Below are 132,872 nucleotides of genomic sequence, written 5' to 3' on the forward strand. Positions count from 1 at the left end.
CATGCAATCCAATTTCTCACAAATCAATTAATTATATTTACCAATAATAATAAACCATATATATATTTCCCCCATATATTTCTCCAAACCACAACTTAACCATTTCTGCTTTCAACACAATATACAATTAATAGCATCTCAATTATTACAATTCCCTAGTTAAATAGAGCTTTCCCGTTATGTTACTCATTTTCACATCTTAAACTCTCCCAATAACCCAAATAGTTTTGCCCATATAATCCTCCAAATCACAACTTAATCATTTCTACTTTCATCGCAATATATAATTAAAAATATTTCAATTGTTACAATTTCCCTAATTAAATTTTAAAATGTTCTAGCTGTTATCCAAGCTACAACTTAAACCGTTTTTACTTTCATCACCATATACCATTAAAGGTATTTCAATTTACAGTTTATACATATTTCTAAAAAAAAAACCAAAAAAAAACTTATCATTGTCTAGATTTCAAAAATACAGACATTCCAATTATTATTCATTTCATTTTTACAATCATGATTTCCCATTTATTTCTTACTACTATTCATATTTCAATTCTAAATATGTATAACATCTTTCTCTTTCATTTCTTTTTCTCCCTTCCCATTTTTATTTTTGTCTTTTTCTTTCTCCTTTTTTCTTTTGTGTTTTAAAATCTTGAACTCTCCTCTTTTGCCCTAAATTTTCCATTGTTTGTACCTACCTTTTTTAATGAGGAAAAAGAAGAAAAACGAAATCTCCCTCTGCCTCTGCCTAATTTTGCATTGCAGTAAACCGCAAAAGCCTGCTTTACTTTCATTTTCAGCATAGCTTGATTAGCACAAGGAAAAAAATTTGCTCCAGGAATTTACCACACCCACCAAGCCACATCCACAGAACTGGTAGTAAAATTTTTTGAAACCCACTACTGATATAGATAGATAGATAGATAGATAGGTAGGTAGGTAGGTAGGTAGGTAGGTAGGTAGATAGATAGATAGATAGATAGATAGATAGAAAAGATAGATGTAGACAGACAGACAGACAGATTACTCATCATACCTTCCTTTTCTATCAATTTATAGAAAGCATTCTGGCCCTCAAGGTAATGATCTGGCCCTAGTCCCAATTTGTGTATGACCATATACTCAAATAAATGGCATGAACCATATGTGCCCCCTTGCACATCTGTTCCTTTAGGGCCATACTCAGATTGGAACTAGGGCTAGCTCATTAACTTGAAGGCTTTTTATCAATCGATTCCTATTGGAATCGATTGGGAGGCACATCAATTTGTGACTCTACGGTGTATGATACTCCTGTGCCACTTATACCTCATTTGAATCCTGGCTTTAGCAGCGACTTAAAAGCTGACTCTGTTCTTTGCTTTGAAGCCCTCTGTGAGATTACATGACTCAGATCTCATGAGGACTAGCGCCTTGCTTGGAACTTCCTCTGCTTCCACCAGAACGTACTGTGACTCTTCAGGATTCTGGCAGTTTAACCGTGTTAGAACGTCCCTTCCCGGTGATGGCTCTTTTACCTAGCCTTGGCAGCGTGAGAGCACAGAATGGATGGGATTTGGGGAGCGCCTTGCGGGCGCTCTCACGAAATGGCTGCCAAGGGTTTGTGCATTCATTGCAGGCTTCCCAAACTGTGGGCTACACACTGATTTGCCGGAATGTTTTTTCCAGGACCCCTGGGTCTTTTTTCCCCTGGGCAATGGGCACATTTCACCCAGAGTCACTTGGCTGAGTTGGGGTGGCTGTAGAAACCGAAAGTGAATAAATTATCCAAACAAAGGCTGAGTTGCATGTTTTCTTCTATGTTTTCTAAGGATGTGCACAGGATATCTTTTACTCTGGGACATAAACACAGAGCTGTGTAGTGTGTTAGCTTTTACTTTGGGTTAAATTATGATTGTTGTTGCAGAAAAACTATCGGCCAAAGCAGCTGAGTGCCCGCCAAGGAAGAAACCAACGTGCACCTGGGCAGCCTATCGGAGACCCCGGCGGCTTGCAAGCTGTGACTCCTTCCTTCTCTGGACCTTCTGTGCTCCTTTTATGCTCCAGCCGACCTCCTACTCCTCCTCCCCCTGTGCCGCTGGTTGCCTGGAGGGTGAAGATGCTCAGCCGTTTGTCAGGGCTGGCCAGCACTGTCCTGCACGAGCTCTCCGGGGAAGGAGAAGATGGTGGGACGGCACCGTCCCCCGCTGTAAGTCGCCTGTTCTGTCCCGGACCAGTTTGGCAAGAGAAAGTTGCCCAATCCAACCCAATCTCTTCTTAGAAGCCTCCAGTAATGGAGCACCCACAGCTTCAATCAGAAGAGAGCTGGAAGGGACCTTGGAGGTCTTCTAGTCCAACCCCCTGCTCAAGCAGGAAACCCTGTACAATTTGAGAGAAGTGGCTGCCCAGTCTCTTCTTAAAAACCTCCAGTGATGCAGCACCCACAACTTCTGGTGGCAAGCTGTTCCACTGGTTAATTGTTCCCACTTCAAAGAAATTTCTTCTTAATCCTAGGTTGGATCTCTCCTTGCTTTGATGCAAGTCAACCTACAATTACAGGCCTCCTTTTATTCAAAGCCAGCATTCTTAATTGTTCTCGAGTCACTTGGATGGTGGAACATTGACAAAGCAACTGCTATAAAACTGAGTGGCTGTATAAACACTTTAAATTAATTAACTAGAGATAAAACGATCTTGAGTCAACTGGAGCTGCCCAGAGTCACCTTATCAGTGAGATGGGCAACATATACGAGTATAAATAAAGGGCAACCTATTTACATAGGATAAATAAAGCAGTGATGCGGTGGCCTGGTGGTGGAGCTCTCGCCTCGCAATCAGGAGGCTGTGAGTTCAATTCTAGGTAGAGGCAGATATTTCTGTCTACTGGGCACAATGAGAATAGATCTGCTGAACAAAACTCCTCATTGGTGACAGGAAGGGCATCTGGCCAGTAAAACACTCTGCTAGCTCTATCCAGATGCCCTGACTTCACCGCGCAAGGGATTATGGGGTCATTAAAAGAGGATAAATAAATAAAGCAGCAGTTAGCACCACTTAATAATCTGTAACAGGCAACCTATTCCACATTTATATTTAATTTTAATTTTTAGTTTAATTTAGTCATCTTAGCCCTCAGCTTCAGAGGAAACAGGTAGGTTTTTAAATCTTTGAGACTTGGTCATTTGTGGCAGAATATAGAGGTTGACCCAGGGGTGAAATCCAGCAGGTTCTGACAGGTTCTGGAGAACCGGTAGCGGAAATTTTGAGTAGTTCAGAGAACTGGCAAATGCCACCTCTGGCTGGCCCCAGAGTGGGATGGGAATGGAGATTTTGCAATATCCTTCCCCCAGGAGTGGGATGGGAATGGGGATTTTGCAGTATCCTTCCACTGCCACACCCACCAAGCCACGCCCACAGAACCAGTAGTAAAAAAATTTGGATTTCACCACTGGGTTTGGGCCTTTCACAAAAGCGACAGCCAAAGCGACCTGGGCATTGTGTCTGGCCTCCTTTGCATCTCAACCCCCCTAGGAGCACTAAATGAATGGCGAGTCCCTTCTCGGACATTCATGTGACACCAACCCTTGTTTGGGGACCGAGAGCTTGAAAAGCTACGGGGGTGACTTAAGGGCTTCTGCTTCCTGTTTTTTTTTTTTCTCCTCCTCCGCAGGGACCGGAGTTTGAATCCAGCCAGCAGAATGGGGAGGAGACCCCAGAAGACGTCCTGGAACGGCTGGCCCACATGGAGAAGCTGGTGGCACAGCTGAAGACCCTGGTGCGGGAGAAGGACGCTCAGCTCCATCAGAAGGAGGCCGTGCTTCAGGTGGGTGGAAAGCGGGGCCCTCTTTCTCCTGGATAGGAGCTTCCGTTTGTGTGTGTGTGTGTGTGTGTGTGTGTGTGTGTGTGTGTGTGTGTGTGTTAAGGTGGGACTAGAACTCACAGCCTCCTGGGGATTGGCCCAAAGTCACCCAGTTGGCTTTCATGCCTAAGCCGGGACTAGAACTCCCGATCTCCTGGTGATTGGCTCAAATTCATTCAACTGGCTATATTTATGATAACCAGTGTTTACTTCTGGTTTTCGGCAACAAATACCCTGTATTGAATAAAGCAGGGGTCTCCAACCTTGGCAACTTTAAGACTTGTGGACTTCAACTCCCAGAATTCCTCAGCCAGCTGGCTGAGGAATTCTGGAAGTTGAAGTCCACAAGTCTTAAAGTTGCCAAGGTTGGAGACCCCTGGAATAAAGGATGAACTTAAACAAGTTAATGGGTGGGTGGGATGGGAGTTTTAGCAGCCATCAGCAATGGGCTGCATCTGGCCCCCAACTGGGCTGCTACACTTGGACAAGGTTGCTCCACTATTTCCTGCTGCATTTTGGGGAAGGTGGGGGGGGGGGGAACATAGGAAAATTAGCATGGGTGGGCTTGCTATATTTAAAAGCCGAAAAGCAATTCCCTAGAAGGAAATTAAAAAAAAAAAAAACGGGCTAGAAATTTTTCACGCGAAGTGTTTGGCAACTGTAAAATTATTATATTTTTAGTTCAGCCACAGGGGGTCCTTGACTTAGGACTGTAATGGAGCCTGCCTATTCCGATCGTAAGTTGTGACGGTCGTAGAGCAGGTCATCAAGTGACCGGACCTGATTGGATGGCCTTTTGTGTGGCACTTGTTAAATGAATACCATGATTGTTTAAGTAGATCCTCAGTTTGCTATGAGGTGTTCTTGCAGAAAAAGAGAAGTAAATAGTGGTTTTAGTAAAAAAAAATAAATGCCATAAATAAAGCCGGCTAGGTGACTTGAGTCAATCACCAGGAGACGGTGAATTCTAGTCCTACTTTAGACATGAGAGCTGGCTGGCTGACTCTGGGCCAGTCCTCTCTCAGCTCAACCCACCTTACGGGAGGGAAGATTGGAGGAAGGTGTGCTGGGTATGTTCTCACCTTGAGTCATTTGTAAAAGTAATAAAGGTGGGATATAAATCCATCAATAAATACACAAGAGAGGAGAAGTAACCTGGCCCTGCAGGAATCGCCCCCAAACACCCCCAGGCAATGAGCTTTTCCTTCTGGGCCGAAAGGGCTTCCCTGGATCTTTTGTTCACCTGATGCAGAGGACAGCCCTCTCTTCCCCAAACCCCTCTGGGCATCCTCCTGCAAGGGTCACCCCTGCCCCTCACGCCCCCGTAGCTCTGGCCCTGTGTGTGACGTCATGGTTCCCCTGCAGGAGGAGAGGCAGGCAGCCGATGCGAAACTGCTGAAGCTGAAGCTGCAGGCTAAAGTGAAGGTGGCCAACCTGAACAAGCGCATCGAGGAGCTGACGGCCCAGGGAAGGGCAGCACCTGCCGAGGGGCAGCCGGAAGGGCCCCCGCCTCCTGTCCAGGTGAGCCCCCTCCCCTCCGCAGGGACCAAGGCACCATCTCCAAGCCGGGTGTCCGAAACGTCCCACATGGGACGAGGGAGTGGCTGTCCTGCGAATGTCTTTCTTGGCTGAGTGAGAGAGTCCCATTCAGCCATGTAGCCCCTTCCCGTCCAGAGACCCTCTGCCCACTTCCACTGGCAAACTTATCCCTTCCAATAAACACATGGATTCAGGACACCTAGAATCCTGCATCCAGTTTTGGTCGCCATGCTATAAAAAAGATGTTGAGACTCTAGAAAGAGTGCAGAGAAGAGCAACCAGGATGATGAAGGGACTGGAGGCTAAAACATACGATGAACAGTTGCAGGAACTGGGCATGGCTAGTCTAGCGAAGAGAAGGACCAGGGGAGACCTGAGAGCAGGGTTCCAATATTTGAGGGGGTACCACAGAGAGGAAGGGGGTCAAGCTATTTTCCAAAGCACCTGAAGTCCAGACAATAATGGAGTATAATGGAATAATAATAATGGAATAACGGATGGAAACTGATCAAGGAGAGATTCAACCTAGAAATAAGGAGAAATTTTCTGACAGTTAGAACAATCAACAGATGGAACAGAAGCTGCCTTCAGAAGTTGTGGGAGCTTCATCACTGGAGGCTTTCAAGAAGAGACTGGACTGCCCTCTGTCAAAAATGGTGTAGGGTCTCCTGCTTGGGTGGGTGGGTGGGGGTTGGACTAGATGACCTATAAGGTCCCTTCCAACTTCGTTAATCTGTTAAAACATGACAACTTTTGAAAAGTCCAGGACTGCCTAAATCTTCTCCCAAAACTCCTGCCTGTCTTCGGTGCCATCAGGGTGACCACGGCCTAAGCGACAGGATGGTGGACGAGACGGGCGTCCTCAGGAGGCAGCTTCAGGAGCAGGAAGAAACGGTGACGGAACTCCGAGGGCAGCTGGAGGAAGCGACGGGAAGACTCGGGGATGCCCAGGCCCAGGTGGGGAATCCGCGATGCCCATCTGGGCTTTTTTGGGGGGTTTTCTGACCTCTTGGGATCTTCTCAGACTAATATTGGCAAGGGAACCATAAAACCAAGGACTGTACATTATAGATTTCTAGGTGTTTTCTCCTGTGAAATTCCTATAACTTGTCCAGCAATGCTTCGGCGTTTCCGTACACAGTTTGAAATTGTGGTCCAAAGTTGCCTGCTGAAGCATGTTGCCAGTTTTGGTCTCGTGGTTAAGGCGCCAGGCTAGAGAGCAGGAGAATGTGAATTCTAGTCCTGCCTTAGGCATGAAAGCTGGCTTTGGGCCAATCACCAGGATTGTGATGGCCAATCACCAGGAGACGGTGAGTTCTAGTCCTTCATTAGAGATGAGAATTGACTGTGTGACTTTGGGCCAATCACCAGGAGATGGTGAGTTCTAGTCCCGCCTTAGGCGTGAAAGCCACCTGGGTGCCTTTAGCCCAATCACCTTCTCTCTCTCTCTCTGCCAACCCATCTCACAGGGTTGTTGTGGGGACAACAGAAGAAGGAGGAAGGTGCGTTGGACATCTTCCCCACCTTAGCTGTAGAAAGAATAAAGGTGGGAGGTGAATATAATAATGCAGAAAAGAAGAGCCGCAGCCTCTCACGAGGCACCTGGTGAATGAGAGATAACCCTGCGTGGGAGAGTTTCGCCTCCAGGTGCCTGGTACATTTGAACCAAAAGCATTTTCCCAACTTCCAGGCTGCCCATGGAAAGGGATTATTTTAGCATTGTCTCTTTTCTGCCCCGGGGGCTCCAGCGACTCTCCTGAGGCTTCCCCCATTATAATCCTCGTTTTATTTCATTCTTCTCTCGGCAGATCAGCTCCCTTCAAAGGGAAGTGCTGGAGAAAGAGTCACTCCGCGAAGAACAGGCTCTCCAGCATCAGGCAGAAATCCACCAGGTAGAGGCCTGGTCAGCCCGCGAAGCAGAAATGCAGCAGGTGGGTTGGCTTCGGGAAAGCTGCCAAAGATTTACAGGTAGTAGGGGCCACTCAGAGTTACAACGGCACTGAAAAAAAGGGACAACTGTGTTTCACATTTACGACCGTTGCAGCATCCCCATAGTCACGGGATCAAAATTCGGACGCTCGGCAACTGGCTCCTATTTATGACGGTTGCAGCATCCCTGTGTGTGTGTCACGTGATCCCCTTTTGCGACCTTCTGACGAAGTCCACAGGGAAGCCGGATTCGCTTAAGGACTGAGTTACCAACTGCAACGATTCACGTAACCACTGTGGCAAGGAAGGTCGTAAAACGGGGCAAAGCATGTCAGAGTTTCTTGCAGAAATTAAATCCAGAAAGCACACACAGGCAGACTGATGCAGCAGGATTCATTAACTTCTTTATATACACAATAATACATGAAGTAAATTTACAATACCAACAGCAGATTCACAGGCAGAGGAGAGATTGCTTTCAGTTCCAGCAGCAGACTAGTTTCAGTTTCTCTGCACAGACTCAGAAGCTGCAGACTAAGACACGCCCTGAGAGCTCTAGTCCGTCTCAGCTCCCAATTGGCTGATTTAGTTGCTATGCCTATTCATTGGCTGGCCTTGTTACCATGTCTCTGCCAGTTCCTCTTGACAAAACTCACTGAACAAAGGTCTCACTTAACCACAGAAATTTTGGGCTCAGTTGTGGTCGTAAGCCGAGGACTCCTTATATCTGGCCAGAGGCAAAGCCGGCAGTGAGAAATCTGTATTTTAGTCTCGTGGCTTTTGAACCTGGGCCTTTTGGGGTCTCTCTCTCTCTTTCCTCCCTCCCCCACAATAGAATCTGAGGCAGCTGCAGCGAAAGGTGGAAGAACAGGAGGAGGCTTTGCTGGGCCGGACGCAGGTGGTCGAATTGCTCCAGCAGGAACTGAACAGGTCTCAGGAAGAAAAGCAGGTATCGCCCCTGGGTATCCCGACAAAAATCGCCTTTTATTGCAATTTTAAGTTTGCAAAAAAAAAAAAAAAAAAAATACACACATCCAGGAGCAGAATTACTTCCTGACTTTTAAATAAAGCAAATCCAAGTTTTTAACATGATCGTGCGGTCAGGGAAACAAACAAACAAACAAACATTTAAGACTTTGTTTTTTAAAAAAACGGAAACCTAGAGCTGGACTTTTTGCTGAAAGAACAAAAAGACAGAGCTGGTGATTTAGGGATTTAAGGATTAGAAAGGGTTAGAGGGGAAAGAGGTGGCAATTCCTTGATGCAAGGAAGAGCCAACGTTCTACCTTTCCTTCCTTTTTGTTTTTTTTTTAAAAATCCCTTTTTATATTAGTTTTCATTTTTTAAAAAAAACTTCTATTGTGTCGTAAAATATCTTTTTAAGAAAACTCATTTACATTAGAGGCAACAGTTTTCCTGGATTTGATATTTCCTCCCTGGGTCATCTTGGCTGCATTGTCAGGATGTGGAGTAAACCATCCATCCATCCAGCAATCTGGCTTTTGCAACTTCTATGCGCATAGCTCCCTTCTTCTACCCCCACATATAACCCCACCTAAGAGGGGGAAATGACTGATTCCCTCCCCCCACCAGAATTCCTCTGTTGTCCATTTTCTGTTGTCTTCTCCTCAATGAAGATGGTGTCCTTCCTATCTCTGGCTGAGCTCCACGCTTCCGTCTTTCTCTTCCCTAGAATCTCCTGGAGAAGCTGCAAAAGGCAGAAGCAGAGCTGGACACCTCCAGAAGCACCCTGGCTTCTGCCCAGGAGGAATCCCTAAACCTGGTCAGGAGGCTGGAGCTGGAGCTGGCCGAGCAGAAGACGGCCTTCCAGCAGAGCCAGGAGGAGGTTCAAGAGCTGAGCCAAGAGCTGGCCCAGGCGAGAGCAGCCCAGGCCGAGCGAGAGCAGGAGAGGCAGGCCGAGGAGGCCAGGCACGCCCTGGAGGTGGCCGAGAAGAACGAGGAGATGGTCGAGCTTCAGAAAGCGGAGCAGGACCTCCATGCCAGTTACGAGGCTGTCCAAGCGGAGAACGCCCGGCTGCGGCAGAAGGGGGATGCGCCACCGGAGAGCCTGCCTGACGACCCTTCTACCACGCAAGGTCAGGGGAAAAAACCTGTCTGTAAGGAAGCAGCGATGTCCTCCTGAAGGAATCAAAGTAACAGAAGAGAATATTTGTAGCTCAGGGTTGAAATGTGGGGTCCTTGGTTGCTCTCTGAGCTGGGTGATTCTCTTGCAGACGTTTTATAACCCAACTAGGGAACATCATCAGTGCTGGAAGGGAGGTTTGCTCTCTGTTTACATACTAGTGGCAGTGTTCTTCGTGATCAGGCTATTGTTTACTGTTCGATTGTTTGTCTGAGTTGGTGATTCCTAATTGGGGTATTGTTTACTGCTGGATTCAAGGAGCTTACCAATTCAGTCCAATAAACAACAGTCGAATGAAGGAACCAAGAACAGTCCCAGGAACACTGACAGGGCAAGGTAATAAGTATATAAATAGAGAGTAAACCCAGTAATGAAAGTATGTCTGTTCCCAGGGATCCTCATTCTATTCCCGAGATACCTGGACAGATTCTCCATCAGCTATTTATGTATGTATGTATGTATGTATGTATGTATGTATGTATGTATGTAATTTATATGCCGCCCTTCTCCCGAAGGACTCGGGGCGGCTTACAAAGAACGGAACAAAAATTACATAAACATTAAAAATCCAATTAAAAATTGATTAAAATTATTTAAAATCACCCCTACGGATCAGCCCATTTGATGAAAGAGCCACGTCTTCAATTCGCGGCGGAAGGAGAGGAGGTCAGGGGCTGTCCTAAGGCCGTTAGTTGGTGGTGCAACTGGTGCAAAAAGCTGGTGCTTTTTTCTGGTTAGGCTGTTAGCAACACTCATCCCCACATTTTGATTGATTGTAAAATGTCAACCATTCAATCGGAATAGAGCTGGCAGGGGCCTTGGAGGTCCTCTAGTCCAACCCACTTCTCAAGCAGGAGACCCTGTGCTGTTTCAGACAAATGGCTGTCCAGTCTCTTCTTGAAAACCTCCAGTGATGAAGCTCCCACAACTTCTGGTGGCAAGGAGTTCCACTAGTTAATTGTCCTCACTGTTAGGAAGTTTCTCCTTAATTCCAGGTTGCTTCTACCCTTTTTTAGCCTCCATCCATCGTTTCTTGTCCTGCCTTCTGGTGCTTTGGAGAATAGACTGACCCCCTCTTCTTTGTGGCAGCCCCTCAAATACTGGAATGCTGCTGGAATGTCCCCCTTAGTCCTTCTTTTCTCTAGACTGGCCAAACCCAAATCCTCCAGCCGTTCTTTATAGGTTTTAGCCTCCAGCCCCCTAATCATCTTTCTCGTGCCTCTCTGCACTTTTTCCAAGGTCTCAAGATCTTTTGTGTAACGTGAGCAAAACTGGATGCAAGTATTCCAGGTGTGGCCTTACTAAGGCTTTATAAAGCGGTTCTAATGCTTCATGCGTTTTTGATTCTCAGCCTCTCTTTATACAACCAAGGATTATATTATCTTTTTTGGCTGCTGCTGCTGCACACGGCTGGCTCACGTTTAAGGGATCGTCCTCTAGGATTCCAAGGTCCCTCTCACAGTTTTTGTGCCAGGTTTCGCCTAATTTGTACTTGTACCTTTGGGTTTTTTCCTGCCCAAGTGTAAAACCTTGCTTTTCTCCACATTAAACTTCATGTTGTTGGATTATTGTTGTTGTTAGTTACGAAGTTGAGTCCGACCCATCGCGACTCCATGGAAAACTTGCCTTCCTGTCCTCTATCATCCTCTGGAGTCCATTGAAGCTCACGCCGACTGCTTCGGTGACTCCATCCAGCCACCTCCTTCTCTGCCGTCCCCTTCTTCTTTTGCCCTCCATCGTTCCCAGCATTAGGCTCTTCTCCAGGGAGTCCTTCCTTCTCATCAGGTGGCCAAAGGGTTTGAGTTTCCTCTTCAGGATCTGGCCTTCTAAGAGCAGTCAGGGTTGATCTCCTCTAGGACTGACCGGTTGGATCGCCTTGCAGTCCAAGGGGACTCGCAGGAGTCTTCTCCAGCACCAGAATTCAAAGGCCTCAATTCTTTGGTGCTCAGCCTTCCTTATGGTCCAACTTTCGCAGCCATATATTGCAACTGGGAAAACCATAGCCTTGACTATACGCACTTTTGTTGGCAGGGTGATGTCTCTGCTTTTTAGTATGCTGTATAGATTTGCCATGGCTTTCCTCCCCAGGAGCAAGCGTCTTTTAATTTCTTGGCCGCAGTCCCCATCTGCAGTGATCTTGGAGCCCATTGTTCAAGTCTGTCAAGATCTTTTTGGATCCTGAGCTCGTCTTCTGGGGTGTTGGCTGTTCCCGCCAGCTTAGTGTCATTTGCAAGTTTGTTCCCCTTCTGTTCCCTCATCTAAGTCAGGTCCTCTGTTACCATACTACTATGTATTACGATGCTACTATGCACATACTACTATACTCTGACACCGTGTCAGTATCCCCTGCTCAGGAACAGCCCAGCATGTCGCTTGTGCCCGTGGCAGCCTTCAGATTTTAAGTCCTTTCAGTTTTTGCCAAATGAAAATGGCCTCTCAGTTTGGCTGCTCCTTAACCAAGAGCAGATTTAAGGAGTGGGCTTCACTTGGTGGCCGTTTTCTGCTTATCTCAGCTTGGGTGTGTGTGTGTGTGGGGCTCTGATTCCACTTTGGAGGGAAAGCTCATGTTGCGTTTTCTGCCCCAGGCGAGACCCCTGAAAGACCCCCGGAGCTCAGCTTGTCTCAGCCAGAAGTGGAAACAGCCGCAGTCCCGTCTCCTCCCCTGAACCAGGTAATTGTTTCTGTAAATACCTTTGCAGAAGAGGTGGGAAGGCCAGGTTTCCTGGGAAGTGACCGCAGGGAAGGCACGTAGTAAAATAAAGGAAAGTAAGGTAAGGTCTCTGGAGATTCTCAGTCATCCATCAGGTCCTGGTTGTCCCAAAGGTGCTTTTTTTCAAGAGGCCATTGGACTTTCTGGTTTTTCTTTGAAGATGTTTCGCTTCTCATCCAAGAAGCTTCTTCAGCTCTGACTGGATGGTGGGGAAGGGAAGGATTCCATCCAGTCAGAGCTGAAGGAGCTCCTTGGGTGAGAAGCGAAACGTCTTCAAAGAAAAACCAGAAAGTCCAATGGCCTCTTGAAAAAAAAGCACCTTTGGGATAAGGAAAGGTAAAATAAATAAAATAATAAAATACGAAATAATAAAATAAAATATCTGCTTCTTGTAGAGGAATGACTTCTTCGTTTCCTTCTTTCAGTCCAGTGCAGAGCGGACCCTGGAGGAGCCCCTGCTGGCCCAACCGGACGGACAGCCTGATCTCCAGGAATCCTTCACTGAGGAGAAGCAGCGTGATCTGTCCATCCTGCTTCTGGAACTACAGGAGGCCCAGGAAGAGATCGCTTTCCTCAAGGGGCAGCTTCCTCTCTCCAGCAGCCTGGAGGCCGAAGCAGGAGGTCCCCAGGGGAGCGATGGCGAGAGAGAGGGAGAAGGGGCCGTGCCCATCCAGAGTGACTCAAGCAGCAGCTCTCTGGTCACTGTAGACATCCAGGACTCTCCTTCTGTTTTGGGGCTGCTCTTGGGACCAGAGGAGAACGAAACAGCTCAGGAACCATCTCCAGACTCTGGGCTGCAGTTGCAGAAGATAACCAGGTTGGAGCTAGAAGTCGAGGAACTGCAAAGAAGGCAGCAGGAAGCCGTGGAAACCCACCAGAGAATCTTGGAGGAGAAAAGCACAGAAATTGGCCAGCTTCAGGAACAAGTGGAGGCCTCAGCCAGAGCTGCGGAGACCCTGGACGCAGAGCAGGACCAGCTCTTGTCCCTCCTGAAGGAACTCTGCTTCCTCGCAGAGCTGAAAGCTCAGCCCGAAGGCATCCCTGCTCATCCAGAGCTGCAGCCGCAGCTTCCCAACTACGAAAGTGGAATCTCTCACCTGGGTTTGTTGAAGGAGCAGATTCAGAGCCTGAGAAACGAGGCCCAATCCAAGGACGTGAAAATCGTCGCTCTGCAGAACGACCTGGACGAAGCCCAGCGTCAAATCTCGGAGCAAGAGACGGTGAGGAGGAACCTCCTCAGCCAGCTCCAGAAGGAGCAGCAGAACAGCCGAGCCCTGGTTGAACAGGCGCAGGAGGCTTCCATGAAGGCCGAGGAGCAATCCCAGGCCTTGGCCTTGAAGGAGCTGGAAGCCACCAAGCTGGCGACGCTCCTCTCGGAAAACTCCATGGAGGTGGAGAGGCTCCAGCAGGAAGTGTTGGAGCGGGAACGGAGGATGGCCGAAGTCAGCGTGGGCATGTCTGACCGGATGGTGCAACTCAACGAGGAGAAGTTTGTGCTGGGGAAAGAGCTGAAGAGCGCGATGGAGCAGCTGTGCGTCTTGCAGCAAGGGAAGGAGACCAGAGAGCAGGCGGTGGAGACAGAGGAGAGCCAGCCGCTGACCGAGGAATTGCCCGCCAGTGAAGCAGCGGAAGTTCTAAGGAAGGAGAACGAACTCATGAGGAAGAAGCTGCAGGCTGCTCTCCTCAGTAGGAAGGAGCTCCTCGGCAGGGTTCGCCAGCTGGAGCAGGAAGGAAAGGGAGGGGAAGAGCTTCCAGCTGGGAGCCAGGAGGGGCTGGCTCAGGAGAACGAAGGAGGTGGACATCCCTCTGAGAGCCCTAGCGGCCAAGGGCATCCCGTAAGGCGGGGCAGGGCTGCCTCCCTGAACCAGCTGCCCTCTGCAAAGGAAGCCACGTCACAGGTCACCCCTGAGGAAGAAGATTGCACGTGGCCACGGACCGTGATTGCAGAGTTGCAGCAAAGCCTGCATCAGAAGGACCTTCGGATCAACGCCCTGCAGGCTGAGCTCAAAGACTGCAAGTTGTCCCCCGAGAAACAGAGTCCGGCGGATCAGAATTTGGAGGGGTCCAGCTCAGCAGATTCCGGGGCAGATAGGTCAAGCAGCAACGCTGACCTTGGCCCGGAAGGAGGAAATAAGACCTTCCAAGAAGAGTTCTCGGCACTGGTCCAGGAGAGAGAAGAGCTCCAAAAGAAGCTGCAGGAAGCTTTGGTCTCGCGGAAGGAGACCATCAAGAAAGCCAAGGAGAAGGATCGTCATTATCGCGAGCTGCTAAAGCAGCAGAAGGATGACTACAAGTTGCTACAAGAGCAGTTTGAGCAGGAAAGCAGGGAGAAGGAGAACCTGCAGGACCAGCTCCAGACGCTCTCCAAGGCCCCGGAGAGCTTCCCTCCTCAGAAACCTGCTGGAGATGTTTCTTCTGAAGGTCCAGCATTAGGGCTTGTGCAGGAGTTTGGCCAGGAGGTCATTGAAGAACACGCTTCCTTGGCAACCGAAGACTCAGTTGTGTCCCAGCTGAAGGCTGACTTTGAGAAGCTTCAGGCGGATAAGAGAGAACTGGAAGCCCACCTCACACATCTGGAAGGCGAACTGGACGCCAAGTCTGAGAAGGTTCTGCTCCTCCAGGAAAAGGTCGAGCAACTTCTCGCCGAAGTGGAGATGGCCAAAGCTGTCTGCAGTCAGGCAGAAGCCAGCATGGAAAGCCTGAAGCTGGAGTTGCAGGAGAGCCAGGAAGAAATCGCCAGGCAGGAGAAGCTGAGATGCCACCAAGAGGAGAAGGAACTCAACAGCAGAGAAGAAATCCAAGTCCTTCATTCCCAGTTAGCAGATAAAAATGTGTCCCTGGGTGGCCTCCAAGCTGAGTTGCAAGAGAGGGAGAATAGGATCCAAGCTTTGCAGGGACAGTTGGACCAAGCCCAGCAGCTGCAGGCCGAGCTGCAGGTGAAATCGGCAGAGACCCAGTCCAAAGCCCAGCTCCAGAGGAAGCTGCAGGCAGCCCTCATCTCCAGGAAGGAAGCCCTGAAAGAGAGCAAGGGGCTGAAGGACGAGTTGTCCGGCACCAAGGCCGCTCTGGAAAGCACCTCTCTCCATCTTCAAGAGGTAGAGCTTCGGGCGTCTGAGCTGGACAAGGAGAAGGTGGTCCTGTTGGAGAGACTGGCGACCCTCAAGGAGGAAAGGGACAAACTCATTTCCGCGGTGGACAACGCCTTGGTGGAAAACCAGAACGTGACCGGTTCCTGTGAGAGTCTGAAGTTGGCACTGGAAGGGGTGACTCAGGAGAAGACAAGACTGGAGGAGGAAATGGACTCGCTGAAGGAAAAGCAGGCCCAGGAGCTCTCCGAGTGGCGGAGGAAACACGAGGAGCTGCAGAAGGAGTACGAGACGCTCCTGCAGTCGTATGAGAACGTCAGCGATGAGGCCGAGCGGATCCAGCGGGTGATGGAGAGCGTCCGGCAGGAGAAGCAGGACCTCTTCCTCAGACTAAAAGAGGTGGAAGCCGAGAAGAAGGATGGGGAAGCTCGCCTGCAGGGAGCCGAACAGGAGATGGAAGGCATGAAGGAGAAGATGAGGAAGTTTGCCAAGTCCAAGCAGCAGAAGATCTTGGAGTTGGAGGAAGAGAATGAGCAGCTGAGGTTGGAAATCCATCCCGGGGATGGTAGACAGGGTGGAACCAATTCTGCTCTTCGAGAAGAGCTGGAGACCTCCAAGAAGAATTGCCAGGCTCTTTCCGATGAGATGAAAGCGCTGGTCGCCGAAAAGGACCTCTTGAAGCAGGAAATCCAAAACTTGAGGCAGACGTTGCAAAACAAGGAAGATCAGAGAGGCACCCAAGAGGAGATGGTGGCCAGAAGCGAGGTAGTCGGTTCCACCATGATGTCATCTTCAGAGGAGGTGGCTGAGGAAGAAGGAGATCCAGACACAGGTTCTGAAGTTATCACCACTGTCACTCCGAGCCTTGAGGACAAGAAGGAAGAGCTTAGCACAGCTGGCCCCTTGTGTGATGAAAGAGTTGGGGATAGTCAACAAGTAGCAGAGCTTCAGGAACAAATGGCGGCACTAGAAGATAAGAGGAAGATGGCGGTAGAGGAAATGAATAAGGCCCATGGGGATTTGGAGGTCCTGAAGGAAGAGAAGAAAAGCCTGGAGGGCTTACTGGCTTTGAAAGGCCAGGAATTGGAAGCTCTCCAAGAAAAGGTCATCAAGATGGAGGAAGCTTGTGGGCAAACCAAGGAGCAGCTGGCTGAGGCATTGACGTTGAAAGAAGCTTTGGAAACTGAGAAGGATGACCTTGAAGAGAGGCTGATGAACCAGCTGGCCGAGTTGAACGGGAGCATTGGGAACTACCAGCAGGACATGGCCAACCTGGAGAGCAAGAACCAGCAGCTCTTCAGTGAGATGGAAGGTTTTCGGGGGGCCCTGAGCCTCCTGGAAGACGAGAAGCGGCATCTGTTGAGGGAGAAGCTTGAAGTGGAAGCCGAGAAGAAAGAGAACGTGGAGAAAGTCAAGAGCGCCTGGAAGGGAGACAACGGCCGGACTCAGACTAGAGAACTTCAGGAATTGTTGAAAGAGAAACAGCAAGAAGTGAGGCAGCTGCAGAGAGATTGCATTAAGAGCCAGGAGAAGATCAGTGGCTTGGAGAGAACCATCAAAGCCCTGGAGTTCGTCCAGAGTGAATCCAAGAAAGAGCTGGAGACCACCAAGAAGAGCATGGTGGAGGCAGAGGAGAAGACCAAGAAGGTCCAGGCTGAGTTGGCTTCCTGCAGGGTCTTGCTGGACGATACTCAGAGCGAAGCTGCCCGAGTCGTGGCGGAGAGCCTGAAGGTGAAAGAGGAGCTTCAGGCCACCCAGGCTCAGGTCAGAAGTCAGCTGAGTCAAAAAGATAAGGAGCTGGAGAGACATGTGGAACAAGAGAAGGCCAAGCACCTGAAGGAGATCAGAAACATGGACGAGAGGTTGGAGGCCTTGCGGAAAAAGCAGGTGTTTGCGGAGGAGTCGGCACGAGACCTCCAGGTGTCCCTGCGCCAAAAGGACCAAGAAGCCAAACAGCTTCAGGGCAGCCTCAACCACACCTTAGCTCAGCTGGCGGCCTTCACCAGAAGCATGTCCTCCCTGCAGGACGACAGGGACCGGGTGATAGACGAGTCCAGGCAGTGGGAGAAGAAGTTCAGTGAGGCCATTGAGAAGAAGGAGCAGGAACTCTCTGCCCGAGAAGAGGCCTGCGCTGCCTTGCAAGACCAGGCCAAGAAGACGGCTCTCCAGGTGGAAGACCTCCAAGGCCTCGTGGCCAGGTAAGACAGTGGTTGACCCCTTCCGGGGTTCCTCTGGGGCTCTTGCACTTTTTCATAACTAGCAGAAGGAGAACTAGAGTACGTGAGCCAAGGGGAAGGACGCAGATCTCCTTACCCCCATTTCTCCTGTGCTCATTTTAGCGTGGGAGATGAGAGTCACTGAGGTTGAATTTGAGTCTGTCCTCTTGGCAAAGCTACTAGAGTCAGTGGAAGCGGATTTTGAGCTCACTGTGACGTTATTTTGCCTACCTGATGCTGTCTTCGATGCTGAAGCCACCGGGTGGCTCAGGTTGTGGGTCAAGGCTTGGAGATGCACCTCTTTGCAGAGAAGAGGTGTCCACTTTCTCTTTGGGCTAACTTAACTCGGGATAGATAAGGATTGAGGAGTAGATAGAGAGTGTAGGGTCCTTGGTGCTCTCTGAGCTTGGTTATTTTCCTGCAGATGTTTCATGACCCAACTAGGTAGCATCATCAGTGCTAGAAGGGAGTGGGGTTGTGGAATGGATGAGAAGAAGGACAAGGACTGTAGGGTCCTTGGTGCTCCCTGAGTTGGTTTTCTTGCAGATGTTTCACGACCCAACTAAGTTAAGTTCGTCAGTGCTACAAGCTTCCAGCACTGGTGATGTGACCTAGTTGAGTCATGAAATGTCTGCAAGAAAACCACCAAGATTCAGAGCACAGCAAAAGACCCCATAATCCTCTTCCTCCTCTCCACAAACCCCACTTCCTTCTAACATTGATGATGTTCTCTAGTTGGGTCATGAGATGCCTGCAAGAAAACAGCCAAGCTCAGAGAGCACCAAAGAGCCCACCATTCAACCCTGAGCTCTACAACTATTTCCTTCTCTTAGTAGGTCGAGACTTTGTAAAAAAAAAAATCACTGGGTCACCAAAACCCAACCCCTCCATATTGGAGAAGGGCCTCCTTCACCTTAAAGCGTTCTGAGCTGGCAATGGTCCAACCCAAACTGACCCAGGGATCTCATTCCAACCTTGGCCTGAGACATTTCAGAAGCTTTTTGTGAAGGGAAGTCAACAGATCTAGTAGCTTGTTTCTTTCCTGGGCTTTTCTGACTGTCCATTGGTTCAATCCTCTGGATTCCCTCATGCCCTGCAGTTAAATATGGCCCAGCCTCCACCCTAACTTCATGGGAATATTTTCCAGAGCCCTTTTATTTATGGTTCTGCTAGTAGTGGAGAACTCCGTTAGCATTTCAGGTGGCTGGTTTGGATGGAGGGCAATGAGTAAAAGTGAAAGGAACGTATATGGCAGAGGTGTCAAATTCAAGGCCTGCGGGCCGGATTTGGCCTGCTGGGCTGCCCTGGAAGCAGTGAAGGACCAGCTCACGGTGCCTCTGCCAGCGAAAACAAAGTTTGGGTTCCGTTTTCTCTGGCAGAGGGTTGCAGGAAGCCGTCGCAGCCGAAAACTGAGCTCGGGAGCCCATTTTCACAGACAGGTGCCCCCAACATGAGTGACGCCGAGCTGGCCACGCCCCGGGCCCCCTACGGTCAAACACAACCCCAATGTAGCCCTCAACGAAATTGAGTTTGACACCCCTGGTATACGGGCTCTTCTCAGATTCTGCCATTTCTGCTTGCAGCTTGGAACGCAGCCAATCAGCCCAAGAGTCTCATGCCCAGGAGGAGCTCCAGCACCATCGAGAAGAAGTCGGGTTGCTCCAGGAGGAGAAGCACAGACTTGGACTTCAACTGGAAGAGGTCCAGCGGTTACTGAGCCACTCCCAGAGCCAGGTTCTCCAGCAAGGAGGAGAACTTGGGTCTCTGAGAAAGCAGCTTGCCGATTTGCAGGCCTCCTTCGAAGACTGCGACCGGGCACGTCTTGAGAGGTCAGAGACAGTGAAGAGCCACGAGGCCAGTCTTCAGGACTGCAGGTTGAGTCTGGAGCAGCTGGAGGCTGATCTGCAGGCTTCCAAGGAGCTGACAGAGAGACTCCACAACGAGGTGAGCGACAAGGAGCAGAAGATTGTCGGCCTTGTGGCTGCCAAGGAAGAGGCCATAGCCGAAGCCCTGCTAGAAATCCAAGAACAGCACAAGGAAGACCTGAAGGAGTTGGAGAACCAGATGGCCAAGGCTGAAGCTGAGAAGGTGGCCTTGGAGGCTGAGAAGGCAAAATCTCAGGAGAAAGTGACCGGTCTCATGGAGAAGTTGAAAAACATCTACGAAGAGAGCAAGCAGCACAAAGCTCAGTTAGATTCCTTCACCAAATCCATGTCTTCCCTGCAAGATGACCGGGACAGAGTCCTGGAAAACTATAGGCAGCTGGAACAACGTCACCTGGCCGCCATTTTAGAAAAGGATCAGCTCATCCAGGAAGCGGCCTCGGAGAACAATTCCTTGAAGGAGCAACTTCGGAGCCTCCATGGTCAGATGGATGACTTGCATGCAGAGAACGCCAAGTTGGATGCCGAACTGGTACGGTATCGCGAGGACCTGAATCAAGTCATCTCCATCAAGGACACTCAGCAGAAGCAGCTGCTGAAAACCCAGATTGACCGGATCCACGCTCTGGAGAAGGAGAAGGTGGGGGTGGAAGGACAACTGCGAGAGTCTGAACTTGGTTCGGCCAACCTACAGCGAACCGTGGAGGCCCTGCAGCTGGAGAAGCAGAATCTGGGCCAGGAGGTCAAGGCTCTCAAATCTTCCCTCTCCCAGTTGCAGGATGAGATGCAGGTTCTGCGGGAAGGGGGTTCCATGTTGGAGCTGCAGTTGCAGCTGCAAGAGAAAGTGGATGAAATCCAGAGTTTGGGCGGGCAGTTGTTGCTGGCAAATCAGCAGGTGGTGGGCCTTGAAGAAGAGCTGGCTGGCCTTCATCAGAAGTTGCAGGACGCGGAAGCCAAGATGAAGAAAGAGCTCAAGAGCTTCCATCACGACACTGGACTCCTGCGGAATGAGACCGAGACAGCCGAAGAACGGGTGGCAGAGCTGGCCAAGGACCTCCTGCAGATGGAGCAGAACCTCCTTGTGGTCACGGAAGAAAACCAGGATTTGAAGGCCCAAATCCAGTCGTTCAAGAAAGCCATGAGTTCTCTCCAAGACAGTTGGGATCAGTCTCACGAAGAACGGCGGGCCCTGGAGAAGAAATACGCTGCAGAGCTGGAAGAGCAGAGGCAGCTGGTCCAAAGCCTCCATCAGGAGAAGCTCCACGCCCAGGAGACACAAACAACCCTCGAGAAGCAGAGGGACAGCCTGACCTCCGAACTCGCCACTCTCCGAGACTCAACGGAAGAGAAGGGCTTCTCGGAGAAGCTGGAGAAACTCAACCAGCAGCTTCAATCCAAAGACTCGCAGCTTGCTCGCCTCTCGTCGGAGCTGGAGAAGGCCTCTGGCCAAGTGAAGGCCTTCTCCCAGGCCATGGCCAGCCTGCAGGCTGAGAGAGACCGTCTGCTGAGCCAGCTGGACAAATCCCGCAAGACGGAGGAGGTGAAGCTGCAGTCGGCCGCCAACGTGTCTTCCAGTCTTGCCGAAACGTCGAGCCTCAAGAAGGCACTCTCGTCCCTGCAGAACGACCGAGACCGGTTGGTAAGTCTTGAATCTCTGCTGTGTGGGCAAGGTAACAGAATAACAGTCGGAAGGGACCTTGGAGGTCTTCTGTTTCAACCAGAAGATGCTGGCATGTAACCCTCCACTAGCAGGAGAACGTATACTGTTTCAGACAAGTAGCTCTTCTCCAATCTCTCCTTGAAACCTCCAGTGATGGAGCATCCAAAACTTCTGGAGGCAAGTTGTTCCACTGGTTAATTGTCCTCACTGTCAGGAGGAATTAATTTCTCCTTAATTCCAGGTTGCTTCCCTCCTTGTTTAGTTTCCATCCATTGCTTCTTCTCCTGCCTTTAGATGTTTTTGAGAATAATAGATGGAGGGTGAAATGTCAGCATCTCCTGGTTTCTGGACTCTTCCACCATTTGTCTTGGAAACTCAACATAAATTTTTTCTTCAGTTTTTTAAAAAAACCACTTCATAAATGCAAGCAAGGAATGCATTTGTACTGTGGATGTTCTGAAGGAAGACTGTTCCTCTAGAAATGTTGGGGCTGCATATTTCAATCCAAAACCACTTTGCAAGAAGGTTGCAGTAGGGGGGGAGCTCCAGTGAGGAAGCCCAAGCAGATCAGTCCCTAGATTGAGTTTCAGGAGTGAATGCTTGGGAGTAGCACTGTAAAAATCATGCTGGGTGCAGATCAAAGGTCTGAGGATGTTCAGAATAGAATAACAGAGTTGGAAGGGACCTTGGAGGTCTGCTAGTCCAACCACTTCAGACAAATGGTTATCCAACATCTTCTTAAAACTTCCAGTGATGGACATTCACAACTTCTGATGGCAAGCAGTTCCATTGATTAATTGTTCTAACTGCCAGGAAATTTCTCCTTAGTTCTAGGTTGCTTCTCTCCTTGATTTGTTTCCATCCATTGCTTCTTGTCCTGCCCTCAGGGGCTTTGGAGAATAGCTTGACTCCCTCTTCTTTGTGGCAGCCCCTCAAATACTGGAATTCTGCTATCGTGTATCATTGTTATCACTGTTAAGATATGTGATACGATGATATTGTTATGATACGTGTATCATTGTTACGATAGCGCTGCTATCAGAGCCATCGTTCTATGTTGCATGTCACCCCTAATCCTTCTCTTCGTCAGAGTAGACATACCCAATTCCTGCCACCTTTTGTGGAGATCTTTTGTGGGGTCCTTGGTGATCCACTAGGTACCACCTTCAGGGCCAGCTCTGATGATGCTACCTAGTTGGGTCATGAAACGCCTGCGAGAAAACCTCCAAGCTCGGAGAGCACCAGGGAACCCCTCAGTTCAACCCTGAGCTGCTGCTACAGATATTCTCTTCCATTGATGTCGGAGTCTTTTGTGGGGGATCCTTGGCCCCTTCCTTAACCTGTTTTGGAGAAGCAGTCGATCTCGTCGGGAGCCTTGACAAGCAGGTTCTCCTCTCCTTGTCCTCCAGCTGGAGGAGCTGAAGAACCTCCAGCAGCAGTATCTCCAGGTGGGGGTGGACACGGCCGAGATCAGCCGCTTGAAGGCCCAGCTCCAGCAGAAGAAGCAAGAGATGGAGCAGCAGCAGGAGCTCTTCCAGGAGAAGCTGAAGCAGGAGAGGACCTCCGTGGAGCTGGAGCTCCAGCAACTCAGGTGAGCCCATGGAGCCATGCAGGCAGCCCTCGACCTACCACCTCTGCAGGGCCAGGAATTTCCGTTTCTAAGCAAGGCTTAGAGTCATTCGGAGTCATTCCTGGCCTTGCAACCTGTTTTGCCACGGTCGTTAAACAGATCATTGCAGTTGTTAAGGGAATCAAGTCCCGTCCTCCCCATTGACTTTCCTCCTTTCGCTTTTGGGGCTTGTTTTTTCCAGGGAAGAAAAGGCAGGCTGGGAGCAGGTCAGGCAGCAGAGCCCACCCAGCAGCGCCCAGGCGGCAGAGAAGCAGCAGAGGGAGGTGAGTGAGGCAGTCTGGAGGGCAGGAGGGTGCATGTTTTTATTTTATTTTATTTTATTTTATTTTATTTTATTTTATTTTATTATTTTATTTTATTTTATTTTATTTTATTTTATTTTATTTTATTTTATTTTATTTTATTTTATTATTTTATTTTATTTTATTTTATTATTTTATTTTATTTTATTATTTTATTTTATATTTTATATTTTATATTTTATTTTCATTTCATTTCCTTTTTTATTTTTTATTTTATTTTACTTTACTTTACTTTAATTTAATTTAATTTAATTTTTTTATTTTTTATTTTTATTTTATTTATTATTTTATTTTATTTATTTTATTTTATTTTATTATTATTTTATTTTAATTTTTATTCCATCCTATTTTTTAATATATCATATTTATTTCAATTTCATTTCATTTCATGTTTTATTATTTTATTTTATTATTTTTATTTTATTGTATCATTTCATTTTATTTATTCATTTCATTTCATTTATTTCATTTCATTTTATTGTATCATTTTATATAATTTTTATTTTCATTTCTTTTTTATTTTATTTTTTATTTATTTTCTTTTTATTTCATTGTACATTATTGTTTATTTTATTTTGTAAATTTACACGCCGCCCATCTCTCTCCCTCAGTGACTGGAGGCAGCTTACAGCAGGCTAAAAAGGGCAATACAAAACGTTAAAAAATGCATGCATTAAACATTAAACTAAGTGGGGCTAAGCTAATGAGAAAACGGAAGCCGCTTCTTCTGCACTAACTGAGTGGTGAGGTTGCTCCGTGGCCGAGCTTTTGAAGGCCCTGCTCTCCTCTCTTGAAGCTGGCCTGGCCCTCCGGTGGCAGTCAGGTGGTTAACTGGTCAGTCAAGGTCTTCTACCTGCAAGATCTCCCTCATGGATTCCTTATATTTTTATCCTGTAGCATTTGCCAGGTTTCTGATATTTCCTTCCCCTGATCCTGCTGCTAGTTAGTGTAGAATATTATCGGTAACAGTTGACCTTACATTAAATTTGTGTTCATCTCTTTTTTTTCCCTCCCCATTTATCTCAAGAACACATTTTGCAAGATTATAATACTTGTATTTATCTTGGATGCTAAAGTTTATATTTCTTTTTTTAACCGTATTTTGGTGGATGTCACACCACAGAGGATGGGCTGACTTAATATCACATAAAATCCAAACCAGCAAATGGCTTTAGCACACTCTTACGGCCCTTCCTCAAAAAAACCCTCACAACCGCACAATTTTATATGTGCTCTTAGCGTCTGTCTCACATTTGGCCTCTGGACCACAACTCCCATCATTCTGTGTGTCTTGGAAGGTTTGGAAGCCACCTATGAACCGTCTGAAGCCAGAATGGATGGTGGGAGGATCTTGTTGGGCAAAATGTGGGCAACAGCTGACTGGGCCTTTCCACAGGGGTCTTCGGGGATGACTAGCTCCGACAGAGACACATCTGGCCAGATGGCATCCATGGAGGACCTCCAGGTCCAGCTTGGGAACAGCTTGAAGCACCTTCATCAGAAGGAGCTACGCATCCAGCAGCTGAACAGCAAGGTGGGGCAGAGACCTGGGGGCGTCCTTCTCTTGGGCAGGGAGATCTTTTCCAGGGGGTTAACTGTGGGGAGAGGGTGTCCTTCCTGGGAAGCTGGCTATCTCCAGTCCAACCTCTCGTAGTGGTTCAACCCTCTGGATGTTGGGCTTGCATTGTGCTCTGAGTCTCCAAACTTGGCAACCTGAAGACTTGTGTCATGCCCCCGTCGCAACCTGAATCTGCGGAGGAAGACGAGCTGGAACTGGAGCCGACGGAGATCAAGTTGGCTTGGGAGGAAAATGGGGAGGAGCAGGGCCAGTCAGGCCTGGGCCTTTCAGGATTGAGATGGCTTGTAGGCAGGGAGGAAGGCGGGGGGGGGGGAAGGATGACCAAGAGAGGCTAAGCAGTGAACCTGAGAGACAGACCTCAGGCAATGAGCAAGGACCGCCCACTCCTGATCCTCGAGCATGGAGAGAGGAGAGAAGGCGGGAACAGCGCAGGCTGACCCGACTACTCGGGAGAAGAGTGCCCCGCCCCTCTTCAGAAGGCACACCTGGGGACTGAGACCTAAGGAGATGCTGTGGGGAGGGGCATTTGAACTTTCCTGGATTCCTTGCATTCTTTCCGGATTTCTGGATTAATTGCCTTGTTACTTTGTTTCATGGACTCCTCAACTTGCCCTGCTGGATTTCTTGCTTTGCAGCTGTGGTGCTCACAGCATTGGACTGGACTACTTGCAGCTAGAGGCTACTGGAGGTGTGGTGTGTGTGTGTGTGTGTGTGAGAGAGAGAGAGAGAGAGAGAGAGGGAGAGAGAGAGAGAGAGAGAAATTTGGAGCAATAAAGGGGCGGTTTGAACTGTCAGATGCCTTTGTTGCCTCTGTGCTGTGCCCCGGGTCATCACAACTGGTGAACTCCAACTCCCAGAATTCCCCAGCCAGCTATGAATGAGTTGGAAGTCCACAGTTCTTCAAGTTGCCAACTTTGAGACTCCTTCTCTTAAATCCTGGCTTCTTTTAGCCATAGTTTGCTGAGGCCCTCCATCGATTGGGGGGTTCGCACTAAACCCAGACCCAACGCAGCCAATATCATCTCAAACATCTGTCAATCCAGCTAGCTACCTTCAGGCCTCCATTGATGTGTTATGCTGGCTTCCCGTTGGGTGGGTGGGGGGACTCTGAGAAGACCCCCCCCTCCCCCAGCCTCATGCTGTCGCTCATCTCTCCAGCTCTCGCAGGTCTTCGAAGAGAAGAACACACTCGCTCTCCAACTCCGGGGGAGCAGCCGCAGCCTCCGCGAGAGCCGCCAGCAACACAACGAGGCTCTGTCCCGTTGTGCGGCACTTGAAAAGCAGCTGCAGGAATGGCAGGGGCCGGGGAAGACCGTGGTAAGGCTAGGGAAGGGGGTTTGGGCTCCCCCATCTCATGGCCCAACCGTGTTCCACTCGGGTCAGGAGGGGCAGAGTGGGGAGGCAGACTCTAGGATCCAGGCCTCTGCTCCTGCCACCCCTGTCCCTCCAAGCGAGAGAGACCAGCTGCTTTGCGCATGGGGAAGGGGTCGTCCTCATTTTCTGCCCCGTGTGGTGAGCGCATCTGGTTTCCATGCGGCACAGGTTGCCTGGCGTAAGCCGGGGCCTCCGTCAGTCGAGTTTGTGCTCAACACGGTCAGACGGCAAAGGCAGAGGGAGCCCCATCTTCACGCCAGGTTTCTACCCTAGGGACCCCTCCTGACCGATGCCGCCCCCGGAGCCCCCCAGGAAAAAGACGAGACCAACGCACGGGAGCTGCAGGAACTTCAGGCGCAGTGAGTGTGGCGGGCGAGCAAAATAACTTGGGGGTTCCTGGGCCACCTGATCCCCTTCGCCCCAATTTTCCACCGACCTCGGGAGTCTCAGTTCCAGCCCCCCAGGCCTGACCCCCAACGGAGGTATCGGGTTCAAGGAATCGGGGCCGCCCACTAATAGCCAACGCAAGCAGCTTTATTGGCCTCAGCCTATCCAGGCAGTCCTCCACTTATAACAGTTCTTTCAGTGACCGTTTGAAAGTGACGACGTCACTGAAAAAAGGGACTTACGGTCGTTTTTCATGCCCCTCTAGTAGCATCCCCAGGGCCCCACGATCAAAATTCAGGGGTTTAGCAACTGACTCGTATTTATGACGGTCGCAGCGTGCCCGGGGTTACGTGACCCCCTTTCGTGACCTTCTGACCAGCAAAGTCAACGGATCCAGCCCTGTGACTAAATTAGCAAATGAAGTGTGATTCGCTTAACAAATGTGGCGAGAAAGGTCGTAAAATGGGGCAGAATTCACTTAACGCCTGCCTCACTTAACGATAGAAATGTTGGGCCCAAGTTGTGGTCGTAAGTCAAGGAGTGCCTGTATTTACAAGAATCTCCCCGGACTTCTTGCCTTCCCCTGGGAACCACCAAATAAAGCTTCATGGGCGATAGGTTGGGGGTGGCTTCAGTCTTATGCCTCTTGCAGCTACTCAAGGATTCAAGGCTACTTCCCTGCTTGACTCCTCCTTCCAGCCTGGCTGGCAGCTCCCCAACAGGAGAGTCTCTTCCTTTCTGCCTCTGATCCCAGGGACATCCGGGCCCGGTCTGCCTCTCTTTGAAGAGTCAGGGTCCGTCCTGGGGGCTGCTTCCCCTTCCCTCCCCACTCCCATCTCTCTCTCTCACGGGGATTCTCCTTCCATTCCCAGGCTCTCGGAGGCCAAGCACCAGCAAAGCCTCGCCAGGCAGGGCCTGACTCAGCTTCAGCAGCTGCTGCAGGAGGAGCAGGAGAGGCGCCTGGCCGCTGAGGAGGCTTGCTCTGCAGCCCAGGAGCAGATGCGCAGGTGCTGGGGCAGGGCTGGCCCCCTCCCTCCCTCCCTCCCTCCTGGCTATTCCGGGGAACCTGTCTGAAGGGCTCTCCCCTCTCCTCTGGCAACCCTCGGCCAAGCGGGCGGGTTAAATCCGTTGACTCAGTTGATGGACGGACCCATCTTGTCGTGGTCCCTTTCCCAGCCCTGCAGACCCCTGGGAGGGTTTCCCGTCTCAGCGCCCTGGTGGGCTTGGCCCCGAGGGGGGCGTTTCCGAGGCTGATCAGTGAGAGGGAGGAGGGGGACTCCCAGGTGGAAGGAGGCAGCCTGGTTCACGGGGCCTTCAGAGGCCTTCAGAGATGTCTCCTGGCTCCTCCGCAGGGCTCAGGGAAGGTCGGGCTGCAGCGCTCGCTCCCCAGCCAGCTGCGGCTCAAGGGAAGGGGTACTTTGGGTCTCTGGGGAGGGGTATTCAGGTCTCCGGGGAGCAGCAGGTGGGGGAGGCCAGGGGCCATGGGTGGCCTCAGGGACAGGACCCTGATATCTAGGCCTCTTGCCACCCAGGTGGGAGTCCGAGGAGTATGCGCAGTCTCTGGAGACCAGCATTGCCATGCCTCCCAGCTCTGAACACGCCCTGCTGCTGGGGTCTGCAGAGAGCTCCTTCAGCAAGGTAAGAGGGGCACCGGGACCCCTCAGCCCACTGTTGAGGGTCCCTGTGATGCCTATTTAGAAGGCACCTCATTTTAGTCTTTCCTCTCTCCTTTCTCCCTTCCTTTCCTCCCCTACACTCCTTCCTTCCTTCCTTCCTCCCTCCCTCTTATTCCCATCTCCTTCCTTCCTTCCTTCCTTCCTTCCTTCCTTCCCCCCTCCCTCCCTCCCTCCCTTCCCCAGCCCGGGGATCCCAGAAATAAGGGCTTATCATGAACTTTCACTCTTCCTTTCACTCACAAACAGAGCGGAAAGTCCAACTTCCCCTTTCTGCCGTGGACTGTCCCTCCAGTCGGACAGCGTCCCTCATCGTCCCTTTCCACTTCTCTTGGTGTCCGCTGGGCTGGGGCTCTGGGGTCGAAATGCCCACCTTCCCTAATTCCTCCTCCCCCCCACAGGCTCGAGGGCCCAGGGGGCTGCAGCGTGCCCTGCGCTCCGTCTTCTGCCCCCGGAGGCTCTTCTCCCTGCTGGCCACCGTCTACCTCTTCGGGATCCATGTCTTGCTTTTCCTCCACGCCGTGGGCCGCCTGTGAGAAGACCGGGGTACGAGAACTCGGATGAACCACGGACCTCGACACCTGGGGGACCCTGCTGGTGTGGACACGGGGAGGCTCCCGGCTCACCCGTGGCGTCGTCAAGGCTGCCAGAGGTCGAACGCAATCCTGGCTAGTTAAAGCAGGCGATGGCCTTTCTTAGCCATTGGCGATGCAGGGTTTGTGCGGCTCCTTCCAGGGAAGCACCAGGCCTTTCTGGGCCTCGAATGCCGGCCGAATCGGGGTTGGCATCACCGTTGATTTGGGGTGGGGGAAAGGGCGGAGCCACGAAGGTGCCCGCCTCCCATACTTTTGGTGGCACTAATCATAATCAGTTAAAGTGGGACTCCTGCAGAAGATCAGATTTCTGCTCTTTTGGGACTTGACTGACAGGTAGACTTCTAACTCACGTTAAACATCAGTTCTCTCTTTCTACACCGTTTTTTTGGGGGGGGGGCGCCCTTTTAGCCCCCGGGGCTGGAAATATTGCCCTCAAGACAAAGAGTTCCCCAATCTTGCTGGATTTGGGGACCGGCCCAGGGGAGAGGGGATGGATCCGTGCAAGTGGTAGGAAAGCGCATATGTGTGCACGCATCTCCATTTGTGCGAGCGGTGAGCAACCCTGCGCCCATGCTTGCTCACTTCTCGCACAAACGGAGTGTTGTGCACCTGTGCTCGCTGCTGACACAAGTGGGAATGCATGCATGCATGCAGACGCTCGCCTGCCATTTGAACCCGGTTCCAAAGGGCTCAAGGTCCGGTAGTGGGCTGTAGCCTGGGGGTTGGGGACTCCTGTCCTGTTCCGGAGAGTCAAGAAGGAGGAAGGGTCTGTCGGGGGTCCTGCAGCTAGGTTCTCACAAGGTTGGAGGCCCTGGCCGTCCAATCTCCAGACCTCTGGCGGTCAGTTAATGGAAGGTTGTCCAGCAGATCCCAGAGGAGGAAGCCACTTCCTTGGCTTGAAGGGGAAGGGTTGTGGGTTATGGGTCAGGGGGTTCCCTTTCTGGCCACTCGAGAAGAAGAAAAGGCCTCTCCTGGTCTGGCCCAGGATCTGCTTTTCGGACCTCGATTGGCACTTAATGGGGGTCCCCTCCCCGTGGTCTGGGGGTGCCTTTATCCCCTCCACCCGGCCTTCTGGTTCTCTGCCACCCCTTTGTTGTGCAATAAAGATGTTTATTTTTCTGAGAGTCTTGAGTGCGAGTAGCATTCTGTTCAAAGGTAATCGGGAGCTCCGGAGTTGACGGGGGAGGTGTCTGCTTCCAAAAAGGTCATCAATTGGCCGTGACTCACTTAACGACTGCCATATGTCGAGGACTACGACTAGTAAATCATCTCCTTTTAACAACCCCAGAATCCCTTATAGGGTGGAGTCTGGGCAACTGAATAGAGCTGAGTGTTTTACTGGCCGGATGCCTTTCCTGTCGCCAATGCGGAATTTTGTTCAGCAGATATATTCTCATTGTGCCCAGAGAGAAATACCTGCCTTGTCTAGGATCGAACTCCTGATGGTGAGGCGAGAGCTCCACCTCTAGGCCACCATACCACTCGAGGACTACGACTAGTAAATGCTGGCTGGGGAATTCTGGGAGTTGAAGTCCACACACCTTAAAATTGTTGCGTTTGAGGGCAAATCCCCAGATCTCTACCCCTGGGCCTCAGAATGTCACACCTCCACTGGGGCATCTGGATATGGAGCAGAATTAATTAATGAGCTTGCTTTGAAGTCTCGCCGTACGCAATTATGGGGACATAATGAGGTCCCTCTTGAACCGCTGCAAAACCCAACGTGGTATCGTTAATTGGGAAGGCGTCTGCGCCACAATTCCTCAAACTTTGATTCCCTGGGCAAAAGCCTTGAAAAAAATACAAGCTGAGAAACATTTAAAGCAGGGTTGGGCGTCAAGCTTGGCCCCTTTAAGACCTGTGGACTTCAACTCCCAGAATTCCCCATCTGGGGAATTCTGGGAGTTGAAGTCCACAGGTCTTAAAGGGGCCAAGCACGGGCACCTCCGATCTAAAGGTAAGTCTTTTTTAAAAAAAGGATTTTGGGTGGCCTGAAGCAATGTTGGGAATGAGTTGGCTTTGCTTGGGGGGGGGGGAACAACTTTTTCACCTGTGGGACAGGTAGCACCTGCAGGCAAGCCCTAGACAGGTAAGCACGTTGGCTATGAAGAAGCACATTGTAAGAGGAAGATGCTTTGACGTTCCTTGAGGTGCTTCCTAAATTTATTTTATTTTTGCATCGTGCCTGGTTGAACCATTGCCTCTTGTTTGCTTCTGAACATGTACAGAGTGCACTTCCTATTTATTCAATAAATGCACATGCCATTCCACCTCATTATTTGAGCGACTCTGGTTTCTGCTTCATTCCTATATACAAGACACACGAACACGGGTGAAATGTAAAATGTGTTACTACCGGTTCTGTGGGCATGACTTGGTGTGTGTGGGGGGGTAATGTGACTGGGTGGGCGTGGCCAACTTTTTTTTTTTTTTTAAACTTTTCAAAGCATTTTTTCTAATGCTTTGAAAAGCCTCTGACAATCAGGCAACTCAGCTGGGATTGTCAGAGAGGCTTTTAAAAAAATGCTTTGAAAAGCCTCTCTGCCGATCCGGGATCGTCTCAGCTGGGATCGTCAGAGACTCTTCAAGCCATTTTTTTTACCACCTCTTCGGCCAAGAGGTTGCAGAAAAAAATGCTTTGAAAAGCCTCTGAGGATCCCAGCTGAGCCGCGGGATCATCAGAGGCTTTTTAAAAAACTTAAAAGCATTTTTTCGTCGGAAGAGGTTGTAGAAAAAATGCTTTTAAAAGAAAAAAAAAGCCTCTGATGATCCCGCGGCTCAGCTGAGCATGGTGTGTGTGTGGGGGGGTGGTGGTGGGGGCACAGGGATTTTTGCTACCGGTTCTCCGAACCACCCGCCACCATCGCTACCGGATTGGGTAATCCGTTCCGAACCGGTCCGAACCGGGAGAACTTCACCCCTGCATGAACACCATCAAACACCATCAAAGTGTCCACTTCATGCTTCTAAGCAACTGATCTTGGAAGCCAAACCATTTGCCCCACATCGGAGATCCTCGGGCGGCAGAATGTCTTGCTGTAATGGCAGAGGAATAACGGAAGGGACCTTGGAGGTCTTCTAGTCCAACCTTCCTGTCTTGCTCAGGCAGGAAACCCTACACCACTTCAGATAAATGGCTGTCCAATCTCTTCTTGGAAACCTGGGGATGGAGCACCCAAAGCCTCTGAAAGCAAGCCGTTCCAATGGTTGTCATTATCGGGAAATTTCTCCTTCATTCCAGGTTGCTTCTCTCCTTGATGAGTTTCCACCTGTTCCTTCTGGTGCTTTGGAGAATCTGACCCCCTCATTTATCTGAAATGCGGCAGGCTCTCCTACTTGAATAGAAGTCCCTCAAGACCAGTGGTGAAATCCAATTTTTTTTTACTACTGGTTCTGTGGGCATGGCTTGGGCGTGCCATGTGACTTGATGGGCATGGCAGGGGAAGGATACTGCAAAAGGGCCTGGTAGCTCAACAGACTAAAAGCATTGTGATTAACACCAGCTGTCTGCAATTACTGCAAGTTCGAATCTCACCAGGCTCAAGGTCGACTCAGCCTTCCATCCTTTCTAAGGAGAAATGAGGACCCGGATTGTGGCGGCGATAAGCTGACTTTGTATAAAATATACAAAAGTATGAAGGCTATTGTAAGCTGCCCTAAGTCTCCGGAGGAGGCCGGCATATAAATCAAATTAAAAAAAAAAAAACCATTCCCTCCCCACTCCTGAGGGAAGGATATTGCAAAATCTTCATTCCCACCCCATTCTGGGGCCAGCCAGAGGTGGTATTTGCCGGTTCTCCGAACTACTCAAAATTTCCGCTACCAGTTCTCCAGAACCTGCTGGATTTCACTCTTGCTCAAGACCATGTTTCCAATTTTGGGAACCGGACTCCCCATATGTCAGAAATGGTGTAAGGTTTCCTGCTTGGGCAGAGGGTTGGACTAGATGACCTACAAGGTCCCTTCCAATGGTGTCAGTTCTGAATATTTGGCTTCTTTGCAGCAGACCTTCAGATATTACAACCTTCCTGTCGTGTCACCTCTTTGGGAACGTTTAGCGATTTCCACCTCTCCCCACATGCCTGGCGTGGGCTCAGATTTAGACCCCTGGGCTGGTTGGGCAGAGGAGGGCTGAGTCCCCCCCACCCACTCCCCAAAGCCAGGCCATTGGTCTTCTTCTGCTGAGACGGGCCCAGGAAGAAGCAAAACCTTCCTGCTTTGGTGAACGTCAAACAGGAACTTAAGGTTTGCAAGTGAAACCAAGCTGGGGGAAGGGAGAGGAAGCCGAGCAGAGACGCTGCCAGAGGTGGAACTGAGGCTGTGGGGCAAGGTATGGAGGCTTCAATGCGCAGCGCATGGGGGGGGGGCTGCTGGGCGCTCGTGGGTGGGCTGTGGATGGGGATGTAAAGTCAACCTTGCTTGCTCCAAGGCGCCCGGTGGCCCCGTCCATCTCTGGAGCTGGTGGGATCCGGGGAGGGTTGCTTCGACCTGGCAAGAAGGAGCAGCAATTTGAGCCCTCTTGAGCAGTGGGAAGAGGCAGCCACGGGGGAGCAGATTAACAAAAGTTAACGGAAGGGACCTTGTAGGTCATCTAGTCCAACCCCCTACCCAAGCACCATTTCTGACAGGTGGCAGTCCGGTCTCTTCTCAAAAGCTTCCAGGGATGAAGCTCCCACAACTTCTGAAGGCAATTTCTGTTCCATGGGTTGATTGAATGCAGGGGGCCAAAGGGACTGAGAGGGGCCCCTTCCCTTGGCTCTTGGGCTTCTGATCTCCAGAGGGAGCTTGCTTGTTTCCTTCATTCCTGCCTGCCTGCCTTCCCTTCCTCTTTCTTTCTTTCTTTCTTTCTTTCTTTCTTTCTTTCTTTCTTTCTTTCTTTCTTTCTTTCTTTCTTTCTTTCTTTCTTTCTTTCTTTCTTCCTTCCTTCCTTCTTTCTTTCTTTCTTTCTTTCTTTCTTTCTTTCTTTCTTTCTTTCTTTCTTTCTTCCTTCCTTCCTTCCTTCCTTCCTTCCTTCCTTCCTTCCTTTCTTTCTTTCTTTCTTTTCTTCTTTCTCTCTCTCTGTCTCTCTCTCTTTCTTTCTTTCTCTCTCTCTTTCTTTCCTCTCTCTCTCTCTCTTTCTTTCTTTCCTTCTTTCTCTCTCTCTCTCTTTCTTTCCTTCTCTCTCTCTCTCTCTTTCTTTCTTTCTTTCTTTCTTTCTTTCTTACTCTCTCTCTCTCTCTCTCTCTCTCTCCCTCCCTCCCTCCCTCTCTCTCTCTCTCTTTTCTCTCCCTTTCCCCAGATGTGGAAATCTGTGGTGTGTCTGCAAAGGTGGAGACCCAGCAGCTGCATTGCTGCCCACATTGCCTTGTGCCCACCGATGGCCTTCTGGGCTTCCACAGGGCAGCATCTGGAGCAAAGTGGAGGAACAAAGGACCCCTTTGAGACGGGGAGGCCAGGGGGTGTCTGTGTGTGTCCCAGAAAAGGGACCACCGCAAGGGCTGGGAGAGGGCAGGGAGGGACGTCTGGCGGAAGTCGGGGCCTCTGATTTTTTTTCAGCAGCGTTTCCTGGCTGCATAGTTTTTGCAAATGCTTTCAAATTCTTTAAAAGCTGCAGGAAGTTTCTTGCAGCGCTGTGAGGCTGGCCTTGTGGGCAGTTTATTTTATTTGTTTATTTAATTACTTGTATCCCACTTTTTCAATTTTTTTTTTTACAAAATAACACAAGGCGCGGCAAACAGATCCAACACCCCATCCCAGGGGTGAAATCTAAAATTTGTTACTACCGGTTCTGTGGGTGTGGCTTGGTGGGGGGTAATGTGACTGGGTGGGCGTAACCAACTTTTTTCTTTTTTTATTTTTAAAAGCATTTTTTCTACAACCTCTTTGGCTGATGAGGTTGCAAAAAAAAATGCTTTTAAAAGCCTCTGACGATCAGGCAACTCAGCTGGGATCGTCAGAGGCTTTTAAAAGCATTTTTTTGAGGTTGTAGAAAAAATGCTTTTAAAAGCCTCTGACCATCCCAGCTGAGCTGCGCGATCATCAGAGGCTTTTTAAAAAACTTTTAAAAGCATTTTTTCGGCTGAAGAGGTTGTAGAAAAAATGCTTTTAAAAGTAAAAAAAAAAAAGCCTCTGAAAATCACGCAGCTCAGCTGGGCATGGTGGTGGAGGGCACAGGGATTTTTGCTACCGGTTCTCCGAACCACCCACTGCCATTGCTACCGGATCAGGCGATCCAGTCCAAACTGGGAGCATTTCACCCCTGCCCCTTCCTCTTTCTCTGTCCCCCCCCCCCCGTAACACAATCCTGCGAGGTGGGCTGGGCTGAGACTTGAACTCACAGGTCTCCCACTTTCTGGGTCTCTAGAAGCACCAGGCTCTCTGATGTTGCAGCTCATTATGGGTCCTGAGGTCAACCTTGTCCCCGCTGATTCTTTTCGACCAAAATCTGGGTGGGTGGGCTTAAGTAGAATCCAGAGTGGCATTGCTTGGAGATGATGGTACAAAGACCATCTGAAGGCATCTTGCAGGTGTCTGTGGTGGTGCTGTTGGTGTAGAGGTGAGGGCCAAGGAGACATCTGGATGTGTTCAGAATACAGAATAACAAGAGTTGGAAGGGACCTTGGAGGTCTTCTAGTCCAACCCCCTGCTCAACCAGGAGACCCTGTACCATTTCAGATAGGTGGCTGTCCGGCAGTGGTGAAATTCAATTTTTTTTACTACCGGTTCTGTGGGCGTGGCTTGGTGGGCGTGGTATGGCTTGGTGGGCGTGGCAGAGGAAGGATACTGCAAAATTTCCATTCCCACCCCACTCTCGGGCTTGTAACCCCTTCCTTAAATGGTTGTTCGCTCTGCAACTGTGGTGCAGAGGAGAGATGGAAACTCAGCTAACCATCCTCCAGTCAGCCGGATGCGAGTCAAAAGGAAACGATCGCTCTGTTGCAAGCATTGTGCGGCACATGCAGCTCTTTGGCTGAGATCTCTGTGGGTTCATGCGCCAATTCAGCTTTTTTTCTGTGGTCACGGCCACAAGAAGTGGAAACCGGTGTCCAACCCCCCGCCTCCTCTCCAAGGACAGGTTGTCAGGGGTGGGTGGGTGGGTGGCGCTTTTCAGCAGCCAAAGAAAAGCAATGAGAACTTGAGCAATTTAGAATTATGGAGAAACTTCCTAACAGTGAGAACAATTAATCAGTGGAACTCCTTGCCACCAGACGTTGTGGGTGCTCCATCCCTGGAGGTTTTTAAAGAAGACACTGGACAGCCTCATGTCTGAAATGGTCTAGGGCCTCCTGCTCAAGCAGAGAGTTGGACTAGAAGACCTCCGAGGTCCCTTCCTGCTCTATTCTGATCAATTGATGCATTGAAGTCCTCTTCTTACGACCGTAATCCAATCCATAATTTGTGACGATGGCAAAGCAGGGGGCCCCGGAGGGGGGCACATGACTGTGCCCGATTGCACCATCTTTTTTCTTTTTTCTTTTTTCTTTTTGATGGCCATCCTTAAAGCAAACCTTGTGGTCGTTAAGCGAATCCACTGTTTGTCCTGGGGCATTTTTTTTTTTTTTTTGCCAGATGCCGGGAATAAATGCTCTTTTCCGGCAAACACGTTGGTCCACTATCGTTTTCATGGAAGGGCGTTGCAAAGGGCCATAAAACCTGGGCCTGTGAAATGCAGAGGGGGATAAATGTTGGCATTTCAAATCGGGGTCATAAGTAGCTTTTGTGGGGCTGTCATAAATTTGAATGGTTGCCAAGCAACCGGTCGTAAGTCGAGGACTTACTATCATGCACAGCAGATCATTCCACATTCTCTGTTCCTGAGCAATTTTTAAATCATCCGGGGAAGGAAGAGACCCCTGTCCAAGGAGGGACCTTCTCATGTTTTGGGAATATGATGCGCACTGGCTTCAGCTAGGCAGGGAGTCCTCGATTTACGACCAAAATTGAGCCCCAAATTTCCATTGCTAGGTGAGACAGTCATTAAGCGAGTTTTGCCCCATTTTACGACCTTTTGTGACACAGTTGTTAAGTGAATCTGGCTCCCCCGTGGACTTTGTTCATCAGAAGGTCACAAAAAGGGGATCACGTGACCCCCCTCCCTCCGGGGACACTGCGACCGTCATAAATACGAGTTCAATGGCAAGCGTCTGAATTTTGATCACGGGACCGCGGGGAGGCTGCAATGGCGAAAAATGGTCATAAGTCCCTTGTTTCAGTGCCGTAAGTCACTAAACAAACTGTTGTAAGTCAAGGACTACCTGTTCTGATCATCAGCCATTTTGATGAATGTGTAATGCGTGCTGAAATCCCTCCATTTTGAAAAATCTTGTGCTTAATTTGGATTCCAAAATGAACCAAATGAATTGGATAAAATATTACAAAGTACAGATGAGAAAATGATTACCAAAATTTATAAGTACCTATTAAAATACAAATTAGAAGAGGAGGTTGTCAAAGAGAATATGATAATATGGGCCAAAAATATAGGACATACTATTGAATTGGATAAGTGGGAGAATCTGTGGAAGATAAATTACAAGATGACATTGTCTATACCCTACAAGGAAAACCTTTACAAAATGTTCTACCGATGGCACCTCCCACCGGCGCGCCTAGCCAAGATGTTTCCAAATACATCTCCGATGTGCTGGAAATGTAAATCACAGAAAGGGACATATTATCATCTCTGGTGGCTATGCCGAAGGGCAAAACAATACTGGCAACAAATTAAAACAATGATTGAAGAAATCACGAAACAAAAACTGGAAATGAGGCCGGAAACCTTTTTATTGGGAATAATCACAGCACAATATACCAAAGAAATAAAATATCTGATCATCCATATCCTCACAGCAGCACGTATACTCTTTGCCCAACATTGGAAATCTGAACAGTTACCCACAGAAGACAAAATAATAGCTAAAATCACAGAATGTGCAGAATTGGATAAGCTCACAAAAGAAATACAAGAGAAAGATGATACTGATTACTATTTAGTATGGCAAAGATGGTACAACTGGCTGGAGGCAAAAATAGGAATATAAAGATGATTTTCGAGTACTCAATAGAAATGCATAGAAGTAAATAAGGAGTCAACTATATATGTACATATACAACTAAGTAAATAGGTGACTGTAAATATTGATACAAATAGAAATATGAAAAATAACCCACCGTTGTAACATCTTCTAAGAGTCAGTCATTGGACTGAATTGATGTGTGTTCGTTTTGTATGTTGTTTCAATGTATCTATGTTGGTTTTGTTTTTTTCTTTTTATTATTAATAAAAACTATTAAAAAAAAAGAAAGAAAAATCTTGTGCTTGATTTGGAGTCTTCTTCCTTCCTTCCTTCCTTCCTTCCTTCCTTCCTTCCTTCCTTCCTTCCTTCCTTCCTTCCCCTTCCTTCTTTCCTTCCTTACTCTTCCTTCCTTCCCCTTCCTTCCTTCCTCTCCTTTCCTTTCATCCTTCCTTCCTTCCTCTTCTTTCCTTCCCCTTCCTTCCTTCCTTCCTTCCTTCCTTCCTTCCTTCCTTCCTTCCTTCCTTCCCTCCCTCCCTCTTATTCCCATCTCCTTCCTTCCTTCCTTCCTTCCTTCCTTCCTTCCTTCCTTCCTTCCTTCCTTCCTTCCCTCCCTCCCTCCCTCCCTCCCTCTTATTCCCATCTCCTTCCTTCCTTCCTTCCTTCCTTCCTTCCTTCCTTCCTTCCTTCCTTCCTTCCTTCCTTCCTTCCCTTCCCTTCCCTTCCCTTCCCTTCCCCTTCTCCCTATCTTCTTCCTTCCTTCCTCTCCTTTCCTTTCATCCTTCCTTCCTCTTCTTTCCTTCTCCTTCCTTCCTTCCTTCCTTCCTTCCTTCCTTCCTTCCTTCCTTCCTTCCTTCCTTCCTTCCTTCCTTCCTTTTTTCTTTTCTCTCTTCTCCCAGATGTGGAAAGCTGTGGCGGGCCACAACGTGGCTGCAAAGGTGGAGACCGAAGGAGATGATTGGGACACCGATCCGGATTTTGTGGTAAGTCCTCTGTACCCCCAGGCCGATCGTGGTTCAGGAGCTCCAGACCCATGGGGCTCTGCCTGGCTCCCACAGGGATGGGCACAGCTGCTTCTGAGGCGGCAGAAAGGGTGGTCCTATAAGGGTGCAGTTCAAGGAAGCCAAGATGTTCATCGCGACAGTGCAGGGAAAACTCTTAGGTCATCCCCCCTTCCCCAATAGAGACAAGGGATCGAAAAAACGAGAAACGAGGAGGAACTTTAGAAAAGTTGTTTATTTGTCTATTTGTCTATTTGTCTATTTGTCTATTTGTCTATTTGTTTATTTGTCTATTTGTTTATTTGTCTATTTGTCTATTTGTCTATTTGTCTATTTGTCTATTTGTTTATTTGTCTATTTGTCTATTTATTTGTCTATTTGTCTATTTGTCTATTTGTCTATTTGTCTATTTGTCTATTTGTTTATTTGTCTATTTGTTTATTTGTCTATTTGTCTATTTGTCTATTTGTTTATTTGTCTATTTGTTTATTTGTCTATTTGTCTATTTGTCTATTTGTCTATTTGTCTATTTGTCTATTTGTTTATTTGTCTATTTGTCTATTTATTTGTCTATTTGTCTATTTGTCTATTTGTTTATTTGTCTATTTGTTTATTTGTCTATTTGTCTATTTGTCTATTTGTTTATTTGTCTATTTGTCTATTTGTTTATTTGTCTATTTGTCTATTTATTTGTCTATTTGTCTATTTGTCTATTTGTTTATTTGTCTATTTGTTTATTTGTCTATTTGTCTATTTGTCTATTTGTCTATTTGTCTATTTGTTTATTTGTCTATTTGTCTATTTATTTGTCTATTTGTCTATTTGTCTATTTGTTTATTTGTCTATTTGTCTATTTGTCTATTTGTTTATTTGTCTATTTGTTTATTTGTCTATTTGTCTATTTGTCTATTTGTCTATTTGTCTATTTGTTTATTTGTCTATTTGTCTATTTATTTGTCTATTTGTCTATTTGTCTATTTGTTTATTTGTCTATTTGTCTATTTGTTTATTTGTCTATTTGTCTATTTGTCTATTTGTCTATTTGTCTATTTGTTTATTTGTCTATTTGTTTATTTGTCTATTTGTCTATTTGTCTATTTGTCTATTTGTTTATTTGTCTATTTGTCTATTTATTTGTCTATTTGTCTATTTGTCTATTTGTTTATTTGCTTATCTCCCCCCCACGCCCCATTTTGGGCCTAGTAGGCCTCCCTGCACTTTCCTGGGAGCCAAAATAAGGCGCATGAGGACGCCTGGAAGGGGCGGGGCAGGGAAGGGAAGGGAGGGGCGGGGCCAGCCAGCAATTTAACAACTGGTTCGCCTGAATCGGCCTGAACTGGCTGAATCCCATCACTGATTGTAGCCATGTTATCAGTTCTTCAGTCCCTGGAGATCCCCAAGGCTGCAGGCATAGCCCGTTTCATAAATTTTATTTGTACATTTTTCTTTAACATAAACGAATGCTTAATAAACATTTTATGGTCTGGGTCAATTTACTTATACATAATATCAATAATAGTAACAATATTTACTTGTATATAGTGGTACACCACCAACTTCTAATTACTACCTTTATTGTCTAAAACAAATCCCATGTTTTTAAAAAAATATTCTGTATCTTCTTCATTCTTTAATGTTAGCCTATTCCATTTCTGCACAGTCTAATATTTTTTAAATTATGTTTTCTTCTGCAGGAATTTCCTCATTTTTCCAATACTGTGCAAATACAATTCTTGCTGCCATCAACACATGCAATATTAAATATACAACCCCTTTGTCATGCTTTTCTGGTAGTATACCTAACAGAAATATGTCTGGCTTTAGATCGATATGTAGGCACACACATAACCCATTTTAAAGGACTTCTGGAAGGTTGGTGGAGATGGAGGCAACCTGACCTCATCATCATGGAGATGATGTTCCATGGATGGGCACCAAGACACCTTCTCCTGAGTCTCACCAGGTGTAACTTCTTATTTCCTGTTGTTGACAGAACGACATTTCGGAGAAGGAGCAGAGGTGGGGGGCTAAGACCATCGAAGGCTCTGGCCGTGCAGAACACATCAAGTGAGTGGCTTCTCCATCCCGTCTTCCCTTTCACCTAGACCTCAACTTCTGCTGGGTCAAAAGTAGGCCTGTGACCCTCCCCCAAAACCCTTGGCCCCGGTCCTCGAGGTATGACCATAATGGAGCCCAGAGCCATGTTGAAAGGAGGGCCTTAGTGTCTCACACATGTTGGAAGGAGGGAGGGGAGTTGGACTGAGGCTCTAGTCGGACTTCTTCTCTTGGTGGTTACCATAGCAGTGTCTGCTTCTCTCAGGGAAAGGAAGTGGTGTCCTCACCCAAATGTTGGCCAAGACTTTTGAAGGCCAACTACAGAGAAAGACCGAGCTACTAGTGGGAGCTGGGGCCGAGGAGTCTAAGAACAGTGTTTCTCAATCTTGGTAGTTTGAAGATGGGTGGACTTCAACCCCCAGAATTCCCCAGCCAGCTGAGGAATTCTGGGAGTTGAAGTCCACCCATCTTCAAACTACCAAGATTGAGAAATACTAAGAGGACTAGTGACTTTGTTGACTTTGATCAATGGAGCTCATGTCAACAAATGAAAAGTGTTATTTTGGGGCACAGTTCCCCACCCCAGTCTCTGAATTTGGGGACCAGGAACCATTAGAAGGAGAAAGAAGAACTTCAGAAGTTCTTATTCTCCATCCTGTTCCACATATTTGAAGACTCATAGCTCAGATCCTTGCACAAGACTTTATCCTGCCCTTTCCTGTCCAGAGTCATTGGATAACAATACCCATCTTCCCCAAACAGCATGGAATTTGCAATCCAATCCCGAAGGCACTAAATTGGAGAACCTGGTGGGGTTCCTCCAGGGAGAACAGGCTGTGCTTCAACTTGACCGTGAAGTTCTTCAGCATGAATGGAATCCTGTGACCCACAATTTATGTCGCTTCCTTGTTCTGTTCTCCAAAAACTGAGGAAGTGAGGTCCTTCCTCTTTTCAGAAAACTTTTGTGTATGTATTTATTTGGAGAAAGGCAGAAGTGCTGCTTTTCTTCATCTTAGAGGACATCATAGCCCTCGCATGGTGACCAGAAATTGTGACCATTTCTCTTCTTTCAATATCTCCGCTGAGCTTTCTCCTGACTTATTTTATTTTCTTATTGATTACATTTATACACTGCCCATCTCGCTATCAAGAGGAGATTCCAGGCAGCATACAATCGTATAAAAATGACAATATAAAACATTGTTAAATGTTAAACATTAAAATTAATCAAAGTTAGCTAAAATAGGAATCACAGGGGTCCTTGGTGCTCTCTGAGCTTGGTTGTTTTCTTGTGGCTGTTTCCTGACCCAAATTAAGTAGCACCATCAGTATGAGTGGCAAACACTCCATATTCCTTGGCACTGATGATGTTCCATAGTTGGGTCATGAAATGTCTACAAGAAAACAACTAAGCTCAAAGAGCATCAAGAACCCCACAAGAACCTTCTCAGCTCCTTCTCATCCATTCAATAAATCCCTCTTGGACTGATGATGTTACCTAGTTGCATCACGAACCATCTATGAGCAACCATCTATGAGCACTCACAGTTCTCCTCCTCCTCCTCTCCAAATTTGCTACATATTTGATGTCTCTTTTCAGCATCCACCAGCTCAGAAGCAAGGTATCTGAGGAACATGAAGTTCTCAAGAAGAAGGAGCTGGAGACGGCACCCAAAGCTTCCTATGGCTACGGGGGCAAGTTTGGAACCGAGAAGGACCGTATGGACAAGGTACAATCTTGATGTGGGGCTCTGTTCTTTTTCCCCCCTTCTTTTTTGAAGTTCTCAACTGATCTCCACTTGGTCTTTCGCACAGCTGCTCTTCTGCAAGGCAGCTTGACCTTCTGGAGAACTTAATCCAAATAACAAGCGTGCCAGGAGATAACCCTGGTTTTTCTTGGTTCTCCAGAGTGCCCTGGGCCACGAATATGTTGCCGAGATCGGCATGCACTCTTCCCAGACGGACGCAGCCAAGGGATTCGGTGGAAAGTACGGCATTCAGAAGGACCGAGCAGATAAGGTTGGAGCTGTTTGATTACCGTTCTGCCTACTATTTTGGTTATAATACTTATTGTAGCGTGAAAGAGAAGTGATGAGGTTGGATGGTTTAACTTCTTTAAATCCATTTGACTCAATGGAATTTTGCAGTCAATGTTCTTTGGTGTTGCAGTCAGAAACGGGGCTGTGAAGTTTCCGAAAGATGCCCTAATTAATTCATGAGCCACGAGCCAATTAGGAGCACCATTTTGGCAATATTCGGATGCAGTTAGAACTAATCCCACATAGATTTACGTTCCCCCATGACCCCGTCTCTCCCCTCCTCCCTGGCCATGTCATAAATCACATTCTCCAATTAACCACTTTGGCTGGCTGTGAAACCTAACACCCTCCTTCTGATTGCGGTAAAAAGGCATCTGTGGAATGTAGTTTCAGTGAGAGAAGTCAATCAGCTCCATCAGTTCTCCCTCCCTCCTGCTCATGGCAACTTGAAAGCTTTGCAAGTTGACAGGAAGTTAGAGGTCAGCCCTTCAGTGTAGCTCAGTCAAGAAGCACCACCATGGGTGCCAACACTATTGTAAACTTATAGTAACAGAATCTTGCAAGTCTGAAAGTACTATACATCTTTTCCCCACTCCTTTATGGTGGAAGATACTAGGGAGGGTCTCTTCTATTCCTTCTGTGGGCTCAGATTCCCCCCTCCTCCTCCTCACAAACACCACTCCCTTCTAGCACTGATGATATTTTTAGTTACATCATGAAACGTCTGGAAGAAAGCCACAAAGAAAACCCCACAGTTGTCTTCCTCCTTCTCCTCCTCCTCCTCCTCCTCCTCCTCCTCCTCCTCCTCCTCCTCCTCCTCCTTTCCACAAATCCCACTCCCTTCTAGCACTGATGATGTTCCCTAGTTGGGTCATGAAAGGTCTCCAGGAAAACAACTAAGCTAAGAGAGCACCAAGGACCCTACAATTTTCTTCTTCTTCTTCTTCTTCTTCTTCTTCTTCTTCTTCTTCTTCTTCTTCTTCTTCTTCTTCTTCTTCTTCTTCTTCTTCTTCTTCTTCTTCTTCTTCTTCTTCTTCTTCTTCTTCTTCTTCTTCTTCTTCTTCTTCTCCTCCTCCTCCTCCTCCTCCTCCTCCTCCTGACATTAGGTGACTCCCAATAGCCCAAATAATTGAATGTAACTTTATTTCTTTTCCAGCCCCCTTCCTACCCTCCCTCCCCATTTTATTTTCTTCCCACTCAACATTATTATTATTTTTTTAAATTTGATTTATATGCCGCCCTTCTCCGGAGACTCAGGGAGGCTTACAGTGCATTAAGCAATAGCCTTCATTCTTTTGTATATTTATACAAAGTCAGCTTATTGCCTCCACAAACTGGGTCCTCATTTCACCTACCTTAGAAAGGATGGAAGGCTGAGTCAACCTTGAGCCTTGGCGAGATTCGAACCTGCAGTAATTGCAGGCAGCTGGTCTTAATAACCAGCTTAATAACAGGGTGCCTTAGACCACTGTACTACCAAGGCTCTTGTATTTATTTATTAATCAAATTTATACCCTGCCCATCTCACTAAGGGACTCTGGCTAGTTTACAATACAAAAAACAACAAATACATTGAGGGCAAGCTACTGTTCGGTTGATTATTTTGACCCATCAGGTTATTGTCGATTCCAAGTGATCAATACAATTATTGGATATAATTATTCTGGGGGGGGGGGCGATATCTGTATAATGTCTCTCGCTTTCCCTTCCCTGCAGTCTGCACTTGGGTTTGACTACAAGGGAGAGGTAGAAATACACACCTCCCAAAAAGGTAAGTTATGAGACAACCCACCCCCCAGGTTTCTGGGCATTCCCCCCTCCCACCCCCAGATGCTTTCTCCAGTTCCCACAGCACATTCCCCAGTAAAAGGGCCCAAGGATACCCATTCACTTTCACTGATGCACCAATCTCTTCCCAGGGGTGAGGCACCCCAGATTCCTATTCTGGTGCTCAGTCTCCTTGGACCTTGAGAATGAAATGAGTGGGTTTTTAAAATGCCAACTTTTCAGACCACCCCAAAGATGCTTTTTCAAAAGTCAACTGAACTTCCTGTTTTTTTCTTAAAGAGGTGTCACTTCTCATCCAAGAAGCTTCTTCCATTCTGACTGAATGGTGGGGAATGGAAGGATTTATATTCCTTGCAGTCGTCTGGTCATTAGTATTCTCTCTGAGAATACTCCTTCCATTTCCCCACACCACCACCATTCAGTCGGAACAGAAGAAACTTCTTGGATTTCTCAGTGAAACATCTTCAAATAAAAACAAGAAGGTCCAGGTGCCTCTTGAAGAAAAGCACCTTCGGGACAACCCATGACCTGGTTGACTGAGGATCTCCGTAGATTTTCAGACCATCCATGGGATTGACCTTCTGAAGAAAGTTGTGTTCTCCCGCTTCAGACTATGCCGTTGGATTTGGTGGGAAGTATGGCGTGCAGAAGGACCGCCAAGACAAGTCTGCCTTGGGATGGGCCCACAAGGAAGAAGTCAAGCCCCATGAATCTCAGACAGGTTTGGAAGCTGCAAGTCAACCTTGGTTCATCTCAATTAAATCTCTCATGGCTTTCTGAAAAACATTGTGTTCTCCCATTCCAGACCATGCCGTTGGATTTGGTGGGAAGTATGGTGTGCAGAAGGACCGCCAAGACAAGTCTGCCTTGGGATGGGCCCACAAGGAAGAAGTCAAGCCCCATGAATCTCAAACAGGTCTGTAGAAAAGACGGATGGGTTGAAGCTGTGGCCGGATGGTCCTTTAGTTTGGCTGACCCATACCCAATATGTACACGGGGTTGCTTTTCTTCCCCATTAGTCTGCTACATGAGGAGCTCCTCAGATCATGAACATGAACTCTAGAATTGGCTCAGGATAGGAACAGAAATTTAAGGATCCCAGACAGATGGCTGTCCAACCTCCACTTGGAAGCTCCCAGAGAAAGAAGTCCATCTGTCTTTGGAACTTGGACTGGGAGCGGCAAGTCCATTTCCCCCCTATCAAAATGGGGAGATAGCTTTGGTTGAGAGCTAACGATCAGCCCAAGTCACAAAGAAAGACTTAGAAAACTTTAGAACCTACTCACCTTGCAATATATTGGCTCCAAGAGAAGAGAATATTTGTAGTTCAGGATTGAACTGTGGAGTCCTTGGTGGTCCCTGAGCTTGGTGGGTTCCTTGCAAACGTTTCATGACCCAACTAGGTAACATCATCAGGACTATCCTCTTCATTATCATTGATGGTGTTGCTTAGTTGGGTCATGAAATGTCTGCAAGTAAAACAACCAAGCTTAGAGACCACCAAGGACTCCTCCTCCTCCTCCTCCTTCTCTCCTTCATTCCTTTTCTTTCCTTTTTCCTTTTCCTCTTCTCCTTCTCATCCTCCTCCTGCACTCCTCAAACCCCTTTCCTTCTAACACTGATGAAATTACTTAGTTGGGTCATGAAATGTCTGCAAGAATTCAAACCGGTTCAGAGAGCACTATGGACCACACCCTCCTCCTCCTGCTCCTCCTCCCCCTCCCCCTTCTCTCTGCAAACTCACCCCCTTCTAGCATTGATGATGTTACCTAGTTGGGTCATGAAAGATCTGCAAGAATACAACCAAGATCAGAGAGCACCATGGACCTCATAACATACTGACTATGGGCACGCAGCCAGCTCAATTGAAGATTTAGTGGCTGCACTCACACAGGTTAAGCTTTGCATTTGTGAGTGGCTTATTAGGTTGTGCCAAGTCAGGCAGTCTGTTGACTTTGTGATTCTATCTATCCATCAAAAATGTCTGATTTGTTTTGTGTTCTCTCTCTGGGAGTTGCAAGTCCATTTGTTTCTTCTCAAACAACCTCTCGTGTCTCTTTGTCTTTCTGAAAAATGTTGCGTCTTCTCATTCCAGATCATGCCGTTGGATTTGGTGGGAAGTATGGCGTGCAGAAGGACCGCCAAGACAAGTCTGCTTTGGGATGGGCCCACAAGGAAGAAGTCAAGCCCCATGAATCCCAGACAGGTCTGGAAGCTGCAAGTCAACCTTGGTTCATCTTAATTAGCCTCTCATAGCTTTCTGAAGGAACTCATGTTCTTTTATTGCAGACCATGCCGTTGGATTTGGTGGGAAGTATGGCGTGCAGAAGGACCGCCAAGACAAGTCTGCTTTGGGATGGGCCCACAAGGAGGAAGTCAAGCCCCATGAATCCCAGACAGGTTTGTGGAAGGAGATAGGGCTGGGCAATCTCTTAGAAGAGCATACATATACAACATAGAGACCATGTTCTGAAATCTTTTAGCTAAGACAAGATTCAGTTCTTCTTTCGCAAGTTCAAGCTTCCAGGTTCTTCTCAAGAACTTTGAAGCTCCAAAACCTGAAAGAGTGGTTGTATTTCTGCCATACAGGGGACAATCAAGGGTAACAGTTTTATGACACCCTTTATTATTTTCAAAGGTCCTGTTGTTCTCCTAGTTTCTCAGCTGTGTATAGTTGAGGCCAACCTATTCTCCAAAGCACCTGAGGGCAGGACAAGAAGCAACAGGTGGAAACTAACCAAGGAGAGAAGCAACCTAGAACTAAGGAGAAACTTCCTGACAGTGAGAACAATTAACCAGTGGAACAGCTTGCCTTCAGCAGTTGTGGGTGCTCCATCACTGGAGGTTTCCAAAAATAGATTGGACCATCATTTGACCAGGATGGTATAGGGTTTCCTGTTTAAGCAGAGGGTTGAACTAGACTTCCAAGGTTTTTTTTCCAACTCTGTTATTCTGCTACATCTACTACTACTTGCATCTACTACAAAGAGGCAGGTGGCACCCGCAGAACTCCACCAGAACCCCAATTCTAGCCACCTTAGTTGTGTCTCTGCCTTTCTGAAATCTGCTGTATCTGTACAGCTAGTTCAGGCAGGACAGTGGTGGTACAGAAAGACTCAAACACCCTCAATCTAACCTGAGTTGGATACCTAAGGAGAAGTTCAAACCAGTGGTGAAATCTAAAATTTGTTACTACCGGTTCTTTGGGCGTGGCTTGGTGGTGGTGGGGTAATATGACTGGATGGGCGTGGCCAATTTTTTTTTTTACATTTAAAACCATTTTTTCTACAATCTCTTCGGCGAATCCAAGCTGAGATTGTCAGAGGCATTTAAAAGAAAAAAAGCCTCTGCCGAACAGGCAACTCAGCTGGGATCGTCAGAGCCTTTTGAAAGCATTTTTTCTACAATCTCTGAAGAGGTTGTAGAAAAAATGCTTTTAAAAACCTTTGAGGATCCCAGCTGAGCCGCGCGATCATCAAAGGCTTTTTCTTTTACTTTTAAAAGCATTTTTTCGGCCAAAGAGGTGGTTCTCTGAACCACCTGCCTCCATTGCTACTGGATCAGGAGATCTGGTCCGAACCGGGAGCATTTCACCCCTGGTTCAAACCCATGAGTCCTAGGTGGGATTAGAGAAGGAGATGGGATGTATTATGAAGTCTCCAGTCGAATTTTAATTGTGCGAAGTGGTCTTGGTGTGTCGACATGCATCATAGGGTTGTATTTCTTAGGTGGTCACTAGTGTTTAAACCAGGGGGTCAGCAACCTGCTGCTCTGGAGCCACATGTGGCTCTTTCACCCCTCTGCTGCGGCTCCCTGTCACTCAAAATATCACTCACAGCTGCCAATGTGTGACACTTACATGCGATTTATTGAGCTTTTCAACCCCCGGTAGGGCTACCATGGATAAATCCAAGAAAAGAAAAGTTTCAGAAGAAAACAGAAGGTTTAATTCAACTACATAGGCTAGTTTTGTGGCCACTCGAGAAATCATCAGGCACGGGAAGGGTTTTGTGGCTCCCGGAGTTTTCTTTTCTGTGGGAAACGGCTCCAAATGGCTCTTTGGGTGTTTAAGGTTGCAGACCCCTGGTTTAAAGCATCAGCTTCATCATAGGACCCAGGGTCAACTCTTTCAAGGTTCTCCATTGTCTAGGTCATGTTGCCCCAAAGCAGCTTTTTCCAAAAGGCAACTGGACTTCCTTGGTTTTTTCATTGAAACTGTTTCCCTTCTCACCCAAGCAGCCTCTTCAATTCTCCTTCGTTCTGAAGAACCAAAGAAGTTTCTTAGATGAAAAGCGAAACATTTTCAAGTAAAAAAAAACCCCAAGGAAGTCCAGTTGCCTATTGGAAAAAGGACCTTTGGGATAACTCTTTCAATGCAGCATCAAGCCTTTTAGGACAGCTGCACAGATAACTGAGAAGGAAGGATCTTAAGCTTGGATTCCTGAGGTCAATTCATGCTTCTACCTTCCATAAAAAGTTGGCTGTTTTCTCTATTGCAGACCATTCTCAAGGCTTTGGAGGCCGTTATGGGGTGCAGAAAGACAGAGTGGACAAGGTAAATGGAGGTTGAACCTGGGGGTGGGCTCAACTGGGTCTTGATGGTTGGGAGAAGATGCTGAGGAGGACATTAACCCACTCAAATTCTCTACCACGAATGCTTCTCATTCTGGCCCCACTGCTTGATTTTATTCTCCTGATATCAAGGCTTCAGGAGAAGCTTCTCCAATCTTTTTCCCTGCAGATATGTTGGACTACAACTCTCATTCATTAGAGCCAGGGTGTCCATAACTTCCTTCTATCCTTTGGTGGTGGACTTATGCTACCCTGGAGATACACAGGGTATCGAGATGTTGTCCACTTCTGCATGATGGAAGCCCCACTGCTTATTGTATGTCTGTCTTGTCTGGGGTCCATGTAAAATATGAGGGGGGGGGAATCTGTGGGTCTGTGATTGAGCTCCATGTTGGCTTTTCTGGACCCTCTGTAACTAACATGGTTGTTCCATTCTTAAAGCGGTGCCATTAAGCTGCATTGTAGCCATTTCCAACCTGACCTAAAAGGAAAAAAAATCTTCAGGTTTTTCAGGGAGAGGATAAATCAAGAATGGGTGTAATAAACCTAGATTAGTTTGTCTACCTGAACAACTTGAAGATACGTGGACTTCAACTTCAGTGCTAGAAGTGAGTGGGGAAAACACTGATGATGTTCCATAGATGGGTCATGAAATGTCTTCAAGACAACAACCAAGCTCAGAGAGCATCAAGGGTCCCACAGTCCTCCTCCTCCTCCTCCTCCTCCTCCTCCTCCTCCTCCTCCTCCTCCTCCTCCTCCTCCTCCTCCTCCTCCTCCTCCTCCTCCTCCTCCTCCTCCTCTGCCTTCCTTCTAGCATGGATGATGTTACTGAGTTGGGTCATGAAACGTCTGCAAGAAAACCACCAAGCCCAGACAGCACCCACCCTGGGCTACAAACATTGTCTTTTATCTGTTTCCCTTGACTTCTCTTGCAGAGTGCTGCTGGTTTTGGTGAAATGGAAGCTCCCGTTTCTTCATATCAGAAGACAAAACCTGTAGAAGCTGGTAAGTTGATCCATGGGCACCTGGGAAGAAGGGAAAGATCTCACAGAGAGCAACAAATGCCCTTTTCTCATCCCTGGCAAGACGTACACGGATGTGGAATGTGGAATCAATTCTGGGAGTTGAAGTCCACCGGTCTTAAAGTGGCCATGGTTGGACAGGACACCCTGGTTTAAGGAGTGACTGGATGTTTCATAGTACTTTTCTGAAGACCAGTCAATCAGAGGACCTACACAATCCCACCAGGGACAGTTCCACGTCTTCTTTTGATTGGAGATGGAGGAAGCTTCTTCTCACAATCCTGAAGCCCCTCTATTGACCTTCTCATTGGAAACAGCTTCTGCTGGGATGGGTAACTTGAGACAACGTTTTGAAAACATGGCCAAGACTGCAGAGGAAGAGAACAAGAAGAAGGCAGAGGAAGAACGAACCCGTCGCCAGGCCCCGGAACTTCAGGAAAGCCAAGAGAAGTCAAAGGTGAGGATCTTGAGTCTTGACTAGGTAGGTTCTCCATCATTCAACTCAAACCAGGTTTAGAGTCAATCTCTGGGGTTAAGTCCTTCTTGGTTTAGGATTATATCTAAGTGTTATCACAACTTCACAGAAGTGGAGCTGATTTCCATGCCTCTGGGGCCAGTTATCCATGTGTCTTCACCTTCTCTCCATGTGTGTACAGGCAGTCCTTGACTTTGGCCACAATTAAGGCCAAAATTTCTGTTGCTAAGCGAGACAGCTGTTTAATGAGTTTTGCCTCATTTTACGACTTTTCTTGCCACACTTGTTAAGTGAATCCCGGCAGTTGTTAAGTTAGTAACATGGTTGTTAAGTGAATCTGGCTTCCCAGTTGACTTCGTTGGTCAGAAGGTCGCAAGAAGGAATCACAGCACCCACACAACCCATATGTCATAAATATGAGTCAGTTGCCAAGCGGCTGAATTTTGATAATGAAACATTCATGTTAACTGCAACAGTCATCAGTGTGAAAAATAATCACAAGTCATTTTGTTCCAGTGCTGCTGCATCTTCAAACGGACACTATATGAATTGTTGCAACTTGAAGACTACCCATACTCTTCAACCAATCAGAATGAAGCTAGAAGGGACCTTGGAGGTCTTCTAGTCCAGCCCCCTGCTCAAGCAGGAGACCCTAGACCATTTCAGTCAAGTGGCTGTCTAAGCTCTTCTTAAAAACTTCCAGTGAAGGAGCACCCACAACTTCTGGTGGCAAGCTGTTCCACTGATTAATTGTCTTCACTGTTAGGAAGGTTCTCCTTAATTCCAGGTTGCTTCTCTCCTTGATGAGTTTCCATCTGTTGTTTCTTGTCCTATACCCTCAAGTGCTTTGGAATATAAGTATTTGTGGCAGCCCCTCAAATACTAGGATACTAAGCCAACTAAGGGAGTAGTTGAGGCCAAGAAATTCCAGAAGACTCTACCCTGAAGGACCTTATCAGAGTCGTCCCCCTCTTCATGGGGATGGAAGTGTTTCTTTGGGAAACACATGGGCACTTAGTAGTCTTTGTGTTGGCAATTTCTTCTGCAATGGAGGAAAATCAAAGAAAGGTTGGTCTGCAGGAAGAAATTGCTGGATGTTTTCCTCTTTTAAGGAATTGAAGCGAGATCGGAGCCCTCCGTCAGTGCCTGGACAGACCCCCCGAAAGGGCAGCCTGCCCCCTCTGCCTCCCCAACACCAGGTAGGGAGACCGGATGAGTAATGTCTGAATGTGAATTCAAGGGTACGATGTTGCTGCCATCAAGGGGAACCTGCTTACGGAGCCCTTGGTTTCCAGAAAGCTTCTGTGCATCTGAGGGCCCCCTGGTGCTCTCTGGGCTTGGCTGTTTTCTTGCAGACTTTTCGTGACCCAACTAGGTAACATCATCAGGGCACCAGTGATGTTACTTAGTTGGGTCATGAAATATCTGCAGGAAATTACCACACTCAGAGACCACCCAGGACCCTACAGACCTCCCCCTCCTCCTCCTCCTCCTCCCCCTCCTCCTCCTCCTCCTCCTTCTCCTCCTCCTCCTTCTCCTCCTCCTCCTCCTCCTCCTCCTCCTCCTCTTTCTCTTCCTCTTCCTCTTCCTCTTCCTCCTCCTCCTCCTCTTCCTCCTGCCCCCTCCTCAATTATGGTTATAAGTCGAGGATTACCGGTATCATATAGTGTGGACTATTGCTGTCTGTCTTTATGAACGAACGGTTGTCCTAGGTGGGTGTCCCATCTAGTCAAATTCTGGTTCCTCCAGAAAAAAATAACCCTTGATAGGAAGCGAGTTTGTTGAGGGACGTGGTTCTTCTTTTCCCAGGAAGAAGAGGAAGAGGAGGAGCCCCCTGTTCTTCCCCCACGGAGCCTGGACTTTCATGGTGACCCCAGAGAGCTTCCTCTCCCACCTCCTGGCCACCAGGAACCGGAGCAGCCCATCTATACGGAAAGCATCGAGGACGGAGGTGACTATGAGGAGGTGGTTGGACACGTGGACTACGAGGAACCTCCTCCCTTAGCTGACGACGAAGGGGGGGATTATGAGGAAATGCCAGACCACACGGACGTCTCCAAAGATGATGGTGCTGAGGGGGACCAGGATTATGAGGAACTCTGCAGCGGCCAGCCTGGAGGAATGACTTCTTCAGGTGAGAGAAGCAGAGCGAGTTGGTTGAGTAGGTTGAACTTTACCTTCATGCTGGGGACTCAAGTCTTGACGTAAATGTGTAGTACGTGCTGGTTGTTGCTTAATAAAAGCTGGGCTAGAGAAGGTCACTTCAGAACATAGGGTGTGTTACGAGCTCCCTCTCTTAAGGAGGCCCATCTGGTGGGATCAAAAAGCAGGGCCTTCTCTGTGGTGGCTCCCTTCCTGTGGAACATCATCCCTGCGGAGATAAGACTGGTCCCACCAGTCTTTCCAAAGGCCCTGAAAACCCTGGTTTTCCAAGAGGTCCAGGGAACCCCAAAGAATGATATGGAGCCCATCAAGTGGTTGGTTTGATTGTTGTCACCTGTGGATGAGGGTTTACATTGGAGACTTTATTTCTGTAAGCCATCTACAATCACCGTGAGTTGGGCGGTCATATAAACCTTAATAAATAAATATGTTGGATTTGAGAGCGAGACTGCGTTTGGAAGAATAATCCCAGTTCCCCAGGCAGGTCCCCTTTTAAGAGCTTCCCAGTTCCCTCAGAATGCAGGACACAGAATAATTAAACAACAGGAAGACAAATTCCCTTTGAACATCACAAAAAAGCTTTGCAAGAGTAGGAGTAGGAAGGGAAGGGGTAAATTATCCAACAGTTTGAAGCATTGTTGGTAGCAGATTAAGAGAGTTACAGTGTTGGAAGGGACCTTGGAGGTCATCTAGTCCGATTCCCTGCTCAGGCAGGAAACCCTCTACCATTCCAGACAAGTGGTTGTCCAGTTGCTTCTTAAAAACCTCCAGTGTTGGAGCACCCACAACTTCTGGAGGCATTGAGTTCCACTGGTTAATTGTTCTCACTATCAGGAAATTTCTCCTTAGTTCTAGGTTGCTTCTCTCCTTGATTAGTTTCCACCCATGGCTTCTTGTCCTGCCTTCAGGTGCTTTGGAGAATAGCTTGACCCTCTTTTCTTTGGGGCAGCCCCTGAGATATTGGAAAACTGCTATTATGTCACCCCTAATACTTCTTTTAATTAAACTAGACATACCCAGTTCCTGCAACCATTCATCGTATATTTTAGCCTCCAGCCCCCTAATCCTCTTTGTTGCTCTTCTCTGCACTCTTTCTAGAGTCTCCACATCTTTTTTACATCGTGGCGACCAAAACTGGATGCAGGATTCCAAGTGTGGCCTTACCAAGGCCTTATAAAGTGGCATTAACACTTCACGTGATCCTGATTCTATCCCTCTGTTGATGAAGCCTAGAATTGCGTTGTCTTTTTTTGGAAGCTGTATGACACTTCTGGCTCATATTGTCCACCAAGACTCCAAGATCCCTCTTGGAATATATCCCTCTGTGATAGATGTGCCTTGATTTAAATTCTTGCACCATGGAGCATGGGAGCAGTTGAGGCAGGATCAGTCAGACGATGGTCATAATAAGATACCCCACCTCAGTGGGGAAATCCAATTTTTTTTACTATCGGTTCTGTGGGCGTGGCTTGGTGGGCGTGGCAGGGGAAGGATACTGCAAAATTTATTTATTATTTTATTTTATTATTCATGTTTCTATGCCGCCCACTCTCTGAGGACTCTGGGCGGCTTACACCAAAGATAGTATTCTAAATAGCATATTGCCCCCAAACAATCTGTGTCCTCATTTTACCCACCTCGGAAGGATGGAAGGCTGAGTCAACCTTGAGCCGGTGAGATTTGATCCGCTGATCTGCTGAACTAGCAGTCAGCTGAAGTAGCTGCAGTACTGCACCCTAACCACTGCGCCACCTCGGCCCATTCCCTCCCCACTCCTGGGGGAAGTATACTGCAAAATCTCCATTCCCACCCCACTCTGGGGCCAGCCAGAGGTGGTATTTGCTGGTTCTCCGAACTGCTCAAAATTTCTGCTACCGGTTCTCCAGCACCTGTCAGAATCTGCTGGATTTCACCCCTGCCCGACCTCTACAATTTTCTTTTTCAGGTGTTGAAGAGCATATATATGATGTGAATGAAGGAAGCCTCTCTGCTCTGGCCCTCTATGACTATCAAGGAGGTGGGTCAATGCTTCTGGATAATGGGGGCTGGGAAGCACATGGAGGTGATTGTGACGGGTGAGGACTAACAGAGTTGGAAGGGACCTTGGAGGTCTTCTAGTCCAACCCCTTGCTCAGTCAGGAGACACTTTGCCATTGGTTGTCCAATTTCTTCTTGAAAACCTCCAGTGATGGAGCATTTACAACTTCTGGAAAGAAGCCATCCCACTGATCGATCGTTCTAAATGTCAGGAAGATACTTGCTCTTGGTCTGAACAAGTGTTGCCTGCTAGTTATGACCCTCTCCGTTTTTTTTCCCAGAGGGGGATGATGAGATTTCCTTTGACCCTGGAGAGACCATCACATCCATCGAGCGGGTGGATGAGGGCTGGTGGCGTGGATCTTGCCGTGGCAGAGTTGGCCTATTCCCTGCTAACTATGTGAAGCTCCTTCCATGAAGTCCTGCCCAACGGCAGGCACCCATCCCTCGCTTCTCCAGTACCCTTACTTGCTGTGTGACACAACAGACCACAACCCTGCCCCGAGGTAGAAGAAGTGGAGAAGACTTGTCTCCTCTTGCATGGAACAATCAGATGCTTCTCCTTCCTCGAGCAATTGTACATCGCCAGGATCTGTCCTTCTGCTCTTCTGGTCACGCGGTGATCTCTGAACCTATTCGGGCTGCAACTGGTTTGTTTAATCTCCGTCAGTGGATCCCCAAAATCTCCCCCTGCCCAATCTTTCCTGGACTCCTAATTCCATCTTGGCTAAATCGCTCATGGATCAAGAGAAAACAGGCATGAAAGCTCCATGGGCGTAGAAGGATGGAGATTAGTTCTGTTCAGACAGGTTGTCCTTCACTTATAACCTTTCGTTTAGCAACCAAAGTTGCAATGGCACTGAAAAAAAGTGACGATCCTTGTACCTCTATCACAGCCTCCCCATGGGTGCTGCTCTTCTGCTTTTGAGCAGGTGCCCCAAAATAAGTCTCTGGCATCTCTGAATGTTGGGTAGGGTGTTGCGGTGGCCTAGAGGTGGAGCTCTCGCCTCACACTCAGGAGGCTGTGAGTTTGATCCTTGGTAGAGGCAGATATTTCTCTCTCTGGGCACAATGAGAATAGATCTGCTGAAAAGAAAACTCCGCATTGGTGACAGGAAGGGCATCTGGCCAGTAAACACTCAGATCCATTTAGTTGCCCAGACTCTGCCCCGCAAGGGATTATGGGGTCCTTAAAAGAAGACGATCTCTGAATGTTGGATGTGAAACTATGGAAAGCTCTGTTTAACCTCTTGTGTCTGTCTTTCTTTCCCCAACTTGGACTGGAGCTCAGGCCCCCCCCCCAATTCTTGATCAAAGCACCTGGTGGGAAGCAGACCACCTGGCCTCTTATCCTCATAGCTTGCACTCCTGCCTGTGGCAAACAGAGGATGTGTCATATTAAACCATTAGCAACATTAAATGTATTTAAATCCAAAGATGTTTAATTTCCCATTTACATGTCAACGTATGAGATAACTTCCGATCTGCAAATTTATAGCTGCAAAATACAACGGCATCTGGTGATCTAACTGGTTAGCTCAATTATCATTTGTTGGAAGGGAAATCCCCCTGGTTTAGCTCCAAGCTGGGAGAAAGACGCTGGGAAGAAGATGGAGGCTGATCAGAGAGAAAGGTTATTGATGAACAGACCCACAGGCAGAGACCGGGTGCAGTTCTGGGTCAGCTGAACAATTAGCTAGATGAGCCCCAGGATTTTTATACAGGTCCTGAAATGCTGCTCTCTCTCTCTGTGTGTATGTGTTTTGTGCAATGAGTGAAATGCCCTTAGCAAATTGTGCAATGTAGTGAGCTCTGTGTCTTCTGCTAAATCAGTGTTTCTCAATCTTGGAAGCTTGAAGATGGGTGGACTTCAACTCCCAGAATCCCCCAGCCAGCTGGCTGGGGGATTCTGGGAGTTGAAGTCCACCCATCTTCAAGCTACCAAGATTGAGAAACACTGCGCTAAATGGTAGTGGGTTAATCTTATTATGTCCTGAATGGTCATGTCCTGTTCTTAGAATTTGGATGGAGGAGAATGTAAATTTTTAATCCCATCGCTGGAGGTGAAGTTCTTTTGTTTTGTGAATAAGCTGGCCCGATCTTTCTTAATGGGTGCACAAAATATCTGCTGGGGGCTATTAAGAAAGAAAGACTGAGTCTGCTTTCTGTCTTGAAGAGCATGTTTCTCCATTTCTCCTTTAGGGGAATACAATATTCTTCCTTTTTAAAACCCCCCAAAATATTTCATTCTTTTAGGAGGGGGGAGGGGCTTCCACACATTGGAGGTTCCTAAATTTTATAACATTGGAAGTTCCAAGTGGAAGAGTCTTCCCACAGTGTTCATTCATTCATTCATTCATTCATTCATTCATTCATTCATTCATATTCTATAGTTGCCCAACTCAACAAAGTGACTCTGGGCACTTCATGGTGTTGCACCTTGGAAATGAAACCTATGTTGATGCTTCAGTTGTGTAGGGTTCTGATTGAACTGAAACTTGCCTGAGACTCTTTCTGAAGGAAGAGGTCTCAGTGCTCCATATTGAACACAACAAGACAAACACCAAATTGTTCTCTGCCAGAGACATCAATTAAGTCCCATTAAAAAGAAATAAGTAGAGCTATCTTAAATGGGTGGGGGATTCTGGAAGTTGAAGTCCACATATCTTCAAGTTGTCAAGGTTGGGAAACAATGTCCTAACCATTCAGAAGTTTTTGTAGGGCCCCTTTGACTTCCTTGTTTCGGAGGCTGTAGATGAGGGGGTTCAACATGGGGGTGGCAACACAATACAGGGTGGAGATCAGGGTGTCCACTCCCAAGGAATATCCTGCACTGGGATGGTTGTAATTCAAGTTGGCCATCCCAAAGTAGACAATGACCGTAATCAAGTGGGCAGCACAGGTGGAGAAGGTCTTTCTCCTTCCAGTGCTAGAACGGATCTTCAGAATTGTAGATAAGATGTAGATGTAGGAAATGACAACAAGGACAAAAGGACAGACTCCTATAAAGAGAGTTGCTATGTGAAGTGCCATCTCATTGACATAAGTGTCACTGCAAGCAATTTTCAAGAGTGGGGGGACATCGCAGAAGATGTGATGGATGTGGCTGGCTCCACAGAAGACCAAATCGGTGGCCAGGGCAGTGTGAATGGCAGAATCAACCATGCCCAAGATCCATGAAGCTGTAGCCAGAGGGACTCGCACCTCCTTACTCATCAGTTGAGAATAGTGCAAAGGTTTGCAGATGGCCGCATAGCGGTCGTAGGCCATCACAGCCAGCATCGTGCATTCAGATCCAGCACATGTCATGAGGAAGAAGATCTGGGCCATGCACTCGTTGTAGGAGATGGTGGGCTGTTGGTGCAGGAGGTTCACCAGGATGGTGGGGAGGGTGACCGAGGAATAGCAAATGTCTAAGCAGGACAGATGACTGAGGAAATAGTACATGGGACTGTGGAGGCGTGAATCCAGCTGGATCAAAATGACTATCATTGAGTTGGCCACCAAGGTGATGAGGTAGATGGCCAGAAACAGCAGAAAGAGGAAAGGGTGGCCTCTGGGCATGCCAGAGAAACCCAGGAACAGGAATTCGGTCAGCTGCAACGTCTGATTGACACCTTCCATGAGGTCCCTCAAGCTGTGGTTCACAAGGTTGGAATGCGCCAGAATTTAGGAGTAGCCTCTGGTATCAAATCACAGCATGAAGAAGAAGCTTCCCAAGGATGAGTGAATCACTGGACTGGAATAATTAAACAATGGTTGGCATGAATAAAAAAAAAATCATCAGGTAGGAGAGATGATTCTGGGAATGTTTATAGGTTTGATTCAGTGGAGTGGCAGTCCGTTACAGCCGTGTCCCTCCAGTCAACTCTCCCCAAAACTCATTTGGCACAGATGCCATGTGTGACCTGGCATTCTCCCTTTCACACCTCTGTGCAAAGACACAGAATGGGGAGGGTGGATGATGGACACAGCTGGGAATGAACAGCTGAATTCCTTCCCAAACTTCCTCCCCCAAATGAAGGGTTAAGAAGGCGATAAAGACAAAGGTTCAAGAGCAGTTCTTGCACCTGATCATTATGGGGGAATCCTAATAGCTGTGCCAATTTCCCTGACGCCACAAGAGGAGACCAAAAGGTGCTTTTTCAGGAGACAACTGGACTTTCTTGGGGGGGGTTTTTTGGAAGACGTTTCACTTCTCATCCAAGAAGCTTCTTCAGCTCTGACTGGATGGAGGGGAATGGAAGGATGTATATTCCTTGCAGACAGCTGGTCATTGGCCTCCTTTTAGAGGGTCCTTCGACGACCCTCTAAAGGATGCAAATTCTTCAAGGACCGTCTAAAAGGATGCACATTTCCAGCTCTCTGTAAGGAATATAAGCCCTTCCCTTCCCCACCATCCAGTCAGAGCTGAAGAAGCTTCTTGGATGAGAAGCAAAACGTCTTCAGAAGAAAAAAAATATGGAAGTCCAGTTGCCTCCAGAAAAGGCACCTTTGGGACAACCAGGACTGGAAGACTGAGAATCTCTACAGACTTCCACAAGAGGAGATTTCTGGTCCCAGCATTTGGGAGGGTTTGTGCAAAGAATAAATATGTCAAGAATTATAACCTTTTTGTGATTACGGAGCTACAAGCTGCCTCTGATCACCCACAAGCCTTTGTATGCACAACAGCCTAAGTCACTTTACAAAACTAGCTCCATTCCTGGGTGTCCACAATCCCTGTTGTGGCCACAATCTCACCATTGGGCTGGGTCCATAGACATCAGGACAAGGACCAAAAGCCAAGATGAAAATTAGCCCATCATTGCTTACAGAGAAAATGCAGCCACTTGATCTTCCTCAGGGAGAAAGAAAGGAGGAAAGGGTTCTCTCCCTCCCTCCCTCCCGAGGAAGACTTTGGGGTGGAGGTGGGAGGTCATCCATCCAAAATACCTGGGATTAAAGGTGGGGAGGGGATTGAAAGAGACTGTCTCCTTGCCTCACTTGAGCCTCTTCTCCTCCAGACCTTCATCATTCATGTTCTGGACTTTGTCTTCCCCTCTGTGTCTTCCCTACTCCACTACTAAGATAAAAGTCTTTCCAGATCTCTTCTCAATGTGTGTAGCTTGCTCAACAAAAACACCTTTTCTGTTTTTGAGGGGAGGGGGAGAGAAAGCTTTGCAAGAAAAAGAGGTGAGCTTCTTCTCACCATCAACATGCAGTTTATGCATCTTCCAGACCAGGGGTCCCCAACCTTGGCAACTTTAAGACTTGTGGACTTCAACTCCCAGAGTTCCTCAGCCAGCAAAGCTGGGAGTTGAAGTCCACAAGTCTTAAAGTTGCCAAGGTTGGAGACCCCTGTTCCAGACAATGTCTGGTGTTGAGGTACATTTGAAATGGGTTGTGCGTGCATTAATCTCGGCCTCCCCCACACCTTTTCTCCAGGTTGATCTGACATCTCTTTGTCCCTCGTGTTCCTCACCTGTTCAGAGCCTCCTGGATGAAACTGGCAGACATGAGCTTCTTTCTCCTTCCTTTTTCCCACCACTTGCAAACTCCCCAGTAGACCATTCTGTCTTGAGGAGGGTCTTAGTTTATTGCTCTCAAGTCTCTTTCAGGCACTGGAGGTCCCATAACTTCCCTGCATTCATCCTGTGTCATGAACAGAGTCAATACTTGTGGGGAAAAAATGGTGTTTTTCATGGCGCCTGACACATCCCTGGAGATGACTTCCACCACCAAGGAGAAAAACGAAACATCTCCATGCTTCTCACTTGGGAGATCCTTGCTGAAAACTTTAGAACTTTGGAATAAGTGCTGGGAGCCGAGAACTTCTTAGACCAACATCCACACATAGAAGGATTGAGTGGATGTCCTTTGGACTTAGTTATATAGCACTAACAATAGCAATAGCAATAGCCCTTAGACTTATATACCACTTCACAGTGCTTTACTGCCTTCTCTAAGTGGTTTACAGAGTGAGTATCTTGCCCCCAACAATCTGGGTCCTCATTTTATCCAAAGGATGGAAGGCAGAGTCGACCTTGAGCCGGTCAGGATCGAACACCTGGCACTCACCAGAGTAAGCCTGTAATACTGCATTCTAACCTCTGTGCCACCAGGGTCCTTCCTTCCTTCCTTCCTTCCTTCCTTCCTTCCTTCCTTCCTTCCTTCCTTCCTTCCTTCCTTCCTTCCTTCCTTCCTTCCTTCCTTCCTTCCTTCCCACTTAGCAATAACATTTTGACTTATATACTGCTTCAAAGTGCTTTACTGCCTTCTCTAAGCAGTTTACAAAGTCAATCTCTTGCCCCCAACAATCTGGGTCCTCATTTGACCGACCTCGGAAGGATAGAAGACTGAATCAACCTTGAGGCGGTCAGGATCGAACTGCTGGCAGTGAGCAGTGAGTTAGCCTGCAATACTGCATTCTAACCACTGAGCCACCACGGCTCTTATATCACTTAATGTTGGATGTTCTGTTCCCAATTATGGTTGTAAATTGAGGACTACCTGTGCTTTACTGTTCCTGTTATTCTTGGTTTAGATTCAGCCCCCCAAAATATGACTGTCTGCTCTGATAAACCTGGGGTGACAGCCAATTGCAGAGATGAGACCTCCGTGGAACGGTTTGATTTATCCACCCAGAGCCCTTGAAAGGCCGATGCTGGTGGAGAGAATAGATGGAAGGATGCTGCGAGCTGGATCTGGGTCTGACCCCTCAAAACACAGGATCCCCAGAACTAGAATAGAACAGAAATAGAAATAATAGGAATAGGAATAAAAATGGTACGGAACAGAACAGAACAGAACAGAACAGAACAGAACAGAACAGAACAGAATATCAGAGTTGGAAGGGACCTTGGAGGTCTTTATTTTATTTATTTTTTATTTTAATTTGATTTATATGCCGCCCTTCTCCGGAGACTCAGGGCGGCTTACAATGCGTTAAGCAATTCTAGTCTTCTAGTCCAACCCTCTGCTCAAGTAGGAGATGCTACACCACTTCAGAAAAAAATGTTTGTCCATTCTCATCTTAAAAAGCTCCAGTGATGGAGAACCAACAACTTCTGGTGGCAAGCTGTTCCACTGGTTAATTGTCCTCACCGTCAGGAAGTTTCTCCTGAATTCTAGGTTGCTTCTCTCCTTGGTTGGTTTCCATCTATTATCTCTTGTCTTGACTTTGGGTGCTTTGGAAAATAGGTTGACCCTCCCCCCTCTTTTTTGGGGCAGCCCCTGAAATATGCTATCATGTCCCCCCTAATCCTTCTTTTCTCTAGACTGGCCAAACCCAAATCCTGCAACCAGTGGTGGGATTCAAATAATTTAACAACCAACTCCTGGGAGGGGCTGGGCGGGTGGGGCCAGCCAGAGGTGGGATTAGGCAGTTCTCCAAACTGGGCAAAAAGTTAACAACCGGTTTGCTCGAACCAGTGCGAACTGGCTGAATCCCACCTCTGCCTGCAACCGTTCTTCATAGTCTCCAGGCCTTGAACAGATATGAAGAATGGCTGCAGTTTAACACATGTCAAACTGTTCTGCTCTACATGATGGCTTCTTTGCAGGACCCCAATTTTACCCACAAACGACAGTAAGGTTGTTAGCCCAGTGCACACCGAGGACCCATCAGAGAAATGTCTGATTGATCCACTTCAAGAGGAGACAGGTCTTCCCCACTTTCCCCACCTCAGGAAGGGATTGAGACCTGCTGTGTCACATGGCAAGCAGTGGAGAAGCTGGGGTGGACACTCATGAATAGGAAAGCCTTCCCTTCAGGAGCAGCCCCCCCCCCGGCTTCCTGGATTTGTTTGTAATTCTGTTCTCATGGAGTTTCCCCCGAGAGTCCCTCCTTCTGGGTGTGGAGGTTGTCCTGAGTTTGAGGTCCGACCCTTTGCCCTTCACTCCACCCTTTGCAGGGAGAAATCCGTAGTGTGCAACTACTTCGCCAATAATGCCCAGCCATGGAAACTAAGACTTTATGGGAACTAAAGTCCAACACATGTAGAAGATCCTAACCTAGGAAAATTGAGAATCTACATAACCTAGGAAAGATAATTTCATCTCATGTCTTGGACATTCCAGTTTTAGGAAAAGCAGAAGATACTCAGTTCTCCGCTGAGAGTCCCTCCTTCTGGGTGTGGAAGTTGTCCTGAGTTTGAGCTCCCACCCTTTGCCCTTCACTCCAACCTTTGCAGGGAGAAATCTCTAGTGTGCAACTACTTCACTTTCCTGCTTGTGGTGCATGTTGATCTCCAGGGACATTCAGATGCTGTACAAACCATCTCTCTTCTTCAGCCAGGTGACGCTGACAAGATTTGGGGCATCTGATACCACAAAGAGGCTCGGAGGAAGAAGGAGAGACCTCCTCCAGTCAGAAGAGGATACCAGGGAGAGCTTGCAAAATCCTCCCTCCCTTTCTCTCCTACTCCCCTTCTCAGTAGCACTGTTGGATCCCATAAATGTTCACTGGGAAAGATTCAGCAGCAGAAGGAAGAAGAGCAGCAGGACATGCCAGCTTCATTCTGGAGGTTGTTACAAAGTGAGGAGGCCACAAGAAAAGGTAATATTGAAGGACATCAGACCTGGCAAAGCCCCCTTCTGCAGCAGGGCATGAGGGTGGGTGGGTGGGATGCTGAAGGAAGTATTTATCATGCACCCTTTTTAAATCAGGCTTTTTTGTCGTTCTGTAAGGTTCATGAATTGCATCTGATTCAGATTGTTCAATAAAGGCTCATTCTTTTCTGATGTCCGAGAAAGGAGAAAAATATCAAAAATAAAGTATTGGTGGTGAGGAGACAACCAAGGACCTGGATCTTCTCCCTGGAGATCTTGACCCAAAACATGAGAATGGTGAAAATTGGTGGAAAATGGTGAGTTCTTGGTGTCAAGTCAAACATTTTGGGAAGGGACTCTTGAGTCATCTACTGAGTACCAAACTCCCCACGCCTCTTAAACTCCCCTTTACACAGACACACAAACGAACTCACACACAGCAGTGGAAACCCCTTTCTACATGGGTTTGAGAAAAGTTGCGTGTGAAGGAAAGGAATTTGGAAAGAGCATAGAGGTGTTGGGGAAGCAATGGAGCTTTTGGGGGTGAGGAGAGGAAGAGAAATTCCAGAGGAGGATTTGCTGGACAGGAGAAGAAGCTCAGACCGGTCCTGGATTCCTCCTGAGGACCAACATGGGTGGTCATTGATCAAAACAAGAAAAAAATGAGGACCTCACTGGTCCATCAAAAGGAGGGTTGGGGTCACCTGGAGGAGTTTGAAGTATGGTTGCAGAGAGACAGAATAAATTCCAGGAGGACCATCTCTTAATGGTTGCTACTTCACACAACCCACTTACCAAGAAAGGGGAGACCTGTTTCATTTAGGATGTCAGTTTACACATAGCGTGTATCTCAAAATGCTTTTGAGGAGAGTTAACTGGAGGGACGTCCCCCCCCCCAATGAAGGCTAAGCATGCAAAGCAAAGTTCAAACACACCAGAGGGTCTTGGAGAAGCTTGTGAAGCTTCTTCTCAATGCTGTGATTTCAAATCTTCCCCCAAAAACTATTGTGAGGAAAACAAAGTCTTTGAGGAATGAATGTGTGGTAGCCAAACAGAAACACAGAAGGAATGTGTGTAACTTGGGGCAACCTTGAAGTCCTCATTTCTCAGAAAACGTCCCGTTCTCTGTAAGCTTTGTCAAACCTTCTATGGAAATGTAACTGGTTTAATTTGTTTGTATTAAGACAATATTTTTTTCCTTGAGGATAGTAACAGCAGAAGAGTAGAGAATGAACTTGAGGGTTGATTATTGTCAATATCTAAACTCACATTATCTATTATTTATGCATCTGTATGACTGTATCACTTTCTCCTCCTTTCCCAAAATGTATCAAAAGGAATGCCTCCTTTTGTCTGTAGGAATCCCTCCTGTCATAGTCTGGAGAGAATTTCTCCAGTCCACACAGTTAAGCAAATACTGCAGTGAGGCTGGATTATGGGTTTGGGGTCCTGAGTTTGATTCCAGACGATCCCACCCTGTTGCTCGCCCTTGGTCTCCCATGACAGCTCAACCAGCAATGGAACCACCCAGAGATGCTCAGGCCTCTTGACGCTCAACAGCCGGAGATGCTGCTTTCTTCTGAGTAACCAGAAAGAGCAATTTCACCTTTAACTCCAACCCCAAGTAAGTGAATGGATCCCTGTGCAGTTGCTTTGGAAAAGGGAAATTTGTTGCAATTCCTGGGGGCTAGACCTTTGAACCAGGAAATAGTCCACTTAATAGTCAACCTACATATGAATCAAAGAGTCAATTTTCAGGCAAATCTTCCTGCTCCTATTGGAGTCAATGGATTGCATTTCTGCTGAACTACGTTTTTTCCCCAAAGCAGAACCAGCTCAGCTTGGCTCTTTTAAGAGGAATTAATGACTACACTCTTTTAATTTAATTAATGGGAAGGTGATAGCAAATGATGATGTTTTTATCTCCTAGTGTGTCACAATTATTGTAAAGAATGTGAAAACTTCCATCGCTCCCTCCTAAATTCTGTTCCTTGCAGCTAACTTTGAGGGACCTCATGGAAGGTGGAAACCAGACCCTGCAGGTGACCCAATTCCTGTTCCTGGGTTTCTCTGGCATGCCCAGAGGTCAACCTTTCTTCTTTCTGCTGTTTCTGGCCATCTACCTCATCACCTTGGTGGCCAACTCGGTCATACTCATTTTGATCCAGTTGGATTCACGGCTCCACAGTCCCATGTACTATTTCCTCAGCCATTTGTCCTGCTTAGACATCTGCTATTCTTCGGTCACCCTCCCCACCATCCTGGTGAACCTCCTGCGCCAACAGCCCACCATCTCCTACAACGAGTGCATGGCCCAGATGTTCTTCCTCATGACCTTTGCGGGAACTGAATGCGCACTGCTGGCTGTGATGGCCTACGATCGCTATGCAGCCATCTGTGAACCTTTGCGCTATTCTCAACTCATGAGTATGGAGGTGCGAGTCCCTCTGGCTACGGCTTCATGGGTCTGGGGTCTTCTTGACTCTATCATTCACACTGCACTGGCCACCGATTTGGCCTTCTGTGAAAACAACGAGATCCATCACATCTTCTGTGACGTTCCCCCACTCTTGAAAATTGCTTGCAGTGACACCTATACCAACGAGATGGCTCTTCACACGGCAAGTATCTTTGTAGGGTTGTGTCCTTTCCTCCTTGTTGTCATTTCATACTTCTACATCTTATCTTCCATTCTGCAAATCCGCTCTAACAGTGGAAGGAGAAAGACCTTCTCCACCTGTGGTGCCCACCTGGTTACCGTCATTCTTTTCTATGGGATGATCAATTTGAATTACAACCGTCCCAGTGCGGGCTACTCCTTAGGCATAGATACTCTGGTCTCCATCCTCTATTGTATTGTCACCCCCATGCTGAACCCCTTAATCTACAGCCTCCGAAACAAGGAAGTCAAAGGGGCCCTACAAAAACTTCTGGGCAGTCAGGAGAAGGAGGATGCATCTCCTGGAAAGCAGTGAAGGAAAAACCTTCCTACCTTCTCTGCTTATCCCTGTCTATGGGCCAACAACTTTGTTTTCCCATAAGGGGGGTTGGGTAACTGCAAACTTTAATATGGCTCATTTGCTCAATGTCTCTGGGATTCTCCTGCCAGTATCCTTCTTTCCTATGTCCCCATTTTGCTTTAACCATTTAAGGTGGGAAATGTCACCAATTGCCAGGATCATATTATCATATGAAGTGGTCGTGCAAAGAAGCAAAGTACTATTGGGTTAAAATACAGACATGGTTAGAGGGAATGCTGCAGCAACCTATAGAGTTAAGACCAGATATATTTCTATTGGGAATATTACCGGAGAAATATATAAAGAAGATATATATTCGATTATTCATATAATAACAGTGGCCAGAATTGTATTTGCACAGAATTGGAAAGCAAATAAAATCCGGTTGGAAGGGTTAGAAAGAAAATTAGAAAGAAAATTTTAGAATGTGCAGTAATGAACAGACTAACAGTGAGAATAAAAGATAAAGAGTTGATGTATTTCAAGACATGGGAAAATTTTTATGATTGGTTAGAAAAGAAATATGAATAAAAGTATGGAGATAAAATAGGGAAAAGATGAAAAAGAGCAAAAATAATTAGAAGAATAGAAACCCAGATGATGCCTAGGTAAAGGGAAAAGGGGGGGGGGAGGGAAAAAGTGAGATGATTATAAAAGCATACACAAATGATGAAATAGATGTAATTACTAAACAAATAAGTAACTGAAATGATGGATATAAATAGATAATTGGGGCTGCTCGAATACCATTCTAGATTGAATTGAAAGGGGAAAGAACAAGAGAGAGGGAAAGGAGTAGAGAGAGAGGAAGGGAGAAGAGAGGAAAGGAGAGGGAGAGATAGAAGAGAGGAAAAAGGAGAAGAAGAAAAGGAAGGGGAAAGAGGAGTAGGAGAGAGGGTTAGAAAGGGAGGAAGAAGAGAGGAGTGGGGGAAGGGAAGGGGAAGTAGGAAAGAGAAGGAGAGGAAGAAAGAAGAAAGTAGGAAGAGATGGAGGAAGGAAGAGAAGGGGAGGAGAAGAGGAAAAGTTGTGGTAAAATAAAGGAGGGTAAATGGTAAAAGAGCAGCCCCGAACAACTAAAAATTAAAGTTAAAAGATAAGATGAATGGAAAATGATGGATAAAAGATTGTACACTCAAATATGCTTATGAGAAATAAAAATAAAAAACTTTTTGGAAAAAAAAGGTAGGAATGAAAAGAAAAAAGATCTGGAGAACTTTCTCCCACCTATTTCCAAAACATTTTTCAAAGTATTTTCCACGAGGCAAGGATGTCCTTTGACTGCACAGTTGTTTATATTAGAGCTGGGAATTTTAAATATCCAATATGACCAAAAAATGGGTGTAAAAATTAAAAAAAAAATTGTAAACTGAGAACGCTTTATCAGAACTGCCATTTCCAGCTTCAGCATCGCTTTGCTAGATCCCAGCTTGCCATAAACCAATGGGGGGGGGGGGAGGGAATTGCTTAAATTGCAGGGAAGGGGGGGGGGGAAACAGAAACTATTCATCATACCATCCTGAGACATCGGTTCAACGCCCCAAGGCCGGAGGCCTGGGAGGGAAAGCACAACAGCTCACCATCTAGTCTACTAATGCAGGCACCATTTGCAAAACAAATTCTTTGAATGTAACTGGATAATAAAGAGATAATTGGGGGGGGGGAGGAACAGCAAAGGGAAAGTTAACTGGGGACTCTTCATGCACAAACTTTTAATTCTGGCTTTGCTGTACTGTAATCACTTGGTCTTTAGTACAAGCATGTCTTTCACACACATGAAGTAGGGAATCTTTCTTTCCTAAGAAACCAAGGCGACACTTTTGCTAGTGATTTAGTTGTATTTCTGCAAGACCCAGAAAGTACAATGGAATATCTGAGGAAGAAACTCAATGACTTTGGAGTTTTAGCAGTTTTCAAAGTAAATAAACAGAAAACAAAAACTAAGTGGCTAAGAATACGACTATTCAGGATTGTGAAACTTTGACAAGAAGGTTGGAGGTGGAGAAAAAGATGAAATATCTTGGGGCTAATGTTGACCAATATAAATTCTTGTTTTAAAATAAGTTTGTGCCTGTTTTTTTTTTTTTTTAAATTTTTGATTTATATGCCGCCCTTCTCCGGAGACTCAGGGCGGCTTACAATGTGCTCAGCAATAATAATAATATTAAAAATTGTTTGAATAATATTAAAAAAAAGACTTATTATGATGAGACAAATTGCAATTATCTTTACTAGGTAGAATTTCTGTAATTATGATGAATGTTTTACCAAAGATGCTGTTTGTATTTCAGATGTTACTGATATTGAGAACTGTTATTCCATTTAAACAATGGAAAAAGGATTTTTCTAAGGTTATATTGGCAAGATTCGTTAGCCCAATTAGGATTAACATTGCTCTATTAGCAAGAAGAGGCACCTGACGGATAAGAGGTGAAGAGCAACTTAGAAAGATACAGAATAATTTCATATACAGTTCAAAAACTTCAAACATATTGGATTCACAATGTGTCCTTCCATTGGTCAACATCATTTGACATAACGGTGATATAGTGAGCATGCTCAGTAGCTTTGTATGTGTAGCAGTTCATAGGATCCCATAATATTCTAAGCATGATCTTGTTAATGACCAGTTCTATATTCAGTAGGTTTGGTTTTTGCAGTGTAATGAGTTTTTGGGTTATTAAAGTTCAACTCTTTGGGCAATTCTTGTCTCTGGCTGGTCCTTATCAGAATTTCACATTCTTGCTTATTACTTCAAAGAACCAGAAACATTAATCAAAGGGGTTCCTTGTTACTGGAAACATTACTCAGAGGGACCCTCTTCTCCTGCTCCCATCACCATTGGCTACGGTTACCATTTGACTAGATGATCTCCTGCCTTTAGCATGGGGTTGGACTAGAAAACCTCTAAGGTCCCTTCCAGCCTTATGATTATATAAAATAGATTAGACAGATTTGATAGATAGATAGATAAATAAATAGATACATGATAGCTAGCTAGCTAGCTAGATAGAGATAAAGAAAGATGGATAGATAGATGATTGCTAGCTAGCTAGCTAGCTAGATAATAGATAGATAGATAGATAGATAGATAGATAGAAATAGAGATAAAAATGGATAGATAGATGATTGCTAGCTAGCTAGCTACATGATAGATAGATAGATGATAGATAGATAGATATCGATGATAGATATAGAGATAAAGATAGATAGATAGATGATTGCTAGCTAAAAGATAGATAGATAGATAGATAGATGATAGATAGATAGATAAATAGATAGAGATAGAGAAAGATAGATAGATGATTGCTAGCTAGCTAGATGATAGATAGATAGATAGATAGATAGATAGATAGATAGATAGATAGATAGGGATGGGGAGGGAGGGAGGGAGGGAGGGAGGGAGGGAGGGAGAGAGGGAGAGAGATATTAGCCTTCCTCCCAGAGTTGTGGGTGCTCCATCACTGGTGGGTTTCAAGAAAAGATTGGACAATCATTCATCCAGAATCATATAAGATCTCTTGCCTTGAGCAAAGGTTGGACTAGAAGAGCTGTGAGGTCCCTTCCTGTCCTTTGATTCTATGTTCTACATAATCCAGATGTGCCCAGGGTTGAGGAATCATTTGTTTGCCATTATGGAAATGTCAACAATTACCAGCTCTTCTCTCCCCAATGATGCTCAACGCAATCATCCTGCTGCCCATCCGGGAAGTATGACCACTGGGTTAGGGTTAGCATAAGTCACACTGAAGGAATGTCTGGATGGCCATTTGATGGAAGGATTTGGGGCTCGAATAAAGACAGCGGTACAAAGAATTGTAAATATTTTATTTCATTTAGGGGAATAGTTTGTAGAGGAGAAATAATGGGCAAACACAAATGGTTTATGTGATAATGTAAAAGTTTTTTTTAAATAAATGAATGCACTGTTGGTTTATGTCACCAGAGAAATTGTCTAGAGTGTATAAGGGCTCATCAAAGTCATATTGGAAATTCTTGTGCTTGGTGGATGTGTAAAAAAAAGTAGAAAATTCTGGATTCAAATACATTTGATGTTTTGATGTTTTTAACCAGTTTTTTTTTTAATGAAGGCAAGCTGCTTAGAGTCTTCACCAGGTGAGATGGCCAGCATAAAAATAGAATTATAAAATAAAATATAAAATATAAAATATAAAATATAAATTAAAATAAAATGAATATAATATAATATAATATAATATAATATAATATAATATAATATAATATAATATAATATAATATAATATAATATAATATAATAATATAATATAATATAATATAATATAATATAATATAATATAATATAATATAATATAATAATATAATATAATATAATATAATATAATATAATATAATATAATATAATATAATATAATATAATATAATATAATATAATATAATATAATATAATATAATAATATTTATATTATATTACAATGTATACAATGTAATGTAATGTAATAAAAAATAAAATAGTGCTAAGGTAATAGTAAGGGTTTACTCTGGCAAGATTCTGTCTGCTTTGTGTAAGCAAATAAATAATAGAACTCTGTTTGTTCCATATAATTCTTGGGTTTAGCCTGATACATTGATTGTTTTCTTTGATCCCATTGATCCATTTGAATATTCTAAGCAAAATTCTTGACTGTCTGAAAGGTGTTTTTCAAGAGGCAACTGGACTTTCTTTCTTTTTCCTTGAAGATATTTTGCTTTTCATCCGAGAAGCCTCTTTGGTTTGGACTGAATGGTGGTGAATGGAAGGATTTATGTTCCTTGCAGTCATCTGGTCATTAGTACTCTCTCTGAGAGTCATTGAGGCCACTTGAGGTTTAACTGTGACCTGAGGTTCACCTGAATCAAAGTTCAAATGGGTATGGAACTTCTTTGTAACCGCGTTGTAAACAGGAGATAGCTGTTGTATCTGACCCCTGAGGACACAGATAAACCTCCAAATGGCCTCAATGACTCTCTAACAACCAGATGACTGGAAGAAATATATATCTTTCAATCTTCCATGATTCAGTCCAGGGGTGAAATCCAGCAGGTTTTGACAGGTTCTGGAGAACTGGTAGCGGAAATTTTGAGCAGTTTAGAGAACCGGCAAATACCACCTCTGGCTGGTCCCAAAGTGGGGTGGGAATGGAGATTTTGCAATTTCCTTCACCCAGGAGTGGGGAGGAAATGGGGATTTTGCAGTATCCTTCCCCTGGAGTGGGGTGGGAATGGAGATTTTGCAGTATCCTTCCCCTGCCACGCCCAGCAAGCCATGCCCATAGAACCAGTAGTAAAAAAATATGGATTTCACCACTGATTCAGTCCCAACTGAAGAAGCTTCTTGGATGAGAAGGTAAACATAAGAGCCAAGGTGGAGCAGTGGTTAGAGTGTAGTACTGCAGCTACTTCAGCTGACTGCTAGTTCAGCAGATCAGCAGATCAAATCTCAGTGGCTCAAGGTTGACTCAGCCTTCCATCCTTCCGAGGTGGGTAAAATGAGGACCCAGTGTGAAGTTGGGGGCAATATGCTATTTAGTATACTGTCTTTGGTGTAAGCTGCCCAGAGTCCTCGGAGAGTGGGCGGCATAGAAATATGAATAATAAATAATAAATAAATAAATATTCAAGGAAAAACATAGAAAGTCCAGCTGCCTCTTGAAAAAACATCTTGGGACAGCCATGACCTGGATGACTGAGAATCTCCATAGACAAACCAGGGATCCTCCATACCTCATCACTCCATGCGAGACACAGCAATAGAGTCCCATTAAAAAGAAATAATAGGGCTTTCTCTGTGGCTGGGGAATTCTGGGAGTTGAAGTCAACACATTTTCATATTGTCAAGGTTAAGGAGCTTCTGGTTCAGAGGTTGACATGCTGACTGGGGAATTCTGGGAATTGAAGTCCACATATCTTCGAGTTGCCAAGGTTGGGAAAAACACTGTCCTAACCATTCAGAAGCTTTTGTAGAGCCCCTTTCACCTCCTTGTTTCGGAGGCTGTAGATTAGGGGGTTCAACATGGGGGTGACAATACAATACAGGGTGGAGACCAAGGTGTCCACCTCCAAGGAGTAGCCCACACTCGGACGGTTGTAATTCAAGTTGATCATCCCGAAGTACAGGATGACAGTAATCAAGTGGGCACCACAGGTGGAGAAGGTCTTTCTCCTTCCAGTGTTAGAACGGATCTTCAAAATTGCTGATAGGATATAGATGTAGGAAATGATGATGATGACAAAAGGACACAGACCCGCAATGGCACTGGCTGTGTGAAGAGCTACCTCATTAACAAAGGTATCACTGCAAGCTATTTTCAAGATTGGAGGAACATCGCAGAAGATGTGATGGATCTCGTTGTTTTCACAGAAGGCCAAATCGGTGGCCAGTGCAGTGTGTATGGCAGAGTCAACCATGCCCCAGATCCATGAAGCTGTAGCCAGAGGAACTCGCACCCACTTACTCATGAGTTGAGAATAGCGCAAAGGTTCACAGATGGCTGCATAGCGATCGTAGGCCATCACAGCCAGCAGTGCACATTCAGTTCCCGCAAAAGTCATGAGGAAGAACATCTGGGCCATGCACTCGTTGTAGGAGATGGTGGGCTGTTGGCGCAGGAGGTTCACCAGGATGGTGGGGAGGGTGACCGAAGAATAGCAGATGTCTAAGCAGGACAAATGGCTGAGGAAATAGTACATGGGACTGTGGAGCCGTGAATCCAACTGGATCAAAATGAGTATGACCGAGTTGGCCACCAAGGTGATGAGATAGATGGCCAGAAACAACAGAAAGAAGAAAGGTTGACCTCTGGGCATGCCAGAGAAACCCAGGAACAGGAATTGGGTCACCTGCAGGGTCTGGTTGCCACCTTCCATGAGGTCCCTCAAAGTTAGCTGCAAGGAACAGAATTTAGGAGGGAGCAATGGAAGTATTCACATTCTTTACAATAATTGTGACACACTAGGAGATAAAAACATCATCATTTGCTATCACCTTCCCATTAATTAAATTAAAAGAGTGTAGTCATTAATTCCTCTTAAAAGAGCCAAGCTGAGCTGGTTCTGCTTTGGGGAAAAAACATAGTTCAGCAGAAATGCAATCCATTGACTCCAATAGGAGCAGGAAGATTTGCCTGAAAATTGACTCTTTGACTCATATGTAGGTTGACTATTAAGTGGACTATTTCCTGGTTCAAAGGTCTAGCCCCCAGGAATTGCAACAAATTTCCCTTTTCCAAAGCAACTGCACAGGGATCCATTCACTTACTTGGGGTTGGAGTTAAAGGTGAAATTGCTCTTTCTGGTTACTCAGAAGAAAGCAGCATCTCCGGCTGTTGAGCGTCAAGAGGCCTGAGCATCTCTGGTGGTTCCATTGCTGGTTGAGCTGTCATGGGAGACCAAGGGTGAGCAACAGGGTGGGATCATCTGGAATCAAACTCAGGACCCCAAACCCATAATCCAGACTCACTGCAGTATTTGCTTAACTGTGTGGACTGGAGAAATTCTCTCCAGACTATGACAGGAGGGATTCCTACAGGCAAAAGGAGGCATTCCTTTTGATACATTTTGGGAAAGGAGGAGAAAGTGATACAGTCATACAGATGCATAAATAATAGGTGATGTGAATTTAGATATTGACAATAATCAACCCTCAAGTTCATTCTCTACTCTTCTGCTGTTACTATCCTCAAGGAAAAAAATATTGTCTTAATACAAACAAATTAAACCAGTTACATTTCCATAGAAGGTTTGACAAAGCTTACGGAGAACGGGACGTTTTCTGAGAAATGAGGACTTCAAGGTTGCCCCAAGTTACACACATTCCTTCTGTGTTTCTATTTGACTACCACACATTCATTCCTCAAAGACTTTGTTTTCCTCACAATAGTTTTTGGGGGAAGATTTGAAATCACAGCATTGAGAAGAAGCTTCACAAGCTTCTCCAAGACCCTCTGGAGTGTTTGAACTTTGCTTTGCATGCTTAGCCTTCATTGGGGGGTGGGATGTCCCTCCAGTTAACTCTCCTCAAAAGCATTTTGAGATACACGCTATGTGTAAACTGACATCCTAAATGAAACAGGTCTCCCCTTTCTTGGTAAGTGGGTTGTGTGAAGTAGCAACCATTAAGAGATGGTCCTCCTGGAATTTATTCTGTTTCTGTCTCTCTGCAACCATACTTCAAACTCCTCCAAGTTACCCCAACCCTCCTTTTGATGGACCAGTGAGGTCCTCATTTTTTTCTTGCTTTGATCAATGACCACCCATGTTGGTCCTCAGGAGGAATCCAGGACCGGTCTGAGCTTCTTCTCCTGTCCAGCAAATCCTCCTCTGGAATTTCTCTTCCTCTCCTCACCCCCAAAAGCTCCATTGCTTCCCCAACACCTCTATGCTCTTTCCAAATTCCTTTCCTTCACACGCAACTTTTCTCAAACCCATGTAGAAAGGGGTTTTCACTGGTGTGTGTGTATGTGTTTGTTTGTGTGTCTGTGTAAAGGGGAGTTTAAAAGGTGTGGGGAGTTTGGTACTCAGCAGATGACCCAAGAGTCCCTTCCCAAAATGTTTGACTTGACATCAAGAAGTCAATTTTCACCATTCTCATGTTTTGGGTCAAGATCTCCAGGGAGAAGATCCAGGTCCTTGATTGTCTCCTCATCACCAATACTTTATTTTAGATATTTTTCTCCTCTCTCGGACATCAGAAAAGAATGAGCCTTTATTGAACAATCTGAATCAGATGCAATTCATGAACCTTACAGAACGACAAAAAAGCCTGATTTAAAAAGGGTGCATGATAAATACTTCCTTCAGCATCCCACCCACCCACCCTCATGCCCTGCTGCAGAAGGGGGCTTTGCCAGGTCTGATGTCCTTCAATATTACCTTTTCTTGTGGCCTCCTCACTTTGTAACAGCCTCCAGAATGAAGCTGGCATGTCCTGCTGCTCTTCTTCCTTCTGCTGCTGCTGCAGTTTTGGGAAGGGAAGTCACAAGGAAGCTCTCTCCTTGGGACCCAACAGTGCTACCAAGAAGGGGAGTGGGAGAGAAAGGAAGATAGGAATTTGCAAGCTCTCCCTGGTATCCTCCTCTGACTGGAGGAGGTCTCTGCTTCTTTCTCCAGCCTGTTTGAGGGATCAGATGCCCTAAATCTTGTCTATGTTACCTTTGGAGCCAATGTTGGCTAAAGAAGAGAGATGATTTCTATGGCATCTGAATGTCCCTGAAGATCAACATGCACCACAAGCAGGAAAGTGAAGTAGATGTACAGTAGGGATTCCTCCCTATGAAGGGTGGAGTGAAGGGCAAAGGGTGGGACCTCAAACTCAGGACAACTTCCACACCCAGAAGAAGGGACTCTCAGGGGAGAACTGAGTATCTTCTGCTTTTCCTAAAACTGGAATGTCCAAGACATGAGATGAAATTATCTTTCCTAGGTTATGTAGATTCTCAATTTTCCTAGGTTAGGATCTTCTACATGTGTTGGACTTTAGTTCCCATAAAGTCTTAGTTTCCATGGCTGGGCTTTATTGGTATTCAACACCAATTTTGGAGTGTCCTAGATAGGGAAAGACTTGTGGGAGAGAGCTTAAGGTCTGCAATGGAACAATAGAGGTAGACATCTCCACAGTTATTTCTTTGCCACTTCAGTTCTTCTGTACCATGTAGATGTGGTTAGATGATTTCTTGAAGTCATCTGCATTCTCTAGCACTTCCAAAGGCTTGACTGCAGAGTAGATAATCTTCAGAATAGTCAGCCTGTTCTCCAATGGACCAGAAGGCAGGAGAAGAAGCAAGTGATGGAAACTCGTCAAGGAGAGAAGCAACCTAGAACTAAAGAGGTATTTCCTGACAGTGAGGACAATTAATCAGTGGAACAGAAATTGCCTCCAGAAGGTCCTCCATCACTGGAGGTTTTTAAGAAGAGACTGGACAGCCACTTATCTGAAATAGTAGGTGGCTGGACTAGAAGACCTCTAAGGTCCCTTCCAACTTCTATTCTATTCTATTCTATTCTATTCTATTCTATTCTATTCTATTCTATTCTATTCTATTCTATTCTATTCTATTCTATTCTATTCTATTCTATTCTATTCTATTCTATTCTTCTATTCTACTCTATTCTATTCTATATTTTCTACCAGACATAGAACATTATAGGATAACAGAGTTGGAAGGGACCTTGGAGGTCTTCTAGTCCAACCCCCTAGTTCCTGCTTACGCAGGAAACCCTAGACCATTTCAGACAAATGGTTATCCAATATCTTCTTAAAAACGTCCAATGTTGGAACATTTACAACTTCTGGAGGCAAGTTGTTCCACTGATGAATTGTTCTCACTGTCAGGAAATTTCTCCTTAGTTCTAAGTTGCTTCTCTCCTTGATGAGTTTCCACCTGTTGCTTCTTGTCCTGCCTTCTTGTGCTTTGGAGAACAGGTCGACCCTCTTTTCTTTGTAGGATCCCCTCAAATACTGGAACACTCCCATCATGTCCCCCTTAGTCCTTCTTTTCATTAAACTAGACATCCCCAGTTCCTGCAACCGTTCTTCATATGTTTTAGCCTCCAGTCCCCTCATCATCATTGTTGCTCTTCTCTGCACCCTTTCTAGAGTCTCCACATCTTTTTTTACAATCGTGGCGACCAAAACTGGATACAGGATTCCAAGCGTGGCCTTACCAAGGCCTTATAAAGTGGTATTAACACTTCACATGATCCTGATTCTATCCCTCTTTTGATGCAGCCTAGAACTGTGTTGGCTTTTTTGGCAGCGGCTGCCCATGGCTGGCTCATATTTCAGTGATTGTCTACTAGGACTCCAAGATCCCTCTCAGTTACTGGTCTTGAGTCAGGTACCACATATATTGTACTGAGATTGGAAGCTCTTCTAACCCAAACACCTTCTGAAGGCAGGATCATGCAACATTTTCCGCCATGACCTTAAAACATAGTTATTCTGCCTGGCTGGTTTGGACTGCGGGGTTTTTTAAAAGGGATTTAATGGTTTTTCTATAATCTTATTGGGTATTTTAACATTGATTTGGCTTGTTTTTATTGTTGTGAGCCGCCCTTAGTCCCCTCGGAGATAGGGTGGCATCCAATTTCAAATAATAAATAAATAAATAAATTTTGAGGGGGAAAACAGGCAGCACCTTTTCCCTAATAGCAACAAAACCAGGAAGTAGCATCTCCACACTGGATTCATTACCATAAAACTAAAGCAAGAAAGGAGAAAACAGAACAGTGGAAATATGAACAGTGTTGTGGCTCCGTTACCTGAGCCTGTGTCATCAGCAGGAGAGGACTCTGAGAGTGAAGGAGAGAAGTTGGCAAGGCCTCCCTCTCCAGGACCCTCCTCTCTGGCAATGCCTTCGGTGTCTGCCGAAGGGCAAGAGATAGGGCCGGGGCCAAGCACGTCCACGCAGCCACAGGTGGACAGTGATGAGGGAGATGAGTCTTGGCTGGATCCTCGGCAGTGTCGCAGAGATAAGCGTGTGCAACAGAAGAAAAGGCGTGCCAGAGTCACTGGACCACACCCCACAGGATATAAAAGGAGGTGAGGTGGCCATTCAGACTCTGTGACGGACAAAACTAACTACTATCGAGTCACATTGCATCTTTGGAAACATTATCGGCCTTGGATTTATTTTACGAAATGGACAATTCTTGACTGTGTGTATTTTGTTTATTGAGTAAAAGTTCTTGGCAAGCAGCTACTGGGTTCCTGCCAAGCGTCTTATCGGAAGAATTGGTTGTCTGCCAGTTTATTTAACCCCCGGCTGTCTGTTTGTGTGCGTGTGTGGGACGGGGACAGAACAGACAGGGCATCCCGTTGGGTATGTCTTTGTTATCAATAAAGGAGAATCTTTGTAGCTCAGGGTTGAAATGAGGCATCCTTGTGGTTCTCTGAGCTTGCTTGTTTTCTTGCAGGTAACATCATGAAGATGTTATATAGTTTGGGTCATGAAACGTCTGCAAGAACATAACCAAACTCCAAGGATGCCATAGTCATCATCGTCCTTCTCCTCCTCCTCTCCTTCCCCCTCCCCCTCCCTGATTTTAGTACTGATGATGTTACCTAGTTTGGGTCATGAAATGTCTGCAAGAAAACAAGCAAGCTCAGAGAGCACCCAGGGCCCCTCGTGTCTTAATTATTTTTGTTTTTCTCTGTTTGCAGTGACTGGATCCCATCTTTGTTTGAGAAAAACAATAAACTAATTTTATTTGGTTGGAGCTTGGTCGCTCAACAGCGAGAAACTGGTGCCTGCATTTTTTGCATGACATGAAAAAAGTACACCTTCCTTCTCCTGTCCTTACCACTTTCTATAGAGGGACAGTTGAGAGCATCTTGTCATATTGCATGACTGTCTGGTTTGGAAGCATTACTACATCCACCGCAGAGAGTGGTAAGGACAGCAGAAAAGATCATTGGGACTTCACTCCCTTCTATTCAGGATATGACGTATTAGTGAGGCTTGAGTAGGGTCTGCAGGATTGTCTGGGATGTTACACATCCTCTCCATGACCTGTTACTCCATGACCTGTTTTCCTTATTACCTTCTGGGAGGGGGCTTCATGACACCCAAAGCAAAACATCCACATTCAGTCACAGCTGGGTTCCATATAGCATCAAGCTACCTCTTTCCTCTATATATTCAAGATGGACAGTGATGAATATTTATACGTATTTATATGTATGGGTGTAGGCATATACATGTGTATGTAGGTCTTTGGTTATTCGGGTTTTCTCCTGTGTAAATTGTAAGTGTCTTGGTGATGTTTTGATGAAATCTCATTTGTCATCTTCAGGCTGGTGTTTTCGGCTTACATATGTATGTATATAGCATGTCTACATGTGTGTTATGTAACTGTATACTTTTGAGAGCAGGCAGCAGAATTTCATTTTTAATGTGTGCCAGTGTGCTCATAGTAAAAAATGACAAGAAAATTATATTATATATTTTATATAAATGCAGCAGGAATGGCCTATTTCTATGTGGGAGAGAAGAAGAAGAAGAAGAGAGAATGAGGGATGCTGAAAGAATGTGGATGGGAAAAAGAGAGGACTGTTGGTCATATGTAGAGAGGAGATGAATGAGAACGACAAACACATCAATGGAGAAGGAATATCTGAGGGTGGAGTTTCCTTCTCCAAGCTTGTGGATTGATTTTTGAACGTTTCATTACTGGGATAATCAACATCTTCAGCGGAGTTTAGGGGAGGTCAGTGTTGATGTTCTCCTGCTGATAAGGGCTTCATGTGATCAGTAGATCTTGTGATGGGGAGGTCACATGAGGTGAGGGTCACATGACGTGAGGGTCACATTAGGTGAGGGTTTTGTGATGGGTCTTGTGATGGGTTAGGTTTGGGTCATGCTGAAGATGTTACCGAACCTGGTAATGAAATGTTTGGAAATCAACCCATAAGCTCAGAGAATGAACCTCCACCCTCATCCTCCACACAAATTATAGATATTCCCCACTATCGCAAAGGAACAATGAAAGGTGTCCATCCCCAACTTCTTCATTTCCTTTGTCTTGCTTGCCAGGTGACACAACAGTCCACGACCCTGCCTGAGGTAGGGGAAGTGGAAAAGAGCTGCCTCATCTTGCAGTGGGCTATCAGAAGCTTCTTCTTCCTAATAAAATTTTGGGTCTCCAGGTCCTGCATTCCTGCTCTTCCATTGACGTGATTAATTCTGGATGCATTTAGGATGAAACCAATGAAAATTCAGAAAAACAAGCATAGCTTTTGTCCAAGATATACATCTTTTATTCCAATTGTTCTACCCATCATCTATCTCCACTCATTGCCCCATACAGCCTTCTCCTTGTAGTTATAATATCATAATCTAGTATTTGGGAATAATGGGATTCTATTGTCCTTGATTGGCTCCCAAACAGATGATGGACATTCAGTAATTTTTGTTCATCATTTTACAAAATCTGAGAGAACCACAGGGAGGAAGAAGTCAAAGGGACATTGAAGAGGGAAAAGATCCTTCTGGAAATACATTGAACAGAGTATTGCAGGTTGGTGGGAGAAAGTACTCCAGATCTTTTCCCCCTTTCCCCTTTAAGTGATCAAATCAAAATGAGGACATAGGAAGGAAGGATATGGCCAGTAGAGTCCCAAATGTCATTGAACCAATCAACCATATTTGAATTTACATCTTCACAACCCCTCACTTTGGAAAAACTGTTGCTGGTCTACTAAATAGGATATGCCGAGAGACTAGGAAAGAGACCAAAGTTTTTCCTTCACTGCTTTCCAGGAGACGCATCATCTTTTTCCTGAATTTGTAGAAGCTTTTGTAGGGCCCCTTTGACTTCCTTGTTTCGAAAGCTGTAAATGAGGGGGTTTAGCATAGGTGGGACAACACAATATAAGATGGAGATCAGGGTGTCCACTCCCAAGGAGTAGCCCGCACTCGGACGGTTGTAATTCAAGTTGATCATCCCAAAGTAGACAATGACCGTAATCAAGTGGGCAGCACAGGTGGAGAAGGTCTTTCTCCTTCCAGTGCTAGAACGGATCTTCAAAATTGCTGATAGGATGTAGACATAGGAGATGATGACAAGGAGGAAAGGGCTCAGACCCACAAAGGCACTTGCTGTGTGAAGCGCCATCTCATTGGTATAGGTGTCGCTGCAAGCAATTTTCAAGAGTGGGGGGACATCACAGAAAATGTGATGGATCTGGTTGGCTCCACAAAAGACCAAATTGGTGGCCAGGGCAGTGTGAATGGCAGAGTCCACCATACCCCAGAACCACGAAGCCGTAGCCAGAGGGACTCGCACCCTCCTACTCATGAGTTGTGTATAGTGCAGAGGTTCGCAGATGGCCGCATAGCGGTCATAGGCCATCACAGCCAGCAGGGCGGATTCAGTTCCTGCAAAGCTCATCAAAAAGAACATCTGGGCCATGCAGTCGTTGTAGGAGATGGTGGGTTGCCGGCGCAAGACGTTCACCAGGAGGGTGGGGAGGGTGACCGAGGAATAGCAAATGTCTAAGCAGGACAGATGGCTGAGGAAATAGTACATGGGACTGTGGAGGCGTGAATCCAGTTGGATCAAAATGAATATCATTGAGTTGGCCACCAAGGTGATGAAGTAGATGGCCAGAAAGAGCAGAAAGAGGAAGGGGCGGCCTCTGGGCATGCCAGAGAAACCCAGGAACAAGAATTCGGTCACCTGCAACGTCTGATTGACACCTTCCATGAGGTCCCTCAAGCTGTGGTGCACAAGGTTGGAATGCACTAGAATTCAGGAGTAGCTGCTCCTTTCAAATCATGGCATGAAGACGAAGCTTCCCAAGCATGAGTGAACCTCTAGAATTCCCAAAAGGCCATCTGGAATAATTAAACAATGCATTGCATGAATAACAAAGCCATCAGGTAGGAGAGAGATGATTCTGGGGGTGTTTATGGGTTTAATTAAGTAAGTTTGCAAATACAAACTGAACTTAACCTTTGCAGTCATTTCTGCCCCAAAGCCATTTAACACAAGCTATGCGTGATGAATTGCTTCCCCATTTGCAACCCTTTGCAAAGATGCAGAATGGGAATTGTTGATGATGGACGCAGCTGGGAATGAATCCACGGACTGGGTCCTTCCAAGATCCTTCACCTGTTTTGGGGGTTCACTGAAGGGACTCATCCATAAACTCATCCAATAGAGGGGGGCGGCTCCAGGTAGTAAGCCACGTAGGAGTGATAGTAATGAAATATTGATCGTTGTGGCAGACACAACCTTGGGGATCATTAGGATAGGCCTCTAATTACGGTGCAAGTTTCCCTGTAGTCACAAAAGGAAATTTCTGATTCCAGCATTTAGGAGAATTTGAGCAAAGAATAAAATGTGACAAGAATTATACCTTTGCATGGTGTGGAACTATCATCCATTATTGGTAACACACAAGTCTTTGTTTGTGTAGCCCACTTAGGTTGTCAATTTAGCTCAATTTCTGGTTCCCTGGAGCCACAGTCACACCACTGGCCTGGGTCAAGGCAGCAGCGCAAGATGAAAATGAGACCAGTGTTACCAACGAAGAGGAGGTGCAGCTACTCAGTCTGCTTAGAGCCTTGTTGGGAGACAGAAAGGTGGAAAGGATTTTCACTGTCTTCTAAAGAAGACTTCAGGGGTGTTTTCCTCCCAATGTGACTGGGATGAAAGGGGGAGGGCTGCACAGGAAGAGACTGTCTCCTTACCTTGCTTCTGTCCTCTTCTCCTTCTCTAGACCTTCATCAGCTCTCTGGACTTTCTCCTCTCCTCTGTGTCTTCCCTACTACACAGACTAACAGAAAAACAGAGTTGGAAGGGACCTTGTAGGTCATCTAGTACAACCCCCTCACCCCGCCCAAGCAGGAGACCCTACACCATTTCTGACAGATGGCAGTCCAGTCTATTCTTGCAAGCCTCCAGTGATGAAGCTCCCACAACTTCTGAAGGCAACTTCTGTTCCATGGGTTGATTTTTCTCACTGTTAGAAAATTTCTCCTTATTTCCAGGTTGAATCTCTCCTTGGTCAGTTTCCATCCATGATTCCTTGTCTGGACTTCAGGTGCTTTGGAAAATAGCTTAACCCCCTTCCTCCTCTCTGTAGCAGCGCCTCAAATATTGGAAGATGCTATCATGTCTCCCCTGGTCCTTCTCTTCATTAGAAGAGCCAGGCCCAGTTCCTGCAACCCTTCTTGATATGATTAAGCCTCTAGGATGAAAGCCTTTCCAATTTTTCCCAACTTGTGTAGCTTGTTCAATGGAACATCAGAAAGGACCTTTTCTCCTTTTGGGGGGAGGAGGAAAGGAGTGGGAGAGAAAGCTTAGCTCCACTAGGCATGAAAAAAAAAAAGAGGTGAGCTTTTTCTCACAAAAAACGTGCAATTTATGCACCTTCCAGTCAATGGTTGGTGTCGAGGTGCATCTGAAATGGTTAACACCTTAATCCCTTCCCCCACACACTGTCTCTAAGTGGATCTGCAGCCCCTTTGCCCCTTGAGTTCCTTACCTGGGTGAAGCTAGAAGGTATAGCTTCTTCTTCCTTCCCAACTCCTCCGTAGACCTTTCTGTTTTGAGGAGGGTCTCAGTTACTTGCTTTCAGCCTCTTTCAGGCATTGGAGATCCCACATCTGCCCTGTGTTTATCCTGTGTCACAGATGCTGGTGAAAGAAGCGACACAATTTTTATGGCGCCTGACATGTCCCTGGAGATGACGACTTGCAACACAAAGGAGAAGAACCGAAGCATCTATGTGCTTCCCACTTGGGAGTTACTTTCGAAAGCTTTGAAACTTTGGGATAAAGTCTGGAAGCAGAGAACTTAGACCAACAACCACAGAGAAAAGGATGGAATGAATATCCTCTGGACTTATGGGAATATGTCCAGGACATAACCTTCCATGCATGGTGCCTTCAAGGTGTATTTGCTTTCAGTTCTCATACTTCCTCCGTCTCTGCTGCTGGGAAAGAGATGAGTTGAAATCTTGTGGCAGGCTCTGAGATATAGCAGGCCAAGGATTAATCAACCCAATGCAACAGCTTGCCTTCAGAAGTTGTGGGAACTTCATCACTGTAAGCTTTCAAGAAGAGACTGGATTGCCATTTGCCACAGATGATGTAGGGTCTTCTGCTTGGGTGGGGGTTGGACTAGATCACCTACAAGGTCCCTTCCAGCTCTGTTAATCTGTTAAATCTGATTACTTTGCTGAAGAGACTTAGTAACCAAAGCTTTTGGTCTCCATGGAGCAGTGGAGCTCTGCAGTTGGGCATCTCTGCTCTATAATTTGTGCCTCTGTACAGCTGGAGCTTCTGCAGTGTGGGGACACAGCCAGAAGGTTTCTTGAGTCACTACATTCTGTGGTTTTTTTTACATTATAATGAGTTTTCAGGTTATTAAAGTTCAACTCTTTGGGACTTCCGGTTGCACTTCCGGTGCCTTCGTAAACTGGACCGCGGCCTCTGCGGCCCCACTTCGATCTCTCCTCATCGGAGGGCTCAAAACTGAGCCATAGCCACCCTGGAGGGGTGGTGAAGTAAAGGGGGACCGCCTGGCAGGTTGAGGAGAGTTGCATCTCTCCTCCCTGACTAGGAGTCATCTACATTCTGTGGTTTCTACATTATAATGAATTTTCAAGTTATTAAAGTTCAACTCTTTGGGAAATTCTTGTTTTTCATATTCTTGTTACTTTAAAGAACTAGAAACATTAATGAAAGGTTTCCTTTTGTTACTGAAAACATTACACAAAGGGACACGTCTTCTCCTGCTCCCATCATCAGCATGCTGGGAATTGACTGGCGGCCTCTGGGCATACCAGAGAAACCCAGGAACAAGAATTCAGTCACCTGCAGGGTCTGATTGATATCTTCTATGAAGTCCATCAAGAGTTAGACTTCATGGGTAGCCTCTGGTTTTAGACCACAGCATGAAGAAGAAGCTTCACAAGCATGAGTGACTCACAGGACTTCCTCAAGGCCATCTGGAATAATTAAACAACGTATTTCATGAATAAAACAATATCAGGAATTCTGTTCAATCAGGCAGAATGGGGATCATTCATGAAGGAGGATTCTGGGAATGAGAAGCTGAATTCCTTCCATGGGCTCTGTCCGTCCAGGATCCTTTAACTGTTTTCAGGGTTCACACCAGGGATTCATCCATAAATTCACTACCTTGGCACAAGTTAATAAGCCACACAGAATTTACAAGGAGTGATACAAACAAAGTATTAATAGCTGTTATTAGGTGAATGCAAAGAATCCCATCACAGTATGAGTGGCAACCGGGCTGAAGCCCAAGCCAGGAGACTTACTGGATTCTGAGGCTGCAAACAGCTCAAACCAGTTATAGCACTCATTATTTTTAAAGTATTTTAAACAGCTAATCTGTCTCTGGTCTGGTCACTGAAGGAGTGGAAGCCACTCTGATCAAGCCATCCTGAACTTCAATCAATGATTGGTTGACCTTCACCCAGTCTATGCTTAGTAAGAAAATATTTTCCCCAAGAAAGATTTGCACACCCCACGAAGCTGTTTTCAGAAACAGACTTGAAAAACGCCCAAAGCAGGGGTGAAATCTACTTACCTTCTTTACCGGTTTGGAAGTGACAGTGGCTGGTGTTGACGTGCACCTGAAATAGAATAGAATAACAGAGTCGAAAGGGACCTTGGAGGTCTTCTAGTCCAACCCCCTGCTTAGGCAGGAAACCCAACACCACTTCAGACAAATGGTTGTCCAACCACTTCTTAAAAACTTCCAGTGTTGGAGCATTCACAACTTCTGGAGGCAGGTTGTTCCACTGATTAATTGTTCTCACTTTCAGGAAGTTTCTCCTTAATTCTAGGTTGCTTCTCTCCTTGATTAGTTTCCAGAGATAAGGAGAATCCAAGACCTCGGTGCCTTCTGCCGTGCCCTTAAAACTTTCTTTTTTCAGCAAGCCGGGCTGGCTTAACATATTTTTAAATATTTTTAATTGGTTTGTCATTTTAAATTGGGGCCAAATTAATATATATTCTTTTAATTGTTTTTAATGTTTGTATTGTATGTTTTTATCTGGCTGTACACTGCCCTGAGTCCCTCGGGAGAAGGCGCGGTATATAAATTTGAAATAAAATAAAATAAATAAATAAATATAAGGTCTCTTGCCTTGAGGAAGGGTTGGACTAGAAGAGCTGTGAGGTCCCTTCCTGTCCTTTGATTCTATGTTCTACATAATCCAGATGTGCCCAGGGTTGAGGAACCATTTGTTTGCCATTATGGAAATGTCAACAATTACCAGCTCTTCTCTCCCCAATGATGCTCAACGCAATCATCCTGCTGCCCATCCGGGAAGTCTGACCACTGGGTTAGGGTTAGCATAACCCATAACACTGAAGGAATGTCTGGAAGACCATTTGATGGAAGGATTTGGGGCTCAAATAAAGACAGCGGTACAAAGAATTGTAAATATTTTATTTCATTTAGATAAGCATTTTGTAGAGGAGAAATAATGGGCAAACACAAATGGCTAACTTATCACGAGATACTACAATTTTGTCAAGGGGAATGTACAATAAAACCAAGAGAAGAACTGGTGGTGGAGGAATATAGTTATCAATGTTTTTTTTTTATTCAGAATTATTAGTAAGATTTAAACTAGACAAAATAGTCTACAGTTTTGAACACTGTAAGACTACCTTTGAAACAGGATTGTGTACAAATGATGAAAGTAAAAATGATGGAATATGCTGAGGTGGCTAAATTCACTTCTTTCATCAAATTAAAGACAAGATCTACATTTATTACTAACTGGAAACCCTTATGGAATTTTGCGTGAAATAGAAAAAAGTAACTTATGATTTATGATATTAACAATGAAACACAATGCCCTTTAGTTTTGGTCACCACCTTTAGAGCGCTCCATGGCTCAGGACCAGGGTACTTACGAGACCGCCTTCTGCCACCAGTAGCCTCTCACCGACCAGTACGCTCCCATAGAGAGGGGCTCCTCAGGGTGCCGTCGGCCAAACAGTGTCGACTGGCGGCCCCCAGGGGGAGAGCCTTCTCTGTGGGGGCACCTGTCATCTGGAATGAGCTCCCCCTGGAGATACGGAGGATCCCGGATTTTTGCACTTTCCGCCGCACCCTCAAAACATTTTTATTCCAGCAGGCTGGTCTGGCTTGACTCTCCCTTTTAATTTGCTTTTAATTTTTATACAAATTGGGTGTTTTTAAATTCGTTTTTGGGCCAAAATTATTTAATGTACTTTTAAATGGTTTTTAACTTTTGTATGATGTATTTTTATCTTGTGGCTGTTCACTGCCCTGAGTCCTTCGGGAGTAGGGTAGTATATAAATAAAATAAAATAAAATAATAAATAAATAAAATAATTGTATTTATAATTCCTGTAGAGAAGATTGGAATCAACATCTTCCCACTTCCTTCCCCTTCCCTCCCTTCCCTTCCCCTCCCTTCCCTTCCCTGTCTTCCCTTCCTTTTCCTGTCTTCCCTTTCCTTTCCACTTCCTTTCCCTTCCCTTCCCCTCCCTTCCCTTCCCCTCCCTTCCCTGTCTTCCCTTCCCTGTCTTCCTTTCCTCTTCCTTTCCCTTCCCTTCCCCTCCCCTGCCCTCCCTTCCCTTCCCTGTCTTCCCATCCCCTTCCCCTTCACTCTCTCCTTCCCCTTCCTTTTTCACAAGGCCACCCTGCATGATAACCCCCCCCCTTTTTTTTTCTTTCTCAGCAGTGTTTAGAAGTGCCTTTATATACCTTAGAGAATTTATTTGGGCTCATACACCAATGGTGCATCATTTCCTTTAAATTTAAATTTCCTTTACATTGTAGACAAAGTGAATTCCAGCCTTTTCACCATAGTCTTTCCCCGTGTGTGACAGCTGGTGCCTTGTTCTGAGTGAGCCCTGGTGTGATGGATGATAGTGAAGTGGCAGGTTCCCAAGGAGGGGAGCGAGACAAGAGGCAGCAGAAGAAGAAGATAGTTAGGACAACCACTCAGATTAACCGAAGGGACAGAGTTGGAAGGGACCTTGAAGATCTTCCAGTCCAACCCTTTGCTCAAGCAGGAAACCCTATACCATTCTAGACAAGCAGCTGTCCAGCCTCTTCTTAAAAGCCTCCAGTGATGGAGCACTGGAGGGGAGCTAGAGAAGACACAGCAGAGCCTGGAGATCAAGAGGTAGAAACTTAGGGTAGCCACTCTCTAGATTCCCTCAACCTTCCTGTCCTCTTCCCCTCCAACTGTTGCTATTTAAAGACATGAATATGCAGAGAGGGCATGAAGGCGATCCAATTTTTCCTTCACTGCTTTCCAGGAGAAGCATCTTCTTTCTCCTGAATCCTCAGAAGTTTTTGTAGGGCCCCTTTCACCTCCTTGTTTCGGAGGCTGTAGATGAGGGGGTTCAGCATGGGGGTGATGATACAATACAGGGTGGAGACCAGGGTGTCCACCCCCAAGGAATATCCCACACTGGGACGGTTGTAATTCAAGTTGGCCATCCCAAAGTAGACGATGACCGTAATCAAGTGGGCACCACAGGTGGAGAAGGTCTTTCTCCTTCCAGTGCTGGAACGGATCTTCAGAATTGTAGATAGGATGTAGACATAGGAAATGACAACAAGGAGGAAAGGGCTCAGACCCACAAACACACTTGCTGTGTGAAGAGCCATCTCATTGACATAAGTATCACTGCAAGCAATTTTCAAGAGTGGGGGGACATCACAGAAGATGTGATGGATCTGGTTGGCTCCACAGAAGACCAAATCAGTGGCCAGGGCAGTGTGAATGGCTGAGTCGAGAAGGCCCCAGATCCATGAAGCTGTGGCCAGAGGGACTCGCACCTCCTTACTCATCAATTGAGAATAGTGCAAAGGTTCGCAGATGGCTGCATAGCGGTCGTAGGCCATCACAGCTAGCATCGCACACTCAGATCCAGCACATGTCATGAGGAAGAACATCTGGGCCATGCAGTCATTGTAGGAGATGGTGGGCTGCTGGCGCAGGAGGTTTACGAGGATCTTTGGGACTGTGACCGAGGAATAGCAGATGTCTAAGCAGGACAGATGGCTGAGGAAATAGTACATGGGACTGTGGAGGCGTGAATCCAGCTGGATCAAGATGAATATCACTGAGTTGGCCACCAAGGTGATGAGGTAGATGGCCAGAAACAGCAGAAAGAAGAAAGGTTGACCTCTGGGCATGCCAGAGAAACCCAGGAACAGGAATTGGGTCACCTGTGGGGTCTGATTTCCACTGTCCATGATGCCCATCAAGGTGTGGAGGACAACGTTGGAACACAGCAGAATTTAGGAGCAGCCGCTGGTATCAAATCACAGAATGAAGAAGAAGCTTCAGAAGCATGACTGAATCACTGGACTTCCCCAAGGCCATCTGGAACAATTAAATGATACTTTGCATGAATAAAATAACCATCAGCTAGGAGAAATGATTCTGGGGAAGTTTATGGGTTCCTTTCAGTCAGGTGGACGTTTATTACAGATGTGTTCCTCTGGTTAACTTTCCCAAAAAGCCATTTGGCACACATGTTATGTGTGACTAGCAATCTCCAATTTGTACCCCTGTGTAAAGATGCAGAATGAGGATTGTTGGACACAGCTGGAAATGAACAACAGAATTCCTTCCATGGGCTGTGTTCCTCTAAGACCTTTCACCTGTTTGTGGGCTTTAAACAAATAATTCATTCCATTTTTTTTAACTAAACAGAAGGGGTGGCATTAGGTAGTAAGCCACACAGGATTTACTAGGAGTGATACTAATGAAGTATTAACAAGTAGATCAGATACTACATTGGAGAGTATTAGGAAGGGATCCTAATAGTTGTGCACATTTCCCTGCAGCCACAAAAGGAGATTTCTGGTCCTAGCATTTGGGAGAGTTTGAGCAAAGAATAAATATGTCAAGAACTATAAACTTTTGTAATTATGGAGCTATAAGCTGCCTCTGATCACTCACAAGCCTTTGTTTGTACAAGACACTTAAGGCAGGTTACCATGTTAATTCCATTTCTTGGTGTGCAAAGTGCCCGAAATCACCATCTCACCAATGGTCCACCCAGCAGCGCAAGGTCCAAAAATCACAAAGCCCATCACTGCATACAGAGGAGACGCAGCCACTCAGACTGCTAGGAACCCAGAAAAGGGGGAAGGATTCTCCCTCCCTCTCAAGGAAGACTCCGGGGGGAGGGGAGAGTCATCCATCCAATGTGACTGGGATGGAAATTGGAGGGGGGGTGGATAAGGCCATTTCAAAGAGGAGAAATGTCTTGGTGGCCCCTGGAGATGGTGGCTGGAGATGACCTTGAAGGGGACAATCTCTCCTTAGCTATTGCTGGAGGTTTGGGAAACCGTGCTTGTGGCTTCTTGGGGCAGTTGGGCGGTGAAGTTTGCAGAGAGATTTCTGCTGCAATGCAAACCATCAAAGCTACTCCCATTAGTGCCGATCCTCATTTTGAGAGAGTAATTTTGTGTCTGCGTGGGATGAGAAGAAGTGATTTGCTTGTTCGATTAATTAATGAATTACCTCCTTCTTCTGATCTTCGGACTGTCTCTTTTGAGCTTCTCTCCAGGTCCAGATATCTTTAGAGATACTCAACCATCCAGGCCAAAGGTACTTTTCAAAAGGCAATTGGACTTTGTTAGTTTTTTCCCTTGAAAACATTTGGCATCTCATCCAAGAAGCTCCTTCAGTTCTGAAGAAGAACCGAAGAAGCTTCTTGGATGAGAAGCGAAACATTTTCAAAGGAAAACAAAAACAACTAAGAAAGTCCAGTTGTCTTTTTGGGACATCCTGGTCCAGAAGTTCATCAGCTCATCCTCCCGACTCTCTCCTCACCTCCGAGGCTTCCCTATTGTACCATCAAGATCAAAACCTTTCCCGACTTCTTCTCAATGAGTGTAGCTTGCTCAACAAAAACTCCTTTTCTCTTTTTGAGGGGAGGGGGAGAGAAAGCTTTGCTCCACCAGGCATGAAAAAGAGATGAGCTTCTTCTCACCAACAACATGCAATTTATGCATCCTCCAGACAAGAGCTGGCATTGAGGTCCATCTGAAATGGTTGGGGCCTGCATTAATCACCTCCCCCCACCCCTTTTCTCCAAGTTGATCTAAGATTTCTTTGCCCCTCGTGCTCCTCACCTGATCAGAATCTCCTGGATGAAAGTAGAAGTTATGTTTCTTCTTCTTCCTCCTCTCCTTTTCTTACTGCTTGAAAACTCCCCAGTAGACCTTTCTGTCCTGAGAAGGGTCTTCGTTTCTTGTTCTCAGACTCCTTTAGACATTGGAGGTCCCATATCTCCAGGTCCTCTGCGTTCATCCTGTGTCACACAGAGAGCCAATGATTGCAAAGAGAGAGAGAGAGACAATTTTTATGGCACCTGACATGTCCCTGGAGATGACTTACATCACAAAGCAGAAGAACAAAGCATTGACAAGCTTCTCGCTTGAGAGATCCTTGCTGAAAACTTTGGGACAAATGGAAAAGGGTGTGAACTAGAGATCAGGACAACATTAACAGTAACAGTAGCAGAGTTGGAAGGGACCTTGGAGGTCATCTAGTCCAATCTCCTGCTCATGCAGGAGACCTACAGTATACTAGGGATTCGAACCCCCAAACTGCCGACCTTTCTGATCAACAAGCTCAGCATCTTAGCCACTGAGCCACCTAGCCAGGCTCATGGAACCATGGAACAACATGGAAAAGTGTCCAGCGGGGTTTATGTATTTATTTGTTAAATTTATAAGCTGCCCGTCTCCTTGACTCTTCTAAACACTAAAAAGACAAATATAAAACAATTACTTTTTTAAAAAGCTATATAAAAAATGAGAACCAATGAGATGGACAGCATGCGGGTGAGATCTTCATCATATCCCATCAACAACCTCCATTGGTGAGTGCCCCTCCTTTGGGCTCCAAGCCCACCAGCAGAACCAGGTTTTGATAACCTTCTGGAGGACCGAAAGGATGGGAGCAGTACTCACCTCCGGTGGCAGAATGTTTCACAAGACAGGGGCCTCAGCAGAAAAGGCTATTCTCCTTCACTCCACTAGCCATAATTCCTTTCAGGTGTGGCTTCAACCAAGAGTCTGGAGAAGGGATGATGTAGGAGATGGCCATGCAGAGGCCAAGGGTGGGGTCAAATGCACCATCAATTTGGAGTTGCTACGCTCGCATAAGAGACCAAAGCCCAGCCCTCCATGAATTCCATTGACTCTTATCTGGTGCCTTGACCATTAACAGATCAGATTTTTGTAGATAAAGGTAAAGGTTTCTCATGCCCAGGTGTTTCCGACTCTAGAGGGCAGTGCTCATCTCTGTTTTTTAGCTGAGGGAGCCAGTATTGTCTGAAGACATTTTCATGGTCATGTGGCCAGCATAGCTACACACTAGAAGTGCATGGAATGCTGTTACTTTCCCACCAAAGTGGTACCTATTTATCTACTTGCATCTGCATGCTTTCGAACTGCTAGATGGGCAGGAGTTGAGGCAAGGATACCATTTCTTATGCATAGATGTTGTGACTCCGACCCCCAAGACCGTCTTATCGGAGGGAGAAGACTCTGAAAGTGAAGGAGAGGAGTTGGCAAGGCCTCCCTCTCCAGGACCCTCCTCTCTGGCAATGCCTCAGGTGTCTTCTGAAGGACAAGAGATAGGCCAGGAGCCAGGCATTTCTGAGCAGCCGCAATTAGACAGCGACGGAGATAAGTCTTGGCTGCATCCCCGACAGCGTCGGAAAGACAAACGCATGCAGCAGAGAAGGAGGCGTGCCAGAGATTAAGCTGAGTCACTGGACCACACCCCACAGGGGATAAAAGGGGGTGTGGTGGCCATTCAGGCTTTGTGATGGACAAAACTGAAAGCTAGCCAGTCATTCTGAATTTCTGGAACTTTGTTATATGCTCTGCTTGGATTGATTTTTGGACTGGACTTGACTATTCTTTGGCTTTTGTGGACTTTGATGTTTCGGTTGGAGGAGATAAACCTCCCTTTGTAAGTAAAAACTTTTGGCAAGCAGCCACTGGGTTGCTGCCAATTCTGTTATCAAAGGAAATTCTTGTCTGCTGGTTTATTTTAACTCTTGGTCGACTGCTGGTGTGCGTGTGTGAGACGGGGACAGAACAATAGGTAGTATGAAATAAACTTGTAGTACTTTTGAACTTTATTCCAGCTCCTGGTTTCTTGCTCTTGACAGGTGGAAGTGTGGCAATTGTCATCTGTAGGGCCCCTTTGACCTCCTTGTTTTGGAGGCTGTAGATTAGGGGGTTCAGCATGGGGGTAATGATACAATACATGGTCAAAATTAGGGTGTCCACCCCAGGGGTGAAATGCTCCCGGTTTGGACCGGATCGCCCGATCCGGTAGCGATGGAGGCAGGTGGTTCAGAGAACCAGTAGCAAAAATCCCTGCCCCCCATGCCCAGCTGAGCCACGAGATCATCAGAGGCTTTTTTTTTAATTTTTAAAAGCATTTTCTCTACAACCTCTTTGGCTGAAAAAATGCTTTTAAAAGTTAAAAAAAAAAAGCCTCTGATGATTGCGCGGCTCAGCTGGGATTGTCAGAGGCTTTTAAAAGCATTTTTTCTATAACCTCTTCAGCCGAAGAGGTTGTAGAAAAAAAATGCCTTTAAAAGCTCTGGCGGTCCCAGCTGAGTTGCCTGATTGTCAGAGGCTTTTAAAAGCATTTTTTTCTGCAACCTCTTCGGCTGAAGAGGTTGTAGAAAAAATGGTTTTAAAAGTAAAAAAAAAAAAAAGTTGGCCACACCCACTCAGTCACATTACCTCCCCCCCGTCAAGCCACGCCCACAGAACCGGTAGTAACAAATTTTACATTTCACCACTGGTCCAACCCCAAGGAATATCCCACACTGGGATGGTTATAATTTAAGTTGGCCATCCTAAAGTAGACAATGACCATAATCAAGTGGGCAGCACAGGTGGAGAAGGTCTTTTTCCTTCCAGTGCTAGAATGGATCTTCAGAATTGTAGATAAGATGTAGACATAGGAGATGACGACAAGGAGGAAAGGGGTCAGACCCACAAAGGCACTTGCTGTGTGAAGAGCCATCTCATTGACATATGTGTCACTGCAAGCAATTTTCAAGAGTGGGGGGACATCACAGGAGATGTGATGGATCTCATTGGCTACACAGAAGACCAAATCGGTGGTCAGGGCAGTGTGAATGGCTGAGTCGAGAAGGCCCCAGATCCATGAAGCTGTAGTCAGAAGGACCCGCACCTCCCTACTCATGAGTTGAGAATAGTGCAAAGGTTTGCAGATGACTGCATAGCTGTCATGCATTTCTTATGCATAAGTAGCATGAAATAAGCTTGTAGTAATTTTGAACTCTACTCCAGCTCCTGGTTTCTTGCTCTTGACAGGTGGAAGTGGGACGGCTGTCAGGGACACTACTGCACAAGTTACCTGATATGAGATCCTGTTCATTAAATTGGACTCTAGAGATGAGTTGGGACTTTTGGTGTTGTACCAGTCTTTCTGCTGCATAGCAACCTCCCTGCCTGAGTCTCTTGATGCCATTTCTGGATTAGAAGTGAAATATCCCTGATTTATGGTCTTAGAGAATGTCCATCTGTCCTCTCTGGGGTAGATGTGGCTCAGGACGTCATGGCTACCATGACAATCATTGACCTATCTTAGGTCATCCAGGCCTTGGGATGGTGGTCACATACCCGATTTGGCTTTCCTCTCAGAGCAGTGGAGTAATGGGTTGTGTGAATGACTTTGGGGAAGGAAGGAGGGGAAGATATGCTGCCTAGGAAACCATCAGAGAAGAGAGACAGGAGTTCCCAGCTGCTTAAAAGAGGAAGAAATGTAGGAAGGACTTCCATTAATGGATCAGATGTTTAAAAGGAGTGATAGTAAGTTTCTATGTTGAGACTTGCAAGATTTTGTTATTTTAGCCTTATAGTACAGGTTTCTCCAACCTTGGCCACTTTAAGACTTGTGGAGTTCAACTCCCAGAATTCCAAAGCCAGCTGGCTGGGGAATTCTGGGAATTGAAGTCCACAAGTCTTAAGGTGGCCAAGGTTGGAGATCCCTGTTATAGTAAATTAACTCATCTAGTTGTGTCTCCTGTCTGGTTTACCTGGAAGGGCAATGCGATCAGGAACTGGGAGAACTTTGACTGTCCCCCTTGTCATGGTCAGATCACATCCTGATTATTGCAAGGTTCACCAGTACCATTATCCACCACAGGGAGACAGGATCTATTAGATTGGTCCCTCCTCAACGACTGATGGACCTGGATAGGTGTCAGAGGGAACTGTTCCTATTGGTCTGCTCTACCCTCCATGTGAGGTCTTGGTTGTTGCTTGGAACAAGAGGGTCACCGAGACACTGGATTGGGGTGTGCCTATGCCACCTCTCTTGTCTTTTGATGCCCTCAATGCTCATGGTTTACAGAAGAGTTGAGGAAGATGAAATGAGAAAAGAGATGTCTGGAGCATCACTGGGGCTTTATGAGGAACAAATGTAACCAAACATTAGAGCTGTTATTAAGATCTACTACATGACAGTAGGGTGATGGAGTGACAATATTTCTCCAACCTTATTGTACAAACCCCACAGACCAGTTTCAGGTGACCTTGTGTTTGGTTGAGCTCATCCCTTGTTCCAAGCTACAACCAAGGTCATCTTCTCTTGCAGAACTTCAGAACAGAAGATTAGCACTACTGGATTAGTCCAGAATCTGTCTTAGATCAGTATTTGAGTTCTCACAGTGGCTGACCAGCTACCTCTGAGATGCTCACGGTATGATATGGAAATTGAAAGCAGAGAATATTTATAGGTTGAACCGTGAGCTCCTTGGTGCTCTCTGAGCTTGATGGTTTTCTGGCAGACGTATCGTTACCAAACTTGGTTGCATCATCAGTGTTAGAAGGCAGGGGGCTTTACTTCTAGCATTCCCTTCTAGCACTGAGGACATTACCTAGTTGGGTCATGAAATGTCTTCAAGAAAACAACCAAGCTCAGAGGACATCAAAGACCTCACAGTCCCCCTTCTCCCCCTCTTCCTCCTCTTTCTCCCCCTCCCTCTCCTAGTATTAATGATATACCCAAGTTAGATCATAAAACATCTGCAAAAAAACCCCCACCAATCTCAGAGATCACCAAGGACCCCACACATGTGGAAATTCTCCCCTCTCTCATCATTGTTTTTTTTTTAATTTGATTTATATGCCGCCCTTCTCCGGAGACTCAGGGTGGCTTACAATGCATTAAGCAATAGCCTTCATCCTTTTGTATATTTATACAAAGTCAGCTTATTGCCCCCACAAACTGGGTCCTCATTTCACCTACCTTAGAAAGGATGGAAGGCTGAGTCAACATTGAGCCTTGGCGAGATTCAAACTTAGAGTAATTGCAGACAGCTGGTGTTAATCACAATGCTATCAGTCTGCTGAGCCACCAGGCCCTTTACATTGTTCCTTTTCATCTGGACTTTGAGGCAAAGAGGAATAAAACCCAGACATTTTGAGAATATTTTTTATTTACTTTATTAATCCAATTTATACAGTCCAAGGAATTCTGGGTACTGAACAACATAAAAATAACAAAAAGGGGCTAGAAGGTCCCTTCCAACTCTGTTAATGTGTATTCTGTAAAATCCGTCCTCTCTTAGATTGGAGTCCTAACTATTGCTAGGTTTTGAATGAGTTTTCATTCAGGTTCAATGTCCCACCTACTCATAACAACAATCTCCATTTGTTTTCTCCTGAGAGTGGCTCTGCAGGAATCTTAAGAACGTCCTTCTACTCCAGTTCTTTTAAACAAATTTCATTTTTCTTAGGGAGCAGAAAGGCACAAAATTCAACAAAACACTCAGCCCTAGATGAGGGCTAGGCTACCTTCTGGCTACCAAGAAGCTTCCTCAGGGCCCCCTTCACCTCCTTGTTGCGGAGGCTGTAGATCAAGGGGTTCAGCAGGGGGTTGATGATACAAAACATGGTGGAGATCAAGGTGTCCATCTCTAGAGAGTAGCCAGCACTGGGCTGGTTGTAGTTCACAAAGGCATTTCCAAGGCAGACAATCACAACGGCAAGGTGTGAGGCACAGGTGGAGAAGGCTTTGTGTCTCCCGGTGTTAGAACGAATCCGCAGAATGCAGCCTAAAATGTAGAAGTAGGACAGGATGATGAAGAGAACAGGGACAAGGCCCACAAAGATGCTGGTGATGTGATTGGTCAATTCATTGACCCATGTATCACTGCAGGCAATTTTTAGGAATGGGGGGACATCACAAAAGATATGAGGAATGTTGTTGTTTCCACAAAACTCCAACCTGGAGGCCAGAGCAACATGGATGGCTGAGTCCAGGAAGCCCCAGAACCAAATGGCCACAGACAGCTGGACACACACTTTGCCCCTCATGAGGTGGGCATAGTGCAAAGGTTGGCAGATGGCAGCGTAGCGGTCATAGGCCATGACGGCCAGCAGTGCAGGCTCACATCCTGCAAAGCCAATCAGGAAGAAGGCTTGTGCCAGGCACTGGTTGTAGGAGATGGTGTACTGCTGGCGTATGAGGTTCACAAGGATCTTTGGTACCACCACAGAAGAAAGACAAATATCCAAGCAGGAGAGCTGGCTGAGGAAGAAGTACATGGGGGTGTGGAGACGGGAATCCAGGAGAACCAGAATTATGATCATGAAGTTGCCCAACAGAGTGACCAAATAGGCAGCCAGGAACACCAAGAAAAAATGGACGTGGTGCCTCTGGAATATGGAGAATGCCAGGAAGATAAATTCTGTCTCCTGTGTTTGGTTGTGGGAATCCATCAGGAAGAAAATGGACAGCTGGGAAGAGAGAAATGGGCATGTGAAGAAATTAGAATTAACTATAGGGTGAAATGAGTTAGCTTGGGAGAGCTGGGGAAGAGGAACTTAACTCGCTTCCTGGATTCTTGGGCTTTGACCTGCTGAGAAGCTCTGCAGAACATCCTTTCCAAGTTCTGCATCAGAACCACATTCCATAAAGAGGACAAGTGACTTATCACGAGGAGATGACACAATATGGAATATAGATGGTCTGTGGAGGAAACAGCAGTCCTTCAATCCTGCCTTCTCCAACGTTTGTGTCCTGAAGGTGACATGATGATTGTCTAAGATGGACCAAAACATTTTTATTTTTATCCTTCAGGAAGTCACCAGCCTACAGATAGACATGATAGTGGGACATCTTTATTTTTCAATGTGTCCTACTCCTTTCCCTGGCAGCACCAACCATTCAAGGAGAAGGTTGTGAAGAAGCTCCAAGTTCAGGATGTGTGCATCTAGATTTGGTTGTCATGATCTATCTATCTATCTATCTATCTATCTATCTATCTATCTATCTATCTATCTATCAAGATGTTGAGACTCTAGAAAGAGTACAGAAAAGAGCAACAAAGATGATTAGGGGCCTGATGTATAATGAACAGTTGTGGCAACTTGGTGAGAAGGACTAGAGTGACATGATAGCAGTATTCCAATATTTGAGTGGCTCCTACAGAGACAAAAGGGGGGGGGGGAATCTATCTAGTCTCCAAAGCATTTGAAGGCAGGCCAAGAAGCAATGGATGGAAAATAAGCAAGGAGAGAAGCAACCTAGAACTAAGGAGAAATTTTCTGACCGTGAGAACAATTAACCAATGGAACATCTTGCCTCCAGAAGTTGTGGATGCTCCATCACTGGAGGCTTTTAAGAAGAGACAGGACAGCCTTTTGTCCACAATCATATAGGGCCTCCTATTTGAGCAGAGGGTTGGACTAGAAGACCTCCAAGGTCCCTTCCAACTCTGTTATTCTGTATCCTGTAGACACTGCAATGAATTTTCTTCATCAGATTTTTTTCTTACAGTAGGAACTGTTGTAATAAGAGTGTGCTAAGAATCTAACTTGCTCCCAAGAAATTAGACCTTGGCTGGGGATCTGCAACCTTGGCAACTTTAAGACTTGTGGATTTCAACTCCCAGAGTCCAAAAGTCTTAAAGTGGCCAAGGTTGGAGACCCTTGTTCTTGGCTACTTGGTATCTGTTCTCCTCTCTCACTCTATTTATATTTATTGTAGTCAAAGCATTTATACTATTTCAATGCTAAAAGGTGCTGGAGAGCAATTATCATTTCTCTCTTTTATTATAAGTGTGCATAAACACTAGAAATTTATTCTACACCTGGAGTGTTAGGTACAAAAAGAGTAAGAAAACACATCTGGAGAATTTTCTGGAACCCAGGTTTGATCTAGGACATAAGATCAAGATAATGAAGAGTTGTAATAGTAACATTTATAAGATTTGAGCATCTTTAGTCTAAAGAAGAGAAGGCTAGGCAGAAACATGATAGCAATCTTTCAATTCATGAAGGGCTGACTCAGGGCAGAGGGTGGGGAGGTCTTCTCCAGAGGAAGAGGGGGTCCACCTATTCTCCAAAGCACCAGAAGGCAAGACAAGAAGCAACGGATGGAAACTAATCAAGGAGAGAAGCAACCTGGAGGTGGAGGTGGTCCACCTCCTAATACACATAACTACAGCTGCCAGACTAGCATACGCTCAATACTGGAAAAAGAAAGACCTACTACCACCAGAAGCAACCTGGAACTAAGGATAAATTTCCTGACAGTTAAAACAATTAGCCAGTGGAACAGCTTGCCACCAGAAGTTATAGCTGCTCCAACACTGGAGGCTTTTAAGAAGATGTTGGGCAGTCACTTGTCTGGAATGGCATAAGGTCTCCTGCTTGAGCAGGCAATTGGATTAGAAGATGTCCCTTCCAACTCTGTTATTCTGTTAAGTATGAGAATATCTGAAGATAAGAGAAAAACCAACAGGTAGAAGCTTAAAAGAGAGAGAGAGACCCAAACTCAAAATAAAGAGGAATTTCCTGACTATGAGAGCTATGAAGCAGTGGAACAGCTGTCTCTTGGAGTTGTGGAGACTATATTTATAGGTTTTCCAGAAAAAGTTGGAGTCCTTTGTCTGGGATGGTCTGAAGATTTCTGATCTGGACAGGGGGTTGGATAGAAGACCTCCAAAGTCTCTTCCAACCTTCGATTCTATGATTTTTGAAGGTAGATTTTCTTTTTGGTCAAAGCCTTCATTTGAAGCAAGTCATCACCCTAGGAAGACACATAAAGCTGGGCTGTCAGTGGTTACAGCTGCCTCTTTCAGCAAGTGACAATATTTGCCATTTCTGAGCCCTCCCCAACAGAAATTCTGAGGAGGAATTGGGTTCCTCTCGCTCCCCATGTCAATCTCTCCTTGCCATATCTCCCCAAAAGAGGATGCTGGATGGACCACAAAGCAGCTCACCTTTGCTGGTTATCCCAGCTGGAGAAGACCAGCTGAGACTGAAGCAGAGTCATGTTCTCCCCATCTTCTTCCACAGTTGGATGCAATGAGACGAAAGCTGGCTCAGCCAAAAGTCTGCCAATGGAGAAGGGAGGGAGATCTTTAGAAACTTGTTCTTACAAGAGAAGCAAGTTGCTCGGTTGTCTGCATGAGCCGTGGTAGATGATGGGCTTGGGGGACAAGGTCCCTTGGTGTGTGGGCCCTAGGAATATTCCTGTCCTGGATCCTGCAGGGAATAGAACGAGGAGGAGGTCCTCTGGGGCCAAACTCTTTCATCCTAGGACTTGCTTGGAGACAAGTGAAGCCAGACAGGGAAGTTTAATTGTGTAGAGGGAGGAGTGAAAAGGAAGGAAGCAAAGCACAGTAATTTGTCAGATTTGAAGCATAACCAATGAAGAGCAGATATTTGAGTTAAGTTACCTCCTTTTGTTATTAATTGGTGTCCTAAATTTCTTTTTCTGTCTGTGGCCTGGAATTGCCAAGTCGCCTCCATTTACTTTAGGTACTACAAGGTCTGATTGCTTTTCTTTCTTTCTTTCTTTCCTTCTTTCCTTCTTTCTTTCTTTCTTTCTTTCTTTCTTTCTTTCTTTCTTTCTTTCTTTCTTTCTTTCTTTCTTTCTTTCTTCCTTCCTTCCTTCCTTCCTCCCTCCCTCCCTCCCTCCCTCCCTCCCTCCCTCTCTCCCTTCCTTCCTCCCTCCCTCCCTCCCTCCCTCTTTCTTTCTTTCTTTCTTTCTTTCTTTCTTTCTTTCTTTCTTTCTTTCTTTCTTTCTTTCTCTCTCTCTCTCTCTCTCTCTCTCTCTCTCTCTCTCTCTCTCTCTCTCTCTCTCTTTCTTTCTTTCTTTCTTTCTTTCTTTCTTTCTTTCTAAAAACCAGCTAACAATTTGGAACTCAGAACTCAAATAAAGAACTGTGGTTCTCTCTGTGCTTGGTTGTATTTCTTGCAGACATTCATGACCCAAATACATCACCAGTGCTAGAAGAGAATGGGGTTTGTGGAGAGGAGGAGGAGGAAGAGGAAGAGGAGGAAGAAAAAGAAGAGGAGGAGGAGGATGGTGGGATCCTTGCTGTTTTCTGAGCTTGATTATTTTCCCCAGACATTTCATGACCCAACTAGATAACATCATCAGTGCTAAGAAGAAGTGGGGTTTGCAGAATGGAAGAGGAGGAGGAGGAGGAGAAGGGGAGGAGGGCCTGAGTGCTGAGTGCATTTAAGGTGCTGGTTTTGACGGAGAGAGCCTTTCATGGCATGGTATTAGGCTATCTGAAGGACCATTTCTCCCAGTGGTTCCATTACTCCCTCTGGTGCACCATCACCCTAAGTTGCCTTTGGTGAGATATCCAGCTACATATGTTTGATTAGTGAATATATAATAAAACATAAAATCCAAGACAACAGGAGTTCAATTCCCATCTATGTCAACTTTTCAAGGTAGATCAGGCTAGAAAGCTAATGCCATGTAGGTCAGGACTACTGTTATTGTGACAGATCTAGGAACAGAATCTGGTAAATTTGAAGATACTTCCTTCTCCCTCACTTTATCTTTCGGTGAACTAGAGAGGGGCTTATTTGAGGTATTTTTCTCCTCTTCCTTAGTCTTGGCTGAAGCCCTGCTTATCTGATTGTTGCCTTGGTAGAGGCTCTTCCTTCAGTCTTTCTTTCGTTCCCTATGCCCTTACATCCATCCTGGCCAACAGATGTCTGCAGCCAACACATCTGAAGGGCAGGTGAATGGGATTCTTGAATATTTGATGTCCCACCCTGAGCAGAGGGGGTCTAGGACAATTCACCACAGCCAACTCACTCAAATAATATTGTTGACTTATCCCATGGCGAGTTATCCCACACTTAGTTGGTTGCAGTGAGCTGTTCTATGGCAAGTTGGCCATGACAAACTGGCCACAGCAAGTTGGCCATGATGAATTGGCCGTGGTGAGTTGGCCGTGGTGAGTTGTCCCATTCTGCCTGAGCAGGTCCCCTACCAATGTTCTGCTTTTCTTTGTCCTGCAGCCCCAAAGGGTTGGGTGAAGGTTGACGTTTCCATTACTTGTTAAGGATGGAGTTGGGTTCTTCTCAGGTTCTGCAGACTTTCAGAGGTGTGCAATTGGGTAAGAGGCTCCTTCCTTCATATTCTTTTTGCTTGATCAATATTGCAATGAAGCCAGTGAAAAGTGAAAAACATCAGAACTATGTCAACCCTGAAGCTGACCCGGGGTGAAATGGTACCAGTTTACTCCAGTTCGAGCGAACCGGTAGTGATAAAAACTAATGGTTTGGGCGAACCGGTAGTAAAAAAAAAGCTACTGGTTTGGGCGAACTAGTAGTTAGCTACCGGTTCAATCAAACTGGTAGTTTAAAAAAGCTATGATCCAATGATCAGCTGTGCTACATGGTTTAGCTTTCCTAGAAAGCAGGAAGCAAAGCTAAACGGCGCGGCACAGCTGATTATTGGATCGTAGCTTTTTTAAACTGCTGGTTCGACCAAACTGGTAGCTTTATAAATGCAGCGTGCATTTGGTGCGCACTATGCATATGCGTGTGCAGCACACATGCGCAGCCAGCAAACCGGTAGCAAACCGGTTCAGATTTCACCACTGAGATGATCTGACCGAAGCCCTCTTGGAGCTTCATTGTTGCCACACTGGAGCTGAGGGAGAGGGCAGGGGGAATTGAGATAGTTGGGACTTTGTAGCCAAAATAAAATACTTTCTGTTGGGACCCAAGGACATTCTCACACCTGATCAGAGGAAGGAGGAGGGATGTCACCAGGCAACTAGACGGAGCTGTGATTGGACCATGTGATCGATTGTTTTGAGAAATGTTTTACTTTTAATTAGGTGAAAACCGCGGGAAGCTTCAGAGTCGGTTTTCACCAGATCTGTGCCAATATGATATTTCCAATAAAGTTATTCTTTGAGGAATCTCCTGCCTCGGAGTTTTGCTTGTTATGGATGTATTACTTGGAACCCTGACAAACTGTTTGTCTCTTCTGCTAAGTCCAGCTGCTTATTTCTTTGCTTCCAAATGAGAGAAAAATCTGGAAAATCTGTGGGGTGTTGCCTGTCCCCAGCAGATTTTGAACCAATGGGAAGTTACATATCACCAAACAAATTTAATTTGGAAAACAGGATTTTGATTTAGGTTTGAGATAAAAATTCAGTGGTGCCTGAGACAATTATGAACCTACTAGGGGACTGATTGAGTTTTCAGGGATTTCTTTTCCATCTCTTAAAACAACCCCACCTAAAATAATAGTCTTTCAAAACTACTTTTGACTTCTGTACCTATTAATTAGGTCACCAGTATTAAAGTCAGAATTTGCTTCAAAAACACACATTTTTTTTAAAAAAAAAACTTTTCTAGTATGTTTTTACCAATGTTGTCCTATTATAACATTTTTTTTAACCTCGTTAAAAGCAAACAAACCACCTTTAGTCTATGCATGGTGTGAGCCGAGATATAATAAGGTCATTTCAGATTTAAAATTTGAAGCTTCTTCTCACATGTAGTTATAAAACTTTTTACCTGACCAATAGTTAACTGTTAAGATCCTTAAAGTCAGGAGTACAGGAGATGCTGGACAATCAGTATAATTGGATTCACAACCCTGAGAATTCACAAAGGACCCTCAACTCAACAAACAAACAAACAAACAGACTCAAAATGAGATAAGCACTAATTAACTTCACTACTTCTGTCAATGTTTTTGCTAGTTTTTAACTGGTTAAGGTGTTGGAGAGGACAAATCATTTCCTTTTTTTTAACATTTTATTTGTTTTATTCATATAACATTCAATTTTCATCAAATAGGGTGTGTCCTGGGTACAGTTATGTTTAGATAGTCATATTACACAGTTTCTTCTTTATCTTAATAATAAGTGTTAGTCTGTACATTTCTGCACATTCTAATATTTTTTTAATTACATTCTCCTCAAGTGGGGGGTCTCATAATTTTTCCATTGTTGCGCAAATGCAATTCTAGTTGCAGTTAGTATATGCAGGATCAAATATGTAGTTTTTTTATCATATTTTTCTGGTAGACTGCCCAACAAAAATATCTCTGGTTTCAAATCTGTATGTTGTTTTGTCATTTTTTTTCCAGCCATGTGTGTATTTTCGTCCAGTATTTTCTTGCTTTTGGGCATGTCCACCACATATGAACCAGAGGATTGATGACACTTCCAACATTTAGCAGATCTGTCTTTATACATTTTTGCCAATCTTGCCAGTGCAAAATGCCATCGATAAAACATTTTATACAAGTTTTTCTTATATGCAGTCAACATCGTCAATTTAATATTTCTATCCCACAATTTCTGCCATTTGTCTAATTCTATTGCATATCCAAAATTTTTAGCCCAGGCAATCGTTGTCTCCTTTACCTGCTCACTTTCAAGTTTAATATTTAATAAGTAACAATATAGTTTATTTATCAGTTTATCATCTGTTCCAATCAATATCTGATCTAGTTCTGTTAACTCTTTGTTAAAACCATACATTTTAGCATCTTTCTCATAACAAAATTGTATCTGCATGAGTCCACCGTGCAATGTCTATTACATGAGTACTAAGTTCCTGCTTTGTTTTTAGCTCCCCTTTGTCATTCAATATATCCTTATATCTTACAATTTTTTCCATGTTGATAACATTAGGATGTACCAATGCCTCCATCATTTCTGTTTGTAGTAAACCTTGAGGAAGGCAGTGAGTCTGAATGCTACTGATTGTGAAAATCGACCAAACACCTGGTGTCCTTCGTGTGTCTTTTCTGCTCTGAGTATAGTCAGGAAAAACAAGACTTGATGTTCCAGGAAGGGCTAGAACATCAGTTGTCTTTAGAATTTCCGAGAAGAATCCTACATTCTCCTGTGTCTTTCCAGGACCTTCCTCAGGGCCCCCTTCACCTCCTTGTTGCGTAGGCTGTAGATCAGGGGGTTCACCATGGGGGTGACAATGCAATACATGGTAGAAATTAGGGTGTCGGTCTCCAGGGAGTAGCCAGCACTGGGCTGGTAGTAGTTAACGGAACCATTCCCAAAATAAAGAAGGACCACCATCACGTGAGAAATACAAGTGGAAAAAGCTTTGTGCCTCCCTGTGTTGGAACGGATACGCAGGATGGTTGCAAGGATGTAGAAGTAGGAGATGACCACAAAAAGGAAGGGGCCCAATCCCACAAACACGGTAGCTACCTGGATTGTTATCTCACTGACAAATTTGTCACCACAGGCGATTTTCAACAGAGGGGGTAGATCACAGAAGATGTGGTAGATCTGATTATGTCCACAGAAATGGAAGTTGGAAGCCAAGGCTGTGTGAACTGCTGAATCCAGGAAGCCCCAGATCCAGATGATCACAGATGCTTGCATGCAAACACGTGGACTCATGAGGTGTGAGTAGCGCAAAGGTTGACAGATGGCAGCATAGCGGTCGTAAGCCATGATGGCCAGCAACCAGCATTCTGAGCCCGAGAAGGCCATCAAGAAGAACATCTGAGCAAAGCAAAGGTTGTAGGATATGGTGTGTCTTTGGCGAAGGAGATTTGCTAGGATCTTGGGGACGGTGACCGTTGAGTAGCAGACATCCAAGCAGGATAAGTGGCTGAGGAAAAAATACATGGGACTGTGAAGGTGGGAGTCCACCAGGATGAGAGTGATGATCATGAAGTTACCCAGAATGGTGACCAAATAGATGGTGAGGAACAGCAGGATGAGATAGACCCGGCCATGTGTGATGTTGGAGAAACCCAGAAAAACAAACTCAGTAACTAGAGTGTGGTTGCTGAAATCCATGGGAATTCAGGGATCCTGGGTAGCGAAGATCTTAAGAAGGACATCAAATGAATTTTTTGTCCTCTTATTTCTGCATAAACACCTCTTGCACAATATTAGATCTGGAACCTCCAGGTTTGTAGTGCAGGAAAAAGACAGTAGAAATGCTGAAAGGTCCAACTTTCTTACTTTTACTTTTGCTTCTCTCAGTTGAAGGCTTTCCACTTTCAGAGAACCTGCTGGGATGGTTCAGAGTCCAGCTCATGCCAAAATCAGAGACATTATTTTTCTTCCTGGCAGCTTTGGAAATGATCCTTCTTTTGATAAAACCCCGTGAGTAGAAGCAGTGTGACCTAGCAGGAGAAAGAAATGGAGGGGGTGAATATTATAACAATCCAATTATCATTAATTAGGAAGCATGTTAAGATCTACCTCACAACCACCTTAAGGATGAAGAAACAATGGAGAACTTCATTGTTGCAATCCCTATTCTCCGTTTAACATTTTTATTGAGTTATAAGATAAAATAAGATACAAAATACAAATAGGAGAATGGTGGGGTGAGGGGGGGGGGGAAGAGAAGTGAGGAAGAGTAGGAAAAAAAGAAAAAGAAACCTTGACTTCCGACTCTCTCTGTTGCCGTAAAATAGGACATTAACATCAAATCACAACTTTTGGGTTTTTTTTTCATAATAATATAAACAAACCATTTCTGTAAAGAACCATCAATCTAATCAGTAAAACCCAAAATCAAAGTTTCATTCTGAAGTTCCACTTCAAGCACAAAGTTCAGAAGCAGTTTCCATATGGAAACAAAAGTACTTCTATTCTTTTCTTTAATCAAAACAGTCAATTTTGTCATTTCAGCCAAACTCCATCAGCTTCTGCAATCATTTGCCCATGGTAGGAATCGATGTGTCCTTCTATTTTTGTGCAGACAATTGTCTTGCTGCTGTCAACATATACAGTAGTATATGTTGAATTGAAGTCCGCCAAGGCTTAAAGTTGCCAAGGTTGGAGACCCCTGCCTTAAACCTTGTTTATACATGCTGTGTAACCCAACCCTTGGGCAAGGAGGGCCTTTCTGTCACCAAAGTATGTGTAAATATTATGGTTGAAAAACACAAGCTCAGAGAGAATCAAGATCACGTTAAAAGTGTTAATACCACTTTAAAAGGCCTTGGAAAGGTCACAGTTGGACTTCTGCATCCAGCTTTGGTCGCCACGATGTAAAACAGATGTTGAGACTCTGGAAAGAGTGCAGAGAAGAGCAACAAAGATAATTAGTGGGCTAGAGGCTAAAACATATGAAGAACGGTTGCTGGAATTTGGAATGTCTAGTGAAATTATAGCAATGTTGCAATATCTAAGGGACTGCCACAAAGAAGGAGTCAAGCTATTCTCCAAAGCACATCAAGGCAAGACAAGAAGCAATGGATGGAAGCTAATCAAGGAGAGAACTAATCGAGTACAACCTAGAACAATTAACAAGTAGAACAACTTGCCTCCAGAAGTTGTGGGTGCTCCATCACTGGAGGTTTTAAAGAAGAGATTGGACAACCATTTGTCTGAAATGGCATAAGGTTTCCAGCCAGAGCAGAGAGTTGGACTAGAAGATCTCCAAGGTCCCTTCCAACTAACTCCGTTATTCTGGAAAGAACCTCAAAAGGATGCTGGATGGACCATAAAGTGACTCACCTTTGCTGCAGAAGACCCAGCTGTGGTTGAAGGAGAATCACTGTCTCCCACAGTTGCATTCTCACACAGTGAGATATGATGTGACTTAGTCCCACAGAGCAGGAAGGGAGATGACTAGAAGCTCATTCTCACAACAGAAGCAACACTCCTGGTTCCTGCATTGTGCAAGGCAGGTGGTAGTCATGGAAGAAAATGTGCTTTGATGTGTCTACCCTGGGAATATTCCTGCCTGGGATTCTACAGGGAGTAGAGCTGGGTGGAGAAACAGCAGGGACCCTCTGGGGTGAAATTATTTCTCGTAGAACTTAGCAACCAGATCTAGCTAAACTTTAGGCATTCATTCATTCATTCATTCATTCATTCATTCATTCACTCACTCACTCACTCACTCACTCACTCACTCACTCACTCACTCATTTATTTGATTTCCATAGCCACCCAACTCAACCAAGTGACTCTGGGTGGTTTACAACTCTTAAAGTCATAAACAATTAAAACAATTAAAAAAAAAACATTCAAATAATTTTAAAAACCCACAAAATAAATAGACGGTAGATGCGGGAGTGGAGTCCTCAGTCTGGCAAGATTCTGTCTATAAGTGTGAAACAATAAAGAATTCATCTTGAAAGATTCATCACTCTCATTCTTGGTTTTGGGCCTGACCATCAGGCTTTATTACGGTTACCAGCACCTTGAATTGCACCCCAAAACCTATCAGCCACCAGTGAGAGGAGAGGCATAACACGGCAGTGCTATGGATGACCACTAAGGATCCATTTCACTGCATCCTGGACCTTCTGGAGATTTTTGATAAGGTGAAGGCTATGGCTTCAAAGGGTTCTGAAGCAAACAGATTAGCTAGACCCACTTCAGTTGGGTTTCAAACTGGGGTACCATGTAGAGGCAACACTGACCATGTTTGTTGGTTATCTCTGGTGGAGCCAGGAGAAAGGTAGTTCAATCATCCTGGTCCTCTTTGATCTTTCAGTAGCTCATGGTATCCTTCTGAATTTTGATGAAAACCAGAAATGGGGATGGCATATGTTGCATGGTTTTCCTTATTTTTCAGTGATTGGTTCTAGTTATTGGTAGTGGATGATTGGCATTGAGCTTGAATGTCTACATCAGGGGTGTCCAATCTTGGCCACTTTAGGACTTGTGGACTTCAACTCCCAGAATTCTTAAATAGGTCTTGAAGTGTCCAAGTTTAGACACTCCTGGTCTACCTGAACCCATCGGGTAAGTTATCCATTGGTTCAGGGTCATTTTTTGGTCCAGAATATGGTGGCAAGAGTGGCTTCTGCATCTTTCTCTGAACCCCACAGGGCTCCCTTCTTCTTCCTAGAATCAGGAACATAGAATTGGAGCCAATTTCCTGTTTCTCTTGAACATGTTGGGCTACTCAACTGAGCCCCAGCCCCAACCAGCCCAACTCATGGTATATATGGCACCCTTGACTGATGGTGCCACTTTCCACCAATGAGGTAAAGATCAGTATTTTTTGAATGATTTGGAGGAGGGGCGATGTTGGTTTCCCCCAAGCTTTGGTGCCCTAGACTGGGCTACTCAGCCTAAAGTTGACCTTAGTCCCAATCACACTCAAACTGGAAGGCCTGATAGGGGGAATGGAAGAGGATGCTAATATATGTCCCCCCCCTTGAAGCTCCATTGCCAGAAGTCTAAGGAGGTACCCTTTGGTCTTCTAGCCTCTAACACAGAGATGACCTGTTCTGCGTCCTATAGAAAGGAGCTCCCCTCTGCCACCTCTACAAGGAAATGCCCTTTGGAAGGGCAAAGGAGGCTAATGAACCTCTGGAGAGGAAGCAGTGATGAAGGACCAGAATCTGATGGGTGGGGAGACAGGGGTGAAGGGTTTCCCCACCATAGTTGTAATTCTACATCTCCAAATGCAGGAACAGCCCCATCCTTGACTCCTGGATTCATAAATAGCAGGAGGAGATGTAATGGAAGGGTTGGGTCACCTTGAGGAAAGGGGAGGAGAGATGCTGACTAGGAAACCATCGGTTAAGGGAGGGACGAGCCCTTAGTTGCATAATGGTTAGAGGATGAAACTTAGAGGGGACTCGCCCTAATCGATCAATCAGTTTATTTATTTATTAATTTATTTATTTTATTAATTTAATTTGTATACCACCCTTCTCCCAGAAGGGACTCAGGGCGGTGAACAGCCAAAATTAAAAAACATACAAATGCAAAAGTTAAGATAATTAAAAGAATTAAATCATTGGCTACCCAATTTAAAACCCCAAATCCATAAAATTTAAAATCCCAATTAAAACCATTTAGGCTAGGCCGGCTTGGTGGAATAAAAACGTCTTCAGGGCTTTACGGAAGGTCCGGAGGTCCGGGATCAATCGTATTCCAGGAGGCAGCTCATTCCACAGGGTGGGTGCCCCCACAGAGAAGGCTCTTCCCCTGGGGGCCACCAGCCGACATTGCCTGACCGACGGCACCCCGAGAAGGCCCTCTCTGTGAGAGTGTATTGGCCGGTGGGAGGTTATCGGTAGCAGCAGGCGGTCTCGCAAATACCCTGGCCCTAAGCCATGGAGCGCTTTAAAGATGAGAACCAACACCTTAAAGCGCACCCGGAAGACCACCGGGAGCCAATGCAGCTCGCGCAGGAGAGGTGTTACGTGGGAGCGCCACGTCGCTCCCATAATCACCCGCGCGGCCGCATTCTGCACCAGCTGGAGCCTCCGGGTGCTCCTCAGGGGGAGCCCCATGTAGAGAGCGTTACAGTAGTCCAGGCGTGACGTAACCAAGGCATGAGTGACTGTGCACAAGGAGTCCCGATCCAGAAAGGGGCGCAACTGGCGTATCAGGCGAACCTGATAAAAAATAATAAAAATAAAAATCAGTTACAAATGAAGGGCAGGAAGTATGTACTTGGAAAGTTCTATTACTGTTGCCTTTCTGTAAAGTGGATTGAAGTCATCTAGTTGTGTTTCCTGTCTGGTTTACCTGGGGAGGCCAATAATAACCCCAGTTTGTGCTTCTTGTCTGGGTTAGCCCCAAAGGCTGACATCAGTACTTAAATAAGGATGAAAATACATTTCTTCAAAGTGGATGTTTAAGAGAAAATGAATTAACGAAGAAAGTTTCAACCTGTGCAAATGGGAAAGTGAATTCAATGTAATTTATCCCTCGGGGTCCTCTGGAGTCTTGAGGATCATTAATTGACTGCTGTTTCATAGCAAAGCAAAGATGATGAAATTTCTTCTGTTTGTTATAAATGGATTGCGATGACAAAGAATTGGATTGCACCCTCCGTGGTGTGCTTGTTTGGGCACACAAACCCGTAATGAGGTCCCTTAACTCTCATTTTCATCATTCCAGAAAGACGGACCAATTACGGTAACTGACTCTCTCTCATCAATGCTGGTTATTCCCACCAGCAGCACCTTCTCCTGTGAGCTGGTCCAGGGAGATCAGCCTCCACTCTCAGGCATAGAGTTGAGCCCCAGAGCAGTAAAACTTTTGACTCTGTTTTCAGAGTTGAAAGTTACACTCTGTTGCGAAGCGAATAACAGCATATCAGTGTTGGAAGGGATCTCAGAGATCTTCTAGTCCAACCCCCTGCTCAAGCAGGAAACCCTGTACCATTTCAGGCAAATGGTTGTCCAATCTCTTCTTAAAAGCCCCCAATGAGGGAGCACCCACAACTTCTGGAGGAAAGTTGTTCCACTGGTTAATTCTTCCCTTTGTTCTAGATTGCTTCTCTCTTTGGTTAGATTCCATCCGTTGCTTCTTCTCCTGCCTTCAGGGGCTTTGGAGAAGAGGTTGTAATCTTGTAAATCACCCAGTGTTACTGTGTAGTAAGATGGGCAGCTAATAAATTTCACAGATAGATAGATAGATAGATAGATAGATAGATAGGTGAGTGGGTGGGTGGGTGGACGGATGGATGGAGGCAGATAGATAGATGATAGATGGATGGATGGATGGATGGATGGATAGAGATAGAGGTAGATAGATAGATGATAGATCAGTGGTTCCCAACCTTTTTTTGGCCATGCCTCACCTAAGCATCTCTAAAATCCTGATCCCTCCCACCCCCGGTGACATATAATTCTTACTATTCAAAGAGTGACTCCTACTCACACGGAGGAAGCCTAAAATGCCATTAACTTGGTTTAAACAAGGTTCCAATTGCCCCCATTAAAAAATCAAATTGCCCCCCTGTGGGGCGTGGCCCCACGTTGGGAACCACTGTGATAGATAGATGGATGGATGGATAGAGATAGAGGTAGATAGATAGATAGATAGATAGATAGATAGATAGATAGATAGATAGATAGATAGACAGACAATCCCTAACAGGGACCAAAATGGCTTATCTTTGTTAAGCTGTTAAGACCTGGCTCTTCCCCCATGTATTGGGGTCAGTTGAGTGGTCCCTTCTGATCATTTTTTTAATGGATTTTGTACTTATAAACAGGCAGTCCTCACTTTAGAAGAGGTGCAGTGGCTGAGTGGTTAAGATGCTGGCCTTGTCAAATGAAAGGTTGGCAGTTTGAGACCCAAGCACCTCATGGCAGGGTGAGCTCCCATTCCTTGCTCCAGCTTCTGTCCACCTAGCAGTTTGAAAGCATGCAAATGCGAGTAGATAAATAGGTATCACTTCGGCGGGACGGTAAGAGCATTTGATACGCCTTGGCTAATGGTCATGCTGGCCAGATGACCGTGAAATTTCTTCGGACAATGCTTACTCTTTGGCTGTGAATTGGAGATGAGCACTGTCCCTTAAAGCGGGATACAACTGGACAGGAGAAAAGCTTTTCTTTAGTCCTCATTTACTAACTGCAGTGGAGTCCAAGAACTCCATCACTAAGCCAGTAGCATGACCATGCCAAACTTATGGTGTTAGTTCCATTGGGGTCATTATGTGAATCACCAGGGGTCATTAAATGCAACATCAAATGACTAAGACTTGCAATTTCCTGCTGGCTTCCCCAGTGTCTTCACTTGTCAGAGTGTAAAGGTTGCTATAAATGATGATTACATGACCATGGGATGCTGTGATGGCTGCTAGTTTGAGGACCAATCATAAAGGTACTTTTTCAGCAGTCATAACATAGAATGGTCTCTGAAAGAGGACTAGGTTGCTTCTCTCCTCGATTGGTTCCCATCTGTTGCTTCTTGTCCTGCCTTCAGGGGCTTTGGAGAATAGCTTGGCTTCCTCTTCTTTGGGGCAGCCCCTCAAATATTGGAAGATTGTTATCATGTCACCCCAATCCTTCTTTTCATTAAACTAGACATAGCCAGTTCTTCCTATGTTTTAGCCTCCTGTCCCCTAATCATCCCGGTTGCTCTTCTCTGAACTCTTTCCAGAGTCTCCACATCTTTTTTATATTGTGGTGGCCAAAACTGGATGCAGGATTCCAAGGGTGGCCTTATCAAGGCATTACAGATAATCCTTGACCTATGACCGCAATTGAACCCAACATTTCTGTTGTTAAGCAGGGCAGTTATTAAGTGAATTTTGTCCCGTTTTAGAACTTTACTTTCCACAGTTGATCAGTGAATCCTTACAGTCGTTAAGTTAGTAACCCGGTTGTTAAGTGAATCTAGCTTCCCCATTGACTTTGCTTGTCAGTAAGTTGCAAAAGGAGATCAGTATGACTGTCATAAATACAGGTAGTCCTTGAGACGTTTGCTAAGTGAGCTTTGCCCCTTTTTGCGGCCTTTCTTGCCAGAGTCATTAAGCGAATCACTGCAGTTGTTAAGTTAGGAACACAGTTGTTAAGTGAAACTGGTTCCCCCATTGACTTTGCTGGTCAGTAGGTCGCAAAAGGGGATCATGTGGACCCTGGGACTCTTCAACCGTCACAAGTACATGCCAGTTTCCAAGCTTCCAAATTTTAGATCACGTGTCCATGGGCATGCTGCAACGGTCATAAGTGTGAAAAATGGTCAAAAGTCATTTTTTTCAGTGCTGTTGTAACTTCACACGGTCACTAAACAAATGGTTGTAAGTCAAAGAGGAGCCTGGATAGCTCTGCAGACAAAGGCACTGTAATTTAACATCAGCTGTCTGCAATTAAAGTAAGTTCGAATCTTGCCAGGCTCAAGGTCAACTCAGCCTTCCATCCTTTCTAAGGTATGTGAAATGAGGACCCAGATTGTGGGGGCAATAAGCTGACTTTGTATAAATATACAAAAGTATGAAGGCTATTGCTTAACGCACTGTAAGCCGCCCTGAGTCTCCGGAGAAGGGCGGCATATAAATAAATAAATAATAAAAAAAAGATTATGTGTATAAAGTGGTATTAACACTTCCTGTGATCTTGATTCTTTTCCTCTGTTTAATGCAGCCTAGGATTGTCTTGGCTTTTTTGGCTGCTGCTGCACATGGCTGGCTCAGATTTAAGGGACTGTCCACCAGGACTCCAAAGCAGGGGTGAAATGCTCCCGATCCGGTAGCGATGGAGGCAGGTGGTTCGGAGAACCGGTAGCAAAAATCCCTGCACCCGTCCCATGCCCAGCTGAGCTGCACAATCATTAGAGGCTCTTTTTTTTTTTACTTTTAAAAGCATTTTTCTACAACCTCTTCGGCCGAAAAAATGCTTTTAAAAGTAAAAAAAAGCCTCTGATGATCGTGCAGCTCAGCTGGGATCGTCAGAGGCTTTTTTTTCTTTTAAATGTCTCTGCCGATCAGACAACTTAGCTGGGATTGTCAGAGCCTTTTGAAAGCATTTTTATACAACCTCTTCGCCAAAGAGGTTGTAGAAAAAATGGTTTTAAAAGTAAAAAAAAAAAAAATTGGCCACGCCCACCCAGTCACATTACTCCCCCCACCCACCAAACCACGCCCACAGAACCGGTAGTAACAAATTTTAGATTTCACCACTGCCTCCAAGGTCCCTCTCACAATTACTGCTGTTGAGCCAGGTACCACCTATTCTGTACCTGTGTCTGTGGTTTTTGTTGCCCAAGTGTAAAACCTCACTTTTCAAATGCAAAGAAGGAATTTTCTAGAAAACCTCTTCTTCTCACGCTGAGGTTTCTCCCTCCTTGTTAGCAAGGAGTCCCTTGGGGCCAGGCAGGTTGAGCGTTAAATGTCTTCTCTCACAGTGTTTGCAGCCAGCTTCATCATTATGTTGGGGGTGCAAGAGCCAGGTACTCCGCAGGTAAGACTGGGTCCACCAAGGAGGAGGGTCAACATTCATGGTTGGGAGGTTCGGTATTCAAAGGGCTGGAAAAAAACATTGCATTGTGGAGTTCCTTTGTTAAGTGAGAGGCTACGATGAAAGATAGTTGCCCAAGACGTGTTGGCTGGTCCATGCCAGATATCCTTTTTTTAAAAAAAATATTTTAATATTTTATTATAACACAATATGACAAACACGTAACATATAACATATAAATATATCCTCTTTTTAACCAATGTTTCTTAGTGGTCTTCTTTCCGTTTTGTACCTTTCCCCCTGTATCTCTCTTACTGTTTCATTGTCTTCCTTGTCCCTTTTTCTTTGGTTACATTGTATTTTCTAACACTAATAGCCATAATTTTATACATTTCCATATATTTGTTATATCCATATTTTACCTTTTTAAATTCTCCCCTGTATTTATTGTTCTTTATTTCTAGTCTCAAGCCATTCATACCATTTGTTCCAAATTATTTATTATTATTTTTTTAAATTTATTTTTATATGCCGCCCTTCTCCGGAGACTCAGGGCGGCTTACAATGTGTTAAGCAATAGCCTTCATACTTTTGTATATTTTATACAAAGTCAGTTTATTGCCCCCACAAACCGGGTCCTCATTTTACCCACTTTAGAAAGGATGGAAGGCTGAGTCGACCTTGAGCTTGGCGAGATTCGAACCTGCAGTAATTGCAGGCAGCTGGATGTTAAATGCTGCCTTAGTAGGAGGCATTAGCCTCCTATGCCACTCAGGCTCTATAATGATTAATTATGTAATAATCTGCCTCTTCTTTTTCCTTAATTTCTTTTGTTAATTTGGTCCATCTCGGCACATTCTAAAACTTTTTCTATCACTTCTTCATCTGTTGGTGTCTTTTCTGTTTCCAATTTTGTGCATGTTATTCCAAATCTTTTTTTAAAAATCTTTTTTTATTTTTTCAAACATAAACATAAAATATATTTTTCAAGAACGAAGTCTTGATCCGGTCATAGATAGGTACAATCGCTTACATTTCTTTAACCAGCTCCATTCACAGTTTCCCATTACATCTTTTAAAATTAAAAATCAGAACATAAAATTATTCAACATGAATTCTATCTAAACCATTCTATTATATCACCACGAATTTAATTTCCAAATAAACTTAACTCATTTTTATCTTTTAACCTCAATATCAAAACATTAATCTTAAAAAATATTCTAACCTCTTAATCTAATTATTTACCTTACAATTGATAAAGTCTAAGATTTAAAGATTTGATGAAATGGGCCTAGAGATTAAGAAATATGGATAGAATTTTGTTCTATAAATTGAAATAAAAATAGGGTTTAATTGAATTTGAAAATAAGATTTGTGGTGATAAAATTGTAAGGTAAATAATGTTATTCCAAATCTTGAGCTCTCTGTGCAACCAGGGGAAAGTCTGGGGTTGCAAAGAGAAGAGACATCTGGCTGGAAACAACCAGGGTGTTTGCCCCGGACCGCGTCCTTCTCCACCTGACTATCCAGGTTCAAAGCTGCCTCCTAGATCATGAACAGAAGTCTCCGTCTTTGTTTCTGGATGGGAAGTTCCTCTTCTTGTCTGTATTGAGATTTAATTTATCGCCCTCCCATCTGATTCATTTCTGTATCCAGTTTTTGATTCAAGAAAGCTGTTCAGACCTAGAAAGAACCACAGAGATGATGAAGGAACTGGAGGCTAAAACATATGAAGAACGGTTGCAGGAACTGGGTAGGTCTAGTTTAATGAAAAGAAGGACCAGGGGGTGACAGGATAGCAGTCTTCCAATATTTGAGGGGCTCCTACAAAGATGAGGGGAGTCAAACTATTCTGCAAAGCACCTGAAGGCAGGACAAGAAGCAACGGATGGAAACTCATCAAGGAGAGAAGCAACCTAGAACCAAGGAAGAATTTCCTGACAGTGAGAACAATTAGTCAGTGGAACAGAAGTTGCCTCCAGAAGTTCTGGGTGCTCCATCACTGGAGGTTTTTAGAAAGAGACTGGGCAGCCATTTGTCTGGAATGGTAGAGGGCCTCCTGCTTGAGCAAGGGGATGGACTAGAAGACCTCCAAGGTCCCTTCCAACCCTGATGATGTTCTATGGCCTACATGCTTTGTTCCTTTGATGGTGCAGTGTGGAAGCTGAGGTGTAACATCTTCGTTAAAACTGCCATGACTGTGGTGGTAGTTAAGGGGGCTTGAAGGGCTGGTTCCACCACCTTCCCTTCCCCAGTGCAGGAAGTGGGACTTTGGGGGCCACAGGAAATAAGTTGCATAATTAATCCTCTTCTTTCTTATCTGTCAGTCCTGGGTCATTTTGATCAGGAAACTGATATGATATTCTTTTTTATTTCCTTTTATTTCAAAAATGTCACAACAAATCCTCTCTCTCGCTCTCTCTTTTTTTTTTTTTTGTTATTCTTCCTGTAGCTTCCTTTGCCAACCTCCAGTTATTCCAGACTTCCTGGCTCTATTTGTCTGCGATGGTCCTAGATGTACCAGTAAGACCAGCTAGAAGTTTTCTTGAAGGACAACTTCAAGGGTGAGTTGGGTGAGTTTGTCTCCTGGCAGATAGTGGCTAATTACTGCCCCCAATTTCTGCAATTTCATGCCTCTTTGAAACATCTGCCACTTTTTGGTTGTGTGGTAGTAGAGGTTGAGTACTGACCCAAAGAAGAGGGGGGGGGATTCAACCTATTATCCAAAATGTGTGAGGGCAGGACAAGAAATAACGGGAGGAAGATCATTAAAGAGAGAGATTCAACCTAGAAGTAAGGAGAGATTTCCTGACAGGGAGGACGATTAATCAGTGGAACCTCCTGCCTCCAGAAGTTGTGGGTACCCCATCACTGGAGGTTTTCAGGAAGAGATTGGATATCCATCTGCCTGGGGTGATATACGGTCTCCTGCTTGAACAGGGGGTGATTAGAAGACCTCCAAGGTCCCTTCCAACTCTATTATTCTATGATCTATATTCTATCATTACCATCACTGCCATATTTCTTTGTCTATTTTAACCAAATGCTCTCTATGCCAGGGGCCTCCAACTTTGGCAACTTTGAGACTTGTGGACTTCAACTCCCAGTGTTCCTCAGCCAGAACCAGAATTTAGAATAGCAGAGTTGGAAGGGACCTTGGAGGTCTTCTAGTCCAAGGAAACCCTACCAGACAAATGGTTATCCAACATCTTCTTAAAAACTTCCAGTGTTGGAGCATCCACAGCTTCTGGAGGCAAGTTGTTCCACTGATTAATTGTTCTAACTCTCAGGAAATTCCTCCTCAGTTCTAGGTTGCTTCTCTCCTTGATTAGTTTCCATCCGTTGCTTCTTGTCCTGCCCTCAGGTGCTTTGGAGAATAGCTTGACTCCCTCTTCTTTGGGGCAGCCCCTGAGATATTGGAAGGCTGCTATCCTGTCTCCCCTAGTCCTTCTTTTCATTCAACTAGACATACCCAGTTCCTGCAACTGTTCTTCATATGTTTTATCTCTGAGTCCCCTGGAGTTGAAGTCCACAAGTCTTAAAGTTGCCGAGGTTGGAGACCCCTGGTCTATGCTATCTCAAATTCACTCAATATATACAGTGCATACAGGGAGACCCCCCCCTCTTCCCATTGTTCTCATTTCTTTGGAAAAAAACCATCCTTGAGCTGAGATATTAAAACATGGGAATGATAGCAATGGGTTCCCATTCTACCTGCTCCCAGGTTGAGAGCTCAAGTTGAGTTGCATGTGGACAATGAGAGCCATGGACTTTATGAGTCCACGTTCTTCCTCATCATTTGTGGAGTAGTTGGATGGTTCTCATTGAAGCAGCTATCTCACTTGGCTAGTGAGATGGATGGCATATAAATGTAAAAATAAATAAATAAATAAATAAATAAATAAATAAATAAATACTTCCCTTTCTTCCCACTGTACTCAAGTCTTACTTCAGATTTTTGTAAGAATTTAAAGCAATCCTAATCACCCCACACTTCAACCAAATATATATATATGCCAGTTCTTGTGAGGTGTAAGCAGCCTTGTGCCCAGCATGCTTCATTCAGACAACCCAGACCAATGTCCTAAAATCCAGATCTTTAACAGCTTTAGTAAGGCTGTCACTGTTGAGGTTACCTACTTTGGGTAATGAAACATCTGCAAGAAAACAACCAAGCTCAGAGAGCACCAAGGACCTCCTGATTTTAATTCCTGAGCTACAAATATTCTCCTTTATGGGTTATTAGGACCAGCTCAATGGCTCAAGCGTCTTTCAATCAATGAATTCAGTTAAAAAAAAGACCAACCACTGAGCTAAGTACGTGCAATCTGAAGTTAAGATTGGACAGCCGTTTGCCTGAAATGTTATGTAGGGTTTCCTGCCTGAGCAGGAGCTTGGACCGGAAGACCTCCGAGGTCCCTTCCGACCCTGCTATTCTGTTCTATATTCCATTCCACTCCGCTCCACTCCTATTCCTATTCCTATTCCTATTCCTATTCCTATTCCTATTCCTATTCCTATTCCTATTCTATTCTACATTCTATTCTATTCTATTCTATTCTATTCTATTCTATTCTATTCTATTCTATTCTATTCTATTCTATTCCATTCTATTCTATTCTATGCTAAGTTATGCTATATTCCATTCCATTCCATATTATTATTCTATTCTATATAATAACCATGACCAACAATGTTTTCCTTGCAAAATACAAATAATGGATATTATTTTGAGGGTACAGCTATTCTGTTCCATTCCATTCCATTCCATTCCACTTTACTCCACTCCACTCCATTCCTATTCCTATTCCTATTCCTATTCCTATTCCTATTCCTGTTCCATTCCATTCCATTCCATTCCATTCCATTCCATTCCATTCCATTCCATTCCATTCCATTCCATTCCATTCCATTCCATTCTATTCTATTCTATTCTATTCTATTCTATTCTATTCTATTCTATTCTATTCTATTCCATTCCATTCCATTCCATTCCATTCCATTCCATTCCTATCCCAAGGTGGACAATGCAGGCCAGATGGACTAGTTAATTTTATTGAAAATAGATTATATTTAATGTTCGCAGAGAGAAGGAGGAGGAAGAGGAGGAGGAGGTCAATGACTGTGAGGTCCTTGGTGCTCTCTGAGCTTGGTGGTTTTGTTGCAGATGTTTCATGACTCAAGGAGGAACATCATCAGTGCTAGAAGGGAATGGGGTGTGCAGAGAGGAGGAGGAGGAGGAGGAGGAGGAGACGGAGGACTGCAGAGTCCTTGGTGCTCTCTGACCTTGATTGTTTTCCTGCAGACGTTCTGTGACCCAGCTATGTCACAGCATCAGTGCTTGAAGGGAGTGGGTTCTGCAGAGTGGAGAAGGAGGAGGAGGACTGTGAAGCCCTTGGTGCTCTCAGAATGTGGTTGCTTTCATTACCCAATTAGGAAAGTCCATATGGAAGTACACAGGGCAAGCCCTTGTATATAAACAGAGAGCAAACCTCGCTCCCTTCTAGCATTGATAATGTTACCTAGTTGGGTCATGAAACGTTTGCAAGAAAACCATCATGTTCAGAGACCACCAAGGAGCTCACCATCTCCAATTTGTCACCATGTTCTTAAACCCCCTTACCTTTTCTTCTTCCCTGTGCAGATCGACATTGTGTTTGTCATGGAGGCCAGCAATCATACCCAGGTGGCCGAGTTCGTCTTTCTTGGTTTCTCAGGTGTTCCGCATGGCCAGATCTACCTCTTCGTGGTGTTCCTAGCCATTTACCTGGTGACCCTAATTGGCAACGCCACCATCTTCACCCTGATCCAGGTGGATACACGTCTTCACAGCCCCATGTACTTCTTCCTCAGCCATTTGTCCTGCTTAGATGTTTGTTACTTATCTGTCACGGTCCCCAAGATCCTGGTCAATTTCTTGCACCGGAGAAACACCATTTCGTACAACCAGTGCATGGCTCAAATGTTCTTCCTGATGACGTTCGCAGGATCCGAATGCGCCCTTTTGGCCATTATGGCCTTCGACCGCTATGCCGCCATTTGTCAGCCGTTGCATTACAATACGCTGATGAGCAGCCAGGTGCGTGTCCCCCTGGCTGTTGCTTCTTGGATCTGGGGCTTCCTTGATTCATCCCTCCACACCACCCTGGCCACCAATTTGGACTTCTGTGGGGCCAACCACATCGACCACATCTTCTGTGACGTTCCACCCCTCCTGAAAATTGCCTGCAGCGACACCTACGTCAATGAGCTCACTCTCCACTTGGCCAGCATCTTCATGGGCCTGAGCCCTTTCCTCTTTATCCTCTTCTCTTACACGTATATCGTCTCCGCCATCCTGAAGATCCGTTCTAATACCGGCAGGAGCAAAGCTTTCTCCACTTGCGCTGCCCACTTGGTTGTGGTCACTATCTACTTTGGCATGGCCAATGTGAACTACAACCGTCCCAGTGTGGGCTACTCCTTAGGGGTGGATACCTTAATCTCCACCCTCTATTGTATCCTCACCCCTATGTTGAACCCCTTAATCTACAGCCTCCGTAATAAGGAGGTCAAGGAAGCCCTACAGAAGCTTCTGAGTGGCCTGAAGACTGTTTATACCTTTAACCCATCAAAATAACCCATCAAAGTGTATTTGATCGAACAGCTTCTCGGTCTCCTGCCCTTGCCAAGAGGAGCCCAGAGGATCTTCCAGAAAATCTACTCAGTTGGAGCTTTCCAAACTGGTTCTCCAACAACATCAAGAGAGGCTGACTAGTCCCATCTTCTGACCAATGAGCTCAGGAATTCCCAAAGATGGTTTTCCAAAAGGCAAACGCAACTTTCTGAGGTTGTTCCTTGAAAACGTTTCACTTCTCATCCAAGAAGATTCTACATCTTCTTCTTGACTTGAAAGAGCTTCTTGGATGAGAAGAGAAATGTTTTCAAGGAAAACAAGAAACCAAGAAAGTCCAGTTGTCTTTTGGAAAAGCACCTTTGGGGACAGCCATGACCCTGGATGACTGAGAATCCCTTAGATGTTGAGCTCAGGAATTTATGTTCAGAAAGAAGCTCAAAGGAAAAAGGTTGAGCAGAGCTGAGCTTGGTTAAAACAACAACAACTTGTTGTGGTGGAATGTAGTCTGGAGTCCCAGGAAGAAGGGGCTCTTTCCCAGAGGGCAAAGAGACATTGGAGTTTGGAATGTCTGGTGGGCAGGAAGAGAGCAACTCCCTGGCAGTTCACAGACTATTTCTATAGTTATGGCAGATATTCACTTTAGTCTGGCAAGATTCTGTCTATAGGAAAATGGCAGCAAAGGAGCTACTCAATAGTAAATCCATGTGTTTTTGATTCTTTGGGACCACACTTTTATTCCAATGAACCTCTAACTTTAACTCCCCCCCCCAGGTTTTTATTTGTTTTATTTATATAACATGCAATTTCCATCGAACAGTGTGTGATCTGGGTACAGTTATTTTTAAACAATCATAGTCCACATATTTGTTGTAGTATTCATCACCATAATATTAATAATATAGTCATATAATAACAATAATTTTTAACATCATCTTCTTTAACAACTCTCCACATTAACAGTCCCTCTTTTTATATCTCCTCCTTTCTAACTTCTGTTTCTATTGTCTAGCCATTGATAGAATATGTCCCATATCAAAAAATATTCAGTTTCTTCTTTATCCTTAATAGGAACCGTTAATCTATCCATTTCTGTGCATTCTAATATTTTCTTAATTACATTTCCCTGAGACGGAATCTCATCATTTTCCCATTGTTGTGCAAATACAGTTCTAGTTGCAGTTAATATACAGTATGTAAGACCAGATATACAATCTTTTTGTCATATTTTTCCAATAGAATGCCCAACACAAATATCAAGGTTTCAAGTCTATAGGTTGCTTTGTCATTTTTTCCAACCAAGTATGTATTTTCATCCAGTATTTTTTAGCTTTAACTTTTGGCCACAAGGATGGGGAAGAGGAAGAGCAGAATTTGGGGGCTTCCAGGACAAGCCCTCTCTTGCAGAAGGACTCCCTGTCCAGCGTGGGATAAGAAGCAGCAAGTCTCTGTAATAAATAACATGGGCACCACGAAGAAAGATGGGGCAGGATATAGGGGGGCAGAGCAAGGTAGAACTTTTTTGGTTGTAAAACTAAGCTTTCAGAAGTAAGATTCCTTAAGAAAAAAGAGTTCAGGTGGAATTTGGTCCCCACAATCCAAAAGGCCTGGGGAGAACTGGGAAAAAGTAATGAGTAGAGAAAAAGTTGCATGACGGGTATCTTTGCTTCTGTTCGGTACTGACTGCTCTGTTTTTGGATGTTTTTGTGTCTACTCTGATTCCCTTCACGTGAGCTCAGAGCCCTTCCTGATTCCTGAGTGCTGCAGATCATCATGGTTCAACATAGCCTCTTTGTGAAGGTTAAAGGAGGCCCTCAATCCTTACTCAGTTGCACTGTGAAAATAAAAATCCTTTTTCTTGATCTCTGCAGTGTTGGCTTTGCAATCTAGAACACACTCCAGAACTCTGTAAACCAGACAAGCTTGGTGAAAAGGGTCAAAGCAGATTTATTCATCTATTTGTCTGCCTGTCTATCATTTATCTATGTACCTATGTATCTATGTATCTGTCTGTCTGTCTACCTGTCTATGTATCTATCCATCCATCATCCATCCATCCATCCATCATTTATTAACCTATCTTTTTCAGCAAGCCGGGTTGGCTTAAGAAGAAATTTTTAAAATTTTTAAATTCTTTTAATTAGTCTGTGATTTTTAATTTTTTGGGCCAAATTTTATATATATTTTTAAATGTTTTAATATTTGTATTCTATGTTTTTTATCTTGGCTGTACACCGCCCTGAGTCCTCAGGGAGAAGGGCGGTATATAAATTCGAAATTAAATTAAATTAAATTAAATTATCTATCTATCTATCTATCTATCTATCTATCTATCTATCTATCTAATCTCTCTCATCTGTCTGTCTGTCTGTCTCTCCCTCTCATCTGTCTGTCTCTCTCTCTCTCTGTCTATCATTTATCTATGTACCTATGTATCTATGTATCTGTCTGTCTACCTGTCTATTATCTATCCATCCATCACCCATCAATCCATCCATCCATCCATCCATCCATCCATCCATCCATCCATCCATCATTTCCTATCTATCTATCTATCTATCTATCTATCTTATCTTCTATCAGTCTGTGTCACAGAAGCTTCTTGGATGAGAAGTGAAATGTTTTCAAGGGAAAAAACCAAGGAAGTCCAGTTGCCTTTTGGAAAAGCACTTTTGGGACTTTGATGGATTTTGTTCGGCTTTGCATGCTGCCCCAAGTCCACTGGAGTTAGGCAGTTATATTTTATGAACAAACAAACAAACAAACATTTATAAAGAAACACTCTAGCCTGCCTCAAACAGGAGACACCTTTTACAATACAGTAGAAATATAAAGCAACACAATTTACTATCAGAACTCTGAGAACATGGAAGCTTGGTAGAATAGGGGTTGTTTTGCCCGCTTTCTGAAATATCGAGGGCTGGGGAGCAGCCTGGACCTTCAGCGGTGGAGATCTGCAAAGGTTGGGCTTCATAACAAGAAAAGCAACTTTATACCATATCCTGCTAGCTTTCTAGGAAGTGGGGGGAGGGGAGGCAGGCGCAACTGGGTTGGGATGTATTTCCCAGATGGGGGATGCCTGATGTATCCTGGTACTGTCCCAGGTAGACCTCAATGTTGGCCAGTTCACTAGACAGAAATGTATCTGGAACCCTCCCAGGAGACCAGCCATGGCAGGACTGAACCTCCTTCCAGTCTCCCCTTCATTTTGGACACTTTCAGCTTCCAGTCTGTCTCCAAAAGCTGCCCCATTTAGAAGGTCCTACAGTAAACCAGCAGTGCCACAGTTAAGGTCAGAGCCATCATCTTTGAAGGATTCTGCTGGCTATAATCACAAGACGGAAAGAAAGTCTCAAATTCTGAATCAACTGCTTTGGGGGTAGCCAGACCCCAGGACTAAGATTTTGAGGGGAGAGGAGAGGAGAGAAAGAGGAAAGAAGAGAAGAGAAGAACCTTGGAGGTCTTCTAGTCTAACCCCCTAGTCAAGCAGGAGACCCTATACCATTAGAGACCAATAGCTCTCCAAACTTTTCTTGAAAACCTACAGTGATGGAGCCCCCACAGCCTCTGAAGGCAAGTCGTTCCATTGATTAATTGTTCTCACTGTTAGCATATTTCTCCTTAGTTCTAGGTTGGTTCTCTCCTTGATTAGTTGCCATCCATTACTTCTTCTTTTTTTTAAGAATTTTTTTTTATTTTCAAACAAAAACAACATAAAAACATCATCCTTTCAAACAATTACAGACAATTACAGACGGTCGGTTAAAATCCTTTCGTGCTCCCAAAATATCAATATATGAGAAATGTTCTTTTCCCCTTAAAGAAAACAAGTGTTTACACATTTTATCTTAATTTCATTTCATATATCATATTTCATCTCCATGTTTTATTGTCTATCCATTGATAAAATAACTCCCATATCAAATAATATTATCTTCCTCTTCTCTTATTTCAAATGTCAGTTTGCTCATTTCAGCACAGCCAGCATTTTCTTAATAATTTCTTCATCAGTAATTATCTTTTCTCCTTTCAGTTTTTAGCAAATACAATTCTAGCCGCTGTTAAAATATTCACAATTAAATCTTGCAGTTCTTTATTATATGTCTCTGGTAAGATCCCTAATAGAAATATCTCTGGTTTAAAATCAATATGTCTCTTTATCATTTTTTCCAACCACATGTATATCCAACCACATGGTATTTCCAACCAATATCTTATTGTTTCTACGCATGTCCACCACATATGGAGCCTTCTCTGTGGTGGCACCTACCCTCTGGAATGATCTACCTCCAGAGATATGAGTGATCCCAGACCTCCGGACTTTTCGTCGGGCCCTAAAAACTGTTTTTATTTTGGCTGTTCACCGCCCTGACTCCGAAAGGAGGAGGGCAGTATACAAATTTAATAAATAAATAAATAAAATATGGTAATAGGATCCTGGGGTCTGATGACATTTCCAACACTTCTCCGATTTATTCTTGAACATTGTGGCTATCCTCGTCCATTACTTCTTATTCTGCCGTCAGGTGCTTTGGAGAATAGGTTGACTGACTTGACTCCCCTTTTTTATGAAAGCCCTCAAATATTGAAAGACTGCCATCATGTCCCGCCTAGTCCTTGTTTGAGACCCACCCAATTCCTGCAACGGTTCTTCATATGTTTTAGCCTCCAGTTCCCTAATCATCTTTGTTGCTCATCTCTGCACTCTTTGTAAAATCCCAGAATAAGCCCTTCTGACAGAGGCCCCTCTGGCTTCTTGCTGTGACACTGGCCAGGAGCCAGCTTTGTGGTCCTTGAGGCTCCTTGTTGAGGTCAAGTGAACAGAGAAGAAATAGGAGTGGGTTTGGGGAACACGCCAACCTTGGCTAAAATGGGGATATTGTGGACCAGGCGACCATGGAAAGCAAATTAGGCTCCATCTGCCAACTTTGGCCTTTGTATGGTCTCCTCAGTGGGACAGAAGATGGTATCTGAACACAACATCATTACTTTATGCTTGTGGGCTTCAGGATTGCACATTCCCTCTGGACTAATTGTCCCCAGTTACTTTTGTCTCCCTCATGCACAACCACAGTCTTCCCCCTCCGTCAGCCTGGCTCTTTCCATAATGAATTCCACTCTTGGGCCAAGGAGGTTGGGGGATGCCTTAAAGACACTGGAGAGCAAACACCTTCCATTCATTTGTCTTCTGTGCAGGAGATGCTGGAGAAGACCCAAATGAAGCCAATACATGTTTCCTCCCCTCAAAAAAAGTGGACCGAGAGCAATGCAGAAGTGAGCTTCATCACCACATCTGGAGCAAGACACCAGCAGCCCATCCACCCCCAGGTCAGTAGCTTCACAGAATGCCTCCCCCAAAATCTTCATGTTAGGCTTGTCCCCTCACCCTCCTTCAGGTAGTATTCTATCTCCCAAGCTTTAAAGGGACACCCTTACTATGCCTCCAAGCAGAAAAGGCAGACCATTAATGATTCCTTCATGTGTACTTCCAGGTAAAAGACAAACATTTCTTCAGCCAGCTGCATCTGGTCTGAGTAGCCCAGGAAATACAGTATGTGTCCGTTGTGAGTTCATGCAACACTCATTCAAGGACATGCAAGTTAGATGCCTTCACCCTGATTTGTGGCTGTGTGAAGAAAGATTTTCTTTGGTGTCTTCTAAATCTCTTTCCAAGGCTAGGATTTGAGCTCCTTTATCATTTTACTTGTCCTCTCATGTTCTTTCCAGTTCTGAGACACCATGTTTTAAATGTGGAGGCCATAATGGCATTCTGAGCATAGATCTATCATAGCTTTCTAGAAAGACATTAGCATTCATAGTTTTACTCTTCTTCCTACAATATTCTTTTCTTTATTTGTGTCAGAAGGTAACTTCTAACTCACCTTCCATAGTTCCAGGGCAGTTTGTTCTTAGGAGGGGAGGAAGTTTTGAGGAAGTTGTTCTCAAGTCTTGATCTAAAATGTTCTAACATGGAACTTGTTTCCCAGATCAACCTCTCTACCAAGTTCTCTGGCATATTGTTCTCCCAAAGCCTTCTGCTGAGATCTTCCTTGACTTTCTTTGGAATTTCCAAGGTTGCTCCATGCTAATCTAGCCATACATTCTGAGATTGTCCAAGGTTGCTTCAATCTTACCCTGTTAAGACTCAAGTCAGTCAGTCCCCAACTGCAGATGGAAACTATGGCTAAGATTCTTCATTTTTCTCCTTACCAGAAAGAGCTTCTCCTTCATCTCCTGGATGAAGATGGTGCTTTCAGGAAGAGAAAACCTCCGCTGAAGACATCAAATGAACATGTTGAGAAGAAGTCCCCGAGATGAACAAAAACAAGAGAGAAATTAATCATTGGGAGTACACCCTGAAATGTAAACAATCCAGTAAAATAGAGTAATGTGAACATGATGCATGAAGTGTTCAGGCTGAGCTCTAGAGTGGAGAACTTCTTCAAGTGACACTGCGAGACAACTGAAGCAGATTCCTGAGTTCTCCTGCTTGGAAAGCCATGTTTGTAGCCTCTTCAGTTCCGTAGTTATGACTACTTGTCATTACAGGAGATTTGAAAGGTGCTTCATTTACTCTTCATCAACCAAGCCTTGAATGTGGAATTATCAGACGTTCCCTACACCCAAGAAGAGTCTTTGAGATTTAAAGGGAATGACTTGCCTCCAGAAGTTGTGGGTGCTCCAATACTGGAGGTTTTAAGAAGAGATTGGACAGCCTGTTGTCCAGAATGGTAGAGAGTCTCCTGCTTGAGGAGCGGGTTGGACTCAAAGGCCCCTTCCAATTCTGTTATTCTGTTAACTGTTTGATGGCCCTAGTAGAGTTGACAATGGATAATCTAGCAGCAAAGATGGGTATGGTTTGATCTTTACTGAAGGATTGTGAGATGCTTTCCTAAACACTGACATTAATGTTGTTGTGTTTCCTTCCTTCCTATTTAAGATTAGTACTTCCACTTTTCATTGTTGTGACTTTTTTTATCCCATTTTAGAAGGGGAAGTCAGTTCAAAATTGCAAAATGTCAGAACTTAAAATAAATGTCCATTCTGAGCCAGAACTACAACATATTCTTTGAAAGATTTCAATCGATAGGAGCAAAAAATAATAACTTAGTATCTCTGTCAACTTCGATTAAGTGCACAATTTATATTTTGTAGACTGTTTAATCCACCACAAAACCTGAGCAGACAAGTCAAAATATTTGCTTTGTAAAATTGGTGCATATTTGGAGGTTAAAACAAAAAACTAATTCAGTTATCTTTTTGCTCTCCTTCAGCATCTTCGCTACCCAGGATCCCTGAATTCCCATGGATTTCAGCAACCACACTCTAGTTACTGAGTTTGTTTTGCTGGGTTTCTCCCACATGACACATGGCCGGGTCTATCTCATCCTGCTGTTCCTCACCATCTATTTGGTCACCATTCTGGGTAACTTCATGATCATCACTCTCATCCTGGTGGACTCCCACCTTCACAGTCCCATGTATTTTTTCCTCAGCCACTTATCCTGCTTGGATGTCTGCTACTCAACGGTCACCGTCCCCAGGATCCTAGCAAATCTCCTTCGCCAAAGACACACCATATCCTACAACCTTTGCTTTGCTCAGATGTTCTTCTTGATGGCCTTCTCTGGCTCAGAATGCTGGTTCCTGGCCATCATGGCTTACGACCACTATGCTGCCATCTGTCAACCTTTGCGCTACTCACACCTCATGAGTTCACATGCTTGCATGCAAGCAGCTGTGATCATCTGGATCTGGGGCTTCCTGGATGCAGCAGTTCACACAGCCTTGGCTTCCAAGTTACACTTCTGTGGAGATAATCAGATCCACCACATCTTCTGTGACCTCCCACCACTGCTGAAAATTGCCTGCGGTGACGTACATGTGAGCCAGATGACCTTACACATAGCCACCATATTTGCAGGAATGACCCCTTTCTTTTTGGTGGTCATCTCCTACTTCTACATCCTTGCATCCATTCTGCGTATCCGTTCCAACTCAGGCAGACAGAAAGCATTTTCCACCTGCTCTTCTCACTTGCTGGTGGTTGTCCTTTATTTTGGGAATGGATTGCTAAACTACAACCAACCCAGTGCTGGCTACTCCCTAGAGACCGACACCCTAATTTCTACCATGTATTGCATTGTCACCCCCATGGTGAACCCCCTGATCTACAGCCTACGCAACAAGGAGGTGAAAGGGGCCCTGAGGAAGATCCTGGAAAGACACAGGAGAATGTAGGATTCTTCTCAGAAGTTCTAAGTTCTAAGCACATCAAGAGGCCAACTCTTGTTTTTCCTGAGTATGATCAGGGCAAAAAAGATACATGCAAGACACTGCCAGGACTGTCATTCTACCACATTAGCTCTCCTTTGCCAGTTGCCAGTCTGCCTATCCAATTTGGGGGGTGGATGGGAGCTACAGGGTGGTAAAGGGATGGCTGGGATAAGGGGTATCAAAACTACTCTGTGTAGTATCCCATGAGATACTACAGCCGGCAGTTCCAAGGCCATACTATGGAATGCAACACCATTCTAGCCCACAGCCAGGGACGGTTACCACAATAATTTATTTGAATGTCACTGGACAATAAAAGCTAACCAAGGGGGAAGGAGGGAAAGGAGAAAAGTTAATTGGATGTGTTTGGCGCGAAAGTTCAGATCCGGCTTTGCAACCATTTGGCTTTACTGAAATGTACTTTTGTTAATAATGGATTCAACAGTCTTTCTTTCATAATTGACCAAGTTGGGATGGCTGACAGACACTAGATGTTTGGTTGATTTTCATAATCTGTAACCTTCAGACTGACCACCTTCCTCAAGGTTTCACCAAGCAGAAATGAAGTGTCCTCTGCAACATGCTTTTCCAGTTAAAAGTTAGCAGAAACATGGACAGAAATAGCTCCTGGGAAAAAGAAAAACCAGGAGAATTCTTAGACATGCAACTTTCGAATCCTTTCTGACACTTGTAGAGAGCAGTTCTTGCTCTGTCAGGTGAAGCTCAGATGGAGGAAACTGGCAGAGGGTTTCTGGGAAGATGCAGTCAATGGCTTTTGGGTTGACTGCCTTCCTTAAGGCTTTCTTCAGAAAAAGTTACAACCTGCTTCATAATGATGACATTGGTAGGAGCATTGAGAAAGATAATATAGAAAGGGATGGATGGATGGATGGATGGATTGATGTCATTTTATTAGGTGAGCCTGGAGTGCTGGTGGTTTAACAAAATATTGTCTTGGAGTAATTGGGTAATATTGTGCAACCTCTTTCCCCCCCCCCCCATGCATGATGACTAGAACTCTGAAGGAAATTTTTATTTGCTATATGTATTTTCCTCACATTGTTAGGTTGTTGAGCAAATTTATCTGGAACACTTTGGGGGATTTTCCTATTTCCATTCCCCTCCAAATGTTTTGTTTGAAATTTTGTCATTAAATTGCAAATTCATATTTTTTTTTCTTGAATATAATAAATTCTTTATTCTTTTCTTGAATATAATAAATTAAGAATTGCAAGCTTGGCCTGCTTTCTTCCCAAACATTGGTTATCTACTTTAGCCATTGCACTCCCTTGGCCAAATTGCTGAGCCTATTGCTGAGCACATTGTAAGCCGCCCTGAGTCTTCGGAGAAGGGCGGCATATAAATCAAATTAAAAAAAAAATGCCTGAATTACATTCAGTGGTGGGATTCAGCCAGTTTGCACCACTTTGGGAGAACCGGTTGTTAACTTTCTAATCAGTTTGGCAAACTGGTTGTTGGAAGAAATCATTAGAGCAGAGAACTGGTTGTTAAATTACTTGAATCCCACCACTGATTACATTCCTGTGGCTGTGGGGGAACTACAATGGCTGGAACATCAGGAACTGGTTGTAAATCCCAACACCAACATAATTTCAAAGGGTCACCGAACTAATGATTTTAACTAGAAGTTAACCTCCCAGAAGAGGGAGGGAGACAGTAAATAGCCCTTAGACTTATATACCGCTTCACAGTGCTTTACAGCCCGTCTCTAAGCGGTTTACAGAGTCAACATATTGCCCCCAACAATCCAGGTCCTCATTTGACCGACCTTGGAAAGGTGGAAGGCTGAGTCAACCTTGAGCCAGTCAGGATTGAACTCCTGGCTGTGGGCAGAGTCAGCCTGCAATGCTGCATTCTAACCACTGTGCCACCATGGCTCTTGGATTTGTTTCTAGATCACCAGCTAAAAGCAAATGAGACAACTGATTTCAGGTTCAGATATGGAAAAGATTCTTCTGCTTTGCCCTCTCCATTTCTCCCCATCCCCTGAATGTGATGCAAGAAAACTCTCTGGGTTTGCTAAGAAGTCCCAGAGAAGTCAACTTTGCCCCCAAGGATCTCTGCTGTCTGCCCTCCCAGCTCTACTCTCTGGAGGATCCCAGGCAGGAATACTGCCAGGCCCTCATGCCAAGGCACAATTTCCCCCATGAGTACCACCTGCCATGGATAATGCAAGCAACTACAAAACTTGTTCTGTTCTAAAGATGAACATCCTTCCCTTCCTGCTCTCTTGGCAGAGTGTTGACTCTCAGTTCATTGCATCAAAGCCCAACTCTGGGAGAACTTGAGGAGAAGATGATTTTGCTTCATTCACACCCGGTCTTCTGCAGGTAGGATAACCAGCAAAGGTGAGCTACTTTGTGGTTCATTAAGGATTCTCCTTCCATTCATGTTGGAAGGAATCTCTATTTAGGGAATCTTGGAGTTCTTTTGCTTAAGACTCACAATCGACTATAATTTGTAATGAACACCAATCCAACATCTGCCCTCCTTCTTAGCTTTATCTGCTGCTCTAAACATAGACTTTGATTTGACCAAGCAGCTCCTTGGTTGAAAGTTAGGAGCTGGAAACTTACAGGTAGACATTCCATCTTCTTTTGTTATGGGCAGACAAGGAAACTACTGAGGAGGTTCCAGATTCAGGGTAGTCAACCCACATCATCTGCATGCAATCTAAGTCAACTATTTATTATATATTGATATTATTCATTGTAGCCAGGTGGAACTTCAATGTTCAGAGGTAATGTATATCAATGCAACCTGAAGAGGAAGGGGTTGCTTTTGAGTTTGGAAGTGGTGTCTTCAAAGGGGTGCCTTTACCCCAAGATGTCCATCTACTTGGAAAGCATGGTCTCCTGAAGCGCTTCTACAAAACAAAGCACGACATTGTCTTTCCGATTTCGAAGTCTCTTAGTCCATTTCTCACATATTAATCATTTTCTGGACTCCAGGAAGAAAAAAAGTGTTATATTCCTAAATCTGTTCCTAGCGAGATCACTTTCTTTGATCATCTGCAAATATCATACCTTTTTTTTTCATTTTATTTTTTTTTCAATTTTTTTTATTGAAAAGTTTTACAAAAAAGAATTTTTTTCAAATATTTCCCCTTTCCCCCTCCCTTCCTTCCCCCCCCCACCCCCACCCCCCCGGACTTCCCAGAACAAAATACAGGGTAAAACAATTAACAATCATATGCTAAGCTAAGATAACTAACTACAGATTCCTATCCCCCACTCGACACTTTAACTCACCTTTTACT

General features: G+C 45.2%; 10 protein-coding genes and 1 pseudogene across 11 annotated transcripts; 4 read left to right on the top strand and 7 right to left on the bottom strand.

Annotated features, from left to right (window-relative positions):
• The first annotated feature begins 2,028 nt into the window (after window positions 1–2,028).
• On the top strand, window positions 2,029–56,141 carry GOLGB1 (golgin B1). 2 transcript variants are annotated; one of them, XM_070947250.1, is made up of 33 exons: window positions 2,029–2,194; window positions 3,656–3,808; window positions 5,210–5,365; window positions 6,200–6,340; window positions 7,192–7,314; window positions 8,148–8,261; window positions 9,006–9,408; window positions 12,041–12,126; window positions 12,591–17,449; window positions 19,051–20,989; window positions 22,420–22,601; window positions 22,822–22,903; window positions 24,339–24,476; window positions 25,680–25,838; window positions 26,169–26,254; window positions 27,155–27,289; window positions 27,815–27,920; window positions 38,444–38,527; window positions 40,539–40,612; window positions 42,201–42,330; window positions 42,509–42,619; window positions 44,356–44,410; window positions 45,038–45,148; window positions 45,233–45,343; window positions 46,523–46,633; window positions 46,717–46,827; window positions 48,927–48,982; window positions 49,935–50,004; window positions 50,339–50,478; window positions 51,609–51,695; window positions 52,306–52,630; window positions 54,605–54,676; window positions 54,978–56,141. In XM_070947250.1, exons 1-33 carry the CDS (start codon window positions 2,105–2,107, stop codon window positions 55,112–55,114), a joined length of 10,737 nt encoding a protein of 3,578 aa, XP_070803351.1. In that variant the 5' UTR covers window positions 2,029–2,104; the 3' UTR covers window positions 55,115–56,141. The 2 variants fall into 2 exon arrangements, with proteins under 2 accessions (XP_070803351.1, XP_070803350.1); XM_070947249.1 differs by lacking the exons at window positions 2,029–2,194; window positions 3,656–3,808; window positions 38,444–38,527; ... (13 more) ...; window positions 54,605–54,676; window positions 54,978–56,141 and adding an exon at window positions 28,357–29,675 and having other exon boundaries at window positions 5,293–5,365.
• Window positions 56,142–57,393: 1,252 nt separating this feature from the next.
• On the bottom strand, window positions 57,394–58,320 carry LOC139319313 (olfactory receptor 5V1-like). The gene has a single exon (XM_070947124.1). The coding sequence runs from the start codon at window positions 58,318–58,320 to the stop codon at window positions 57,394–57,396; it is 927 nt and encodes a 308-aa protein (XP_070803225.1).
• A 6,899-nt stretch (window positions 58,321–65,219) lies between these two features.
• LOC139319286 (olfactory receptor 5T7-like) lies at window positions 65,220–66,203 on the top strand. The gene has a single exon (XM_070947074.1). It carries the CDS (start codon window positions 65,244–65,246, stop codon window positions 66,201–66,203), a length of 960 nt encoding a protein of 319 aa, XP_070803175.1. The 5' UTR covers window positions 65,220–65,243.
• A 6,000-nt stretch (window positions 66,204–72,203) lies between these two features.
• On the bottom strand, window positions 72,204–73,193 carry LOC139319347 (olfactory receptor 5T17-like; annotated as a pseudogene).
• Window positions 73,194–80,507: 7,314 nt separating this feature from the next.
• On the bottom strand, window positions 80,508–81,467 carry LOC139319338 (olfactory receptor 5T17-like). Its single transcript, XM_070947155.1, has one exon. The coding sequence runs from the start codon at window positions 81,465–81,467 to the stop codon at window positions 80,508–80,510; it is 960 nt and encodes a 319-aa protein (XP_070803256.1).
• A 6,564-nt stretch (window positions 81,468–88,031) lies between these two features.
• On the bottom strand, window positions 88,032–88,991 carry LOC139319304 (olfactory receptor 5V1-like). The gene has a single exon (XM_070947111.1). The coding sequence runs from the start codon at window positions 88,989–88,991 to the stop codon at window positions 88,032–88,034; it is 960 nt and encodes a 319-aa protein (XP_070803212.1).
• Window positions 88,992–90,915: 1,924 nt separating this feature from the next.
• Window positions 90,916–94,044, bottom strand: LOC139319874 (olfactory receptor 5V1-like). The gene is made up of 4 exons (XM_070947924.1): window positions 93,595–94,044; window positions 92,897–93,062; window positions 91,150–91,210; window positions 90,916–91,063 (listed from the first exon to the last, which is right to left on the bottom strand). The coding sequence occupies exons 1-4, from the start codon at window positions 94,042–94,044 to the stop codon at window positions 90,916–90,918; spliced, it is 825 nt and encodes a 274-aa protein (XP_070804025.1).
• A 2,558-nt stretch (window positions 94,045–96,602) lies between these two features.
• On the bottom strand, window positions 96,603–97,553 carry LOC139319875 (olfactory receptor 5V1-like). The gene has a single exon (XM_070947925.1). It carries the CDS (start codon window positions 97,536–97,538, stop codon window positions 96,603–96,605), a length of 936 nt encoding a protein of 311 aa, XP_070804026.1. The 5' UTR covers window positions 97,539–97,553.
• A 1,970-nt stretch (window positions 97,554–99,523) lies between these two features.
• Window positions 99,524–105,874, bottom strand: LOC139319876 (olfactory receptor 5V1-like). Its single transcript, XM_070947926.1, has 5 exons — window positions 104,964–105,874; window positions 102,065–102,099; window positions 100,205–100,310; window positions 100,046–100,159; window positions 99,524–99,539 (listed from the first exon to the last, which is right to left on the bottom strand). Exons 1-5 carry the CDS (start codon window positions 105,872–105,874, stop codon window positions 99,524–99,526), a joined length of 1,182 nt encoding a protein of 393 aa, XP_070804027.1.
• A 14,475-nt stretch (window positions 105,875–120,349) lies between these two features.
• On the top strand, window positions 120,350–121,321 carry LOC139319167 (olfactory receptor 5AR1-like). Its single transcript, XM_070946876.1, has one exon. The coding sequence runs from the start codon at window positions 120,365–120,367 to the stop codon at window positions 121,319–121,321; it is 957 nt and encodes a 318-aa protein (XP_070802977.1). The 5' UTR covers window positions 120,350–120,364.
• Window positions 121,322–128,620: 7,299 nt separating this feature from the next.
• Window positions 128,621–129,556, top strand: LOC139319877 (olfactory receptor 5V1-like). Its single transcript, XM_070947927.1, has one exon. The coding sequence runs from the start codon at window positions 128,621–128,623 to the stop codon at window positions 129,554–129,556; it is 936 nt and encodes a 311-aa protein (XP_070804028.1).
• Window positions 129,557–132,872: the final 3,316 nt, after the last annotated feature.

The sequence above is a fragment of the Pituophis catenifer genome, unplaced genomic scaffold (genome assembly GCF_029215685.1).
Source record: "Pituophis catenifer annectens isolate HBS135680 unplaced genomic scaffold, rPitCat1.0.hap2 SCAF_7, whole genome shotgun sequence".
Classification (NCBI taxonomy): domain Eukaryota; kingdom Metazoa; phylum Chordata; class Lepidosauria; order Squamata; family Colubridae; genus Pituophis; species Pituophis catenifer.

Excerpts from the sequence above, each read along its gene's own strand:
- GOLGB1 (XM_070947250.1), top strand. The coding sequence starts at position 2,105 with ATGCTCAGCCGTTTGTCAGGGCTGGCCAGCACTGTCCTGCACGAGCTC. Across the intron at positions 5,366-6,199 it reads GGCCCCCGCCTCCTGTCCAG|GGTGACCACGGCCTAAGCGA; the intron begins GTGAGCCCCCTC and ends CGGTGCCATCAG. Across the intron at positions 46,828-48,926 it reads GCCCCATGAATCCCAGACAG|ACCATTCTCAAGGCTTTGGA; the intron begins GTTTGTGGAAGG and ends TCTCTATTGCAG.
- LOC139319313 (XM_070947124.1), bottom strand. The coding sequence starts at position 58,320 with ATGGAAGGTGTCAATCAGACGTTGCAGCTGACCGAATTCCTGTTCCTG.
- LOC139319286 (XM_070947074.1), top strand. The coding sequence starts at position 65,244 with ATGGAAGGTGGAAACCAGACCCTGCAGGTGACCCAATTCCTGTTCCTG.
- LOC139319338 (XM_070947155.1), bottom strand. The coding sequence starts at position 81,467 with ATGGAAGGTGTCAATCAGACGTTGCAGGTGACCGAATTCTTGTTCCTG.
- LOC139319304 (XM_070947111.1), bottom strand. The coding sequence starts at position 88,991 with ATGGACAGTGGAAATCAGACCCCACAGGTGACCCAATTCCTGTTCCTG.
- LOC139319874 (XM_070947924.1), bottom strand. The coding sequence starts at position 94,044 with ATGCATGACAGCTATGCAGTCATCTGCAAACCTTTGCACTATTCTCAA. Across the intron at positions 93,063-93,594 it reads CCAGTGTGGGATATTCCTTG|GGGGTGGACACCCTAATTTT; the intron begins GGGTTGGACCAG and ends CATTTCACCCCT. Across the intron at positions 91,211-92,896 it reads AGCTGGAATAAAGTTCAAAA|TTTTCAGCAAGGATCTCTCA; the intron begins GTACTACAAGTT and ends TTTGTCCCAAAG.
- LOC139319875 (XM_070947925.1), bottom strand. The coding sequence starts at position 97,538 with ATGGATTCCCACAACCAAACACAGGAGACAGAATTTATCTTCCTGGCA.
- LOC139319876 (XM_070947926.1), bottom strand. The coding sequence starts at position 105,874 with ATGGATTTCAGCAACCACACTCTAGTTACTGAGTTTGTTTTTCTGGGT. Across the intron at positions 100,311-102,064 it reads CAAAGAAAAGCAGAACATTG|GATCCAGGACAGGAATATTC; the intron begins GTAGGGGACCTG and ends TATTCCCTGCAG. Across the intron at positions 100,160-100,204 it reads CCGAGCAACTTGCTTCTCTT|ACTTTTGGCTGAGCCAGCTT; the intron begins GTAAGAACAAGT and ends CTCCATTGGCAG.
- LOC139319167 (XM_070946876.1), top strand. The coding sequence starts at position 120,365 with ATGGAGGCCAGCAATCATACCCAGGTGGCCGAGTTCGTCTTTCTTGGT.
- LOC139319877 (XM_070947927.1), top strand. The coding sequence starts at position 128,621 with ATGGATTTCAGCAACCACACTCTAGTTACTGAGTTTGTTTTGCTGGGT.